The following is a 130232-nucleotide window of genomic DNA, read 5'->3' on the forward strand; positions in this document are numbered from 1 at the left end:
TATATTCCAGTTTCCTCTCAGGTAAATAAATACATACACTAAAATCTCTTAAACCCATACACTCTGGAGTATGTCTCTTTCAGGAACAGTTTTCTTATTTTATGCAGGTACTAGAGTAAGAACACAGGAGGTTCTCTGTCTTCATTTAATATCTGTAGAGTGAAGGACTTTATCCATCCCACTGAATTCTGCTGTGGGTTTTTTATGTTTTTGTAATAACTGAATTACCCTTGCATCTATTTACAGTTCTCACCATGACTGCCGCTCAGAGTTACTGCCGCCGACAACGACAGTGTTGGACAGCTTCATTTCACAACTGCTCTCAATGCAAACATGATCGTGTGTTCATGTATGCAAACGCTCCTTCATACGCCTTTCAAATCCCACCCACTGAAATGAAAATCCCAGTTGCCCTGTTAGGCTTATTTTTGCCGGCTCGTTCCTCCTTCACGTCACCAGAAAAGCTGCCCACCTGGCGAAGGGTAGCTCCATGGCTTAGTTCATGTAATGACCCACTGCTGACTTTCCATGCTGCACCTAACTAGCAGGCACACTGTGGATTTCCTGTTGTCCATGCACACAGCATCTGCCTTATAAATTACCCAAATAATTTTTATTTCAAGTTAGCTCCTTCCCACTACTCAACACAATCCGCTCATGGCCTGGTATGCACTTGGCAGCACGGGATCATCTGCTAGAGACGGAGACAAAGAGAACAAGCATGGCAGAGGGCTGACTGGAGAGTACGGCCCGAGAGGTGCTGTCCTCTGAGGTGAGGAGAAAGCAGAGGGGATGGCACTGCCCAGTGTGTGCCCATTACGGAAAGTATCTTAGCAGAAGCGAGAGAACCTCTACAATCAGCTCACGTCTAGAAGGGCAACCAGGAGATGGCAGTGACCCTGGGACGTCCCCACCAGAGCACCAATGGTTCAAGGCCTTCCATGGCCACTGGCATGAGCGGCAGGCAGACTGGCCAGTCACTTCTGAGAAACACATCTTTGGAGAAGGAAGCATGCTGTCCAAGGGAAAAGCCAACAGGCAGTCCAAAGCAGACCAGCCCACTCAGTGCCCTGCTGCCCTCCCCAGGCTGCACCTGAGGCATGCCCCGGCCATTCCCACACTGCCTCACCCGGACAAGAAGGTGAGAGTGCGAAACAGCCATGCTCAAAGCAGCTTTCAAGGAGGAATAAATAACAGGATCTGACAATATTGACTCTTTTTCTCTTCGGGTAAGCCCATGTTCGTGGGAAGAGGAGTAAGAAGGCTTCCTTAGTATGCCGACCCAGTTAGAGGCACTGAGGGGAGAGGGTTAGAAGCAGCCAAGCCAGTTCTGTTCGTCTTTAGCATAAAGCTCTCGAGCCACACTCGGCGTCTGTGGCGTCCACGCGTCCGACGCGACCTCTGCCGCCCCGCTCACTCGGTAGTCTTTTTCCCTTTCCAGTTCTTCTCTCTCTCTTCCAGTTCTGCCTGGGTGAAAGCTGCAGGTCCCCAGTGGGTGATCAGGTGAGGGTTCTTGGCACCTAGGGGATGAACACGTCTTTAAACGCAGGAAGTTCTTCAGGAAACATCATCGCCTCTCCACAGACACGACATCCTTCTCTAGGGACACCCATGAATGTCTGAATGTCCTGCCAGTCCACACCCCCGTCTTCTAGCCTATCAGAGGACGCGTCATTCAAGAGGCATTCACCCTAAACAGCAAGGGTTGGGAACATTTGGCCTAAGCATTTATCTCTTTTAGTACAACTCCAATACACAAAACAACAAAAAAATAAAACTGAAATGACTTGAAAGAGGCAATTACCTGGTTCTATCAATCGGATTAATCCTTCGTGATGAGCCACTTTATCCTTCCAGCTCTTGGTCTTACTAGTTGCCATCTCCAGCTTCTTCTTAACTCCCTGGAACAGAAGCAGGCTTGGAACTGTGCAGACACACAGGAGCGGACAACCCGGCCGCACTGCCCAGGGACTCCCTCCGGAACCACGACTGCTACCATCATACGCAAGTGGAGGGTGTGTGACCTGCCCAGCGCCACAAAGGAGGGAGCAGGAGAGCCAGGACTGGAACCGGGCTGTCTGATCCCCGAGCCCTCCCGTCACGTTCACACTGACACATGCCTGGATGAGGCCCTGTGTGCCAGCCACAGCTTTAAATCCACTCTTCCCAGCCTGCTGGGACGCTGCAGTAATTCTCGCCCACTAGGTGGCCCCAGTGAGGCATTGGCATGTTCACAAAGCTGAAGAACAAGAGGCAGACAGGTTTTTCTTCCAGACAGCACGCAGGACATCCTCCTGCGAAGCTTAGCAGGTGGGCGTCAGTGGCACCTCCCCGTGGGCAGCTTCCCCAGGACAGGCCGGCTGGCACAGCCCCCTCCACAGCCGGGGTGAGGGGCATGGAGCAGGGAACCTTCTCCTTCCCCGTGCTCTGCTTCCCATACCTCGGGGTTTCTTTCCAGCTTAGTGAGAGAACTCCCGTTACAGTTAAAAATGTCTCTGTTAAACTTGCTTTGTGCAGATTCCTCCAGAGACACCTGAGCTCCTGTTGGAAACTTCCTCTCTTTCTTCCTTCTCACAGCAGGGCAAGGTTCTTACTATATAGTCTGGTAGTGACTGCTAAGCAAACACTGTTATTGGAAACAGTTTTTTAAAAACATACAAAGACACAGGTCGGCAGGGCCAAGGGTACCCACCTCATACTGCTCGAGGGCCTGCTTCCGCTCTAGCTCCAGTTGCGCCAGCTGCTCCATGGCCTCCTGCAGGGCCTGCTCCTTCAGGACGCGCTGGTTTTCCAACTCCTGCTTCTCGGCCTCCGTCATCTGGATCGCCTGCTGCTGCTCCAGGTGCCACTTCTCCAGTTCCGCCCTCTTGGAAGACTCTTCCTCCAACAGCCTGCAGAGCAGAAGAGAGTTCAGGACCAAAGGCTGCCGGCACCGCCATGACCAGGCAGGCGAGACGGGCAGCACGGAGAAGAGGGTATGTGAGGTCACTGGATGCAGGAGGAACCGAGAGCCCCAGAAGCTCGCATTCACACATGGCTCCCATCTGCTCGGCTTCTGCCCTCTGTTTCACCCTTTTGAAAACAAATAAATAACATGTATGTAAAGATTAATGTGTGCCAGGAACTGAACTAAGAACCAAGTATTTTTTCCTTCCTCCCTGCAAACGCCAAGCACAGCCACGCGGTCTGAATTCACTCGGCATGTGTGGATCATGTGTCTTTCAGGTGCTCCTCTTGGATCTGGGGACACAGTGAACGGAAGGGCGCCTGTCACTGACTCCAGGACTAAAGGGGGAGGGGGAGTGGACAGCAGCAGGTGCTTAGGCCTCCCAGCATCTGGATCCCCTCACGCATCGAAGGGGCCCAGCACAGCAGTCCTGACAGAAGGCTGGACCCATCTCTCACTGCAGAAGCCTCCAGCGAGACGAGCCTGTGGGATACGGGCCTTGGGCGCCAGGCACGGTGGAAGTACGAACTGGGCTTGGCTAAGTAAGTGCCCTCCCAGAATTTGGACTGTGAAGCAACAAAGAGGAGCTGAGACATCAGAGGACTTGTCCTGCCGGGAGGAAGCAGCAGCCAGCATCCAAAGGCAGCCTCTCACTACCCTTCCCTCCCCTCATGGCCTGGTCTGGCCTAGAGTAAGCTGTTCATCCTCCCCCACTTTCTGTCAACATTCAAGGTCTGGCCACTTGCCTTCCTGTGGAATAGATGTACTATTTTTTTTCTTTTTTTTATTTTTATTTTTTTTAAAGATTTATTCATTTTATTACAGCCAGATATACACAGAGGAGGAGAGACAGAGGAAGATCTTCTGTCCGATGATTCACTCCCCAAGTGAGCCGCAACGGGCTGGTGCGCACCGATCCGAAGCCGGGAACCTGGAACCTCTTCCGGGTCTCCCATGCGGGTGCAGTGTCCCAATGCATTGGGCCGTCCTCAACTGCTTTCCCAGGCCACCAGCAGGGAGCTGGATGGGAAGTGGAGCTGCCGGGATTAGAACCGGCGCCCATATGGGATCCTGGGGCTTTCAAGGCAAGGACTTTAGCCGCTAGGCCATCGTGCCGGGCCCTAGATGTACTATTTTAAGAGCTTTCCAAAAAATTATCTTAATGCTTTTCTCTAACACAAGTTTGCAAGCAAGCTCCTGACTAAAGACTTGGGTATCTTACTCTCTGTGCCTCCACTTACACTTTTACTTAAGGAAACAATCTACACCTGCCATCTATGTACTAGATGTGGTAGTGCCTACAAGGTAGTCGCCATGTAGCAAACATAGATGAAAAACCTCACTACGGTGGAACTGCTACTTAACTTGCTTTGGATACTGCATCAACTAAGGCTGCCTAAGAGAACATGAGACTTTTGGCCAACTGACCACAGGGCAGGGAAACCTGAACCGTTTCAAACAAATTGCTATTAAGCCAGGTCTCCTGGATCCTGTGCAAGGGTACCTTAAAAAGTCTGCAGAAAATGGAATTACGTTTATTTTCAGAAAGTTTTTTTTAAATATAGGCATACCAGGGGTCTTCAAAAGGCTGATGAAAATGGATATTATTGAAACCTACGCATCGGGGCTGGCACTGTTAAGCTACCTCCTCTGACACTGGCCTCCCACATGGGCACAGGTTCAAGACCTGGATGCTCCACTTCCAGTAAAACTCCCTGCTAATGCACTTGGGAACGTAGCAGAAGATGGCCCATAGGAGTCCAGCCCTGAGACTCACATGGAAGACCTAGAAGAAACTCCTGGCTCCTGGCTTCAGCCGGCCACAGCCGTTGCTGGGGTGCCATTTGAGGAGCAAACCAGTGGATGAAAATGTCTCCCTGTAACTCTGCTTTTCCAATAAATTAATAATAATTATTAAAAAAAAAACTTCTAAAAAAGACATGGCCACTTTTTTTTACCAAAATAAATCCATCCTTTAGTTTCATTTTTCATGAACTTTTTCAAGTACACTAATGTTTTTACATGTTTTACAATTCATTTATCTTGAAGAGAAAGAGTTAGATGGGGATCTTCTACCCTCTGGTTCACACCACAAATGCCCATAACAGGCGGTACTGATCAAAGCCAAACCAGGAACCTGGAATTCAGCCGAGGTCTCTCCTGTGCGTATCAGGGATCCCCCTACTTGGGCCATCACCTACTGACTCCCAGGGTGAGGGAGAGCCCATGCACTCCACCTGCGGGAAGCAGACACTGTGAGCAGCTTCTTAAACCCTCCCTGCACCAAATGCCAGCCTCTGTATGGATGTCTAAAACCATCCCTGCTCCTTGTCAACTTTTCGGAATGTTTATTTTCATATTCTACACTTTATAGATCATCATCATCTACAGATGAGATAAGGGAGAAGAAAACAACACACTCTGAATGACCACCAAATGCCAGGGATTCACACTAAACACTTGGCTTGCATTTTCTCATTTCATCTTCACAACAACCCGACAAGGTTGGCAATTATCCTTATTTGACAGATAAGTAACTGAAGGCTCCAAATAGTGAAGTAATTTCTCTAAAGTCACAGAGCTAGAGCGTGGGAGAGGTAGGGATCCAATCCAGACCGCATTCCAGGGCCCAGTTCCTAACTGCCTTCAAATACATGAAAAACACTGCAACACGGAGCAGGGGACCTGCTTCCCTATGGCACCCCCAAAGGAGGCCTTGGGCACTCACTGTGTGCCAGCCACTGAGTGCACCAGCTGCTGCACATAAAGACAGGACAAGTTTCCTCCTGGACCTGACAGACTAAACTGTAATGAGCAAAAGAGTACACAGAACAGACATGGCTCAGCCTCAAGAACTTTCAAACAAATAAATTTTCCAAGTGCTAAATGAATAGTTTTCTTCTGAGTTTGTGTTTGGAAGAGGCTAGATAAGCCTCATGATTATATGCCAAAGAAAATAAGCTTCAGTCTCTGACAACAACAAACTAAAAGACCAAAATGGCTGAAGGCAAAGTTTCTCAATTTAAATGGCTTACTATAGGGGCTGGCATTGTGGTGCACCAAGTACAGCTACCATCTGAAGCTGGCATCTCACGTGGTCTGGGAAAAAGCAGCAGAAGATGGTCCAAATTCTTAGACCCTATTACCATGTGGGAGACCTAGATGAAGCTCCTGGCGCCTGGCTCTGGCCTGGCTCAACCCTAGCAATGCAGCCACTTGGGGAATGAACCAACAGATGGAAGATTTCTGTATGTCTCCTGCTCTCTGTGCAACTGCCTTTCAAATAAATAAACAAATCCTTTAAGAAAAATAGCTAGTATAAAAAATATCTCTGTGGAAATTTAAGGTATTGACAGAAAAAGGTTAGTCATTAGAACAATAAGATGCCAAATATTCCAAGACTAACATGCTATCACCTTCAGAAAGGAAAAGGGCCCAGTGTGATAACCTAGCAGCTAAAGTTCTCATGCATGTGCTGTGATCCCATATGGGCATCGGTTCGAGTCCCAGAAGCCCTGCTTCCCATCCAGCTCCCTGCTTGTGGCCTGGGAAAGCAGTCAAGGATGGCCCAAAGCCTTGGGACCCTGCACCCACATGGGAGACCTGGAAGAGGCTCCTGGCTTTGGATCACCGCAGCTCCAGCCACTGTGGCTGCTTGAGGAATGAAGATCTTCCTCTCTGTTTCCCCTTCTCTCCGTATATCTGACTTTGCAAAAAAAAAAAAAAATTAAATAAATCAATAAATCTTAAAAAAAAAAAAAAAAAAGGACAGAGAACAGAGCTGGTGGCCATGGCTCAACAGGCTAACTTCCACCTGCAAGCACCACCATCCCATATGGTTGCCAGTTCATGTGCCAGCTGTTCTACTTTCCATCCAGCTCCCTGCTTACAGCCTGGGAAAGCAGCGGAGGCTGGCCCAAGGCCTTGGGACCCTGAAGCCGCATGGGAGACCTGAAATAAGTTCCTAGCTCTTGGCTCTGGACTGGCTCAGCTCTGGCCATTGCGGCCACTTGGAGGGTAAACCAGTCATTGCGTACCTCTATCCATGTCTCTCCTTATCTCTGCAAATCTGCCTTTCAAATAAATGTTAATTAATTAATTAATTAATTAATTAAAGGAAGAAAGAAAAAAAGAAAGATGAACTCAGAAGCCTTCATACACACCCTGACCTCAGCCTATTTTTTCATCTCGTTTGTGCCAGTACTGCTAACTCAGCTCCATGACAACTTCCTATTCCTCAGCCCAGAAGGACCTATCCTGACAGGAGCATCTGCCAATCTGCAGGTGTCACTCCAGACCCGGCCAGGACTTCAGCAACTTTGGAAGAGATCTTAGACATGACCACTAGAGGGGGCAAGTTTGTCAATTTCAAGTACACACACACACACACACACACACACACAAAGGGAAAAATAATCCAGAACAGAACAGTAAAGTAATTCTATTCATAAAATAGCCTTTGCACATCAAGAAAAAGTGAACAATTGGGGCGGTCTTTTCAGCTCACTGGAGCACAGCTGTATGTAGCTGTTACATTTGTTTTCAAAGAAATGAAACTGTTTTGTTATTTGTTTAAATCAATGTATATAAAATAATAAGCAAAGCCTTTTAAAGGGCAATACTCAAGCCTGATTTCAATTCATGAATATTTTGGTTCAGTAAATCACATGAGTATTTTTTAAAAGATTTTTTTATTTATTTTTATTGGAAAGTCATATATACAGAGAGGAGGAGAGAGAGGAAGATCTTCCAACCGCTGGCTCACTTCCCAAGTGGCTGCAATGGCCAGAGCTGAGCCAATCTGAAGCCAGGAGTCAGGAACTTCCTCCAGGTCTCCCACACAGGTGCAGGATCCCAAGGCTTTGAGCCATCCTCAACTGCTTTCCCAGGCCACAAGCAGGAAGCTGGCTGGAAAGCGGGGCTACCAGGATTAGAATTGGTGACCATATGGGATCCTGGCACGTGCAAAGCTAGGGCTTTAGCCGCTAGGCTACTGCATCTGGCCCACTGCATTTTTTTAAAGATGTGTTTATTTCTATTTGAAAAGACAATAAACAGAGAGAAGGAGAGACAGAGAGAGGAAGGTCTTCCATACAATGGTTCATTCCCTGAATGGATGTAACGGCAGTGCTAAACCAATCTGAAGTAAGAAGCCAGTATCCCCTCCTGGGTCTCCCACGTGGTTGCAGGGTCCCAATGCTTTGGGCCATAATCCACTGCTTTCCCAGGCCACAGGCAGAGAGCTGATTGGGAAGTGGAGCAGCCAGAACACAAACTGGCACCCACGTGGTGCCATTCTGAGCCATTTGCTAGCCTCCACATACGTTTTTTTTTTTTTTAAGTTTTGTAATGTGATCCTGATTCTTATTTCTGGTTAAACATTCTCATAGACCTAGCATTTTGGCACAGCAGTTTAGGCCACCATATGATACAGCAGCATCCCCAAACTGAACGCTGGTCTGAGTCCTGCCCTTTCTGCTTCCAGGGTAGTTCCCTCCTTATGTGTCTCAATAAGCAGCAGTAGTTGGACCCTACCACTTGTAAGACCAGCACAGAGATCCTGCTTCCTGGCTTCAGTCTGGCCCTGACCCAGCTATAGTGCACTCCAGGGGAGCGAACCAGCAGATATGCAGAAATTCCCATTCATTCTCTCTCACTTTTTCTGTATTCTACCCTGCCTTTCAAATAAATAAATCTTTAAGAAACAGTAACAATAGGGCCTGGCGCAACAGCATAGTGGTTAAACTCCTCGCCTTGAACACGCCGGGATCCCATATGGATGCTGGTTCTAATCCCGGCAGCTCCACTTCCCATCCAGCTCCCTGTCTGTAGCCTGGGAAAGCAGTCGAGGACGGCCCAAAGCCTTGGGACCCTGCACCCACATGGGAGACCTGGAGGAAGTTCCTGGCTCTCAGCTTTGGATCAGCTCAGTTCCAGCCGTTGCGCTCACTTGGGGAGTGAACCATTGGATGAAGGATCTTCCTCTGACTCTCCACTCTGTATATCTGACTTTGTAATAAAAATTAACAACAACAACAGAAACAAAGCATCATCCCACTGGGGGGCCAGTTCAACTTCTGGCTTCTCCACTTCCAATCTAGCTTCTTGAAAATGCTCCTAGGAAAGCTGTGGAAGATGCCCAAGAAACTGTACCCCTTCCCCCATGAGGGAGACCCAGATGAAGATCCTGCTTCAGCCTGGCCCAACCATAGCTGTTGCGACCATCTGGGAAGAGAATCCTTGGATGCAAGATCTCTCTCTAGCTCTCTTTCTCCCTTCTACCTCCCTTTCTGCCTATAACTCTGCCTTTAAAATAAATATATAAATCTGTTTTAAAAAATTAAAAACTGGATTTAATTATCCAAAACTGTCCCAAATTCAAAAACATCATTCTATCAACACTAAACAACAGGCATTTTATAAAATTCTAGTTATCCAGTTCTCTTGCTGTAATCCTTATGGTGTATCTCTAATATAAACTCTGCACAAAGGCAATCTAAAACTCTCAACACATCACAAACTACCAAGTGGATCAAATAATGCCTATTCCTTAGAATACAACTCCTTGGAGGATACAGGGGACTCATAAATTTTCCTGTAAGAGAACTTGAATTTTTAAAACCAATTTTTTGAAGTTTCTTTTGGCAAAGTCTAAACACTTATTTCTTCCTAAAAACTTTGAATATATCTTTTGCTCCCTCACATATGGAATGACAGCCATGAAAAACATACCCAATCTCCTCTCACATCTGTTCCCCAAACACAGGGTGACAGCTAAAAGCTTAGGGATGTCTGTACCACCCAGTGCTGCAACTGGAGTGTCTTTTGGTTGCTGCCCTCTGCCCCATGGCACTGTTAAACATTCTTCTGGGACAGCCAGTAGTGAATGAAGAGGTAGCTCCAACTTTCCTTCTGGGCTGTTTTTACTGTGTCCTCTCTGCCACTGTGAGTGCCCAAAATAGCTCTCATCTGAAAACGTGACTGTTCTAGACTGTCAACACAACTTAAACTCAGTACGTTTAAAAAAAAAAATCCAGGTTTTAAAACTTCTAAAACTAGGACCCGGCATGACGGCGTAGTGACTAAACCTTCACCTTGCAAGCACCTGGATCCCATACGGGCACCAGTTTGTGTCCCGGCTGCTCTACTTCCTATCCAGCTCCCTGCTTGTGGCCCGGGAAAGCAGTGGAGGACGGCCCAAAATCTTGGGACCCTGGGGAAAAAAAGAAGCCTATGGGAGATCCTGAGGAAGCTCCTGGCTTCTGGATTTGGATCAGTTCAGCTCTGAATGTTGTGGTCACTTGCGGAGTGAACCAGCAGATGGAAGATCTTTCTGTCTTTCCTTATCTCTGTAAATCTGACTTTCCATAAATAATAAATAAATCTTAAAAAACAAAAAACAAGCAAACACACAAATAAAACCAAAAAACTTGTACAACTAGAATTTCAGGTAATAATTGTTAAAGGAATGTCACCTACTACCTAAATGACCTAATATCCACCTTATTCCCCAAAAATAAGCATGTGACTCTGGCTTGGACCCTACCACAGCACAGGCCCTCTCTGATCTGGAATTGGTGGGACAACCCAGGTTCTCACCAGAGCTCACATTGAACCAATGGACATTCTAAAGTATGGTTCAGGGTACCTTACCAAACACCCACCAGACTGCTCTAAGATACCTGCAGGATCTTGTTCAGTCCCAGGATGAGAAATAGCCCAGCTGACCAAGAAAGGCTTCAGTGTCACCTTCAATCCAGACGACACCCAAGCTCAGTCATGGCCAGGGCTGAAACACTCCTCTCTCCCCACCAGTGCTAGCCGTTCTGGAGCTCAGCATTCACCCAGGAACAGCACAAAGTCAGCAATGCGGCACCTGGCCTGAAGCTTGCGCACAGTCTCTTCATCTTGCCGGGCCTGTCGCTCGTCCTCGAGAGCCTCCTGCAGCTTGAGGTACATGTCTTCCAGTTCCCGCACTCGCTGCAAATACTGTTCCAGTTCAGAGGACTTTTGGGCAACCTGTTCTTCCATCTGCTGTCTAATCTGATGGTATAAGAGAGTCATGATTAAACCCAGGGTCACTCCTCCCCATGAGAAAGTCTCCCACTCCACCTTCATCCTGAGGTTGCCCACAGCCCACGGCCACCACTGCTGGGACTCTGTCCTTCAACCTTTGAACCAAAGATGGAGGAAAGGAGTGCACTCCACGCCACACCAATGGTGAGAGTCCCAGGAATACAGACGGCAAGGTCACTGTGGTGTTCCTGCTCTGCCGTGTTTCCATCCTGCCTGTTCCACATTCTCAAGACTCAAGCCAAGGCAGGGGGAAGTGTCCCTGCACAACAGCTCCCAAAATTCCTTCGCTTAAAGCCACAACCTCTTCATCAACAGAGTCTTCTACAAAAAGAATGAAACGTTTCCCATTCACAAGTGTCCAAGTGTCCAAATACAAAGGGAAGGAAAGTTAAGGGTACAGGAGACGCCGCCTGGCCGTATCTGCCTGCCTCCACCCACTCTTCCCCTCTCCCTAGAGCACTTGCAGCGACAGAGTGACTCAAGTCATTAACTCGAAATCTTACAACTTTATTTTTGCTTTCCAGATCATAGCTTGAATCCTTTCCTTAAAATTTATAAAGATATTTAACTACAATGTCAGCCTCTTTAGTATGTCTTTTTAAGTTTAAACTGCTGCAAATCACAGGCAGCAAATCACAAGGCAGATGTTTTTACTATTGCATAACCTCTCACCTGGCTCAGTACAAGGCACCTATGCTTGAGTCCTGGAACCTATGCTTACTTTCTACCCAGCTATTTATTTTCCAAACCAGAATTCTTCACAGAATGAAAAGGGATGTTACTATGATTATACCAGGACGACAGGAGTTCACCCCAACCAAACACTTATCACCCAGCTACAAATCTTTTTACTTAGACGGCTTAAAAACGAAATTACTTTAACCTTTCCATCATGGCACAGTGTCTAATACATGAAAGACTCTCAATGAACAGATAATGAATGGAAAGACACTTAACAGCCCCAAAAGTCACTAGCAGAGCCAAGCCCCTTCTGCTCTCTTCAGAGCCCGGCTGGCTGTGAGCGAAGGCAGCAGCCTTCCCCAGGCATGAGGAACTCACCAGCTTCTCTCGCTCCAGCTCCGTGCTGAACCTGGCCTGCAGTTCCACTTGAGTCTGAAGGCGTTTCTTCTCCTCTTCTGCTGCACGAGATGCTGCTTCTTCCAGTTTCTACCAACCAAAAACCCACCCACAAAACAGTGAGATTGTTCGTGGTAGTACAGAGCGAGCGAGATGGTCATATTCAAACACAGGGGAGGAGCAAACATTCCTAACATTCATAAAGACAGAATAAAAATCCTTACTCGTTAGAATTCAATTCCAACAGTCTGTCCAGCCAGCATGCAAAACAAATTAGATAAATGAAATGACTTAATTATATCTGAACAATATTTTTCAAACAAAATGCTAGTGTAGTCACGGAGTTAATTCATTTGCAACCACAAACATGAGGTTCAAGATCTATTTCAACTGAGCATCCACATAAGGGATGTGGGTGAAATAATCAGCTGCTTAACTTACCACAGTGAAACGCCCACACCCCACCGGTATTTCTCATCCTCCCTCACTCCACGGGGAAGAAACTCAAGCAAGAGCAGCAGAAAGGACTGCAGCCCTCTTGCTGCACCAGCTTCCACTTACAGGGCTCAAGTTCTATCCCAGATATGGCAGTCACTAGGCCCAGTCACTCTTATCCCAACTTATTTGTGCAGCAGCAAGGACTAAGTTACCTCTCCCAGTTAGTGACAGGCTGATCAAGTGGGGCTATCGCTCCAGGAGAAGCACTTTGCAACCTCCACCCCAGCCCAGAACACTGCACAGAAGCCTGGCCCAGAGAGAAAAGCAAGTTCTGCTGATCCTTTCAGGATCCTGAAGACTAACATGTGCTTCATATTAAACTAAACCAATGTGAGGCAATTCAGGCTCTGGGGTATGATGAGAATAATAATAATAATAACAATAATAATAATAATAAAGCAGCCAGCCACAAATTAGTAAAATCTAACAGCTAAGTACTACACCAACAAAGGCGCGCAGTTCACAAAGAGAGCAGTGCGGTAGGTTGTAGCAAGTTACCCAGCTCCAGCCACTGCAGTCATCTGTGGAGTGAACCAGCAGACAGAAGATCTAACTCTGCTAAATCGATTAATTAATTAAAAAGAGAGGGAGCAAGGAAAGATACTTAAAAGACAGCCCCACTAACATCAGAGTCATCCCAAGGTTATGCATATACACACAGCTGTGCCCCTGACAGGAGGCCACACACTGTGAGCAAAGTCACATCAGTAATCCACAAAGCAGCTTAACAAACACAGGAGCAAACAATGACAACTCTTTGCAGAAAAGGAGTATCTGAATCAACATACTGGCCCAGCCTAGTGGCTAAATCCTTGCCTTGCAAGAGCCGGGACCCCATATGGGCAACTGTTCATATTTCAGCTGCTCCACTTCCCGCCCAGCTCCCTGCTTGTGGCCTGGGAAAGCCAACCCAAACCTGTGCAGGAGATGCGGAAGAAGCTCCTGGCTCCTGGCTTTGGATCAGCTCAGGTCTGGCTATTGCAGCCACTTGGGGAATGAACCAGCAGACCAAGAATCTTTTTCTGCCTCTCCTTCTTTCTGTATATTTGCCTATTCAATAAAAACAGCTGAATCTTAAAAAGGAAAAATAAAAAAAAGAAATCAATATACTGAGTTGCTACAATGCATTATCTAGGATGTCCAATTTTTCCCTTAAAAACTGTAAGACAGAAACAAAAAGAGGGGACAATGGAAACACGAAGTATCTCCTAAGAGGCCCTAATGGCAGATTTATCACAAGACTTCAGAGTAGCTACTAATAACATGTTCAAAGAACGACATGAAACCAGGCTCAAGGAATAACAGCATCCCATCAAAGACAGAATGTTGATAAAGAGATAAAAAAAGGAACAAAATGGAAATTCCTGAGCTGAAAAACATCATAACAAATTAAAACTTCACTAGAAGAAGTCAGAAGTATACTTAAGATAGATACACATGAATTTTGCAGTTTAAAGAACAGAGGGGGGGGCCTGGCACGGTGGCCTAGCAGCTAAAGTCCTCGCCTTGAACGCACTGGGATCCCATATGGGCGCCGGTTCTAATCCCTGCAGCTCCACTTCCCATCCAGCTCCCTGCTTGTGGCCTGGGAAAGCAATCCAGGACAGTCCAAAGCCTTGGGATCTGCACCCGCAAGAGAGACCTAGAGGAAGTGCCTGGCTCCTGGCTTCGGATCAGCACAGCAGTTGCAGTTGCTTGGGGAGTGAATCATTGGATGGAAGATCTTCCTCTCTGTCTCTCCTCCTCTCTGTATATCTGACTTTGCAATAAAAATAAAATAAATCTTTAAAAAAACAAAAACAAACAAACAAAACAGAGTCTTGTCCAGCCCAGCACCTCACTCCTTCACACCTTCCTCACGGTCTCCAGCTCCTGCTGCTTGTTCTCATTGGCAGCCTGGAGCTCTTTCATCTGCCGCTCCAGCTCCTCCTGCTCAGCCAGCAGCCTCTTCCGCAGTTCCTTCCGACGTTGGCGGGCTTCTTTGTGTGGTGGAGGGCTGCCCACCTTCAACAGGTGGATAGTAGAATGAATGGCTACAAACAGTGTAAGAGAAAAGAGGGGAAATATACTTTATTTTTTATAAACCACAAATGCAAATGCCACAGAGGAAACAAAACCAGAAAGGAAGCGAGAGGACTCAGCGTAGATTCTGATTTTGCTAGTGAAAGTCATGCTATGACCTTCAGCGAGTTTTGAGGCAGCAGTTTCCTTACCTACTCTATGGTCTGAACGAGTGCCCGACTGTTTACCCACTGGAAACTTCATCCCCAGAGCAACAGTGTGGGGAGGTGGGGCCTAACAAGAGAGGCTCTATCCTCATGAAAAGATGAATAACATGACTGAGAGAGTGGATTGGTTATTACAATTAGGTTTGTTATAAAAATCAACTTGGTCTCTTCATGTTTATCTCTAATAATGTGCTGCCATGTTATGATACAAGAAGACCCTCACCCATGTACAGCCCCTTGAACTTGGACTTCTAAGCCCCTGAAACATGAGCCAAATAAACTGCCATTGTTTATAAGCTACCCAACCTCGGGCATTTTATTGCAGCAGCACAAAAGGGACTAAGGCTTCATCCCTAGAATAAAAGAGGAGATCCACAAAGCCTCTTTCAACTCTAAAATTCCTTAACTGTTTTCCTGCGCTTAAAGAGATGTTTAACTTGGGAAAACTGCACACTTTTAAGAACTTAAAATACTTTGAACTACTTTCTCTTCCCTTCTCAAAAAACAAACAAAAACAAAAACAAAAAAAACCTCACTAAGAATGAGACATAGCAAGGGTAGATTCAAAGCTCCTGAACCCCGATTTGTTGTCTGCTGTATTCAGCCTGCTTGCATCTCTGCCTTACAAAATAATCCTCCTATAGACTCCCTTCCTGAGCTATCAGATCACAGGAGTTGCTATTTGTTGAAAAAATACGTAAAGCATACAAAGGACATACAGATCGGGTATGTCCTGTACACATATGTATCCCAATATATACATACATATGTGTGTATATATGTGTATGTATATGTATATGTGTATATATAATTTACATGCATTACCTAATTGTTACACAAAATGTTTTTTTCCTGATATTTTAATTGCTCTGATTAAAAAATATTTATTTATTTCAAAGTCAGAATTACACAGAGAGTGAGAATCAGAGATCTTTCGTGTGCTGGTTCACTCCTTGGATGGCTCCAATGGCCAGGATTGGGTCGGGCTAAAGCCAGGAGCTTTACCTAGGTCTACCACTTAACTGGTAAAGTGCCTCCCAAACACTGGAATCATGTGCTGCTTTTCCCAAGCCATGAGCAGGGACTTGGATCATCAACAGAGTAGCCAGAACACAAACCAGTGCCAATATGGGATAATGGCTTTGTAGGTGATGGCTTTACCCACTTTCTATACCCCAACGCCAACTCCTATTTTGATTTCCTAAGTAGTTTATACTTTCACCTTGTTCAAATTCACAAAGCATGAAAGGATACTGAGTAAAAGTCTTCATTCCACTTCTATTCCCAGCCTATCAGCAACTAATTCTAACGGTTTCTTGCACATCTTTCCTGGGATATTAGAAGCATACACAAATGAATATGAACGCACACCTCTAACTTCTCTCTCTCTTTTTAATTTTTACAGACTTCCCCAACAGTTTTATTTAGAGATATAGTTTTCTTTTTTTTTAAAGATCTATTTATTTTTATTGGAAAGTCAGATTAACAGAGAGAAGGAGGGATGAAGAGAAAGATCTTCCACCCGCTGGTTCATGAACCAAGTGGCCACACCAGCCAGAGCTGAGCCTATCTGAAGCCAGGAGGCAGGAGCCTCAGCTGGGTCTCCCACATGGGTGCAGGGTCCCAAGGCTTTGGAACATCCTCGACTACTTTCCCAGGCCACAGGCAGAGAGCTGGATGGGAAGTGGAGCAGCTGGGATACGAATTGGTACCTACTGGATCCTGTTGCATGAAGGCATGGATTTTAGCCACTTGGCTACGACGCCAGGCTCCTCTACCTTCTTTTGATAGAAATGATGACTCAACACATCCTTATTCTAGGAGTTTTCCTAATCAGTACATAAAGCATTACATATACAGCGTTGCAGAACCAGCACTGCAAGGCAGCGGCTGAACCTGCCACCTGCAATGTCAGCATACCAAAGCACCAGTTCAGGTTTCAGCTCCGAATCCAGCCCCCCTGCTAAAACACTGAGGAGGCAGAAGATGGACCACGTGCCCAGATCCTGCCACCCATGCCAGATACAGCGGCAGTTCTGAGCTGCTGCCTTTGGCCTGGTCCATCCTCTGCAAATGGAAATAATCTGTCCACATCTTCTTTGTAATTCTGCCTTTCAAGTAAATAAATAAATGGCTATTTAAAACAATAAAAAGCACTGTGTAGTACCTCATTGTGCATCTATAACATAATCAATTCAATCATCCCAATTAATGGCCAGCCAGCTTGTTTGCAACCCAACTAGAAACATTTCGCAATGAGATGCACGTTGTGAAAATGTGCGATTGCATCTGTCATTATTAGTTTTTGACCTTCACAATAACTACCATTAGATACCATTATTATTAACTCCAGTTAAGAAAACAAGTACAGAATTATTGACTCAAGCCACGTGATCCAGCGGAGAAGGTATACATGCCTCAAACTCTTAAACCACACTAAAATGACAATTTAATTTTTATCTGTACTCAATAGTGTAATATTGAGAACCCCAAAAGGATTAAAATAAAAATCTCATTTACTAGTTACAGAAATAATACAGAAATTTAGTTCAGAAGTTATTAATCCAAAAATTTTTTTTCTTGTATTTTTTACTTAATTAATTCAAGAGGCCAAGAAAGGGCAAAGAAGAGGGAGAGAGAGATCTCTCATCCACTGGTTCATTCTTCAAGTGGCTAAAATGGGTGGGGCTAGAGCCAGGGGCCAGGACTTTCTCAAGGTCTCTCATACCCAGGGTAGGAACTCAATTACCTGAGCCACCATCATTGCTTCCCAGGACCAGCACTGGCAGAAAGCTAGAATTAGGAGCTTACGCTGGCAACTGAACCCAGGCAATCCAAAACAGCACATGCTCTTAACCACCAGGCCGTATGCCCACTCATAAAACAAAAAGTTTGCATTCTTGAAATAATTCTTAGAAACTAATGATTTGTTATGGAAGTATGGAACTGGAAAAGCTCAAGATGGTTACTGGGACTAAGAAATGGGGAGCTTAGCACTTTAATGTTCACAGTTCCTAAAAGAAGAGAATCCACACTGTTTAAGTAGTTAGCAGTAAATAGAGCCTTAAACCTCCCATTTATAATTTTCCCATAGGTTCACTATGCAAGTTAAATCCATGAAAATTGCCACTATCATGGCACACAGAGAAATAACTACAGACCATGAGGAATACCTTAGCATCTTTCGTGATACTCAGAAAGCCAGAGCTCTTTAAGTTACATCATGGCAGAAAATTAAAATTATCTTACCCTGAATCCACTCCTGTTTCTTCTTTTTATCTGAAGCACTAATTTCAAAGGTCTTGTCAAAACATTTTATCAGAAAAAGGCATTTCTTTCCATCTTTGTCAGGCAAAGACTGAAACAAAGCAGAATTAGCTCTTTGAAATTTTATTTTTATACATTTGAATTAAATTCAATGTTAACTATACATACAATCTTTTTGAAATGCAATGTCCAGTGAAAAACACCTGTAAGTGCCCATTACCAGTTCTGGTTTACCAATGTTGCTCCCCTGGCAACAATGACCCGACCGGCTTACTGCATCTAGACTGGGAGAGCTATCAACACGTGACAGGAACGCCGTGCTTCGGGCTTCTCTGATCACAGCAACTCCTGCACCTGATTTTTCCCTTTGAGGACACCCCGGAAGGTACACTCATGGAATTATACAAAGGACAGTGACTCCTGGAGCTGGCACTGCGGAGCAGTGGGTCAAGTCGCCACCTCTGACACCAGTTACCAAACAAATGCTGACCCAATGGAGTAGTCCCAGTTACTCCATTTCCAATCCAGCTCCCTGCTAATGTGCCTGGGAAAGTAGCAGAAGATGGCCCAAGTGGCTGAGCCCCTGACACCCACACAGGAGACCTGATTGAAGCTCTTGGCTCTTCATTTCAGGCTGGCTGAGCCGTGGCCATCGTAGCTACTCAGGAGTGAATTGGCAAATGGAGGATCTGTCTCCCTCTCTCTGTAACTCCCTCAAACAAATTTTTTTTTTAAAGTATTGATTCCTTTAAGCTATGAGGCACCTAGGCCAGGGTCATTCTGACACCTGCCTGACGTGGCTTCTTTTCCTTGGATCTGGGTGGTTGCTGCTGGCCACCTGTAAGACCTATGGTAATCCTGTGAGTCTCCATGCTTCGTTGTATCTAGGAAGATCTCTTCATGAGTATTTCACACTCCAGGACATTAATTTGTCTAAGTCATTTCACTCATCAAAAATACATTAGAGTTTATGAGTAAGAGCTTAGGAACTTTAAATGTTCAAATATAGTCATGATTTGCATAAGAATTTTAAAAATCTAAAACACCCAAAATTTGTGTTCTTTAGGCCTTTGTTTCTTCACAGGAATAATAGCTGTGAATCAAATATCCTGAAGTCATTCAAAAGATTCAAAGACCCATGCTAATCTTCTTTAATCTACTGTACCCGAACTGTTCTGGGTTTTTGGTTTTTTTTTTTTTTTTTTTTAACATTCCTGATTTCAAATACTGTCCTATTGGGTTTTTTCTTTGCTTTTTTATTAGTATTGTTGATATTTCATTTTGTCCTATAAATAATTCCTTAAATGCTTAAATAAGTTAGATTTTATACCTTGTTCTCAAGTATAAGAAAATAAATTCACATTAGAAAAATAGTTTGTCATGAATCTTTAATTTCTGGTTCAAAAACAAATCTTTTTATTTCCTTCTTCTACTCTATTTTTAATTTTATGGTACAATTCCATGGGCTCTGGGATCTCCCTTACCCCCTCCCCAAATTCCCTCCCTCCAGCTGATTACTGAATCAGGATTACTAAAAGGCTCCAGAATCCATTAAGGATGAAGATAAGAAACTATTTCATCAGCAGGGGGCAGCACTGGGTTATGAAAACAAAAAAACGGCAGCTTTACCTCTACACAGCAATTTTCATCCAAAAGAATATCTCCTTTCTTATCTTTCAGATCTTCACCCACATAGTAAGAAATTATGTTGGGTTTTAGTACAAACCAGCGTTCAGTCCAGTTTTTCCGTTTATGGCCTTTCTTCATCATGTAGCCCTATGAAAGATGAAATCTGGTGTAAATACTTGTCCTTTAATTTCTAAGAATTGGCATTTACTTACTGTTCTTGACTAGTCCATGATCTGACACATGGTCCTGAATATAAGAATATCATAATTCTTGCCCATATCACATATCATGAACCCTTTGAGAATCTAAAAGTCACGAGCACTATATCCAGGAAAATTCATGCAAGCACTAATATTCGACACCTCAAAGATAATCCCTTCCCCAAAGTTATATAAAGAAAATAGATTTAGAATCCCTAACAATGCTAGCAGTATGAAGTCTAAAACTTTCCTTATTTTTCTGAGACTGCCATTGAAATAAGGTAAAATGAAATGTCTAGATTTGCCTCGGAACGATACAAGGACGACTTCCTAAGCCCTGCACCACGGTGGTGCCTTCCAGCACCTCCCTCCTCTCTCCTATTTTGGTAACAGTACCTTGCCTCATCTTCCCACAACATCTTCAGAATTAAGAGACTTCTGGCCCAAACAAACAAAAAACAAAATAAATTGTCCCATTCCCCAGTGGATTCAGATAAAAACGGTAATAAAATCTGGGATAATTCAAAAAGGAGACACTGGAGAAGAACTAAACTGGGTTTGAATTGGCAGCATATGCATTCATACTGTATCAACATAACCATTTTCTTAACCATACACGCTGAAGACGTCACCATCGCCCTGACAGCTGGGATGCTTGATTAGGCCTATGGCCAGCAAGCTGGGTCCATAATAAATATGTGGGACTTTCTGGGAAAACAATACCAGAGAAGTAAAAGAATTTAGGGAAGGAGTAACCAGGTGTTTGGTGGTTACTGAGGCTGGGTAATAGGATACATTGATAATTTACCAAATTAGTCTACTTCATTTTAAAAACAGAACTCTTAACTGTGAATCTTTAGTAAATTATAACTTCAATTGATAACAATGCTGAGATTCCAATTTACCGTATGTATGTATTTTTTTTAAATTTTTTTTTGAAAGATTTTTATTCATTTTATTACAGCCAGATATACACAGAGGAGGAGAGACAGAGAGGAAGTTCCTCCGTCCGATGTTCCACTCCCCAAGTGAGCCGCAACGGGCCGATGCGCGCCAATCCGAAGCCGGGAACCTGGAACCTCCTCCGGGTCTCCCACGCGGGCGCAGTGTCCCAATGCATTGGGCCGTCCTCGACTGCTTTCCCAGGCCACAAGCAGGGAGCTGGATGGGAAGTGGAGCTGCCGGGATTAGAACCGGCGCCCATATGGGATCCCGGGGCTTTCAAGGTGAGGACTTTAGCCGCTAGGCCACGCCGCCGGGCCCTGTATGTGTCTTCTTAACCATCTTCAAGTCTTTAAGATTCCTACCTTTCCTGCTTGTCTAACTGACCTCACACTACTCTGAGGATGAGCTCCGCTTCAGACAGGTAGAACAGTACCAGACCAGGAGTTAGGGTCCTGGTTTTGAAGCTCATCCCTTTAGGCCTATATTTTCTACCCACATTAAGCCCCAAAGATGTATGATTCAAATGTTTTACGTGAGAAATGTATGGCTTACTATAGACATAAGATAAGTCCTTCAGGGTTGTTGGAAAAACAACCGATATTATTACTATGAAATACACAGATGCTAAAAATCTACGATAAACTATTCATATCACTAGATATCTGAGAGTAAATTCTAGTCTTATAACTATTTCATTTATTATTGTTTGGAATACTTAAGCAAAAGTGATCTACCACAATTCATCCCACCAAACACCTATACAAAGTAAGTCTCAACTGATGTTTATTAATGGACTACATTAGGAATAAAAGAGCAGACGATCACCCAGTGAACAAAGAAAGACACAAGTTAGGCTACCCTAAACCAGAGTCACAGTCCAACATAATGATGCAAGACATCCGAAAGTTCGTATACGTATGTCAGATACTACACTAATAAAACAAGTGCAAATTTGCCCTCTAAAGACCTCTTCTTCTAAAAAATAAGGGTATTTAACTTTATAAAAATAATAGTTCCATCATAATAAAGGAATAAAAAAGAAAATAACAATTACCAAAACTCACAATCCAGAGGTAACACCTGTGAGTACTTTGGTAACCACCTTGCAGACAGTAATACACACATACACCAGGTGATATAAGAGGCGTTATAAAATACCTACTGTGACAGCAACCCATTTTCTTCACTCAGCATCATGCCTGTGGGTTCCTTCCAGACCAAAGGATGTGGCTGTACATAACATGAAGGTACTTTACAGCTTTGAAACACAGTCATTTGAATAATTCTTTCAAAATAACAACTTTCAAATTCTTAACCATACTTCAAAACTGCTTCGGTAATTCTTTAAAATTAAAGCCTAGTAATAAGACTGTGAAAATAAGAAACTTCATTCTTGTTCTGTATCAGCTGATGAGTATGACTCATACCTGTGCAGCAAGAACATCACTTTATCTCAAACATGTCAAGTCCTGGAGATGAGGACAGAGTGTCACAGGATTCTTACCTGTTTCAGCACATCTAATATAAGCTCATTAAAGACTTCATTAATTGCCATAGACACCGTCTGCCGATCCATGCCTTTGCTAAACTGTCCATTTCCAATCAGTTCAATAAGCTCCCACACTGACAGGCCAACTTTACTGTCTTCTAAGTTGACTTTGTAATGTTCAAATTGCTCTTGCTGCCAACCTCCTCCCATTGCTTCTGTAAGTTTCTTAAGCAGGTATTCAATCTACAAGAAAAGAGTTTTTAGAAATTATTTCCTAAATTTAAAAAAGCTTCTTAATATAGATTAAGTATGCCATTTACAATGATATGGTCAACTCAGAAAATATTTACAGTCCAAAAGTGTGTAACCTTAAACAATTTCCCATTGTCCGGGAGAGGAATATGGATAAAATGCCACTGGTTCTATATTAACCTTAAATAAGTGTAAGAATCATCAACTACAACTCTCCAGTGTTTTTATACAACAAAGTAAAGTGGTATACACATACAACCACATACAAACTAATGAATAGCATCTGATTATCTTTTGTTGGACAAATATTTCAGCATACAATATTAATCTTACTGAACATACAAGAACTTCATTAAATATATCGAAGTAATAGTCACAAGTCATGCCCCAATTTCACAATTTCCTTTATAAGTCAAGTATTTAGTTTATGCTACTTCCTTCCATCAGAACAATAAAAAATGTTGTAAATAGTGGTTTAAAATGTTTCTGACTTTCCCCACACTCTTTGGAATATCTTTCCCACTTTTCCATTCAACTAACTACTATTATTCAAGTTCTGCACTCTCTAAGTTGTTCCCACTCAGAGTGAGGGGTGTGCGCCAGCAGCACTGGCATGACCTGGAAGCTTATTAATGAGAAAGCCTCAGGCTCCCCCCAAGAAGCCAAAGTAGGAATCTGCATTTTAACAGCATCCAAGTAATCCTCTGCACATCTAAGTCTGAGGAGCACCACTCTAGCAAATCTGCTCTGACCAACCATGACCCTGGATTGGTACTCCTTTTATACATCACTGCACTCAGCACATTGTATTAAAATTACCTTAAGCTTCACAACCATTTTCTGAATTCCTTGCAGAAGGAACCATGTTCCATTCATCTTAGAATCTGAAAATTTCATCAGGATGCTCAGAACACAGCAAATCTTGCTAGTGTTTCCTAAACTGGAATAAACTAAGTAAGTAACAGATGATGGCCCAGGTGCTTGGGTTCCTGCCAATCACTTGGGTGACCCTTTCCCTTAATGGAGCGACTTAAATGTCCTATCCAACTTCCTGTAATGTGTCTGGGAGGGTAACAGATGATGGCCCAAGCTCCTGGGTTCCTGCCAATCACTTGGGAGACCCAAATGGAGTTCCTGGATCCTAGATTCAGCTCGGCCTTCCCCAGGCTGTAGCAGACATTTGAAGAATGAACCAAAGGATGGAAGATCTGTCACTCTGCCTTTGAAATAAATACTTCTTTCAAAAAAATGCAAGGAAACAGTAAGAAAAGAGAAAGGCAAGAAAAGAGAGAGAAAAGAGGAAAAACTAGATTAAAAAACAAGAGACATGGGCCCAGTACGATAGCGTAACGGTTAAGGTCATTGCCTTGAATGCACCGGGATCCCATATGGGCACCGGTTCTAACCCAGGAAGCTCCACTTCCCAACCAGCTCCCTGCTTGTGGCCTGGGAAAGCAGTTGAGGATGGCCCAAAGCCATGGGATCCTGCACCCGTATGGGAGACCTGGAAAGAAGTTCCTGGCTCCTGGCTTCGGATCGGCTCAGTTTCAGCCGTTGCGGCCACTTGGGGAGTGAATCATTGGACGGAAGATCTTCTCTGTCTCTCCTCTTCTCTGTATATCTGCCTTTCCAATATAAAAATAAATAAATAGATCTTAAAAAAAAACAAGAGACATAAAAAAGAATGAAAGAAAAAAAAGCTACTAAGATAGTTGCTCAAGTTGAAATAATTTAGTGACATTAACACAGACAGAGGCTCCTCAGTGTCTCTAAGGGTGCAGGGTGCCTGATTACACCTTGGGGCGAAGGGAGTATAGGCACAACTGTATGCTTCAATGGGATGAGCACATGTGTGTTCAAGATGACTGCACATGAGGATATTAAGAGGGTTCAGCCACCGGACTGCCTGAGTGGGGAAACAGTCTTAGCTCTTCCTCATCTACTGCTCTGGATAAACCTAGTCCTCACACTCTAAGCCTCAATTTCCTCTTCAGCATCAGGTTATCACTGGTGCCTACTGGAAGCAAGCTCAGCTCCCAGGGATGGCTTCTCAGGCTCTTCTGAACCTTTCTGAAGGAACGCTTGTGAAGCTGCCACCAACACTGCATCAATCTACTTGGCATTTCCAGGGACTGTAAGAGGTAATAGCAAACTCATTTCCTGTTGATTTTCAACACAATCACATACTTACCGTAACCAAATAACTTAAGGACCTTCTAGTTCATTATATTGGGCCAAGGGGAGACAAACAGTCCTATTCTCCATGATTTAATTATACTAAATAATAAATGGCCTTCTGTCAGGTTAGTGTTGAGTGGCCTGCATCAATTCTAAGAGCTCATTCAGTTTCAGGAAGCAGCCTACTTCCTCCTTCCAAGCAAGTTTTACCAAAAATAACAACGAACAAACTTTCAGGCTGTATGTGATTTTCATAGCCTTCAGCTCCAAAATTCATTTTGTAGAAGATTTTTTTTTTCTCTACTATGATTAAAAAGAGTACTCTTTGGCTTAAAATTCAGATTTTATTTCAGGACCATTTCAGAGTTGATGTTTCATTGCATCCACGCAATTTCCAAACACATCCAAAACAGACACATCCTGTTTTGGTCTTGGTTCCTTGGGAAACAAATACGAAATAAAAACTACACTTCACAGACAATCATTTCCAGGAATATCATCTCAAAAAAAAAAAAAAAAAAACCTACACAGCCCCCTCAAAGGGGAACATACTATTTCTTGACTTCAGTATAGTAGAAACTTTTTTTTAACTGTGTTTTATTTATTTGAAAGACAAAGTTACAGAGAGTGAGGGGGGGAGACATATCTTTCATGTGCTGGTTCACTCCTCAAATGGCTGCAAAAGCCAGTGCTGAGCCACACCAAAGCTAGGAGGTAGGAGTTTCATCCGCATCTCTCATGTGGGTGCAAGGGCTCAAGATGGTTGTCCTCTGTGTCTTCCCAGAGACATTAACAGGGAGCAGATCAGAAATGGAGCAGCAGTATTCAATATAAAATGCTGGCCTGCAGATAGCTTAACCCACCACACCACAATAGTGGCTCTTGGTTGAAACATCTTAACCTCACCATATAAGTTATTGTTTAATTAATTGTTTAATTATTCGAGGGGTGACAGAAAACCCCAAAACACACTTACTATCTGTATCATTACACAATTGCCACTTGCATCCTATGTACTGACAATACTAACTGAAAATGGAAAAAAAGCTTTCTTAGAAAACTACTCCATATTTAAGCAAAATTCAAATAATTATTATGGAAGATGGGCTGCTAGCAATATTAAATTACTTTAGATTTCTAAGGTCTAAAAACTGAAGATTATAATTAAACTCAGGTATATATCCATGACAAAGTAAAGTATTATATTTTCTGGCAGGCAACTGGCCTAACGATTAAGATGCCAGTTGTGGGGCGGATGAGATAGCTCAACTGGCTAATCCCCTGCTTGCAAGCGCTGGCATCCCCTTTGGGCACCAGTTTGTGTCCCAGCTACTGCACTTCCAATCTAGCTTTGTGCTTGTGGTCTGGGAAAGAAGAGAAGGATGGCCAAAACCTTGGGACCCTGCACCCACGTGGGAGATCTGGAAGAGGCTCCTGGCTCCTGAGTACCTTAGTTACGGTCATTGTGGCCATTTGGGGAGTGAAGCAGCACGTGGAAGATCTGTCTCTTTCTCTGTAAATCTGTCTTTCCAATAAAAAATAAATCTTAAAAAAAAAAAAAAAGAATGAAAACATGCCTGTTGTGATGCCCCTATCCCATGTCAGGGTGCCTAAATTTAAGTCTGAGGGTCTAGCACGGTGGTATAGCAGCTGACTGACCCTTCATCTTCTTGTGCCAGCATGCCATATGGATGCCAGTTCCAGTCCCAGCAGCTCCACTTCCAATCCAGCTCCCTGCTAACTAGCTGGGAAAGCAGCAGAGGATGGCCCAAATCCTTGGGACTCTGAACCCATATAGGAGATCTGGAGGAAGTTCCTGGCTCCCAGCTTCAATCAGCTCAGCTCTAGCCACTACATCCACTTGCGGAGTCCAACCAAAGATGGAAAACCTTTTCTTTCTTTTCTCTTAATAAAATCTGCATTTCAAATAAATAAATCTTACCAAAAAAAAAAAAAAAAGTCAAGGCCTAGTTCTGCTCCAAATTGTAACATCCTGCTAATGTGCATTCTGAAAGGCAGGCAGGGGGATGGCTCTAGTAATCGGGGGTCCCTGCCAGGCACATGAGAGACATGGGCTGAATTCCTGGCTGCAGATTTTCATCCTCACCCCAGGGCAGCTGCAGGTATTTCAGCAGTGAGTCAGCTAAACGGAGCTGTCACTGCCTGATTTTCACTACCTCTTAAAGATTAAATCTCAAAATTTATTATTTAAATATTTCATATTAAATTCTATTAGAATCTCCAAGTATAAAACTAGTCCAAATGTATTTTTACATAATTTAGAAAAGAAACAAAAAATATAGCAGAAAATGCATTTTTCAAAAATATACTTCAGTTTTCAGATTGTGTTTGGCAAAAGGCCAGGTGATATGTTAAGAGCTAAACCTTAGGAGGCCAATTCTGTGGCCAAAGCAAACCAATTCCCAATTCCACATAAATTTCCTCCAACGATCTTTTTTTTTCCCCCACCACACAAGAACTCCCAGCCACTGAGGAATAATCTGTAAAACTAACTTCCAGAATAAATGCTGAGGGAGGAAAGGCCATAAGAGTACAAGATAAATCCAAACAAGACCACAACAAGGCATGCTGTCTGTTTATTCTAAAAAAAGCAAGGCTGTTCTCTCCAAGATGTACTTGTATTTTTAATTGGAAAAGCGGATCAGATATACAGAAAGAAGGAGAGACAGAGAGAAAGATTTTCCAACCATTGGTTCATTCCCCATATGACCACAATGGCCAGGAGCCAGGAACTTCTTCCAGGTCTCTCATGTGAATGCAGGGTCCCAAGGCTTTGGGCCATCCTCTACTGCTTTCCCTGGCAATAAGCAGTGAGCTGAACAAGCAGCTCACTGAACAGCCAGGACACAAACCAGCATCCACATGGAATGCCAGCGCTTGCCAGGTAAGGATTCAGCCATCAAGCCATTGCACCAGGCCTGGAGACTACTCACTCTAAGTATTCTGAAAGAGAACCAAATCATTCCTGTTAGCCAGCAAAACAGAAGGTGAGCCTGTTGAAGGCTCTTGGGTATGTCCGGGGCCACACAAAGAAACAATCATGGCACATATCAGACTGATGTTTTTGTTTGCTGTTTGTTTTCAATTTAGCTCCCACTCATAAAGGAGAACATGAGGCATTTGTCTTGCTGTGTCTGGCTTATTTCATTCAACATTATGTCCTCTAAATCCATCTATTTTGCAGAAAATGGTAGCATTTTGTTCAATAATACTCTAGTCTGCATATAAACTGCATTTTCTTCATTCATTTGATAATGGACACCTTGGTGAATTCCAGATTTTACAGCCTGTGCTTTTGGAGTCTTATCCAATAAATCATCACCTACATCAACATCTTGAAATGTTTCCCATTTCCTTTGGGTAATTTCACCCTTTCAGGTCTTACATTTGAATCTTTCATCCATCTTAATTTTTTTATATGGTGAGAAGTGCAGACCTAATTTAACTCTTCCACATATATACAACCAGCTTTGCCAGCACTGTTTAATCAAAAGCCTATACTTTCCCCAATGTATGTTTTTGGCAGCTTTGTAAAAAGATGAAGATGCCCATGTGTACATGGATCAATTTCTCTATTCTTTCTTCCGACCTGTGTATTGTTTTATATGTTGGCATCATGCTGTTTTAACTTCTACAGCTTTCTAGTATGTTTTTTAAGATCTATTTATTTTTATTACAAAGTCAGATATACAGAAAGGAGGAGAAACAGACAGGAAGATCTTCCATCCGATGATTCACTCCCCAAGTGAGCCAGAATGGCCGGTGCTGCGCCGATCCGAAGCCGGGAACCAGGAACCTCTTCCGGGTCTCCCACGCAGGTGCAGGGTCCCAAAGCTTTGGGCTGTCCTCAACTTTCCCAGGCCACAAGCAGGGAGCTGGATGGGAAGTGGAGCTGCCGGGATTAGAACCGGTGCCCATATGGGATCCCGGGGCGTTCAAGGCGAGGACTTTAGCCGCTAGGCCATGCCGCTGGGCCCTCTAGTATGTTTTAAAATCGGACATTGTGATCTCTCCAGCTTCCCCTCCAACTCTGCTTCAGGATCACTTTGGTTCTTTTGTGGTTTCATATAAATTTTAGGATTGTTTTTTTCTAATTATGTAAAGAATATCACTAGTAGTTTGATAGGGATTGTCCCAATCCACAGATTGCTTAGATAGTGTAGACATTTTAACAATATTAAGAAATATTTTCGGGGCCAGCATAATAGCTCATAGGCTGATTCTCCATCTGCAGTACCAGTATCCAACACGGGTGCTAGTTCTAGTCCCACCTGTACCACTTCCATCCAATCCCCTGCTTACGGCCAGGAAAAGCAGCAGAGGATGGCTCAAGTCCTTGGGTCCCTACACCCACACAGGAGACCTGTGGATCAGCTCAGCTCCAGCCATTACTGCCATTTGGAGAGTACACTAGTGGATGGAAGATACTTCTCTTTCCCTCTTTCTGTCTCCTCTCTCTCCCCTTCTCTCTGTATAACTTTCAAATAAAAATAAATATATTTTTTAAAAATCATTTTGAAGATTTACTTATTTACTTATTTACCTAAAAGGCAGAGAAACAGAATGAGGGAGATAGAGAGATATTCTGTCTACCAGGTCATTTCCCAAATGATCTCAATAGCCCAGTGTAGACCAAGACAAAACCAGGAGCCAGGAATTTCCACATGGGTTGCAGGAATCCAAGTACTTGGACCATTCTCTGCTATCTTCCCTGGCACATTAGCAGGAAGCTGGATAAAAGTTAGAGCTTCTGGGATCCAAACAAGTGCTCCACTATGAGACACTCTGTTGTGGGTATAAGGCCCACTCTGCCACAAGACCCATCCACATGAAGGAATCTTCTGAGTTTCTCAAGTGAAGTAGTAGTCAGAAAGCAAAAGCTGACAGGTTCCCTTCGCAGCCTATGACTCAGTGATGATTTAAAACCAATGATGAGTCATCCACACTAAGCAAGTGTTACTGCATGGAATGGAACATCTAATTCCATAGGCTCTGGGATTTCCCTTACCCCCACCCCAAACCTCTTTCCCCCAGTGATTTTCCCCATATTATTACAACAGTATAGTCCTTCATAAACAGTCATAAGCACACCTTCTGTTATTTAAGCATATCCTGACATTGTGGGTACAGACAAAGGCAGAGAGTCCAGCATCCTATCGTCAAGATATATTTAACAGTTCTATTGGGAGTCCATCTTTGATTTAGAAGTAGAGAAGCATATTGCATTGTATCTTCACATCTGGATATGACAGTCTCTATTACACAGTTACTATACATTCCCTTAAATGAAGCAAAATAAATAAATAAAACAAAATCAACAACAGAAAAAAAGTTGAAAAAAATGCACAATGCCATTAAGTTAAATAACATGCTACTGCATGTGTCACTGAAGAAATGAAAAAAATAAAAATAAGAAATCTTCTTGGAGAAAATAATGTTACTGTATGACCTATGAGTCTGTGAAGAATTTAATAACAGAAAAGAAACTATTTTGAAGAAATGAAAATAAAACCAAAAATATCAACACCCATGAGATGCAGCAAAACAGTATCGAAAGGGCTACTGATCCTACACTTTGCATGAAGGTTGCTTTGTATCAGAAAGAACATACGATATCTGTCCTTTCAGAATTGATTCATTTCACTGAGCATAATGGTCTCTAGTTGGGCTACTCACTAACTTCTAATCCTAAAATCAAGGCAAGGTCCCTTTCAAATCCAGTAAGAATAGTTTGGGGATGAAAAAAAATCAAAACACCAAAGGTAAAGACCCACTCTATCATTAGTTTCAACAAAAAGTCATATAAATTTGGAACAGTGTGTATAACTACAAATTGTTTTCTAAAATAATATCTGGAATTTGCAGAATTCTTCAGGTTAGTGTTTTAATTTGTTGGTTTAAGATGTAGAGATAGAGACCTTCCTATCCACTGCTCACTCCACAAATGACAATGACCTTGACTGGGCTAAGCTAGGCCAGTTCAAAACCAGGAGCCAGAACTCAATTCAAGTCTCCTACAAGGGGAGCAGGAATCCAATTACTAAAACAACCATCAACGCTTCCCAGGGTCTGCATTAGTAGGAAGCTGAATTCAGGAGCTGGAGCCAGGTAGCAACTCAAGGTTCAGTAGGGGTATCCAGTCCACCAGAAAGGTTTTTAAGTACTATTGTCCTACCTTTTCCAATAGCTATCAATATTCTACTCTCTTCCATATGTCTCTATATTAAACTGGATAATGTCTTGGAACTGAAGTCCCACGGTGTGTTTTACTTTTTATTTCTCCTTTAATATATGCTCATAATTACACAATTGTTATTAAACACAGAAGCTATTCACTACATTGAAATTGCTTCCCAGATCTTGATTAGTAACCACAACCTAACTGCTGAATCCAAGGGCAACTTCTCACCACTCATTCCTCTGGCACACTTAATGCCTGTAACCACTTCACTGCTTCTGAGAACTTTGCTTCTTTGGTACACATGACTCAACATTCTGCCAGGCCTCTTCCTATTTCACAGCCTGTTCAGTTCAACTTCCTTCATAATCTCTACTTCCCCCAGCTGCCAAAGAAAACAGCCCCAACGTTCTGTCCTTGCCCTTCATGTCTCCCACTGCAGTCTTCCTCCCTGCTCTAACATGCTGCTTTGGTTTTCCCATCCATCTCCAGCCCTGTCCTCTCACAAGTTCTAGATACGCACTTCTAACTGCAGAAGGATCTTTCACCTAAAATCTCAAATGTGCCCATCATCATGCAACGTGTCCTTGATTTGTTCATCATCCTGTCATTCATCCTTGCAGTTAATTGCACCCCTCCTAGCTCTGAGCACTTATCCTGGGTCAGTCACCATGCTACATGCTTCATATAAATCTGCGTTTTCCACCTTCAGAAAAGTACCATGAAAAAGGTACTTATCTCCATTTTATTGATGAGAAAATCTCAATAGAGAAATTACTAATCTGTCATATAGCTAAGAAATGGTGCAGTTAGGTGTGATTTCAAAGCCCATGTTTTAAACAAATACAATCTATCACCTCCCTCCTGCTCAGGCCTGAAACTTGTCTCACCTCCCCATGGACAGGCACTGCGTGCTTGGTCCTATGACCTCCATTTCCTCCCAGCTAATCTCACTGACATGACCACAGTTCAGTCCTCAGTATCACTCATCTCTCAACTTCTCATCTCCTATCTCTTCATATTTCATCTGTTCACCTATTTAAAATCACCAGTAGCTCACGCCCTACTGTGTGAAGTTAAAATTCTGCAGTCACAGACAACTAACACCACTCTTCTTCAAAGCTATCGGGCAGACACCAGTCAGAAAGGACATGCATCTCTCTTTTTTGACTGTCGGGCATCTAACCCCTCTCTTACAAAACGGAGCATTCCTTATCTCCAAATGTAGAAGCTAAAAATGTAAATGTATCCTTCACAAACCTCTTTGAAGTGAAGACATACTGCCTGACATAGGCTATGTTAATGTACCACACTCTGAGTTCCTGGTCAGGATCAGAGGCATTCCATGGTATGAACACAACACTCACCTCCCAGCGGCAGCAGTGGTTTCCTAATGGGTCCTCTCTAGAGTAAACTACTAGACATCAGGTTGCATAAGCTTCACACCCAGTTTTCCAGCCATCACGTGAGCTGCTCAGTATCCCTTATTTCAAAAGTTCCTTTCTGTCTTAAATCACTCAATCTGGCCACTTTCAACTAAGTATGCTGACTGGCAATCCAGTCAAGCTGACACTTCACCATTTCAGAACATTCTCTGGTTTTCCTGTATCATACAGGCTTGTCCACCATTTCTTCCATCATATTTTTTCAGCCTTCTCTAGTAAGTTAAAATTCCTCCCATTGTTTAATATCCAGTTCAAGTTCTAATTTCCACACAAATGTAATAGCTAACACTAAATGAACAGATGGTAGCTTAACATTCCATACTCCAATGCCTCCGCCCCTATCACCTGTTGTTATACAGCCATCAACTAAAATCAGCTTTTACATGCCTAAATGATTGAAAAATACGTGAGGGGAGGAATTAAAATAATAGCCAGACCCACAAAAACCCTATGTGGGGGCTGGCACTGTGGCTCAATAGGCTAATCTCTGACCTTAAAGCACAGCATCCCATGTGGGTACCAGTTTGTGGTTGCTCCACTTTCAGTCCAGCTCTCTTGTGGCCTCGGAAAGCAGTGGAAGATGTTCCAAGTCCTTGGGACTTTGCACTCACATGGGAGACTCAGATGATGCCCCTAATTTTGGACTGGCTCAGCTCCAGCAGTTGTCACCATTTGGGGAGAAAACCAGTAGATGGAGCATCTTACCCTCTCTGTCACTCTTTCTCTCTATAAATCTGCCTTCCCAATAAAAATAAACAAATGTTTAAAGAAAGACCATGTGACATTGCTAAGTAAAAGCTTTATTGTCGTATACATAAAGTTTTATCGATTATCTACTCTCCGGCTGCTCTCATTCGACAACAGCAAAGCTGAGTAGTTCCAGCAAGCAACGTGGCCTAAGGAGCCCACAAAGCCTCCAACAGTTACTGTTTGGCCACTGAATGAAAAGGCAGAAGACATTACTTCGTTTTACTTAAGTTTTTATTTATTTTTAGGGCCCAGCGCGGTAGCTTAGTGACTAAATCCTCACTCCTTGTATGCGCCAGGATCCCATATGGGCGCTGGTTTGTGTTCCGGGGACCCCACTTCCCATCCAGCTCCCTGCTTGTGGCCTGGGAAAGCAGTCGAGCATGGCCCAAGACCTGGGGATTCTACACCCACATGGGAGACCTGGAAGAAGCTCCTGGCTTGTGGCTTCAGATCAGTTCAATTCTGGCCATTGTGGTCACATGGAGAGTAAATTAGCACATGGAAGATGTCTCTGTCTCTCCTCCTTTCTGTGTATCTAACTTTTCAATAAAAATTAAATCTTTAAAGAAAAAAAAATCTTTTTTTTTTTAGATTTATTTATTTTATTACAAAGTCAGATATACAGAGAGGAGAGACAGAGAGGAAGATCTTCCATCCGATGATTCACTCCCCAAGTGAGCGCAATGGCTGATGCTCCGTAGATCCGAAGCCGGGAACCTGGAACCTCTTCCGGGTCTCCCATGCAAGTGCAGGGTCCCAAAGCTTTGGGCTGTCCTCAACTGCTTTCCCAGGCCACAAGCAGGGAGCTGGATGGGAAGTGGAGCTGCCAGGATTAGAACCGGCGCCCATATGGGATCCCGGGGCGTTCAAGGCGAGGACTTTAGCCACTAGGCCATGGCGCCAGGCCCAAAAAAGACAATCTCTAAATAAAGATTTTATTTATTTTTATTTGAAATATGGAATTACAGAAAGGGAATGAGAAAGATCTTTCATCCACTGGATCACTCCCCAAATGGCCACAACTTGCGGCCAGAGTTAGGTCAGTCTGATGCCAGGAGTCAGGAACTTTTAGGTCTCAGGGGACCAAAATACTTGGACCATCTATGGTGCTTTCCTAGATGCATTAGTGGGAACTATATTGGAAGTGGAGCAGTTGGGATTTAAACTAAGCCCACATGGCAAGCTGATGCCACAGGTAGAAGTTTGATCTACTATTTCACAGCACCAGCCCCAACACCCCTGTTTTTAACCACATACTATTTCTGACCTTCTCCAAGATGGGATAAATTATCCCAGTCTCTGTGATTTCATGACATTTGCATCTCTCCTATAACATGCAATTTACTTTGCTTTGTACTAAGTTTTCTCCTCAATATACTGGGTTTTCTGAAGGCAGGAAGCAAGTTTTTCACTTTTTAGTCTCTATGACACCTCGTTGTTGGCAGTCAGTAAATACTTGTTAATTTTAAATAAATATTTCAGTTTGAACTATTAATCTGACTTTAATTACTTTCCTAACATGAACATGAATCACAGAAACCACAGACTAGACTCAGTATTGGCAAGGTGGGTAAAAATAGGCACCTTCAATCATTACTATTAGAAATCAAATTGATATAAGCTTTCCAAAAGATGGCTTTGTATGGTTCATCTGAAATATTTAGGGCATGCATTTCTTCGCACTCAAAATCCTACTGCTGAAGATTCCTAAGGCAATAGCAGATTAGTATCAAAAATAAAGTATTCGTGATGATGATGCTCATACGGGGTAGGTACTTGGGACAGCACTTGAGGTGCCACCTGGGATTCCCACCTCCCAAACCAGAGTGCCTATATGCTACTCCCAATTCCACTATGTTGATGTGCACCATGGAAAGAGTAAAATAATGACTTAAATAGCTGGGTTCTTGAGGCCAGTGCGATAGCTCAACTGGCTTATCTGCTACCTGCAAACACCAGCATTCCATATGGGCGCCAGTTTGGGTCCCTACTTCCCATCCAGCTCCTTGCTAGTGGCCTGGGTAAGGCAGTGTAGAATAGTCCAGAGCCTTGAGACCCTATACTCACATGGGAGACCTGCAAGAAGTTCTTGGCTCCTAGCATCATTATCACCTCAGCTCTGACCACTGAGGCCATTTGAGGAGTGAACCAGAGGATGGAAGATCTTTCTGTCTTTCCTTCTCTCCAAGACCCCCAAATCTTAAAAAAAAAAAAAAAAAGTTGGGGGTGGGGGCACAGCCCAATAGTTCAATGGTGAAATCTTCACCTTGTAAGTGCCGGCATCCCATGTGGGCTCTCAATTCATATCCCAGCTGCTCCACTTCCCATCCAGCTACCTGCTTGCAGCCTAAGAAAGCAGGAGAGGACAGCCCAAAGCCTTGGGCCCCTGTATCCTCTTGAGAGATTCAGACAAGGTTCCTGGCTCCTGACTTTTGATCAGCACAGCTCCAGCCATAGGGTCCTTGCCACCCATGAGAAAGATCTGGGCTGAGTTTCCACCTCACAGGCTTTTAGGAACTGAATCAGCAGATGGAAACTCTCTATATCTGCCTCTATGTTTATCACTTGAGTAAGTCAAACAAATAATAAATTAAAAATTTTCAAGATAGTTTTCATTTTTAAAGATTTATTTATTTATTTGAAAGCCAGAGGTATAAAGATAAAGCGAGAGATAGAGAAAGATCTTTCAACCACTGTTACTCCCCAAACTGCCACAACAGCCAGAGATGGGTCAGGCTCAAGTCAGGAGCTTCTCCTGGGTCTCCCACATGAATGCAGTGGCCTACGCACCTAAGCCATCTTCTGCTGCCTTCCCAGGAGCATTAGCAGGGAGCTGGACCTGAAGTAGAATAGCTGGAATTTGAACTGACACTCATATGAGATGCCAGATTGCAGGTAGTAGCTTAGCTTGCTACATCACAATGCTGGTCCATAAAAAATATTATTCTTTAAAAATTGGTCCTGATAGTTAACATAATTATTGAATACATATTATTTGCCCAGCTCTGAATTTTAACTAAATCATCTTTTTTTTTTTTTAAGAGACAGAGGGAAAGAGACGGACTAAAAAGAGAATCTGCTGGTTCATTCTCCAAACGCCCATAATAGCAGAGGTGGGCCCGGGCTGAAACCCGGACCCAGCACCACCACTCAGGGCTCTCATATGGGTAGCAGGAACCCAATTCTTGAGCCATTTTAACTACCTCCCAGGATATATCCTGACAGGAAGCTGTTCTCAGGAGCCAGAGCAAGGAATCCAACCCACTATTCAGATGTGGGACATTAGCATCTTAATTGCTAGGGTGAATGCCTTCTCCTAAAGACTTATTTTGTAAATTAAAGGATTAAAGGATTATAGCTTTTTGCACATTGTTAATCTTTCCTAAATTTTCTGCATATTATATGTATGACTTTTTAGGGGAGTAAGGTAACAGAGATCTTCCTCCAATCTTCTTTTCCCTTTTTGAAGATCAGGGAAAATACTCCAGAACTAAACAAGCAAATGTCCTTTGCCTTTGACTTTGAAAAAGACAGAGAATCATCATCCTGGACTTGGAAACAGAAACAGTTATTTAGTCACACAGAACAGCCCTGAGAGCACCACTCTGCACACACGTATTTCCCTCAGTGTGCCAATACACATCAGACAGAAAATTATGCTGTGACTGTATCAGACAAAGCGTCTTAAGAGAGAACAAAATCTTCCATAACCAAAGCAATTTATAGAGGAAGAGTCCCCCTACCACCCTCTGCCAATCTCCAGGGAGCAGTCTTTATCCTCAGCAGACTAAAGCTGGGATTCGTCTGGATTCAAGCTGTCTTGCCTGTGATGCTAAAACACAAATCAAGGATCTTCTTCTACTGAATCAACACAAATACTTCTATGTCACTCTATTAAATACTACGATGACCACACAAAATCTCCCCAAAACCATACCTTACCTCTTCAGGCACAATAATCAATGGATACTTGTCCTCAGATAAAAAGTTGAAAATAACCCACACTTTAAATGCATCTTCTTCTGAAATGAGCAGAGGACTCTTTGTGAGGTTTTTTTTGACACAAAGAGTCCAACACATCCTATTAAATTCAATCTTGTCAAAGTTGTCTTGGACCTAAAAAGGAATGAGAAACAAGTTCAGTGAACCAGTCCAAAGTAAGCAGCATGTAAATGAAGTCAAATAGGAATCATTAAGGATTCCGTCTTAATCAACTCCATCCGGCAGCACTCATCTCTTACATAATGTGTTTTAGGTACTACCCTGTTGTACTCAACTAAGAATGTTGCACTTTATCTGACACTGAAAAACTATCTATTCAAACTGCTCATCTGGCACATAAAATAGTTACCTATCAAAAAGTTACTGTTTCATGTCGACAAATCATGTTCCTAAAAGTAGGCTGCCAATCCTGGTACATATAAGGAACTGAGGTCAGTTAGTCAGCATGAATCACATGCAGACACCTTCATCATTCCCTAAACGGTCAAGTGACAGCTTCTTTTAAGAAACACTATTTAACCAAAACTCTAAAAAGACAGGCCTACCATTCATTCATATGCTCATGCAATCAACAATCCCTCAGCGTAAGCCAAACATGGTACATATAAATGATGAACCTGTCTGTGCTCTTAGGGTATTCTGAGTTTATTACAAAAGACATACAAATAGACAATTCTGACATAACAGTGTATTATTCAACAGAATTTTTGATTCATTCAACAAATAAAATTTACATAGTAATTGTTACTTGCCAGAAAAAGTGAGAAGAAATACAGCGTAATAGTCCGAGCATAATAGCCTAGTGGCTAAATCCTCGCTTTGCATACGCAATCCCATGTGGGCACCAGTTTGTGTCCCAGCTGTTCCACTTCCCATCCAGCTACCTGCTTGTGGCCTGGGAAAGCAGTCAAGGATGGCCCAAAGCCTTGGGACCCTGCACCCACGTGGGAGACCCAGAAGAACTCCTGGCTCGTGGCTTCAGATTGGCTCAGCTGGCCATTGCAAACAGCAGATGGAAGATCTTTCTCTTCATCCCTCCTTCTCTCTGTAAATCTGACTTTCCAGGAAAAATAAATTAGTTAAAAAAAAAAGAAGAAATACAGCATAGTACTACCTCATATCTCCAAGGAACATTCCTAATGTGACACAGCACAGTCAGGTGACTGCAGTTCACAATAACCTGTTATATATTTTATGAGCAAATAGAAGGAAGGAGCTCTAAGGTTCCTACCATAAAGTAACATCGACTGTCCTGGTTCAGTTAGTACACATGATATACATGTACTGTAGCCCATAATTACGTCCAATTACTACTGAAACAAAATTGTAATATATGTAAGCATATATTGTGAATAATACCACACCAGAGATTATAAGAGGAGTCTGTGGGAACACTGAAAAGCTAACCCAATTTTGAGAATTAGAAATTTTTAAAGTTTCTTTAATTTTTTTTAAAGATTTATTTATTTTATTACAAAGTCAGATATACAGAGAGGAGGAGAGACAGAGAGGAAGATCTTCTGTCCGATGATTCACTCCCCAACTGAGCTGCAATGGCCGGTGCACGCCAATCCGAAGCCAGGAACCTGGAACCTCTTCTGGGTCTCCCATATGGGTGCAGTGTCCCAATGCATTGGGCCGTCCTCGACTGCTTTCCCAGGCCACAAGCAGAGAGCTGGATGGGAAGTGGAGGTGCCGGGATTAGAACCGGCACCCATATGGGATCCCGGGGCATTCAAGGCGAGGACTTTAGCCGCTAGGCCATGCCGCCGGGCCCAGTTTCTTTAATTTTTAATTTTCTTTTTAATATTGTTTATATAATTGAAAGGGATGCATGTCCATGTGGGCCCTGAATTAGGATGGGGAGGGACAGATATGGAGGAAGGTGGGTGGGATGAATGTTTCAATTTTTTTCTCCTGTGTCCACAGAAGAGGCAGAGAAGGAGGCTATTCCTTGCAGTCAAAATACATTATCACCTGGGGATGGGAGAGTACTTTGGTGCGCCTTAGAGACCACGATGCAGGGAAAAATGTTCCGAGGGTGTTACTTGAGTAGTTCTGACAGTTCTGAGACATTGTCGGCTCCATTGTACCAGGGTTGAGAAAATCTTTCCAAGGTCTATTGGTTGACCAATTCACCCTTAGTGCATCCACAGACCCAGGCACTTGCTGCAAAGTCTGGCCAGGAGAGTTGTCCAACCTGTTCTGCTTTCCATCTTCTGGTGAGATGTCCTCTACCAGACTAAATGAGCTGACTATTTTGTGCCCACCTGCATCTGGGCATGTTGTCCACTGCACAGGCATCAGCAACTGAGGAGGCCAAGTCCCAATACATGGATTCCAAAGTCGGACCACACATCCTGTAACTTCTCCTGTGGGCAGGGTCTGAGTCCAGTGGTCTAGCTGGGAAGTTTCCCAAGAAACATCACCAGGGGTGACCTCAGACTTGATTCCTGTGTGCACAAGCTAGTGCAGACTCAGGTTTGGTCTATCATGTGTACCAGCCAGCACACATACTGGTGGATGCAGCTGCCTGGTCTGTTTCGCCCCAGTCCCATCCCTCACGTGAAATGAAGGGTGCTGCAGCCCAGCCCAGCCAGCACACCACAGACCTGGTTCTCACACATACCAGTGGGTGACGGAACCCAGTTGGGGGAACTTCCAGGAACCTCCACCAGGCCCACCCGAAGCCCCAGTTTTTGCACACGCCAGTCTCTGCTGCAACCTAGCCTGGCCCAGCTCACATCCCATCCAGCGCTCATACACTCCCACAGGTGTTGCAGTTTAACTCAATATGCTCTGTCCCAGATCAAGCCCAGCCAGGCTAATCCCCAGTGCCAATTCTCACACTCACTCAATGAAGCAGTAGCCTAGCAGGGTAGACATTTCTTATTACTTTATTTACTTATTAGAAGAGTTACAGAGCAATCTTCCTGAAACCACAATCTCCATCTGGGTCTCCTATATGGCTAACTGGGGCCCAAGCACCTGAACCAACTTCTGATGCTTTTTCCAGGCCATCAGCAGGAAGCTGGACTGGAAGTTGAGCAACTGGAACATGAACCAGTGCCCATATAGAATGCTGGCATGAGAGACAGTGGTCTTACTCAGTATGCCACAATGCTAGCCATGATAAAGGAGTACCAAATGCATTATTTGGCCAATTTCTCCCCTCTATGTTCACCGACAAGCCCAATACAAAATGTACATAGCAAAAGATGGCAAGCCAGGAAGGAATGTGTAACTTAAGTGCTATTACCAATTTCATCATTAGTTTCTTGGTGGAAGAATATTTTTCAAAGGGTAACATTTTAACAGAGATGAATCCTAAAGACCCATCAAAAATCAAACAACAACGGGCAGGTGTTTGGCAAAGCAAGTGTGCCATTACTCAGAATGTCTGCATTCCATGGCAGAGGGCTTGGGTTTGAATCCCAGCTCTACTTCCTCCAGTTACATGGTGACACACCCCCGGAAGGAAGCAGATGATAGCTAACACACGTGGGAGACCTACAGTGAGCTCCTGACTTCTGGCTTCAGCCTGACCCAGCCCCAGGCCACTTCAGGCAGGTGGGGCATGAACCAGCAGATCTGAAAGATCTGGCTCTGTTGTGATATCCTTGCGCAGGGGCCATGCTAATCTTCTCTGTAACGTTCCAATTTTAGTATATGTGCTGCCGAAGCGAGCACTCTTGTGATCTCATTCTGTTTCTCTGCACTTCAGATAAGTAAACAGAAATAAATAAAACATTTTTAAGAGTCAAACAGACCGGGCCCAGCGACATGGCCTAGCGGCTTAAGTCCTCGCCTTGAACACACCAGGATCCCATATGGGCACCGGTTCTAGTCCTGGCAGCTCCACTTCCCATCCAGCTCCTTGCTTGTGGCCTGGGAAAGCAGTTGAGGGCAGCTCAAGGTTTTGGGACCCTGCACTCGGATGGGAGACCTGGAGTAGGTTCCTGGATCGTGGCTTTGGATTGGCACAGCACTGGCCACTGTGGTCATTTGGGGAGTGAATCATCTGATGGAGGATCCTTCTCTCTGCCTCTCCTCCTCTCTGTATATCTGACTTTCAAATAAAAATAAATAAATCTTTTTTTAAAAAAAAGTCAAACAGACCAAGAATGGGATAAAGAATATTTTGTGTAGAACACAATGTAAGGACCCCACGGTGGGGACAGCCATGGCCGCTCTGAACAACTCCACAAAGTTTGAGATGAAGGGCACTTGGTGCTGGAGGACAGTACAAGTCAAGGCTCTTCCTAAGTGTACCCTAACAGAAACCACCTTGGATTGACTTAAGCAGAAAAGGAATTTATTTGAAAAACAAACGGTAACATCTCAGATCTAACACAGGACTGGAAAATGAAGTCTCTGAAAAGAGGCTGGCACCAAGGTAAAATGGACAGCCAGGACTGCGGCTAAGACGCCTCGAGGACATCAGGTGAGACACCACTTGCACTGGAACAGGACACCCTTTGGTTTTCTATGCCTGTTCTTGACCTCCCTGTCACTCACTTCAAATCCTTCACCCACTTTAAAATCCTACAGGCTGAGCCTGGTTCTCATTCCTGTGTTCTAGTTGCCAAGGAGCAGTGAAAATACACATCTGAACTTTCCAGTTTCTTGATATGAGATAGATCCTGCTCTCCAACAATATCTTGGAGAACTTTTAAAACATAAAGGAGTTTAAATACTGGATAGATACAGCTGAAGGGAACAAACATCATTTTTAAAGCTATATTCTGGGACCATATAGAAGATGTGCTGGAGTAAACAGGAGTAGGTAGCAGGAGAATACAAGGAAAGTATTTTTACCTTAGGAGAGGTATGAACAAAGCGTTATGTACACTGCAAGAGGAAGTTTCTGCTGATTTCTAATTAAAAATTGTGGTTGGCAAACCAGTCTCCCAAAGAAGGAAGATATCCTCTGTGCTCTACCTTCTGTACCTTGCTTCAGTCTGGCATCATTTCCCACACCCCCATCACACACAACTGAATGCAGGAGGGGTCAACCGCAGCAGCAATTGCGGTTCCCTGCCTGCCTGCCTTTTATTTCTTTTTTGGGGGATGGTGGACTATCATCATTTTTGGAAGACATACTACATTCCAGGTATTTTTATATATATATATATATACACACACACACACACTTATGTATACATACATATATGCAAATATAATATAGATAACATATGCAGCTTCTTTTTATTATACATATTTTTTAATTCTTGAAATTTATCATACAATTCTGTATAGTCTGGGATTCCCCTCTCCCCCATTTTCTGCCCCCCAATTGATTTTTCTCATAATGTCACACTCTTTATAAGGAGTTACAGTTCCATCAGTCTGCTATTTAAGTGTGCCCCAACAATACTGGTACAGACAATGTCAGACAGTCCATCATCCCATTGTCTAGATATATCCAACACTTTTGTTGGGAGTCCATCTTTTGTTTGGTAGCAGAGATGCAGGTTGCATTGTGTCTTCATTTCTGGATATGGTGGTCTTCATTACTCCACCACTATACATTCCAATTTGCATGATGGATTCCTTTTTTTTTTTTAAGATTTATTTATTTTTATTACAAAGTCAGATAAACAGAGAGGAAGATTTTCCATCTGATGATTCACTCCACAAGTGGCCACAACGGCCAGTGCTGCGCCACCAATCCAAAGCCACGAGCCAGGAACTTCTTCTGGGTCTCCCACACGGGTGCAGGGTCCCAAGGCCTTGAGCCATCCTCGACTGCTTTCCCAGGCCACAAGCCGGGAGCTGGATGGGAAGTGGAGCTGCCAGGACTAGAACCGGTGCCCATATGGGATCCTGGCGTGTTCAAGGCGAGGTCCTTAACCATTACACTATCACGCAGGGCCCACGGATTCCTTATATTAGAGAAAACATGGTATTTCTCTTTTTGTGATTGACTTATTTCACTGAGCAGGATGGCCTCTAGTTGGGACCATCTAGTTGCAAATTGTATAATTTCATTCTTTTTAATGGCTGAATAATATTCCATGGAGTAGATGTACCACAGTTTCTTTAGCCACTCCTCTTTGGATGGGCATCTGGGTTGTTTCCATGTCTTTGCTATTGTAAATTGTGCTAGCAAATATCACAAATAGAGTTTAAAGTACCAGTGGCCAGCAATGAGAAGTAGTCAATAAAGCTGTCTCCTATGGTGCCAGAATGTCAACTGGACACCAGTTCCAGTCCCAGCTGGTCCAGTTCCTACCCAGATCCCTGTTCATGGCCTGAGAAAACCAGAAGACATTACAAGTATTCAAACCCCTGATACCCACATGGCTTTGGCCTGGCTCAGCCCTAGCCACTATGGCCACCTGAAGAGTGAATCAGAAAATGTAAAATCTGTGCATGTGTGTGTGTGTGTGTGTGTGTGTGTGTGTGTCCTTCTCTCCTTGCAAGCAACTCTTTCAAATAAATCATTTTTAAAAACACACTAAAGCTCCAATGCTGGCCCTTTACACTATATCAAACTGCTTATGGAACTCATTAAACAAAGATCAGCTATGCATTGGAGAATATCTATGTAGAACTAGATTCAAAGGCCACAAACAACAAATCTAATCTCTGCACACCCAAGAAAATACCAAGTGAAAGATACATCCCAGAGGGGAAATGACACGCACACGAAAACATACAGTCTTGCTTTGAGGAACCAGAAGTGATTCTACGTGGATAGTGTGGTGAATCATAGGAGGCCTAAAGGGGAGTGGCTAGATACATGGCTAGAAAAAGGCAATAAAAGGCCAAATGATAAAAGGCGTTATAATTTTAAGAACTAATCTATAAGGGAAACACCAGTTACAAGGTTTTAGGATAGAGAACAAACAGATCATATGCAACTCAGATTTGTACTTTGTACGAAAGATAGTATTTGAGGCAAATCCCAAAGTATAGGGGCCAGTGTTGTAGCATAATGAGCTAAGTTACTTCCTATAAACTGGGCATTCCATTTGAGCACCAGTTCAAGTCCTAGCTGCTCCACTTCCAATCCAGCTCTCTGCGAATACACCTAGCAAAGCAGCAGATAATGTCCCAAGTACATGGCCCCTGCACCAATGTGAGAGTTCCAAATAAAAGCCTGGCACAAGTCAGGCTGATGTAGTCACTTGGGAAGTGAACCAGTACACAGAATATCGATCGATCAATCAGACAATCAACCACTCTCTATCTCTCAAACTCCAGCATTCAAATAAATAAATCTTTTGAAAAGTATATGAAGGGCCTGGCATGATAGCATCCAGCTGTTGCGGCCACTTGGGGAGTGAACCTTCAGATGGAAGAGCTTTTTAAAAAAGTATATGAAAATCTACCAAAAAAAGATATTACAGGGGCCCGGCGCAGTGTTCTAGCAGCCAAAGTCCTCGCCTTTAATGCCAGGATCCCACATGGGTGCTGATCTAATCCCAGTGACTCCACTTCCCATCCAGCTCCCTGCTTGTGGCCTGGGAAAGCAGTCAAGGACGGCCCAAAGCCTTGGTACCCTGCATCCACATGGGAGACCTGGAGGAAGTTCCAGGCTCGTGGCTGTGGATTGGTGGAGCACTGGCCATTGCAGTCACTTGGGGAGTGAACCAGTAGATGGAAGATCTTCCTCCCTGTCTCTCCTTTTCTCTGTATATCTGACTTTGCAATAAAAATAAAATAAATCTTTAAAAAAATATATTACAAAGTATAAGGAAGACCCTCGCATGAGCATAGGCATAGCAGTAGTCGCACACCAATCATGTCTGGGGAATGGAGATAACCAAAGCAGGTTGACGAGGTACACGAAAAGCGGCAGATCAAAAACACAGGAGGCAAGTTGAAGTCAGATACACTTGAGGACAGACTTTATTTAAAATGTTAAGAAGAAATCAATTAAGATGTATAAGTAGAATTAAAAGCAGCCCTATGTTTCAGCAAAACTATCCAGAAAGAATTGTGAAAGGTAGATTTCAACAGACAAAAGGGTGCAGAGAAAAAAATAAAGGGTGTCAGGCGGCTACTACGCTACTATCACGTCAAGGCAATAAGGGTCTCAACTAGGATAGAATCTTGGGAACAATAAAAATGAACAAAAAGGAAGGATGCAAACCAGATGAGAGTTTGGAGACTAGGTACCTAGATTATGATATAAAACAAAAGGGAAGGAAACACAAAGTTTTCAGCTACAGGTGTCTTAAACTAAGTTCTGAGAAGGCATTTTGGTTGAGATACCTAAGACAACCAAAGAAAGGGAAATGTAACCGAATAAAGATTTGTAGATCAACAGCATACCAAAAACAAAAACAAAAACGAAATCAAAAAGGCGGGGGTTGGGGGGAGGAGGGGACACACATAAACCCAGAACCTCACTGGATGCTACATTTACAAAGCAAGAGCAAGAAGAATCACAACAAAAGAGCAGTCCGAGTGACAGAAGAACCAGTTCCAACTACATTACATGATGCCATTTACAACTTTTAAGAAGTACAGTATCAGCTTATGCATAGAAAGGTCAAAATGGAGGATGGTGCTATGGTGTGGCAAGTTAAGCATCCCTTTAGACACCAGCTCGTATCCTGGCTGCTCCACTTCAATCCAGCTTCCTGCTAATACACCTGGAAAAGCAGCAAAAGAAGACCCAAGTACCTGGGCCCCTGCATCCAAGTTGGAGACTCAAAGAAGCTTCTGGCTCCTGGATTCAGACTAACACAGCTCCAGCTGTCATGGCCATATGAGTTGTGAACCTGCAGATGTAGGGTTCTCTCTCTGGGCTGGTCTAGTGGCATAGCAAGTTAATCCTATCCTGAAGTGCCAGAATCCCATAAGGGTGCCAATTCTAGTCCTAGCGGCTCCACTTCCAATCCAGCTCCCTGCTAACTGCCTGAGAAAACAGCAGAGGATGACCCAAGTCCTTGGTTACCTGAACCCACATGGGAGACCCTGAAGAGTATCCTGGCCCTTGGCTTTGGATCAGCTCAATTCTGGCCATCATGGCCATTTGGGGAGTGAACCAGTGTATCTGTCTCTCCTCTTTGTGACTTAGCCTTTTAAATAAATAAATAAATGCTTTAAAAGGCCACAACAACGCCCTCTTGCCACTTTTACTGAATGTAGCACTGAAGTCCTAGCCAAAGCAATTAAGCAAGATTTAGAACACAATCCTGTTTACAGTACCTTAAAAAAAAAATCACATAATAGAGTCTCTCCTCTCTTGGAGACCCCTCCTGATGATGTGACAGGTTTGCACCTTTAATAAAGTTTGTTTTGCTCCCTTAGATACTTAGGAATTAATTTAATCGAAAAGGGTTTTAAAAAACGGGTACAATTAAAACTACAAAACACTACAGAAAGAAGTTAGAGAAGACACAAGTAAAGGGAAGTCATCCCATGTTCATAGGCTAGAAAATTTAATATTGCTCAGCAGCAGGAAGTTGGCAAAGCAGTGAAGACTGCTTGGGATGCCCACATTCTTTTTCGAGTACCTTGGTTTAAGTCTCAGCTTATTGCTAATGCACATAGCTGGAAGGTATCTATGATGGCTCCAGCACTAGGTCCCTAGTACCCAGGTGGGAAACCCATATTGAATTCTGAGCTTATGGTATCTGCCTCATGCAGCCCTGAATGCTGTAGCTGTTTGGGAGAGTGAACCATCAGATGGAAGAATCAATCTCATTCTTTCTCTCTATAGTGTTCTCTCTCCCTCTCCCCTGTGTAGGTGTGTGTCTGTTTTTCAAATAAAATATATGTGAATAAAATCTCTAAATACATACTGTGAATATATTCATGGAAATTCCTGGTAAAAATTCCAATGACATTTTTTTGCAGAAGCAAGCAAAAAAAAAAAAAATCCTAAAATTCATACAGAAGCTAAGGACCCTGAGTAGCCATAACAACATTGAGAAAAACAAAACCTTTCCTGGCTTCAAAACACATTCAAAGCTAAGAAAATCAAAACAGTATAACAGTATGATCCCCAGTTATAGCCACTGACTAGGTTGCCTTGTACCTAGGCAAGTGTTACACTGTTGGGAGAAAAGCAGGCAAAAGCTGGCAGGCATTCTGAGCCTGGTTGGTGCCAATTTTGTGTTAATTATACCAGTGTGATCACATAGTTGCCTACTCTATTTTTTTTATTTTCTTTAAAGATATATGGGAAACTCTGTGTACCACCATGCAGTGCAGCAGAAGGTGGAGGACACTGGCCAGGACAAAGGCATGCTGTACCACCGCACAGCAGGGGGCTACAGATTGCTCAGGGGAGAGGGTCTGGGAATGTGTTGGAGTGAGGACCACTGAAGGCATGTTTGACATGGAAGGAATGACTTGTGGTGACTTCCACAGACCAGGCAAACTGCTCATGGCAGGTGAGGGAGCTGAGATCAGGTGATTTAGAGAAAGGAGATCAGAAGAGTTATCGGGGTCAGGCCAAGGCAGCCACCCATGAGGGAGACCTTGGCTAGCTAAGCAGCATCGCCAACAGCTCACTGGCACAAACAAAAGCTGGAACTCAGGCCAGGAATGGGGGATGCCTGGCTGGGGTAAGCCACAGTACCTGCCCACGAGTATCAAGGGCAGGAGACAGGTCACATCAGGATGGGCTGCAGCACCCACCAGAATGTGAAAGAGGGTAGATTCTGTAAAGGACTTGTACACTTGTTTCTGTGGGATTGCAGCACCCACCAGTTTGTGCAAAAGCTGGGGGTGATAAGCGGCTGAGCCACTGCAGAACTCCCTGATACTTGCAAAAGTCAAGGCTAAGAGGAGGCAGGACTCAGCCAGGCTGCAGCATTCACCAGCACATGCAAAAGCCAGGATTGAGGGCAGATCATGCCAATCAGGGCCACAGCACCTGCTGTTCTGGAAGTGGACCTTGGGAAAATTTGGTAGGGGAACTTAGGGAACTTCCCTACCAGAACTAGGGTTAGGCCAGGTCAGGCAAGGCTGCAGTACTCCTCAGCATTTTTGTGGGCCAGGTCTGGGGACAGGCCAGGCTAAGCTGGGCCACAGCACTTGCTGGCACACATGAGCCAAGATAAATGTAGGCCATGCCAGGCTGAGTTAGGCTGCAAAACCCACTAACAAGAGTTGAGATTGGGAGCAGGCTGTTACAAGTTAGGTTGAAGCAAGATGTAGAGGTGAGAATGGTCCTGCTAGAGAAACTTTTGGGGTTCTTCTACTAGGCTGCAGCTCCCATTGGTAAGCATGCAATCCAAGGCTATGGGTAGGCAAGTATAGGCAAGACTGCAACAACCATCAACATACACGTGGGCTGGTTCCATAGGCATGCCAGACTGGGCTAGGCCCCAGCACCTGCTGGCACTCACAAGAGCCAGAATGGGTGTACAACAGGTTATGACAGACCACAAAACTTGCTGGGTCACATGAAAACTAGGTCTGGGGGTGGACAGGTTGGGTTAGGCTGTAGCACCTGCTGGTAAGAGCTAGAATGGGTGTAAGCCAATCAGGTTAGGCTGCAGCACCCACAGGTGAGTGCCAGGACTGGTGGTAGGCCATGGCAGGTGGGCTGCAGTACCTGCAGGTACACACAAGATAGGGGCTGGGAATGAATCTGGTAGGTGACCTTGGTGAACTCCCCTGCCTGCTAAGCTGGGGCTGGGGCAGGCCTGACCAAACTGGACTGTAGCACCTGTCAGCCTATGTATGGTCTGGGTCTGGGGAGAGGTTAGGCTGGGCCAGTTTGCAGGACACACTGGCATGAATGAGAGCCAGGACTGGGAGCAGGCCAGGTCAGGTTGTGCCACAACACCTGCCAGTTCACACAAGAACTGGGGTTGGGGGAGAGGGGGCAGCCTGGGCTAAGCCAAGCTACAGTACTGCCAATGAATGCCGAGACTGCTAACAGGCTATGCCAAACTGGGACATTGCACCCAGCATAAGACCCAGGACTGGGAGTGGACCTGGTAGAACTCTGGGGATTCCCCTGCTAGGTTGGTGCTTCTACTAATGAGTATGAGAGCTGAGACTAATGGGTGAGCCAGTCCAGGCAAAGCTGTAGCACCCCATCAGCTAGTATGTAGGCTGGGTCTGCAGGAGCATGAGCCAGAATGGGTGTGGACCAGCCAAGCTAGGTTAGGCTGTAGCACCTTCTGGCAAGTGCCAGGACTTGATATAGATCATGTCAGACTGAGCCACAGTACTCTCTGGCAGGCGCAAGAGCTGGAGTTGGAGGCTCGGTGTAATTAGCCTAGTGGCTAAATCCTTGCCTTACATACACCATAATCCCACATGGGCACCAATTCATGTACTGGCTGCTCCACTTTCCATCTAACCACCTGCTTGTGACCTGGGAAATCAGTAAAAGATATCCCAAAGCCTTGGGCCCCTGCTCCTGTGTGAGAGACCCAGAAGAAGCTCCTGGCCCCAGATTGTCTTGGCTCCAGCCATTTTGGCCACTTGGGGAGTGAACCAGTGTACAGAAGTTCTTAATCTCTGTATCTCTTCTCTCTGTATCTGCCTTTCCAATAAAAATAAATAAATCTAAAAAAAAAAAAAAGCTCTACAACTGGGAACAGACCTGATAGAGGAACTATGGACATTCCCCTGCTGGGCTACACTCCCACTGATAAACATGAGAGTTAAACATTATGCTAAGTGAAAAAATCCAATCCTAAAAAGACATGAATGATTCTACTTATAAGGAATCTAAAGCAATGAAACTTGTTAAAATATTAGAGTACAGCTTGCCAGGGGCTAGTCACAGAAGGGAGAGAACATTATTCAACAGGCAAAGTTTCAGTCCAAGCAAGATAGAAAAATTATAAAAACCTGCTGTACAACAACAAAATGTATACAATTAACAATACTGTAATGTGCTTTCCCAGGCACATTAGTAGAGGAGCAGTGACTCAAACTGGCACTCTGATATGGGATCTGGTTTCGCAGGTGGCAGCTAAGCTGTGGCACGACAACACCAGACAAAAATAACAGCTTTTCACACACATTAGGGTGGAGGAGCAAAGGGCACGGGAAAAAGAGATATCCATCAGTCAATATATGGGCAAAGTAGCGTGTCAACACAACCAACTATGTGCAGACATTAAAAATAAAGTACTGACAAACATGAATGAATCTTGCAAGCATTTAAGTTAACTGGAATACATCAGGTACAAAAGGCTACATACTATATGATTCTATTCATACGAAATGTTTAAAATAGGCAAACTATTATAGGGACAGAAAATAGGTGAGTGGTTGTCAGGAGAAATGGGAAATTGAGAATAACTGCTACTAAGTACAGAATCTCATTAGGGATGACAAAATCTGACAGGAATGACAGCTATATAATACTCCACATTTTGAAATGGTAGATTTTACATTACATAGATTATATCTCAGTGAAAAAAGTAGTAATTTTATAAAAACCTTTTAAACCAGAGGAAAAAAGTATATAAGTCAAAAAAATAGAAAAGGGAACAGGAATAACTCTTCTTATGCAGCCACTAATACACATCTAACCTCAAACTCACCTCTGAGACCCAAAGTCATGCACTATTTATACTCAAGCCATATTCTTCAGAACCCCCACTGCTCTAGTATGCAGTATCCATTTGCTCATTCATTCATTTATTTAAATATGTGAGAGGAGTTGCCAGGTAGCCAGTCTGTGATCTAAGAGTTGGCTAGCAATGCACCAATCCTTGCCATCACAGAATTTACACACTATGAGTTAAGACTGCAGCACATCAAGTAACACTGCAGCAACCCAGCCACTTCTACTGAAAACCTTTCTTGTATGTGCTACGAAGGAAAAACACAGCACATGTGCGGACATACTATCAGAGAGCTGGTCGGCTCTAAAAAGGCGGGGTACTACCTGCAGAAACCATCTTGAGGAAGTGACAGTCAGGCTGAGACCAGAAGGCTGAGCAAGAATTGGCTGCACTTCATGGGTGGAGGAGGCCTTACAGCGGAGGAAGTAGCCAATCCGAGGGCTCTGACACTGGAAAGGTCCCAGCAGTTTGAGGAACAGAGAAGACTAATGCAGTTGCACTGTAGTAGACAACCCAAATGTCCACCAACTGATGAACATATAAACCAAACGTCGTATAAGTATATCTGAACGTTATTAAGCCATAAAAAGGAATGAAACACTGGTATATGCCACAACATGAATGGATGCCAAAAACATTGCTAAAATAAAGAAACCTGGTACAAAAAGGCTGCTTATTGTGTGAGCCCATGAATATTAAAGCCCATCACAAGCAAATCCACATACAGAGAAAGTAGATTAGTGCTTGTTCAGAGCTGTGGGGGAGGAGAGTGTGACTGCTAATGAGGACAGGATGTTTTTGTAAAGGAGTGATGAATATATTCTAAATTTGATTGTGATGATGATTACACAAAATAGTGAGTGTACTCAAACCCACTAAGTTGCATGTGTTAAATAAGCAAACTGAATGGTACTTGAATTCTACATCTACAAAAGTATTATTTTTTCCAAATACCATTTCTTTAGGCTACCTCATTCTTACACTCTTACATATTCAACAGCCTAACGGTCATCCAGTTCTCAGCATGAAACTCCTTTACTCACTCAGACATGCAGTCCTCTAAAGCTTTGCAAATACGAGAAAATGCAGAGTACAACTTATGTTTGGGGCACAGTATAGAACTTTCCAGGGAGAAAAGCTAAAACAGCAGAGGCGAAAGGACAGGGCAAACACGTGAGTTTCAGTGTTTAAGAGTGGTAGACTTTCTATGAAACGGTGGTTGTCTGGCACACATCTGAAGTGTTCTAATGTTGAAGATACAATCATTCAATTAGCAAAAGAAATTTGACACCACATTTAATTCAAGAAATGTAACTGACAAACGAAGAGCATTTGTCAAAGAGAGAGAAAGTATACTTGTCAGACAAGAGCAGAATGCAGAGGCTGTAAACCTGTACAGAAAACACACCACCAAGAGTGAAATGCTTTCTGTGTGTACTTTTCTTTTGTGTATTTGTATGTTTCAAAAAAAAAAAAAAAAAACAGGATTCTCTCTTAAGACAACAGATTCTCCAATTAAAATCTGGCATATTGCCAACGAACTGCTGGCATTAGTCACACAGCCCAAAGCTTTAATATGTAAAATCAGGAGAAAGAATTGACAATGTCTTAGTCCAGCAAGTCTAATTAGCCATTAAGTCTCATGAAGGAATGAGGCTGCCCCCTAGACTTGCTCAAGTACTACTGTTTTTGATGTAGTTTGTTAGGACTAAATAGCAAAAATGCAGTAGTATACCACTTTCTTCACTGTCAGTAATCCAGCAATAGACAAAGTGAGTAATACAAGACTCAGGAAAATTGAAAATAAACTCAGTCAACGTTGAGAGCAATACACTGTGACTATCTACTAAGAATAGGAACCAAACATAAAATTACTTCTTGGAAAGCAACTCAATATAATTGATCTTTTGGTTCCAAACCTCTTCAGAACAATAGTCCCAGGCAAAGGCAGAAAATCCTTAAAACTCCGGAGGGAAAAAAAAAGATCAAACATTAAGGAACACAGATGCTAACTAAGTGAATCATATTTTAACGCCTGAGAAAGAATCTAAAAGAACTAAATGGACATGAACTGAGACAGCGTGAGATGACCGAAATGCTTTTAAGCAGCTCAACCTCTGTCTTCAACCAGCGTTTCCCTTTTACATCCAAACAGCTACAAAACACAGTAACTCCAAAAAGGAGTAATTAACCTCTCCACAGTGCCATCAGAGGTACACTGACGGAGGTTCAGTCTACCTTCCCCTGTTAACCGGGCTGCCTTAGGTTCATGTTCTCCTGAGTTACATGAGGGTAACTGCACATCTGCCTCACAGGATTACCATGAGGCTCAGATGAGACAGTACGCATGTATTAAGGCACATCTGACAACTGCTACACCATCATTTCATATTTTCTTTGCAGAACTAATGGCAATCTCTACGTTTCATGCTAACATTTTCAGTCAGAATTGGTACTTCTTTTTCAATCAAATTTCAAAATAAGGCACTAAAACCTTTACTCAAGTATAACCCACACCATGGAAACTTTGGTTGTGTTATTCGGATTGCAAGACTGGCAAAATTCCACTCCAGGTGGCTGAGCAATAATCAACAAGGGCTTGCTGTTTCCTCATATCCTTACTACTCCATGAAAAAGTTTTTCCTCAAATTTAGTGGCTCATTCTGGACTTTATAAACACTGCTATACTCCATGCTCCAATTACAGAACTTAGAAATACCCTAAACAAACAAATAAAAACAAAATTTTTAACTTAAAATTCAAGAGGTTTTAAAAAGTGTCACACTGGGCCTGGCGTGGCAGCCTAGTGGATAAAAGTCCTTGCCTTGCACACACTGGAACCCCAAATGGGTACCGGTTCATGTTTCAGCAGCCCCACTTCCCATCCAGCTCCCTGCTTGTGGCCTGAGAAAGCAGTCAAGGACGGCCCAAAGCCTTGGGACCCTGCACTCATGTGGGAGACTGGATGGAGCTCGTGGCTACTGGCTTTGGATCAGCTCAGTTCTGATGGTTGTGGCCACTTGGGGAGTGAATCAGCAGGTGGAAGATCTTTCTCTCTGTATCTCCTTCTCTTTGTAAATCTGACTTTCCAATAAAAACAAATAAATAAATCTTTAAAAAAAAAAAAAAGTGTCACACCAAGGGAACAAAACGTAGCAGAAGTAGCAGAAGTAGAGCACAGCACTGCTTACCAGGAAACCAGCAGATGCTTCCACCTATCTACCATCCCAGCACAAATGCTAGCACTGAAAACAAAGGAATTCCAGATGTCTAAGCATTCCCCAATATATTCAATGATATTTAAATAACATAATTCTGCTTGCTAGCTATAATTTTTAAGACTCAACACATGCACATGGCAAGTCATCAAACAATTGCTGAAGAGATGACATATCTAAGCACAGAACACAAATGAGCTACCATATCAATAAACAAATTGTAGCAAAAAAAAAAAAACAGTACAGCATCATATTGTGAAATTTTAAGGTCTCACACAACAGTTCCTGTATAATTTGGTTAAGTCTTTCTTGTTGTGATATATTCACAGAACATCAAATTCACAGTTTTTTTTTTTAAAGATTTAATTTATTTTTACTGCAAAGTCAGATATACAGACAGGAGGAGAGACAGAGCGGAAGATCTTCCGTTGTTGATTCACTCCCCAAGTGAGCACAACGGCCGGTGCTGCGCCAATCCAAAGCCACGAGCCAGGAACCTCCTCCAGGTGTCCCACATGGGTGCAGGGTCCCAAGGCTTTGGACTGTCCTGGATTGCTTTCCCAGGCCACAAGCAGAGAGCTGGATGGGAAGTGGGGCTGCCAGGACTAGAACCGGCGCCCATATGGGATCCCGGGGCGTTCCGGGTGAGGACTTAGGCCTCTAGGCCACAGCGCCGGGCCCAAATTCACCGTTTTTAAATGTTCAATTCAGTAATTCTAGTATACTTACAACCATTGTCACCATTTAGAACATTTTTATTTTATTTTATTTAGAACATTTTATTTTAATCCTCAAATGCCCACAAAGGCCAGGATTCAGCCTACTGCCCAGGTGAGGGGGCCAGAACACAACCCACATCTTCCACATGAGTGACTAGAACATACTAAACTTGAGCCATCACCACCATCCCCAGGGTCTACAGTGACAGGAAGCCAGAGGTAGGAACCAGAGCCACGAATATTCTGATGTATGATGCAAACAGCTTAATGGATAGGCTAAACACCAGCCTGTTACATTTATTTTATTTCAATTTTTTTTTACTTAATAGTAATATCTGAGGCAGATATCTGGCACAGTAGTTCAGATGCTATGCAGAGTGGCTTGGCTGAAGTTTTAGCTCTGCTTCTAATTCCAGCTTCCTTCTTAAGCACAGTCTGAAGGGACAGCTCAAGCTCTTAGGTCCTTGCCATCCGTGTAGGCACTTGCGTTTCGAGCTCCTGGCTTCAACCTGCCTGAGCCACAGCTACTGTGGGCATTTGAGGAGTTAAGTAGCAGATGGAAGATCTCTGTTTCTCCTTATCTCTTAAACAAATAAAAATGTAACAACACTAAGATAAGTTTATTTAAAATAATTGTCACTGTCACTTTTTGAAAACTTATTTGGAAGTCAGACGGGAGGAGGATGGTGAGGGATATCTTCCATCTGTGACTTCACTCCCTAAACAACCACAAGAGCCAGGACTGGACCAGGCTGAAGCTGGACCCTCAACTCCATCCTGGCCTCGCACATGAGTGGTAAAAGCCCACTTGAGCCATTTTTTATTAACTTCCCAGTTACATCAGCAGAAAGCTGAATAGAAAGCAAATCAGCTAGGACTCAAAACAGCACACAGGGGATGCTGGAGTCACAAGCAGCAGCTTAACTGCTGTACCACAATGCCAACTCTCACTGTTACTTTTTGAAAGACACTTCTGAAATAAACCAAAAAATGCATACATATATGCTTATTGTTTACTTACTTAAATCAGCAGAAAGTTTTCTAATTTCCTAATCCTAAACATAAAATTACATTCATGTTTAAACTAAACATATGATGATACTAAAATCTTCTTCGGTAAAAAGCTAAGTTGTGGGCCCGGTGCAACAGCCTAGTGGTTAAAGTCCTGGCCTTGCAGTGCTGGGATCTCATATGGGCACCAGTTCGTATCCTGGCTGCTCCACTTCTCTTCCAGCTCCCTGCTTCTGGCCTGGCAAAGCTGTCAAGGACGGCCCAAGGCCATGGGACCCTGAACTGAACACAGAATATATAACACAGTATGCTTTACAGCATCTCTACTCAGAATGGAGCCCCGAGGATCAGCACAAGTCTGCTGTGTAATTCATAGACAGAAAAGATAGCACAGGCAATTACCACTCCTTCTAATGTTCACATGTAATTTCATAGGCCCACGCTTTAGCAAACATTGACAATACAAGCAGAACTATATTTTCCAAAAAAATTAAGTACTCTGAGAAAACATGTACAAATTAACACAAAGTTCTTAATTTCAAACAAAAAAAAAATCTAGTTAAATTTTTCAAATCACATTTCAGAAGAAAGTGAGGATGACAAATAACTTGTTCCTTTTTTTTTTTTTTTTTTTTTTTTGATAGCTCGGCATGACCTGTGCTCCATCCTGATTTCTATTTTTGCTTGTGGGCTAAGGTTTACTCCGCCCGGTCCGCCCCGTTCCATTTCCGACCCACACATTACCCAGCCATTGGAGCTACTTTGCCCAGCTTATCCAACCCCCAGGGCAGGACCATGTGTTCACCAGCAGGAGCCATGACCCACCAGTGGAGTTTCCCAAGTTCCTCCACTTGACCCACTCCCAGATCCAGTTCTCATACATGCCAGTGGGTTTTAGGCCAGTGTCCGGCATAGTCTGGCCTTCCATTTGGCCTTGTATGAGTCACTCGTTCTTTTTTCTCATCTACCTTTTTTTTTTTTTTAAAGATTTATTCATTTTATTACAGCCAGATATACACAGAGGAGGAGAGACAGAGAGGAAGATCTTCCGTCCGATGATTCACTCCCCAAGTGAGCTGCCACGGGCCGATGCGCGCCGATCCGATGCCGGGAACCTGGAACCTCTTCCGGGTCTCCCACACGGGTGCACGGTCCCAAAGCTTTGGGCCGTCCTCAACTACCTTCCCAGGCCACAAGCAGGGCGCTGGATGGGAAGTGGAGCTGCCGGGATTAGAACCAGCGCCCATATGGGATCCCGGGACTTTCAAGGAGAGGACTTTAGCCGCTAGGCCACGCTGCCGGGCACTCATCTACCTTTGATACCTCGCACTTCTGCTCACTGGTGAACTAAGCAGTAAGGGTCTCTGGAACCAACCTGAAAACACTGCATATCAAACAAGGCTGTAAACAAGAAAAGTTCAAAATCACACCTTTTCCAAAATGAACTTGTTCAAATATGGCATGTAGCCCTGATTGGAGACAGGCCCCTCATCGTCATCCCTGAAGTGCTCTTCAAGCGCCACGGGGTCATGTGGAACCTTCAGCACCGTGCACAGGTTATGGGAAAGGACCTACAGGGGAAAAAAAGAGGTCATTTAAAGGCAACCACTTAACACCACATGACTTTCACTGTCTGAACGAAACATACGAGTGGCCCTCACTCTAGGCAAAGAAAAATGGAAAATTAACTAGCAAATACAGAATGAGTAGTGAGAGCCAGCCCCCAACTTGTAAACCACAATTCAATTCTCACTCTTGCCCTCCCCAGTTTTGGTGCACTTCAAACAAGTCTCTATTACAGGCCTACTATGAGCCAGGCTTCTATAAGATCTGTGAAAATAAGATCACTTATAGTTTTTCATCAACTGGTCCACATTAGCCAAAGGGCGGGGGAGGTACTCTTCTACCACTGGAGCAGAGTCTGCCAACTGGAGCTCTTTAGAGAATAGGTGTAGAGCAACTACAGTCAAGAGTTCTGGATAAGGTGCTGACCTGCACAAGTCACAATCTCTCATTTCTATAATAGAAAGGAACACATTGATACACAAATACACAAAACATTACTTAGCAATCTCTTAAGCATACAAATAGCTCTAAAATTCTATTACTATAGGCTGCTTATTATAAGTTATAAAGAACATATATATAAAAACAAAAAAAAAGCCAAGAGCCTGGTTTAGGGGACAGGCACTTAGCCTACTAGTTAAGACATCAAGTGGGGGGCCAGCATTGGGTAGCAGGTGATGATGTCACCTGTAGTGACAGATCAGAATGTCCCCAAGTTTGAGTCCCAGCTGTTCTGCTTTCATCCAGCTCCCTGCTAAAGCACCTGGAAAAACAGAAGATGGCCCAGTGAAGGAGACTGGATATACTTCTGGGCTCCGGGCTTCATTCAGAACCAGCCCTGGCAGTTACAAACATTTTGGGAGTGCTCAGCAGAGGAAAGATAGATTCTGTGTGTGTGTGTGTGTGTGTGTCTGTGTGCGTGTGTGTGTGCATGCGTGTGTGTGTCACTATGCTTTTCAAATAAGTAATAAATCTTTTTTTAAAAAATTTATTTATTTTCATTTGAAAGACAGATTTACAGAAACAAGGAAAGATGGGGAAAGGTCTTCCATCCACTGGTTCACTCCCCAGATAGCTGTAAAGGCCAGAGCTGAGTTGATCTTGGGAGCCAAGAGTTTCTTCTGGATCTGTTACATGGGTTCAAGGTCCCAAGCACTTAGGCCCATCCTCCGCTGCTTTTCAGGCCATAAGCAGAGAGCTGGATTGGAAGTGGAAAAGCTGAGACACAAGCCCATATGGGATGCTAGTGCCACAGGGTGGAGGATGAGTTTGCTGATCCACGTACCAGCCTCTAAAGTAATACATCTTAAGACAAAAAGACACTAGTTAGGATGCCTGCATCCCACATCAGAATGCCTGCATTCAATCTTGACTCCAGCTCTTGACTTAAACTTCCTACTAATGTAGACCCTGGGCGGAAGCAGAGATGGCACAGGTGTTTGAGTTCTTACCACCCACACGGGAAATCTGGATTGAGTTCCTTTCTCCTGGCGCTGGACCTCATGGCCAGTGGAGGTTGAACAACTTCATACAGGGCTTGCTCGCTCGCTCGCTCGCTCTCTCTCTCTCTCTCTCTGTCTTGCCCTGACTCTTTCTCTGTCTCTCTCTCTCTCTCTCTCAAGTAATACGTCTTTTAGAGGATATGGATTACAAACAGAAGAAAAATAAACAACAAAAACATCTCAGGAGTCATCTCAAGGCTCAAAAACTTTCATAAAGAGATTGTATTTTTTTTAAGATTTATTTTATTTTTATTGGAAAGTCAAATATACAGAGAGGAGGAGAGACAGAGAGGAAGATCTTCCATCTGATGATTCACTCCCCAAGTGACCACAATGGCCAGTGTCGCGCCAATCCAAAGCCAGGAGCCAGGAGCTCTTTCGGGTCTCCCACATGGGTGCAGGGTCCCAAGGCTTTGGGCCATCCTCGACTGCTTTTCCAGGCCACCAGCAGGGAGCTGCATGGGAAGTGGAGCTGCCGGGGTTAGAACTGGCGCCCATATGGATCCCTGTGCAATCGAGGCAAGGACTTTAACCACTGCACTATTGCGCCAGGCCCAAAGAGATTGTATTTAAACAGCACAAGCACACACAGACAGGATAGAGAACAGGCTTCAAGAGGCTCATGGAAAACAGATTAAGGATTTCTTTTAGTCAAAAAAAAAAAAAAAAAAAAAAATCTGAACTCCCTGCACAGTTTCTTTGTAACACACATTTTTTTCTAAACCTTTTGAGGAGCCCTTGTGAAGGGCCACTGGTCTTACAACAATGAAAGTACACACTTCAACACCCAGAGAGTTGAATTTACAGTTTGGGTTATTTCTCAATACTAATCTTGTTGTACATTAAATGAAAATTTAAGCCAAAAAGCTCAAGTTCTGCTAATTTCACTGGTGCATTCTGAACAGGTCAAGTTACATAGCTACAGCTGGACTTTGTTTAGTAGAGAATCGTCATTTTCCCAGCTGAACCCTGGTTGGCAGCCTCCTTTGCACAGGAAGTGGGAGATGCCAGCCCGAGGCCTCTGTGCACCTAGCTGTGGGTCCTGAGGACACCACGCGGGGCAGGAGGTCCCTGGCCTCCTCTTCTATGCCCCGTCTTTATCCCTCCATTCTGTCTTCTTCCCTGGAGGGGTTGGGGGCCGCAGTGGGGGAAAGCAGTTGCTTTGGTCAGATTTTAACAGAAACATTCCTTTGTACAATTCAAAATCCTAGGTAAAACATACTTCCGTGCTGACGTGAAGACTGTCATGGAATAAAGATCACACAGAGCTTAGGGATAAAAATTCCACTTTCTCTCAGCTCTTTAGCCACCTAAGGAGCCACATTCAATTCAAAAAGCACTTTCAAATGCATTAAACAAGTTATCTTTTTGTATGCACAATTTCAGTTAGGACTTTTGAAATCAAAAATGCTTAACCTATAAAAAGAATATTTGCATATCTTTCTCTAAAGGTGTTTTGTTTCTCAAAGCTTCATTTATGTGGAGATCCTTTTCTACATGCTCTACTGGTTTTAAGGAAGTAAATTCACAAATAGCTATAAACGCAGTAATGAAGACTTTTATCAGCCTCTACAAAGCAGGCTGTGTTTCTCAACCAAGTCCTGTACTTGCCAGTAGCACACATGAAAAAGAGCATGGTGAGGCTTTTATTGAAGAATCTTACAGTACAATCAACAAAAAATAGATACTCCTTTCTCCACTGACTAAATAAAACCAATATAGTCTTACAGGAATACACGTTGTATGGAAATTAAGAGCATATTTTTCTAATAATTCTCAAAGGTCACTCAGGTTTTAAAATCACTCGGGACTTTACCCAAGTAAAAAATCCCAACCACTGGTTACATTATGGTACATTCAGAAAATCTCAAAAATCAGGAGGAAGCTTACTATACGAAAATATGAAAAGCTCTCCAAGATTAACCAAAAAAGTGGGGGTGGGGGAGTATCGAACACTATCTATAGTATGCTATCTCTGTGTAAAACAAAAAGGGGGATTTCTGTCTCTCCTCTCAGTAAATTTGTCTTTCAAATGAAAATAAACAATCATTTTTAAAAGGGGATGGGGCAGCACAGTGGTACAGCAAACAAATTCTCTGCCCACAGCACTGGCATTCCATATGATGCCAGTTCTTGTCTCCACTGCTCCACTTTCAATCCAGCTCCCTACCTCTGGCCTGGGAAAGCAGAAGATGGGGGAGAGGGAGGGCAGGAGGTGAAACCTCTGAGCCTAAGGAACTGGATCATGAAAAACAAAAATGTAAAAAACAAGTAAATAGAAGACACAAGGCAGCAGAAGACGGTACAAAGCCTTGGAAGCCTGCACATACACAGGAGACCTGGAGGACCCTCCTAGCTCTTGGCTTTGCATCGGCTCAGAGTTACCAACTGTGGCCATCTGGGGAGTGAACCAGCAAATGGAAGATCTCTCTCTCTCTCTCTCTCCCTTTCTCTCTAAATGTGTCTTTCAAACAAAAATAAACCTTTTTTTTTTTAAAGGAGAAAACTCTAGAGTGATGCACATGAAACTATGAGACAAGTTTCATGGGAGACCAGAACAAAAGACTTCACTGTGCCTTTTTTTTTTCTATTAAATTTTAGAGGGAAAACTTGCCCATTCAAAATTCTACTATCGGGGACCGGTGCACAGTGGCCTAGTAGCTAAAGTCCTTGCCTTGCACGCACCAGGATCCCATATGGGCGCTGGTTCTAATCCCAGCAGCTCCACTTCCCATCCAGCTCCCTGCCTGTGGCCTGGGAAAGCAGTCGAGGACGGCCCAAAGCCTTGGGACCCTGCATCCACGTGGAAGACCTGGAGGAAGTTTCTGGCTCCTGGCTCCTGATCAGCACAGCACCGGCCATTGTGGTCACTTGGGGAGTGAATCATCGGACCTTTCTGTCTCTCCTCCTCTCTGTTTATCTGACTTTGCAATAAAAATAAATAAATCTTTAAAAAAAGTCTACTATCTATTTGAAAAATTAAATACTTGCAATATCTATCTTTCAAGGCCAGCCTAGGATCACATGAGTTTATCTATTTATCTTCATAGTCCGTAATTCCGGCTATCCATTCCCTAGACATATTCTACAACAACATACCAAGATTAACACATGATAAAAGGCCGAAAGATGAACAGAGCAGAGGAAAAACTGTGTGCTACAGTGACTTCACAGAGGATGTAAACTGTAACCTAAAATTCAAAGGGCAGCTTTTATACGGGAATTGAGACAACTAGAAGACTTTCCAGATGGGGCATAAACATGAGAACAATGGTTGATCAATACAAAGTTCTCAGAGAACCAAAAGAAAACATCCAGGCCTTGCGCGATAGCCTAGCAGTTAAAATCCTCACCTTGCACATGCCAAGATCCCATATGGGCACCCGTTCTAGTCCTGGCAGCCCCACTTCCCATCCAGCTCCCTGCTTGTGGCCTGGGAAAGCATTGGACGAAAGCCCAAAGCCTTGGGACCGTGCACCCGCGCAGGAGACACGGACCTGGATTCGGATTGGCTCAGCACTGGCCATTGCGGCCACTTGAGGAGTGAAACATTGGACAGAAGATCTTCGTCTCTGTCTCTAATCCTCTCTGTATATTTGATTTTCCAATAAAAATAAATTAAACCTTTTTAAAAAACGAAAGAAACAGAAAACATCCATCTCCCTTATACCTATCCTAGTCTGACTTTCTGTTTCAAAGATTCTCCCAACTAAAGTCCTGGCAAGAGTCTTAGGTATCATATTATCATCCTTCCCATCTTAAAAAGAGAAAGTACTGGGGCCGGCGCGGTGGCCTAGCGGCTAAATTCCTTGCTTTGAATGTGCCGGGATCCCATATGGGCGCCAGTTCTAATCCCAGCAGCTCCACTTCACATCCAGATCCCTGCTTGTGGCCTGGGAAAGCAGTCAAGAACAGCCCAACGCCAGCCCAACGCCTTAGGGCTCTGCACCTGCGTGGGAGACCTAGAGAAGGTTCCTGCTTCCTGGCTCTGGATCAGCATAGCACCGGCCATTGTGGTCACTAGGGGAGTGTATCATTGGATGGAAGATCTTCCTCTCTGTCTCTCCTCCTCTCTGTATATCTGACTTTGTAGGAAAAATAAATAAATCTTTTTTAAAATAATAGAAAGTAATGGCTTAAAAAGGTGTTTTTGGTTCTTTTTTGGGAGGGGATGGTTTGTTGCTGGTTTTGGGGTTTTGTTTTGGTTTTTGGGGTTTTTTTTGGTTTTTTTTTGGTTTATTGTTGTTTGGCTTTTTTGGTTTTTGCTTTTTGGTTTTTTTCATAAATGTTACTAAGGAGAATTGAGAACGGGCCTCGGTGTTATAATTCCTGGTGGAACACTCTCTAGTAATAAGGAACACTGAGTTTTCAGTTCTCTAAGTTAACACTGTTCTCTATAAGTGTCCATGGTTAGTGTCATTTAGTTATACCTGTGAAGAACTAAAGTTGAATGCCAGACTTAAGCCTTGGATGGTTAAATAGCACTCTTGCTCAATACAAAGATAACTGAATCAGCGAAAATCTTCTAAACCGCCTTTACTGGGATTACTACTTCCTCCCTTGGCCTCCCTCTTACAGTAAGATGAAGAGCCAAACCCGTCTCTAAAATTTGGGGACAGGGAGCATATTAACTACTCATTCCATGAACTCAGAAAAAAAAATTGTATATCAGATCAGCTTTGTCAAAAAAGAACAACTGAGTAACAGATAATTTTTAAATGCTTCTAAAACAGGATTTTTTTTTCTCTTTTACAGTAGATCCACATCCTCCATTAACATGTTTGAATCTCTCCCCTGGAAGAGTAAGTATTACCGATACACATGAGGGGCTAAATTGGGGGTTAGGAGACATGTTCCAAACTAACCCTCTCATTTGTGTCATCTCCACAGTGCTCTATGTTCCCTCTGTTTCTGGAAGGAGAGATGACGCTGCCTATGCAAGGATGCCCCTCTGGGCTTGCTTGCAGCCAGCTGCCCAGGACTGGCATTATTCAGGAGACCTGCTAGTAAACAATGACCCAGAAGTCTGGGACCAGTCTTCCTCTGGAGTCCTCATTTCTCAACACTTCCCTTTGGGGAAATTTTTCTGAGAGACACCAGGCCCCACCTCCAGATGCAAGACAAAGGCAATGAGGAAGAAAGAGGTTTACAAGGCACTGATTTGTAAGAGGACTGAACCATTTTAATCAAGCTGTTTGCACATTTCCAGAAACAGCTGAATCTATCCCACTTCAAATGCCTGCTCCCTCAAAGGCCACCCACATGATCGTAAGTGACTTTGCTCTCATTCCTCTGATTGGAAGAATAAACTATAGTTACTACAATGTAAGATCCCTGCCCCAGCAAACTCCTCTCCCCAGTTCCTTCACTGGGTCTGCTACTGCACCTGCAAGCCTTCTGCTGACAGGAGATGACTAACTGCTCCAGACGGCCTGCTCCTGTGTTCAGCTCCAGCTCTCATGAAAATGAAATCAAGAACGGCGAATGGTTAAATTGCATCCTAACACGCACTGAGTGCAGAATGCTCACCTCCTGACTCTGAAACGTGTAGACAATCAAGCAAGTTCTTTGAAATACAGCCCCCAGTCACACAGATTCCCTTCACGGGATATGCGTAATGGGCAAGCCTCAACATTGAGGGGGATGGGAATCTCTTCCACAGGCTTATCTGAACCAGCACAATCACAGAATTTTATAATTCATAATGGGTAATCATGTAAAAAAATGAAAACTCCTATCTGATTTATAAAATTTCAAGATAATGGCAATTTACCAGAAAATTCTAACAATGAACCAGAATGACCAATTTCCTGCCACTGCTATGCCCTGCCTTAAGGCATTGTCTATTCAAAGTCCTACCCTTACCCCACAGAAACATTTTGCCTTCCTGCCAACATCCTTTAGTCCTACTTGTCACTGCTCACATCCTGCCCTGCGTTCTTTTAAACTGTCTTTCTTCTACTCAGCCTCAAATGATCTCACTTGAAATTTCCCTCTCTCAATCCCTGAAAGTAATCAATTAGCATCCCCTTATCAAAAAAAGTGGGGGGACCCAGTGCACGGTGGCCTAGTGGCTAAAGTCCTCGCCTTGAAAGCCCTGGGATCCCATATGGGCACTGGGTCTTATCCCGACAGCTCCAATTCCCATCCAGCTCCCTGCTTGTGGCCTGGGAAAGCAGTTGAGGACGGCCCAAAGCCTTGGTACCCAGCACCCATGTGGGAGACCTGGGCTCCTGGCTTCAGATCAGCACAATACAGGCCATTGTGGTCACTAGCAGAGTGAATCATCGGATGGAAGATCTGGGCCCAGCGGCGTGGCCTAGCAGCTAAAGTCCTCGCCTTGAACGCGCTGGGAACCCATGTGGGCGCCAGTTCTAATCCCGGCAGCTCCACTTCCCATCCAGCTCCCTGCTTGTGGCCTAGGAAAGCAGTCGAGGACAGCTCAAAGCTTTGGGACCCTGCACCCACGTGGGAGACCTGGAGGAGGTTCCTGGATCGTGGCTTTGGATCGGCGCAGCACCGGCCGTTGCGCTCACTTGGAGAGTGAATCATCTGATGGACGATCCTTCTCTCTGTCTCTCCTCCTCTCTGTATATCTGACTTTGTAATAAAAAATAAATAAATCTTAAAAAAAAAAAAGGAAGATCTTCCTCTCTGTCTCTCCTCCTCTCTGTATATCTGACTTTGTAATAAAAATAAATAAATCTTAAAAAAAAAAACATCGCCAAAAGTTTACAGAAATAAAATCCAAGGAAGGATCTGAGCTCCCTAAATAGGCCGCCCCACAAGCTTGCCCACTGTATGTGCTTTACGTATGTGAATATACATTTTTGTATGTGTGCCTATATATGTACATGCATATCAGGCAGACATGTCACGCCACCTCCAGTGGAGCCTGCGTGAGAAATCGCCAGGCCGAGGCGGAAGCTTCAAGGAAGGATGCCTCCTGGATTCGGCTGCATCTCTGGTGGTCTTGGCATTCCTGGCTGTACTCTCTTTGCTCTTATCTTTATGGCTGGAATAATATTGTTAATGTGCGGCAAAGGCTCAATGTTCCTTTATAGTTCTATGAAGCCTTCTGACAGGAGACTGGACAAGGATGGCAAGCAGTATAGAATAAAAACCATTAAGTCACTAGCTTTAGTAAACCTACCTAGGACTATTTTTGAGAATTCCTAAAAAGAAAATTATAATAGAAATCTATAACTTAAGAAGCCATACAGGAAGAAAAGCTAAGAAAAATAGACAAGTTAATATTAAAACCAATGTAAGGCACAAAACACAATGAGAGCTAATCGCTTAATGATTAAAACTGTAGCTGGTGCCAAACTGTGTCCACAAGAAATAGCAACTGCAGTCTGTCACCAGGCTATTAGAGAACAATCTTTTTTCGTCAGACCTGCTTACCTCCCTGGAATAATTGTTTGTAGAAATGTAACCACATGAATAAGCAAGAAAATGTCCCTTTGCAATAATCTATTGTATATAAGCTGATGCCTTGCTTTTACAAAATGCACTCAGATACAACTGCCTTGAGTTGTCGTGTCTGTTTGTCACTCGCCGAATCCTTGCCCACCGTTCCCGGGGTCCTGTTCCCGTCGGACTGATTGCTCCCGGCCGAGCCGGTCCGTCGCAGGTGGCGCCCGAACGGGGACCTGAGAATTCATCGGGACGGTAAGCTTTCTTCTTTTCTTTTACTTCTTATTATTTTCAGGCAAGGATAGGACCTCGTCAGAGCGCTGCAGGCTCCCTGATAAAGGATCATCAGGTTTAGAAGACGAGAAGGTAAATTACCATGGGGCATTCACATTCCAAGGGCAAGGAATTGTTCTTGTCAGTGTTGGGACACATGCTCGAAGGCAGAGGGAGTAAGGTGTCCAAGAAAAATTTAAATGAGTTCTATGAGTTCCTACTAAAAGTAAGTCCATGGTTTCCAGAAGAGGGTAGCCTTTCTCTGCAAAATTGGAAAAGAGTAGGAAAGGAAATGAGAAGATATTATGAAACTCATGGTCCTGGGGCGGTCCCCATCCCAGCTTTTTCTATATGGATACAAATAAGAGATTTGTTAACTGATAAAACAGAAATGGAATTCTTGATTGAAGAGACTCCTTCTATAGAGAATGAAGAAGAAGCAATTCCCTTTTACAAAAAAGATAGGAAAAATTATAAGACTAAGTCAGAGGATTCTAATAAAATTAATCTACTTAAAGCAAAACCTGGGGATGATTGGTTGAGTAGTAGTGAAGAGTCAGACATAGAAAAAGAGGCTGCTAAATATCATAATGATGAGGAAGAGAGGGATCATTTCCATGATCAGAAACCCCCAGAGGATCTGTTTGCAGCAGCCTCAGCTCCCCCTATGTGCACTGAAAGAATGATAGCAAATAAGAAAAAAGGAGAAAGTAAAAAACTGACAGTTAATACTGGATTCATGGGGGCCATACAGGAGGCAAAAAGAAAAGGTGACTTATCTTTTGCTTTTCCAATATCTTATTTAGGGGATGATAATGATGATGAACCACAGTGGGAGCCTCTTCCCTTGAAAACACTAAAGGAGTTGCAGATGGCTGTCAAAAGCATGGGACCTACCTCCCCTTATACATTACAAATATTAGATATGATAGCTAGTATGTGGCTTACCCCATTTGATTGGCAGCAAACAGCCCGATCAGTTTTGAGCCCCGGACATTATATATTATGGAGAACAGACTATGAGGATGGGGCCAACAAACTAGTGCTAAGAGGAGTCATTAAACGGGGACCGCGACCCACAGTGGCAATGATACTAGGAAAAGATGATTATGCTTCTTATCAGGCTCAGATGAGGATCCCAAAAATTATTTTGGGAGAAATATCTAAGATTGCAGTTGAAGCATGGAGAAAGTTGCCACCAGCTGAAGGTAAAACCACAGTCTTAGCAGGAATCAGACAAAAGCAAGATGAGCCATATGAAGACTTTGTGGCTAGACTCGAAGAAGCTTTGCAGAGAATGTTACCACCCTCAGAGGGAACAGATTTATTATTAAAACAGTTAGCTTGGGAAAATGCAAATGCATTATGTAAGGAACTCATAAGACCCATCAGGAAAGGGGGATCCCTACAAGATTATATCAAAGTATGCATAGATGCCTCACCAGCAGTCATTCAAGGAATGGCATATGCTGCAGCTATGAAAGGACAACATTTCAGCGCCTATGTTCAGAATTTAAAGAAAGAAAAAGGTCCCCCAAAAGGGGGAGTCACCTGTTTTGCATGTGGACAAACAGGTCATATAAGTAAACATTGCCCCCATATAGAAATAAAAAAGGGGTCAAACCCAATGGGTGGCAAGGGCATCCCAAGAGGATTATGCCCTAGGTGTAGAAAAGGCCGGCATTGGAAAAATGAATGCAGGTCCAAGTTCCATAAGGATGGAACTCCTCTAACTGAGAAGGAAAAGCCAAAAAACGAGGAGGGGGGCATCCCCTCAGCCCCGTAAATGAAAGAGGGGCGGTTCCTAAGGAACCCGAACAATCACCTTTGAACCCATTAGCACCAGAATTTACCATACACGAGCTGCCTAGAGCAACTCCAGGGAGTGCAGGGCTTGATCTTGCATCCCAACATGATTATATATTATCCCTTATGGATGGGGTGCAGCTTGTAGATTCATATTTAAAAGGGCCATTGCCTGAGGGAACTTTTGGACTAATCATAGGAAGAAGTTCCAACTTTAAAAGAAATTTTGAAGTCCTACCAGGGGTAATAGATTCAGATTTTATGGGACAAGTAAAAATTATGGTTAGACCATTAAAAGAAGTAGTCCAGATACATAAAGATCAAAGAATAGCCCAGATTTTATTGCTTAATTATGTGAAGTTTCCAAACCCATGTCTAAAAGAAACAAGAGGAAGTGAGGGGTTTGGGTCAACTGGAGTCATAGCCTGGACACAAGAGATAGATAAAGAAAGACCTTTTAAAACTATAAAAATAGAAGGAAAATCTATAACAGGGTTATTAGACACTGGAGCAGATAGATCATGTATATCAGGAAAAGATTGGCCCAATACTTGGCCAGTTATTAATACATCTTCAACCTTAGTAGGATTAGGATTAGCAACTAATGTGGCACAAAGCTCTAAAATATTAAAGTGGGAATGTGAAGATAAATCAGGAAATTTTCAACCTTATATTATTATGTCTTTACCTTTTTCCTTATGGGGGAGAGATATCATGCATGACATGGAAATAAAACTAACCACGAAAAATTTAGATGATGAACAAAATTTTTTCTAGGGGCCACTGATGAGTTATACGCAGATAAAATAGTATGGAAAGATGATCAGCCAGTGTGGGTGGATCAGTGGCCCCTAACAGAAGAAAAAATACAAGCTGTGGAACAACTAGTGGCTGAACAAGTAAAGTTGGGGCATTTAGAAGAATCTAATAGTCCATGGAATACACCTATTTTTACTATTAAGAAAAAATCAGGAAAATGGCGATTGCTACAAGACTTAAGAGCAATTAATAGTACCATGTATGACATGGGGGCATTACAACCTGGCCTCCCTTCTCCAGTAGCAGTTCCTGAAAATTACTTTATCATTATTATAGATCTGCAGGACTGCTTCTTTACCATCAAGTTAAATCCTCAAGATTGTCAAAGGTTTGCTTTTAGCATCCCCTCTAGTAATTTTAAAAGACCATTTCAACGATATCAGTGGAAGGTTTTACCCCAAGGGATGAAAAATAGTCCTACTCTGTGTCAAAAATTTGTAGATAAAGCACTGACTGATGTTAGAAATGAGAATCCAGATACTTATATAATACATTATATGGATGATATATTGATAGCAAATAAAAAAAGAGAAATAACTGAAAAAGTTTTACAAAAAATGATGAAAAGTTTAAATGCTTATGGATTAGTTGTTGCTCCAGACAAAATTCAATATAATAGGCCATTAAATTATTTAGGTAAAAATATAAATAATGATAGTATTACTTCTCAGAAAATGCATATTCGATTGGACAAATTAAAGACATTGAATGATTTCCAAAAGTTATTAGGAAACATAAATTGGGTGAGACCTTATTTAAAAATAACCACAGGAGAGTTACATCCACTATTTGATATTTTAAAAGGGGAAGCTAATCCTAAATCTCCTAGAAAATTAACTACTGAGGCATTACAAAAGATTAATTTAATAGAAGACAAATTGCAAGAAGCAAAGGTTAAACAATTAAATTATGATAAAGAATGGGATTTAATTATTATTAAAACAAAATATACCCCGACTGGGTGTTTGTGACAAAATGGAGTATTGGAATGGTTGCATTTACCACACACACAAGTCAAAATGGTCTCATCCTATATATATTTGTGTAGTCAATTGATTATTAAAGGGAGAATAAGATCACGAGAATTATTTGGCAAAGAAATGCATAATATAATTGTCCCCTATAAGCGACAGGAAGTAGATTATTTGTTACAGACTAATGATGATTGGGGACTAGCGTTACAAAATTATTCAGGGCAAATAAAATATCATTTACCTCAAAATCCGTTGTTAAAATTTGTGGAAGAAACTGAGATAATTTTTCCTTTAAAAATAAGTCAAGAACCTCTAGATAAAGCCATGCTAGTTTTTACTGATGGATCTTCTAATGGAATATCCGCTGTCCATTTACCTGGGCAGCCCCCAATTATAAAAAGAACTCAAAATATTTCTGCTCAACAGGCAGAAATTATAGCAGTAATTTTAGCTCTCGAGAACGTGCCTCAATGCATGAACCTTTACACTGATTCCAAGTATATAGTTAATTTGTTTCCTGCCATAGAAACTGCATTACTTTCAGGCTCCTCACGTATTCTGCCCTTATTACAACAATTACAAAAGGTCATTCAAAATAGGCGAGAGAAAGTATTTGTGGGTCATATTAGAGGACATTCTAACTTGCCAGGCCCTCTTTCTTTCGGCAATACTATTGCAGATATGCTTACAAAAGAAATAATAGGTACTGCACTTGAGCAAGCGCAGGAAAGTCATCAACTTCATCATCAAAATGCCTTGGCATTAAAAAGAATGTTCCAAATAACTAGAGAACAAGCAAGACAAATAGTAAAAAACTGCAATTGGTGTCCAGAAGTCCATCATTCTCTAAAAATGGGTGTTAACCCCAGAGGCCTGAGGGCACAAGTATTGTGGCAAATGGATGTAACCCATATATCAGAATTTGGTAGGTTAGAATATGTACATGTAACCATAGATACATACTCCCAAGCGGTAATGGCTACAGCAAGAACAGGAGAAGCAGTGAAAGATGTTATTCAGCATTTAATAGCTTGTTTTTTAGTCTTAGGTTTGCCTCAAAAAATAAAAACTGATAATGCTCCTGCTTATACATCTCAAGCTTTTAGTAAATTTTGTCAAACCTGGAAAATCGCCCATAGTACAGGAATTCCCTATAATCCTCAGGGACAAGCAATTATTGAAAGAGCCCATCAGAATATAAAGTTACAATTGCAAAGATTAAAAGCCAGTAATCAATATTATTCCCCTTATCAATTACTGAACCATGCTTTATTTACTATAAACTATTTAAACACTAATGAAGAAGGATTGACCCCAATGCAGAGACACTGGGGACCACAGTTACTAAAAATTCAACCCAAAGTACGTTGGAAGGACTTGTTAACAGGCACCTGGAAAGGGCCTGATGTACTAATAACCTCGGGAAGAGGATATGCATGTGTATTTCCACAGGATGCTGAAGCACCCATCTGGATCCCAGACAGACTCATCCGACCCTACAATGAAGACCCAGACAGATGGAAGGAGAAGGCGCAGAACACAAATCAGAAAAATGACACGGAAGCTGAAGACACTCAACCTCTCTGCCCGGCAAGCGAAGACAACGAAAGAGGCGACACCTCCCACCTGGGGCCAGATAAAGAAAACACCGTGGCTTCTGCAGGAAAGCCTCTCACTTTTGAAAATATCTTCCTTGCTATGCTTGCAATTTTGACTGCACAGGTAGTAACTGTCTCTGGTGACATCTATTGGGCTTATGTTCCACATCCACCCTTTCTTCATCCTGTAGGATGGGGCGAAGAAACGCAAATCAAAATAATGACTAATAATACCCAGCTTTTGGGCGGATATGAAGATTTTACTTCTTCTCATCAGACGTCACAGGTCATTGACTATGAAGGAATGTCTGATACTACCCCAATCTGTGTAACAATAAGAGGCAGAGTGCCTCCAGGTTGCTTACCAATTAATTACAGAACTTTACTTACTGATGCACCTGATAGAAACTCTGGTGACCAGAATGACAAAAGGTTAATGTGGGAAATTGGAATTATGACATTAGGTTATTATAATTATAATGAATCTTATATTTTACCTTCAGAAAATATGCCATTACCAAATTGTTTTCAAATTTATCATGATAAAGATCAATTTTGGGATTCTTTTATAAAATCACCTAAATGGTTAGAATGTGGATTTCAAAAGGCTTCAGTACATCAGCCTTATGGGTCAAATGATTACATCTATGATTATTCAGTAGAAAGTCCTGATTATGATTATACCGATTATTTGAAATATAGTTCTGAAAAATTTGGGGGATACACCCCTAATACACTTGGTGAGCCAATTAGAAGATGGTTCACGCCTGGATGGGTAGCACCGGTCTTTGTGAGCCATTCAACCGCTCATAATAAAACTGGTGTGCACCCTGGGCTGTTTCGACTTTTTGCTGCAGCCAACATGTTACTTCTAAAGAAACCAAAAGAAACAGTTTCTACTTCCATTGGGATAAGAGCATGTGTTGGGTATCCATTTGGCATCTTAGCAGGAAAACCAAAAAATGTAACTATAATTAATCAAGGAAAATCATATTATATAAAATGTCGATCTTGTATTTTGACAAATTGTTTGACTTCAAATTTGGATAAGCAATATTCTGTTATAATTTTACTACAGCGACCGGAGTATGTTATGTTACCTGTTGATTTAAAAGAGGATCCATGGTTTGATAATGCTGCTTTACAAACTTTGAAAAATCTTGATCTTTTGTTGCGACCTAAGCGTTTTGTAGTTAGCCTTGTATTAGGAATAAGTGCCTTAATAGCAATTTTAACCTCTCTAGCCGTTTCTACTGCTGCCTTAGTAGAAGAAGTAAAAACAGCTCATTTTGTAAATGATTTAAGCAAAAACGTTTCAATAGCCCTGGCTGAACAGCAAGCCATAGACCGTAAGTTAGAAATGAAAGTAAACGCCTTAGAAGAAGCCGTTTTAGCAATTGGGCAAGAAGTACAAAATTTAAAGGTACAGCTCTCCACTAGGTGCCATACTAGTTACAAATATATATGTGTGACACCATTAAAATATAACACTTCTTTTAATTGGAATGCAACCAAGAATCATTTGTTAGGAGTTTGGAAAGATAATGATATTTCCCATAATATAGAACGATTACAGGAAGAAATTTCTACAATTAGCAAAGCTCATTTAGATGTAGAAGATTTAAGCGATCTAGCAGAATCATTGAAGAGAGGATTACAATCACTTAATCCTTTCAGTTGGCTTCATACTATAATTACCATCGCTATTATTGCCGGAATAATTTTACTTATTATTTTTATTTTTCCAGTCCTCTTCAAAATAATCTACTCTTCTGTCTCCTCCCTTCGCCGAGACATTTATGAACTTCATTTAAAAAATAAAAAGGGAAGAGATGTCACGCCACCTCCAGTGGAGCCTGCGTGAGAAATCGCCAGGCCGAGGCGGAAGCTTCAAGGAAGGATGCCTCCTGGATTCGGCTGCATCTCTGGTGGTCTTGGCATTCCTGGCTGTACTCTCTTTGCTCTTATCTTTATGGCTGGAATAATATTGTTAATGTGCGGCAAAGGCTCAATGTTCCTTTATAGTTCTATGAAGCCTTCTGACAGGAGACTGGACAAGGATGGCAAGCAGTATAGAATAAAAACCATTAAGTCACTAGCTTTAGTAAACCTACCTAGGACTATTTTTGAGAATTCCTAAAAAGAAAATTATAATAGAAATCTATAACTTAAGAAGCCATACAGGAAGAAAAGCTAAGAAAAATAGACAAGTTAATATTAAAACCAATGTAAGGCACAAAACACAATGAGAGCTAATCGCTTAATGATTAAAACTGTAGCTGGTGCCAAACTGTGTCCACAAGAAATAGCAACTGCAGTCTGTCACCAGGCTATTAGAGAACAATCTTTTTTCGTCAGACCTGCTTACCTCCCTGGAATAATTGTTTGTAGAAATGTAACCACATGAATAAGCAAGAAAATGTCCCTTTGCAATAATCTATTGTATATAAGCTGATGCCTTGCTTTTACAAAATGCACTCAGATACAACTGCCTTGAGTTGTCGTGTCTGTTTGTCACTCGCCGAATCCTTGCCCACCGTTCCCGGGGTCCTGTTCCCGTCGGACTGATTGCTCCCGGCCGAGCCGGTCCGTCGCACAGACAGACAGCAGAAGAACATTCACTGAGAAGTTAATTGCTTCTGTCTTTGATGACGGAATTTGGGCATTTTTTTCCTTTGCTTTTACACCTTAAAACGCTTTTCAAATATTCTACTATCGTTTTATTCGGAAAACTTTAAATTTCTATATTTATGGAAAATAAAAACTTAACTAGGGCTTCGGGCTTGCTATGGTCTGTGTCCCCTAAAATTCATATATTGAAATAATTATGTGACAGGAAATAAGAGGTGATTAAGTTATTAAGGCAAAATACTCATGAACAGGTTCAGGGACCCTAGAAGGTGGTTGAAAGGAATCTTAATTCCTTCTGCCCTACAAGAAGGCAGCAAGAAGGCACCATCTAGGAAACAGGAAGTGAGCCCTCACTAGACAATGAAGCTACCAGGAACATGATCTTAGACTTACTGCCCTTCAGAACTATAAAAAACAAATGCAATTTTTAAAGATTTATGTATTATTTATTTTTATTGGAAAGGCAGATTTACAATGAAAAGGAGAGATATCTTCTAAGTACTTGGGTCTCTGCTACCCACAGAGAAGATGCTGGCTCCTGCCTTCAGCTTGCCCTAGCCATGGCTATCATGAGCATTTCAGGAGTGAACAAGCAGATGGATGATCTCTGTCTCTGACTTTCAAATAAAATAAAAATAATTAATAATTTGAAATTATTATTTAATTATCTGCTGCCTAGGAAAGCAGCATAGGATGGCCCAAAGATTTGGGACCCTGAACCTACGCAGGAGATCCAGAGGAAGCTCCTGGCTCCTGGCTTCAGACAAGCCCAGCTCCAGCCATTGCACTACTTGGACAGTGAGCCAGTGAGCAGAGGATCTTTTCTCCATCTCTACTTCTCTCTCTGTAAATATGCCTTTCCAATTAAAAAAATTAAATAAATATAACAAAAATTAAATAATTTAAAATAATTTTTAAATAATCTTTAAAGCATTATTTTATTGTTATTGGAAAGGCAGATCAAATTTATAGAGAAGAAGACAGAGAGAAAGCTTCCATCCGCTGATTCACTCCCCAAACAGCCACAATGACTGGAGAAGAGCTGATCTGAAACCAGAAGCTTCTTCCAGGTCTCCCATGCAGGTACACAGTCCCAAGACTTTTGGCCATCCACTACTCTTTCCCAGGCCACAAGCAGGGAGCTGGCTGGGAAGTGGAGCAGCCTGAACATGAACCAGAGTTCATATGGGATGCTGGCACTTGCAAGATGAGAATAGCCAAAGAACCATCACACTGGGCCCAAACTAAGCAGTTTTTCAAAAGAAAAATCTGAAACCATGATATATACTCAAAGCAATGATAAAAATGTCAATTCTGTTGCCCCGTTTTTTTTTAAGATTTCATTTTTAGGGGCTGGCACCATTGGCTTAACAAACTAACCCTCTACCTTGTGGCACGAGCATCTCATACAGTCACCCAGAGGCGACTCCTGGCTTCAAATCATTAGCTGGGGTTTGGTTAGGAAGTGGAGCAATTGGCTCCTGTTGCTCTAATTTCTAAGCATTCCAATCACTTATGGCCCTATCATACAGCTTCTTTCCCTATCAATCTCCTGAAGCTGATTCTGCGGCAGACAGAGAGGTACAAATTTAGATCCCCCCTAAAGAAAGGAACTGCTAAGTGCGAACTGTGGCGAAAGCAGGTCAAGCACCAGTATCCCATATGAAACACGGGGTTGAGTTCCAACTACTCTACTTCCAGTCCACCTTTCTGTTAATGGGCCCAGGAAAGCAATGGAAGATGACCCAAGTACTTGGTCCCCTGGAGACCTGAAAGAGGCTCCTGGCTTCAACCTAGCCCAACCCCAGGCCACTGCGGCCATCTGGGGGGGGTGAATCAGCAGATGGAAGTTCTCACTCTCTTTTTCTCTTGCTCTTTCAAATAAAACAAATTTTTAAAAAGAAAGAAAGGAAGGAAGGAAGAAAAGAACTGCTGCCTAGCTATAAGGACTGTGGTTATCTGGCAACCTCCAGCTACGTTGAGGGTCCACCTCAGCCAATGACTGAGCAAAGTGGTAACAGACAAGACCACAATCTCCACAGGCCAGCTTCCAGCCAGTGAATGAGCACAGTGGTGCTTAACACTTCTCCCCAGTGAGAGAGTCCCTTGACAGGTGCTCTTTACTCAAGTGCTGCATAGTTTTGCCAAGTCTGTATGATGGTTTTACTGCTCCTTTTCCCAATCTACCCGTGCCCTTCAGAAGTGATTCTCTCCACTATTAGTTTCGCACTGTCTCAACAACTATTTCCTAAAGAAACCACCCAGGGACAGATACCTTCTGGCCAGGTCATTCACCCAAGTTTCTGACACTAGGCCATGCTGCTCACCTCTGTATCCTAGACTGTTCTGGTCTAATGACATTACTTTCTAAGCTCTTCAAAGGTATCTATGTGGGGTCAAATCCCTCATCCCACCCTCCTACTCCCAGTCTAATCATTTCTCAAAACCAAATGGCCTTGGGATCCTGCACCCTCGTGGGAGACCTCAAGGAAACTCTTGGCTTCTGGTTTCAGATCATCTCAGCTCCTGCTGTTGTGGTCATTTGGGGAGTGAACAAGTGGACAAGCTTTAAACTAGCTCTAATCTAATGACTCTTTCTGATCTTGACCTCTCAAATAAACTGTGGCTAATACTAGAGCCCTCCGTTCTCAATCTGCCTCTGAACCAGAGAAGAAGTCATCACCTTTATCCCCTAATCAGCCACCCAGATTCTGCCTTGGGTCTCAATGTTCCCTTAAGTTAAAATGTGTCCTCTCACTGGATCTAGAGTAGCCCTAACCAACGACACTGCCTAATGTTACTGAGTGAGCTACTCTGTCTGATTGAGGCTAACCAGAAAGCATGAGGCTGGGGAAACAATGGCTGCCCTCAACACCAGCCCCCACTCTCCCCTCTGAGGCCCTGACAAAAAGTGTTGCACAGCAACCACTCCTCAGGATATGACCACGGGAAACACATCAAGCTAGCAGAGTTGTTAGAAGGCTAAACCTTGACCATGCAGTCCCGTCCGTTACATCACCTTTTACAAATGAGGAAACTGAAGCCTGTCAAGGCGACTTCCCACGGCCATACAAATAATGAGGCACAGAAAGACATCCTGATTCCCAAACTCAGTGCTCTTTTCTGACACTTTTCCTGCCCCTTCAAGGGAGTTACTTCCCAAATCCTCTATTATCATGGCATTCTAATAGAAAATTTCAAACATCTCTTTAAATAAGTGGCAAACGTCTTTCCCTCTGGAAAACATTCTCTAATTCCTCCACTCCTAGCCTCAAACAGAAACACTCTCATCCTCTGTATTCCCGGGACTGACCAGCATTCCTAATCTGACTGGACTTGAATTGATGGTTTGCTTGTCAGAAGATACAACTCTAAGGATAGAGAACATAGCTGCACCAATTTCTGCCATGCACTAAGTATGGTCTATATCCTCTAAAATTCATCTTGGGCTTAATCCCTACCATGAGACATTAAGAAGGTGTTTAGAAGCAGGGTGTTTGATGATTGGATTATGCTGATTTCATAAGAAGAGAATGTGTGATTACAGGACACAGACACAGCTAGCTAGTCTCTGACTCTCACCATGTGACGGTCCCCTCATATCAGAAGGAGCCCCTCCACCTCAAGCCAGGATATGAGAATGTGTTTTTAGCAACAGAAACTGGATTGATTCCATCCTTAATGCCACCAGCTCTGCACAGGAGTCACCAAATTCCCCAGATTTCATGTAAATGGCTTCCCCATCTCCAACCTCTCCCTTCTAATTATCAAACCACAAGGATAATCTTAAACAGCATCAGAATATCCTTAAAAAACATACCTATGATATATATTCTAAAACATTAATGACTTCCCCCCTTTCACAAACAATCCTAAAATGCTCATTCTACCACTCAGTGAACAAATATGTATTAACCATCTATTATGTACAAGAATATTCAAAGGCATTTGTCTTTAAATCCCAATTTTCCTCTATGTCTCAAAATAACATTCTACTCCACCCAGAGTATTTCCTTACTGCTCGCCAATCTTTAAAGGTAAGGCTTACTTTCCTTTTCTTTCTTTTTTTTTTTTTGTTAAAGATTTATTTTTATTACAAAGTCAGATATACAGAGAGGAGAGACAGAGAGGAAGATCCTCCGTCGGATGATTCACTCCCCAAGTGAGCCACAACGGGCCGGTGTGTGCTGATCCAATGCCGGGAACCAGGAACCTCTTCCGGGTCTCCCATACGGGTGCACGGTCCCAAAGCCTTGGGCTGTCCTCAACTGCTTTCTCAGGCCACAAGCAGGGAGCTGGATGGGAAGTGGAGCTGCCGGGATTAGAACCGGCGCCCATATGGGATCCCGGGGCGTTCAAGGCGAGGACTTTAGCCGCTAGGCCACGCCGCCGGGCCCATATAAACTCTTGATAGATTGGGACTGATCATGTCACAGAAAAATGTCAGATACGGTGGTGGCCTGTTAAGAAAGCCTAACCTTGGGCCCGGCTGCGGGGCCCATATAAACTCTTGATAGATTGGGACTGATCATGTCACAGAAAAATGTCAGATACGGTGGTGGCCTGTTAAGAAAGCCTAACCTTGGGCCCGGCTGCGTGGCCTAGTGGCTAAAGTCCTCGCCTTGAAAGCCCCGGGATCCCATATGGGTGCCGGTTCTAATCCCGGCAGCTCCACTTCCCATCCAGCTCCCTGCTTGTGGCCTGGGAAAGCAGTTGAGGACGGCCCAATGCATTGGGACCCTGTACCCGCATGGGAGACCTGGAAGAGGTTCCTGGTTCCTGGCTTCGGATCGGCGCGCACCGGCCTGTTGCGGCTCACTTGGGGAGCGAATCATAGGACGGAAGATCTTCCTCTCTGTCTCTCCTCCTCTCTGTATATCTGACTTTGTAATAAAATAAATAAATCTTTAAAAAAAAAAGTTTATGTTCTATCTCTTGTAACTGACTGTATTCTCATATCTATTTCGTTTAAATTTCTACAGCAGCTGTCTGATAGAAATACAATGCAAACAATTTTCAAAATTTAGATATTTTAAGTAACATTAAAAAAGAAAAATAGGTGAAATCAATTATAATATATCTAAGATATTATAATTCAACAATGTTTTATATTAGTAAAGAGATATTGCACAATTTTTGCTACTAAGTATTTGAAATCCAGTGCATTTTAAAATTTATTCTATTTTAAAAATATTTTACTTATTAATTTGAAAAACAGAAAAAGAGAAAGCTCCCATCCAATGGCTAACTCCCCAAAGGCTCCACAATGGCTAGGGCTGGACTAAAGCCAAAGACAAGAGCCAAAAACACAACCCAGGTCTCCCATACTGCAGGCAGGAACTCAATCACTTGAACCATCATCACTGCCCCTCAGCATCCACACTGGTGGGAAGCCAGAGTCAGGCACTGGACAGGGAATCCAACCTAAGCACTCCAATATATGATCTGCAGGCACATTAACTGGATGCTTAACACTCAGACCACATGGCCATCTCATTTATCTTCCCGACAAAACTATACTCTCTTCAGGGTAAGCGACAACAATGCATTATTTTTCTTCCCTACAGTATATAGCAAAAATTACTCAGTAGACTGAAATACTGAAATTCATATAACGTACTATAGATTAATTTTCTTCAACATCAACATTTGGCAGGAGATAAGTAAAATTTTTATTGTCACACATAAGGGTTGGAAGCTCTACAAATTCAAGCATGCAGGTTGTTAATGATCATCTAACAGTTAACCCTAAAATATAAGCAACAAAGGAAATTTTCCAAAGTCACTCAAATAAAGGACTTTAGAATTTCAATTTCTGGTATCCTGTTACCTCACAGCATTTCTCAAATGATCACTAAGACTTGAGTCAGCTTCCCACCGGACACTGTTCTCAACTCCAGTGAAACAGTCAGGAAACTGAATACCTTCTGAACTGGAAAAGCAGACGCAAATGTGGTGCAGTCTGGCAAACAGTCAGTACCCCCGTCCCCAGAGTTGCCTATCCTGTGAAATGTCACACATTTTAACACTGCCTGCACAATCAGAACAGCTTCATCCTGACTAATGCCATTTTTGCACATATACCACTATGGTCCTAGTCCAGTGATAAGGCCAAGGAGAACAGAGAAGAGTCATAGATGAAAACATCAATTTTTCCAAAACTACAGACAGATATCTCCCTGCCACCAGGGCAATCGCATGGCCAGTAAAGCTGTCAACTGCAGCACCAGCATCCCAATATGGGCAAATGTTGGAGCCCTGGCTGCTCCACATGCTGTCCAGCCCAATGTTTGGGCCACTGCATTCATGTCAGAGACTCAGAAGGAGTTCCTGGTACAGAGAGGCCCAACTCTGGCTACCGTAGTCGGAACTTGCTTGCTCACACACGCACCCTTTCTCAAACTTTCTCCTCCCTCTCTCTCCTTCTCTGCCTTTCAAAAAAAAAATCCTTAGAGATAAAAAGGTCTCTCCCTAATCACAAGATCTTCTTATATGAAATTTATGTATACATATATGCAAATTTCCTCCTAAACACTCTTCCCTCAATTGTTGAGATTTATAATTCCAAGTAGTCACAGGTTTTGAGTTTTAAGAGACAGGGAGGAAGGGAATTAGGAGGGCAGGGAGGCAGATGATGGTGAGATGAGAAAATGGAAATAAAATAAAACATAGAACAGAAAAAAAGGTTTTCTGAAATGCAACTTTGGGGAGGAAAAATGAAGTTATGAAAAAGGCTACTTCAGTTGAGTAGAGGGAATAAAAACAGACTTAACAGCATCTGAGGACAAACAAGTCAGAATCCTCAACCCCATTCCAACATGCAGGCTGAAGTTCTGCTGAAAAAAACAAAAAAACCTCATGTTGGAAGAGAATGAGTGATGGCAAAACAAGCAAGCAAACTGCAAGCGGTCCCTGGAAGCCACTCCATCTCTAGCTTTGTCACCATACACCTCTGGGACTGTGGTGCAACTCCAAAGGAAACACAAAACAGGCATCAGGAAGGTTAAGAGCTCTGAGTCACAACATCAGAAATACACCGGTTATTAAGATCAAGGGAAAAACACCACAAAAAAAGCGCCTCGGGGTTTGCACGTTATTATCAGTCAAGAAAAAGTCTACACCTACTTAAAAGAGAAAAAAAAAAATCAAAGTGATCTCACTAAAAAGCTTTCAGTAAGTAAGGAATGAAAACAGAAGTAAATAACAAATTCATTATCACCATTTTAAGATTTTTCAAACATCCATATTAAATATAAAAAAGTGCCTCGGGTCCAGGGAGGTGGCCTAGCAGCTAAAGTCCTCGCCTTGAGCGCAGCAGGATCCCATATGGGCGCCGGTTCTAATCCTGGCAGCTCCACTTCCCATCCAGCTCCCTGCTTGTGGCCTAGGAAGGCAGTCGGGGAAGGCCCAAAACCTTGGGACCCTGCATCCACGTGGGAGGCCAGGAGGAAGTTCCTGGCTCCTGGCTTCAGACTGGCACAGCTCTGGCCACTGCAGTCACTTGGGGAGTGAATCAGCAGATGGAGGATCTCCCTCCGTCTCTCCTCCTCTCTGTATATCTGACTTTGTAATAAAAATAAATAAATCTTTTTTAAAAAGTGCCTTTACTGTTTCATTTTGGTGAAACACAAAAAATACTAGGCTTTTTTTTAAGTTGATTGTCATCAGGAGAGTAATCTTTTTAAATGTTTATTTATATCTACTTAAAAGAGCAAAGAGAGAGAGCATTTACACACAGTTTCACTCCCCAAATGTGTGCAGTCAGCACTGACCAGGCGGAAGCCAGGAGCCCAGAACTTCATCCAAACCTCCCAAGTGTTAGGAAGGCACACAAACACTTGAGGCAGGATCTGCTACCTCCCAGAGTGCACATTCGCAGGAAGCTAGATCAGAAGCAGAGCAGCCAGAACTTGTTCCTGGGCACTCCACTACGGGACTCAAATGCCCCAGGCAAAGTCCTACCCACTACCCCAAAAGCCAGTCCCAACCACATTTTTAAAAGTACGGCCCAAAGCCTTGGGATCCTGCACGCGCGTGGGAGACCTAGAAGTTCCTGGTTCCCGGCTTCGGATCAGTGCAGCACTGGCCACTGCGCTCACTTGGGGAATGAATCATCGGATGGAAGGTCTTCCTCTCTGTCTCTCCTCCTCTCTGTACATCTGACTTTGTAATAAAAAATAAATAAATCTTTAAAAAAAAAAAAAAAGTGGGCCCAGCTGCGTAGCCTAGCGGCTAAAGTCCTCGCCTTGAAAGCCCCGGGATCCCATATGGGCACTGGTTCTAATCCCGGAGCTCCACTTCCCATCCAGCTCCCTGATTGTGGCCTAGGAAAGCAGTTGAGGACGGCCCAATGCATTGGGACACTGCACCCGCGTGGGAGACCTGGAAGAGGTTCCAGGTTCCTGGCATCGGATGGCGCGCATCGGCCCGTTGCGGCTCACTTGGGGAGTGAATCATCGGACGGAAGATCTTCCTCTCTGTCTCTCTTCCTCTGTGTATATCTGGCTGTAATAAAATGAATAAATCTTTAAAAAAAAAAGTTTTTTCTTGGGATGTAACCATCTTGTATCACAGTGCCTGATTTGAGTTCCAACCATTCCTCAATTCTGATGCAGATTCCTGCAAATGCCCTACCACCTCTATGCAGGCTCCTGGCTTCAGCCTGATCCTACACTGGCTGCTGCAGGCATTTGGGGAGGGAACCAGTGCATGAAAGATCTTTCTCTCTCCCTCCCTCTCTGGGTCATTCTGCCTTTCAAATAAACAAATAAATCATTTTTTTAAATGCTGTTTCCAAAAACTAACAGGATAAAAATGCAGAGCCACTAAGTTTATTTCAGGACATTTCCTGCACTGTCATATAATTTACCCTTCAACCATAATTGTAAAGTGAAGCTATAACAGAGGTTGCAAAAACATCACTGGATTTTGCTATATTTAAGATACAATCACTTACTATAGCAAGAGAAGTCTTAGTTTTGAGATATAGTATGATCTCTAAAATGAACAAGAAATTGAAAATAAAATCCCAGGACAGACAACAAATGTGGCATAAAGGTTAGAAACCCAAGCTGGCACTGCAGCACAACAAGTTCATCCTGCATTTGCAATGCCACTCTGCAACACCATTATGAATAATGGTTCAAGTCTGGATTGCCCCACTCCTGACCCAGCTCTCTGCTAACCTGACTAAGAAAGCAGCAGAAAAGGGGCCCAGCACTGTGGCCCAGTGGCTAGTCCTCGCCTTGCATATACCAGGATCCCATGTGGGCACCAATAAGTGTTCCGGTTGTTCCACTTCCCAACTAGCTCCTTGCTTGTGGCTTGGAAAAGCACTCAAGGATGGCCCAAAGCCTTAGGACCCTGCACCCATGCAGGAGATCTAGCAGAAGCTCCTGGTTCCTGCCTTCAATGGACTGAGCTCTGGCCACTGCAGCAACTCACGGAGTGAAACAGCAGACAGAAGATCTTTCTCTGTGTCTCTCCTCCTCTGTAAATCCGCCTTTCCAACACAAACATAAACACATCTTTAAAAAAAAAAAAAAAAAAAAAGGCCCAGCGGCGTGGCCTAGCAGCTAAACTCCTCGCCTTGAACCCACCGGGATCCCATATGGGCACCAGTTCTAATCCTGGCAGCTCCACTTCCCATCCAGCTCCCTGCCTGTGGCCTGGGAAAGCAGTCGAGGATGGCCCAAAGCCTTGGGACCCTGCATCCATGTGGGAGACCTGGAAGAGGTTCCTGGTTCCTGGCTCCTGATCAGCACAGCACCGGCCATTATGGTCACTTGGGGAGTGAATCATCGGACGGAAGATCTTCCTCTCTGTCTCTCCTCCTCTCTGTATATCTGACTTTGTAATAAAAATAAACAAATCTTAAAAAAAAGAAAAAAAAAAGAAACTCCTTTTAAAAGAAAAGAAATAAAATAAAAACAAAAAAGCAATCAGTGGGAAATGAGCCAAGTACTTAGGTCTTTGCTACCTGCAAGGGAGAATCAGATGTAGCCCCAGGCGTCTTACTTCCACAGGGTTCAACCTCAGCTACTACGGCCACCTGAGGAGTCAACCAGTAGATGGAAGATCTCTCTTTCTCTAAATCTGCCTTTCAAATAACTAAATAAATCTTTAAGAAAAGCTGAAAGAAATTTTAAATTTGCAAGTATCCTTTTGAATTTAATCAATTTTTTATTTATCTGAAAGTCAAAGTTACACAGAGAGACAAAAAGATCTTTCATCCATTAGTGGCCACTGCTGTGCTAGGCCAAAGCAAGGTACCAGGTACCAGGAGTTTCCCCAAGGTCCCATGTGGGTGTAGCGGCCCAAATACTTGGAGCATCTTCCACTGCTTTCCCAAGAACATTACCAGAAAGCCAAATAGGAAGTGGAATAGCCAGATCCCAAAACAGCACCCATATGGGATGTTGGCATCTCAGGCAGTGACTTCATAAACTATGCTACATTGTCATGTGTTCGTATAAACTATTCAAAAACTTTATTTTTCATACCCACTTGCTCAAATAATAACCTTTACTCTTACATCATCGTCTAAGATGATTCGATTATTTCTTTAAAGAAAAAAAAAGATTTATTTTGGGTTCATTCCCCAAATGACGGCAGTGGGGCCCAGTATATGGCTGGCCCGGGGGCCAAGAGCTTCACATCCAGGTCTTTCCTGTGGGTACAAAGACCTGAGGACTTCGATTGTTCTCTGTTGCTTTCCCAGCACATGAGCAGGGAGCTAGTCTAGAAGTGGAACAGCCAGGACTCAGCTGGCGTATGGAATCCCATACTCCATATGGAATGCCAGCATTGCAGGCAGCAGTTTTACCCACTACGCCTCAATGTTGGTCCCATAAATTGCATGTATTTTTAAGTAAGACTGTGGAGTTAGTATCTTTGAACAAGACCACTGAATTTCCAAGCATTTTTAGACTTCATTCATTTTTACTTATGTGAAAGGCAAAGCACACCGAGATCTTCAATTCCCTGGCCTACTCTCCAAAGACCCACATTGAGGGAAGGTCCATGTTAAAGCTAGGGGCCAAAGCTCCATCTGAGCAGTTACGCCATCCTTTGCTGCAGGTACATTACCAAGAGGCTGTATCAAAAGCAGGAAGACTAGACATAAACACGTGAGATGCAAGCATTCCACCAGGTAACTGAAGCCACTTCACCACAACATTCACCTTGAAGACAATTTTTAACTACTGAGTGGGAGAGAAAATAATTATTGCCTCAACTTCAAGTAATATACCACATGCCACTATAACTTGCAAATGTATAACAATCTAAAAGTGACAATGTCTCTTTCAGGTGGCATACTGACTGATAATGTTCCCAGAATATGGAATTCACTGAGAAATTTAAAAAGGGGTCAGTGTGTGTATGCTTCGTTCAAATCTGTCCTATAAAGGATATTTAAAAGATGTTCTCCTGACAAAGAAGAATAGCATCCACCAAAACCAAAGGCAAATGTGAAGGGCATCCCAGTAAAATAACAACAGAAGACTAAATCAACGAATAACCAACCCACTGCTAAAACGACAGGACAAAATTCACTCATTCATATTAACTCTGAATATAAATGGATTAGACCCATCAATCAAACATTATAGATTAGTAGACAGGATTAAAAAACAAAACCCATCTATTTTTTGCCTACAGGAGACATTATCTCACCAACAAAGATCAGTGGAGGGCCTGGTGGCGTGGCCTAGCAGTTAAACTACTCGGCTTGAATCCACCGGGATCCCATATGGGTGCCAGTTCTAATCCTGGCAGCTCCACTTCCCATCCAGCTCCCTGTCTGTAGCCTGGGAAAGCAGTCGAGGACGGCCCAAAGCCTTGGGACCCTGCACCTGCGTGGGAGACCTGGAGGAAGTTCCTGGCTCCTGGCTTCAGATTGGCACAGCACTGACCATTGCGTTCACTTGGGGTGTGAATCATCGGATGGAAGATCTCGCTCTCTGTCTCTCCTCCTCTCTGTATATCTGACTTTGTAATAAAAATAAATAAATCTTTAACAAAAATCAGTGGAAACTATATTTCATGAATTTTGACTTTTTTTGTTTAGTTTCATCTCTTCAAAATACTTTCTTTCTCATTAAATTCTTCACTGACTTATAGACCATATAGCAGCATCATTTTCTTCAAGAAGGTTCTTGATTTTCTTTTTCATTTCTTCAGTGATATATTAGTCATTCAGTAGCATGTTATTTTACTTTACAGCATTGTAAATTTGTATTTTTCTTCTTGTTGATTTTGTATTGTGGCTTTCATTTAAGGGGATTATAGTAACTGTATAATGGAGGCTATTATATCCAGATATGAGGATACCATGCAGTATGCATCTCTACTTCCAGACAAAGATGAAACCGTTTACTCTATCTTGACAATAGGATGCTGGACTCTCTGCCATTATCCATGCCCGCAATGATGGACATATGACTGTTACTGAGGAACTATACTATAGTAATAATATAGGGGAACTTAGTGATGGGGGTAACTGGTGGAGGGGGATAAGGAAAATCCAGGGCCTATGGAAATGTATCATAAAGAAATAATAATTATAAAAATAAAAATGAAAAAAAAATCACAAACACCAAAGCTAAACAAGGAAAAATTAGCTGAAAAAAATACTAACATTCAACTCATTGTATCTAATCAACGTATCTATATGTGCCTAACACCAGGCCATGAACGAAAGTTTCATTCCCTCTGTGTAGTTCTCAACCACGCAACAGTTTTCCCCTTCCGCTCCTAATTCAGTTTCCTAATAATGCAGACCTTGGGAAGTAGAAGGCTCAAATAACTGGTTCCTGCCACCCATGTGGAAGGCCTAGATTGATTTTCTGGCTCTAGGCATTTGGGGAGTGAATCAAAGCATGGGAAGCTGTCTGTCATTCTGCTTCTGAAATAAATGAGTAAGAATAAATAAGAAAACAAATTTGGGGGCTGGTACCGTAACAGGTTAAGCAACCACCTACACTGCCAGCATCAGTACCAGCTGCTCCCTTCGGATGCAGCTCCCTGATACCGTGCCTGGGAAGATGCAAAGGATGGCACAAGTGTCTGAGCCCCAGCGTTCATGTGGGATACCCAGAAGACTCATGGTTCCTGGCTTCGACCTGGTCTAGCCCCAGAATTGTGGCTGTTTGGGGAGTGAGCCAGGAAATGGAAGTTCTCTTTGACTCTCCTCCTCACTGTCGCTCTGCCTTTCAAACAAACAATTAAATCTTTTTTTAAGAAATAAATAAACTAGGGCCCGGCGGCGTGGCCTAGCGGCTAAAGTCCTCACCTTGAACGCACCGGGATCCCATATGGGCACCGGTTCTGGTCCCGGCAGCTCCACTTCCCATCCAACTCCCTGCTTGTGGCCTGGGAAAGCAGTCCAGGACGACCCAATCCATTGGGACCCTGCACCCGTGTGGGAGACCTGGAAGAGGTTCCAGGTTCCCAGCTTCGGATCAGCGCACCGGCCGTTGGAGCTCACTTGGGGAGTGAATCATCAGATGGAAGATCTTCCTCTCTGTCTCTCCTTCTCTATATATATCTGACTGTAATAAAAATAAATAAATCTTTAAAAAAAATAAATAAACTTATAAAACAAATAATGCAGTTTTAAACTATATAGCTTGTTCAAAAGCAAGTTCAGGGCCCGGCACAGTAGAAGCAAAATCCTTGTCTTGCAACGCTGGGATCCCATGTAGGTGTCCCAGCAGCTCCACTTCCCATCCAGCTCCCTGCTTGTAGCCTGGGAAAGCAGTCTAGGATGGCCCAAACCCTTTGGACCCAGCACCTGTGTGGAAGACTCAGAAGAAACTCCTGACTCCTGGCTTCGGATTGGATCGGTTCAGCTCTAGCCATTGAGGCCACTTTGGGAAGATCTTTCTCTCTGTCTCTCCTCTTCGTAGATTTGTGTTTCCAATAAAAATGAATTTTTTATATGAATTTTTTTAAAAAAGCAAATACAGAATGTTTCTGGAGGTTTCTTTCCCCACCATTAGCCAACTGGTTACTACTTCAGTGGCTGAAAACTACCATCTCCACACAACTAGAGAAAGCTTACCTTGAATAACCACTTAGTGTCCCTCTGTATTACAAAACTACAAGACAGAGTGACTTCACATCAATGATAATAGAATATTAAACTGCCTTCTAATAATACAATTACAAATTAAGCGAACAGACTTGATGACTGTATGGGGGTGCACAGGTGGGGTGAACACATGAAAGCTGTAACTCAGAAGAGGAGTCAGAACGCCCCAACAGGAGTCAAAGAAACAGGCAGCCTTTCCAGAGGGCGAACAGATTACCACAAAAAGGCCCAGAAGAATAGGGGAGGAAGAGGAAGAATCAAGGTAAGAAAGGAGAAGCAGAGTGGTTCCCTTTTCTGGAACGGGGATGCTTTAACAGAGTCAGGAAGACACTCATTCGCAGTAACCCAACACGTGTTGTTTTAACAAGGAAACAGCACTATGACTAGTCAACAACTGAACATTTCCATCACTGCTTACTTGAGTCACAAGTTTTTAAAATCTCTGTTCTACATTTTTATTTTCATATATTTGATGAAAAAGTCTAGGTTTCTAACACAGAAATAAAATATTAGGCTGTGAATTTTTTTCTCTGTATCTTAAGCTTCAAAATGTATTTAATTTTGTTTTGTTTGGAGCAGCGAGTTAAGCCACCACCAGCATCCCCAGTGAGTGCCAGTTCTAATCCCAGTTGCTTCACTTCCCATCCAGCTCTCTGCACTTGGGAAGGCAGCAAAGATGGTTCAAGCTTGGGCTCCTGCAACCAAGCAGCCCAGGATGTAGTTCCAGGTTCCTGGCTTTGCCCTGGCACAACCCGAACCATCATGGTCATTTAGAGAGTAAACCAGCAAACGAAAGCTATTTCAGTATCTCTCTTAGTCTCTGTCTGAAACTCCACCTTTCAAATAAATAAATAAATCTTCAGGTTTTTTTTCTTGATCTCAATAACTAATTAAAAAAATAGGCATGAAAAATAAGCTTTCTTCATATGCTAGCACCCTCACAGTTAATTATCTAATTATATAAAATTGGTCCAAACATATTTAAGCATACACCACTGCAAAGGAATAATCTTTTAAATTAAAAAAAAAAAATGCAGATTTGACCTCGCACTTAAGATAGCCACATTCCCTATCAGAGTACCTGGATTCAACTCTAATTTCAGCTTTCAGCTGATGCAGATGCTAGGCAATAACAGATACAGGCTCATGTAGTTAGAGCCCTGACATTCACTCAGAAAACCAGCTTCTCTTCTTGATCTGTTCTAGCCATTCCCTAAGACTGTCAACATCTCTGCTCTTTACAAAGCTTCTATTACCAGATTCTTACAAACAGCTCGACACTTCCCAATTAAACAACCACCAATGAAGGCTCTGAAAAAAATGAACAAACTTGTCATATTTAAACCTATCATTTCTTCTAAAAACAGCAGGTGTCCAAACACTCAGGCTGCTTTCCCAGGCAAGGAGCTAGACCAAAAGTGGAGCAGCCGGAACACACATCACCCATATAGAATGCTGGAGTTGCAGGTGGTGTCTTAACCTAGTACTTCACAACATCGACCTCTCTGTATTTCTCATCTCTACCAATAGGCTTTACACTCTGAAGGACAGGATAACTCTCTGAATAAAACAATACATTCAGAGAGAATTCTGAAGTGTCACCTTAAAGGTTGCTTAATCTCTTAAATTGCCCATCAAATTTACAGGAACAGGGCCCGGCACGATAGTGTAGTGGTTAAAGTCCTCGCCTTGCACGTGCCAGCATCCCATATGAGTGCCGGTTCTAATCCCAGCAGCTCCACTTCCCATCCAGTTCCCTGCTTGTGGCCTGGGAAAGCAGTCGAGAACGGCCCAAGGCCTTGGGACACTGCACCCGCGTGGGAGACCCGGAAGAGGCTCCTGGCTCCTGGCTTCAGATTGGCTCAGCTCCAGACGTTGCGGCCGCTTGGGGAGTGAACCATCGGACAGAAGATCTTCCTCTCTGTCTCTCCTCCTCTCTGTATATCCGCCTTTCCAATAAAAATAAATAAATCTTAAAGAAAAAATTCACAGGAACAGCAAGGATTTACATTCACTTTTTTTCCCTAAACTTTTACTATCATACCATCCTTAGCATTGGATACACTGTTAATACATTCATATTGCCAAAAGTTCATACACTCATAATGTCAAAAGGTATGAAGGTAATTAAAAATTACAAGTATCAAAAACATTTTAGACTACCCATAGTTTTCCAAAACAATAAATTCTAGCTATCATTTTGGACATGTACCTTTTAGTTTGTTAGTAAATCAATTATATGATGCATTCTCCAGGGAAATATAATTTTTTTAAGATTTTATTATTTATTTTTGTATTGGAAAGGCAGATGTACAGAGAGAAGGGGAGACAGAGAGGAAGATTTTCCATCCGATGATTCACTCCCCAAGTGAGCGCAACGGTCAGTGCGGTGCCAATCTGAAGCCAGGAGCCAGGAACTTCCTCCAGGTCTCCCACGTGCGTGCAGGGTCAAGGCTTTGGGCCGTCCTCGACTGGTTTCCCAGGCCACAAGCAGGGAGTTGGATGGGAAGTGGAGCTGCCGGGATTAGAACTGGCACCCATATGAGATCCCAGCAGTTGCAAGGCAAGGACTTTAGCCACTATGCTATCACGCCAGGCCCAGAGAAATATAATTCTAAGAACCTACTAATGTAGGCTCACCTAAGATTAAAGGAATAAATCAACAAATGAAGGCAAAAATTACTTTCCTATTCACTGGAACATCAAATGTCAAATTCAACGTAAAAAAGAAAGACTTAAGTAAAAATGTCATGTATTCTCAGCTCCACAAACACCAACAAAACAAACAGAACCAAATCAATTTGAGATTTTTTTTACACAAACAAGGGAAAAAGAACAGCTGGCATTAGCAACACCCTGTAAGTTATGAGCTGAGGTTTAGTATTCCTGCCAAGCTTACCATCAAGAATGTGGTTGCACACCTTTCCTATAAGCTGCCACAAAGACAATTTTGAATGGAGTCAAGAACAAAACAACTCATTTATGCCATCAACAGGAAGGAAAACAAGGAAGAAACACTGGCTTAAAGGTGTGCAAATCTTGATTCTAGATTTAGCTTCTGGATTAAAGTGAGCAATTCACTAATCATTTTAGGTACCTCATTTACAATACCTACAAAAGTAAGGGGGGCCCGGCGGCGTGGCCTAGCGGCTAAAGTCCTCGCCTTGAACGCACCAGGATCCCATATGGGCGCCGGTTCTAATCTCGGCAGCTCCACTTCCCATCCAGCTCCCTGCTTGTGGCCTGGGAAAGCAGTTGAGGACGGCCCAATGCATTGGGACCCTGCACCCGTGTGGGAGACCTGGAAGAGGTTCCAGGTTCCCGGCTTCGGATCGGCGCACACCGGCCCGTTGCGGTCACTTGGGGAGTGAATCATCGGATGGAAGATCTTCCTCTCTGTCTCTCCTCCTCTGTATATCTGACTTTGTAATAAAAATAAATCTTTGAAAAAAAAAACTAAGGGGTAATCTGAGAACATCTGGGGGAAAAAAACGAATAAACAATTCTGTTAAAATCTTTAAAACAGAATGAGGGAAATTTGGAAGCAATTGTCTCATCAGCTTTCCCCGACACTTCCACCCTCCCCACTCTAATCAGTGGTTCACATGGGTACACCTCCTTCTCAACTATGCAATCATCAAAAATAAAATAAATTTATTTTGGGCCCGGCGTGGCCTAGCGGCTAAAGTCCTTGCCTTGAACGCCCCGGGATCCCATATGGGCGCCGGTTCTAATCCCGGCAGCTCCACTTCCCATCCAGCTCCCTGCCTGCTTGTGGCCTGGGAAAGCAGTCGAGGACGGCCCAAAGCCTTGGGACCCTGCACCCGCGTGGGAGACCCGGAAGAGGCTCCTGGTTCCCAGCTTCGGATCAGCGCAGCACTGGCCCGTTGCGGCTCACTTGGGGAGTAAATCATCGGAAGGAAGATCTTCCTCTCTGTCTCTCCTCCTCTCTCGGTATATCTGACTTTGCAATAAAAACAAAATCTTTTTAAAAATAAATAAATAAAATAATATAAAATAAATTTATTTTAAAAATTAGTATCATCTGATGGAGTTTTCAAAGTACAACAATTACAACCTAAGCAAGCAGGGTAAGGAGACCTATATGCTGTTGGGTTTCTGTACTCCTGTTAAAAGTGGCAAAATACTAATTCTAATTAGATGAGAAGTTAGGTATAGCTACTGTAACCCCTATGGCAACCAACAAAGAACAAAGCAACAAAGAAACATAGCCGGTAAGTCATTTGGCCCAGCAGCTAAGCTGCCTGCTAGGACACCCTCAACACACATTGGAGCTGCCTGTGTTCAACTCCTGGTCCCACTCCTGACTCCAGGCTCCTGCAAATCCGGACCTTCCTGGCTCCCACTCCTGACTCCAGCCTCCTGCGAATCCGGACCTTCCTGGCTCCCACTCCTGACTCCAGCCTCCTGCGAATCCGGACCTTCCTGGCTCCCACTCCTGACTCCAGCCTCCTGCGAACCCGGACCTTCCCAGCTCCCACTCCTGACTCCAGCTTCCTGCAAATTCAGACCTGGAGAATCAACAGAGACAGTTCTAAGAATTGAGTTCCTACATCCATGTGGGTCTGAGTTTTCCACTAGCTTTGGGGCCCGCCTCCCTATTAGGGTGCAGAAACCTGAAAACTGAATGGCAGTGCTCGTTCGCTCCAATAAATAAATAAAATGTGGGTACTTTGTCTTGCACAATAGATTAAGCCATCACTTGGGACATATGTATCTCATATCAGCATGTTGGTATGAGTTCCGGTTTCTCCACTTGCAAACCAGTATTTGGCAAACGTACCCCAAAAAGCAGCAAATGATGACTCAAATGCTTGGGTCCCTGCCACTAATATGGGAGACCCAGATAGAGTTTCAGTGCCTGGCCCAGTCCTAGATATTGTAGTCATTTGAGGAAGGAACAAGTAGATGGAAGATACTTCTTTTTCTCTATCACCTAACCAAAAAGATGAAAATAAACATTCTGTAAGCAAATATTTTTAAATAGCCAAAAAAAAAACAATTAAACTGGAATACTGACATATGCTCAAAGAATCCAAAAGAAGGAAAGACGACAAAAAGTTAATTTAAAAAATGAATACCAAATAAAATGGTAACCCTAAATCTAACTATATCAGTAATTACATTAAATATAAATGGTTTAAACAAGGGCCAGCAAGGTTATTTGCCACACTAACTCTCCACCTGCAGTATCCCCTAAGGGCACTGATCTGTGTTTCGGCTGCTCTATTTCCAATCTAAGTCCCTGCTCACAATCTGGGAAAGCAGCTGAGGATGGCTCAAGTTCTTGGGACCCTATATCCATTTGGGAGACCAGAGAAAACTCCTGACTCCTGACTTTGGATTGGCTCAGCTCCGGATGTTGCAGCCATTTGGGGAGTGAAGCAGCAGACAGAAAATCCTTGCCTTTGTCTCTCCTCTGTAAGTCTGCCTTTCAAGTAAAAACAAATAAGAATCTTCTTAAAAAAAAAAAAGTAAATGGTTTAAACGGGCCAATAAAACTACAAAGACTGTTACAAAAAATATGAAAAAAGACTCACGACTTACTCCCTGCAAGAAAGCCACTTTCAATACAGTGGTATAGGAAGTGTATTTTAAAAGCAAAACAGCAGGACCCAGCGCAATAGCTCAGCGGCTAAAGTCCTCACCCTGCATGCGCCAGGATCCCATATGGGCTTGGGTTCTAATCCTGGCAATCCTGCTTCCCATCCAGCTCCCTGCTTGAGGTCTGGGAAAGCAGTCAAGGACAGCCCAAGGCTTTGGGACCCTGCACTCACATGGGAGACCCAGAGGAGGCTCCAGATTCCTGACTTCAGATCAGCTCAGCTCTGGCCATTGCGACCACTTGGGGAGTTAATCATCAGACAGATTTCCTCTCTGTCTCTCTTCCTCCCTGTATATCTGACTTAGCAATAAAAATAAAATAAATCTTTTTTTTTAAAAAGCTAAATGCAACTCCATTCCAAAAACTGGCAACAAAAACCTTCAAGGGTGAATGGCTTAAGCTATGGCACATCCACACACAGCCTATCACGACACAATAAAAAAAATTACAGAAACACAGAGGATAGATAAATCTCTGGGGACACATGTTGACCAAAAAGGAACCAGTTTCAAAAGGGTACATACATATGTATGACTCCATTTTTATGCCACTGTAGGAAAGGCAAAACTGTAGCAAATAGAACAGATGAGTGGTTTCCAGGTGTTAGGGCCTGGGGCAGCATGAGGAAGCTTTCTGGATGACAGAACCAACCGAAATCCTGGTCACGGTGGTAGTTAAATGAAACCTATACACATGCTGAAACTCAGAGCTTCACCCCGGAACAAAATCAATTTTACCAAGTGTGAGCTTTAAAAAATAAGGTCAAATAGGACCAGCACGATAGCCTAGCAGCTAAAGTCCTGGCCTTGAACCCGCCAGGATCCCATATGAACGCTGGTTCTAATCCCATCAGCCCTGCTTCCCATCCAGCTCCCTGCTTGTGGCCTGAGAAAGCAGTCGAGGATGACCCAAACCTTTGGGACCCTGCATCCGCGTGGGAGACCTGGAAGAGGCTCCTGGCTCCTGGCTTCATATTGGCACAGCACGTGGGAAGTGAATCAACAATAGAAGATCTTCCTCTCTGTCTCTCCTCTCTGTATATTTGACTTTCCAATAAAAATAAAATAAATCTTAAAAACAATTTGGTAACAACCTACAAAAAAAAATCACACTAACACAAAGTGATTGATTTGCATGCACCTTTCCAGACTACAAATCTATTTTAAAAAATAAAAAGAGAGCCAAAGGAAGAAATGCTGAATTCCACTGGCATAAAATCCGCCGCTCACCCCGCTCACACAAGAACTTCCCAAAGCAAACCCAAATCTTCGGACATAAATTCCCAGCACAGGCTACGAATATTTTCCCATGCCTGTAAAAGTCTCTTGTTGTCCATTTCCATATTTCACACTTTGAAAAACTGCCAACTGCTTCTGGCGGGGCGCCACGTTCCTGGTTTGGGGTTACTGAACTAACAAGCACCCCTTTTACACATTCTACCTGATGCTCTCTCCCTTCGCGAGGGAGTCTCGGGCAAAAACGCCTTCCGCGGGGTCAGCGCTGCTCACCCGGAACTAAGGTCCGCGCGCGGGGCTCGCCTCGAGCTCCCCACTCGGGGGCGCCTGCTGGGCCCCGGGCCCCCTCCGGGGCAGCCACGCCAGAGTACCCCAAAACGCCGGAGCCGGGCGCTGGGGGCCGCTTGGGGGGGGCGGGAGGTTGTGCCCAGGAACCTTCGGCGGCAAGTCCCTTCTTGGCCCAGAGTTAAGGAGGGAAACTCTGGCAAGGGTGCGCAAGGCAGCCGCCCACCGCCCTCTCTGAGGTCCCCAACTTCCCGGGCGTTCCCGCTGGCCCTCACCCCACAGAGGCCGCGCGCCTTGCCTTTCCCCGAGGGGATTCCGCCACACGCCCGCCCGACGGTCCGGCCCCCCAAGTGCACAAAAACACCAAAGCCCGGCCGCCTTTAAGCCAGCCCCTCCCGCTGGTCAGCGCCCGCAGGGGCCGGTTCCCAGGGAAGTGGCAAGGCGCGCCCGCAGAGGGACCCCCGAGAGGCCAGGGGGAGCAAGGGGTCGCGGCCGGGGGGCACTCACCTTGAGCTGGGACTTGGAGACCTTGCCGCTGTGGTCCAGGTCGAGCGCGGTGAAGGCGTGCCAGATGGCCTTGAGCAGCTCGTCCTTGAGGCCCCCCATGGCCGCAGCCCCGGACTGCCCTGCCCGAACAGCCCCGCAGCGCCACTGCTGCCCCTCAGCCCCGGCCTCCACCGCCCCCGCGCCGTCACCTGACCGCGGCAGGCCCCGCCCCGGACACGCCCCCTGGGCAGCACCGCCCCTCGGCGCCGCAAGCCGCAGCTGAGGCGCGGTGGTCTGCGGGTGGACTCACTCCGGTGGGTGGGAACTCCGGGCTTTCGGTGTTGGCTGGAACCGAGAACACCACCCTGAGGATCCCTAGACCAGCCAGGGCTATGGTCTGTGCTCACGTATAGTCCAGAGACATTTCTCCCACCGTGGGGGTGAAACTAGAGGGAGAGACTGAGCGCCCTGCCCAGCCGGCTCCCGACAGGGACAAGGGGAGCCAGTGATCCTGACAGGTGTGAAGGCCGCCCCCTCACCCCAAAGAGCGTCCTCCTGGTGTGGCTACCCAAATAGCCTGTGTGCACAGTGGTCACTCAGGCTCGTTAGGCTTCAGATTCTCCACACAGAAAACAGGCATAGTTGCACCAAAATGTTCTGGAAGGATTCTTTCAGGACAAGACCTGCTGCTGGCTGACTCCCATCTGATGGAATCCCCACACATACAGTACTTCTCCCCTCCAGTCCTAGACCAACCCTCTAGGAGACAGAAAAATAAATGCTAGAAAAAAAATGGGAAAAAAAAAGGAAGAATAAACACTACAAGTTTTCAAAAGGAGGTGGTTCTCAGTGACTGTTGAATTTGAGTTCCTTATACACACTTATTTAAGAAGGAAATAGTCATAGAAAGGGAAATTGAGGAAACTCAGAGAAAGAAAGAGCCACTTCTAGGCTGCCTCTTGGGGACACCCACATCCCATGAGGAGATGCCTGGTCTGAGTCCCCACTGCTTGGCTTCCCATCCAGCTTCCTGCCAACATACCTGACAGGCAACAGAGGATGCCACAACCCCTTGGCTCCCTGCCACCAACATGGATGAAAAGTTGTGGCTCGGCTCAGCCTTGGCTATTGCAGGCAATTGGAAAATGAGCCAGTAGATGGAAAATCTCTCTGTGTCTCTCATTTCTCTGTCATTCTGGCTTTCAAGTAAGTAAATTCTCATTTTAAAAAAAAAGATTTCTTTTTATTGGAAAGGCACATCAGATTTACAGAGAGAAGGAGATACAGAAAGATCTTCCATCCACTGGTTCACTCCCGAAGTGGCCAAGAAGGTCATAGCTGAACCAATCTGAAGCCAAGAGCCAGGAGCTTCTTCTAGGTCTCCCACGTGGGTACAGGTTTTGGGCCATCCTTGACTGCTTTCCCAGGCCATAAGTAGAAAGCTGAATGGGAAGAGAAGCAGTTGGAACTTGAACCAGCACCCAGATGGAATCACAGCACTTGAAAGGTGAGGATTTAGCTACTGAGCCATCATGGTGGGCCCCTAAGATTCCATTTTTAAAAAACAAGAAACTGGGCCCAGTGTGATGCTTCATGGCTAAATCCTCGCCTTGCAACCACCAGGAGTGAACCAGCGAATAGAAAATCTCTGTGTGTCTTTCCTCCTGTAAATCTCACCTGCTTTTAAAATAAAAACAAATATTTTTTTTTTTTTTAAAAAAGGAGAAACTAAAGGAGCATAGTCAAGGATGGCCTACTTGGAGAAAAAGGACAGTGGGAAGGGACATCAGGCCTTCACTGTGACAGCCACAGGGCTTGGTTCTCAGCACCGTTTGTTGGGAGGTTCTTTTGTTTTACCTTCCCAGAATCACCCAGCTAAGGTCCAAGCACAGCAAACAGCAGAAACATGTGGTTTTAACCCTGATTTCCTCATGCCAGCTCAGCTCATTCCTAACAGTGACAGCAGGGAAATCCTCCTCGTTCTCAAGGTTTCATTGACCCAGCACAGGACACTTCCCCTTCTCCCTCAGTGGTTGCAAGCACGGCAGCTCTGCTCTTGGAGTAGGGCTGCACTTGGCGATTCGTGTGATCCACAGAATGTGGCACAGCTGCTGGCATGGGATCTGTGAGGCCAGGCCAGGACAAGCCATCTTGTGAACTCTTGCTCTTGGGTCGCTGCCTCTGGGAACCTCACTACGACTCTATGTGGAAAAGCTGTGTTTTTGATTAGCTTCGTGCTGTTCCAGCCAGCACCACCTAGAAGGTAGGTATGTGAATAACGGAGCCGTCTTACACAGACCGGTCCCAGCAGATGTTACATAGGAAAGAAGCAAGAGAATCAGGGCTGTGGTATAGCAAACTGGCACTGGCATCCCATGGGGGCACCCAAGTCAGTTCCTGGCTGCTCCACTTCCAATCCAGCTCCCTGCCGTACAACCACATGGGAGACCCAGAAGAAGCTTCTGGCTCTTAGCTTCAGTCTGACCCTGTCCCAGATGTTGCAGCCAAACGGGGAATAAAGCAGCAGAAGGAAGACCTCTCTCTCTATATATATATAACACTGCCTTTCTAATAAACAAATTGATCTTTAAGGAAAAAAAAAACCAGAAGCTCCAGACATAAGGTCCCAATCCATCTACCCTACCCTCTCTAGCCATTTGAATCAATCTAGCTAAGGCCTTATACATTAGGAAGAAAAATAAGTCTCATGTTGAAACTTCTGATCTGTGTGTTGAGTACAGTAAAATAGAGGTTGATGCCACTAACATTCAGGGCAGGCACTCATGCAGCACTAAGATAACCAAGCCACAGAAACAAAACCCAGTGCCCATGGTGACATTCTTTTCCTGCCACCAGTGAAGGATCTGCCTTGGCCTGCACAGATTCTTCCGCTCTGCTTCCATTACAGGAGGAGCCCGTCTCCTCAGGCCAGTTCTTGAGCTGTTTATTTGTAATGAAAGATTAGAAAAGAAGGAAGAGGGAAGAAAACTGCAATGCGGGTTTGAGGCGGGGGGCAGGAAATTAAAGAAGGCACTACATAAAAAGGAAAAGCAGCTGTGGAAGGTGAAGGCAGTGGGTGGAATGTGATAAAACAGATTCTGAGAAGTCCCAGAGGAGACCACATACATTCATAGTGCTCAAAAGATACAGAAAACATCACCTGATTGGGGCAATGGACTGTACCACACCCTGTACTTGCAAGTACACACAAGAATCTGGTCTGGGAACACCTCAGACAAAATTTCTTTGGTGGATCTCCCCAATCGAACTGCCAGACTCAGAACCCTAACCATGAAAAGAAAGAGGACAGGGCCCGGCGGCGTGGCCTAGCAGCTAAAGTCCTCACCTTGAACGCACCAGGATCCCATGTGGGCGCCGGGTTCTAATCCCAGCAGCTTCACTTCCCATCCAGCTCCCTGCTTGTGGCCTGGGAAAGCAGTCGAGGACGGCCCAATGCATTGGGACCCTGCACCCATGTGGGAGACCTGGAGGAGGTTCCTGGTTCCCAGCTTCGGATCGGCATAGCACCGGCCATTGCGGGGGCTCACTTGGGGAGTGAATCATCGGATGAAAGCTTTTCCTCTCTGTCTCTCCTCTTCTCTGTATATCTGACTTTGTAATAAAATAAATAAATCTTTGAAAAAAAAATGAACCCTCTGGGCTGACTCCATGCCTCCACCTGCAGTGTCAGCATCCCACACGGGTGCTGATTCGAGGCACTGGCTGCTGCACCTTTGATCTATCTCCCTACTAATGTGCCTGGAACAGAGAAGGATAGCCCAAGTCTTTGGGTCCTTGTACTCACATGGGAGACCTAAAAGAAGCTATTGGTTCCTGGCTTTGGACCAACCCAGTTCTGGCCATTGCAACCATTTGGAGAGTGAACCTACAAATGAAAGATCTCTTTCTCTATGTCTCTTCTTCTTTATCTATAAATCTACCTTTCAAATAAAAGCACACAAATGTTGAAAATAAGCAAATTACCTTCTCTCCTCTTAGACTGCATTCCAGATTAGCCTGCCTTTTCTTGGTAAGTGCTATAAAGCAGGGATTGATAAGAGAGTGTATACAGGTGAACAAGCAGAGCTGTTGGAAATAAGGAAGTCTGCAAATGAGGAACTGACCATGAGTCTGAGCCCCAAAGGATAAGTTGTCGTTAATAAGGCCAAAAATGGAAAGAACCTTCTAGACAGCAAAAACAGAGAGGAGAGTTATGACTTAAGTGTAGTCTGAGGGTCTTCCAAGCCTTCACGTGCTGAAACTGAATACCCATGTGCAGTGTTAGAGTGGAAACAAACCAATTGAGAAGTAATTAGGATTAGATAACAATCACTAGGGTGGAGCACCCCTGACTAACTCCTGGTGGTTTTATAAGAAGAGGGAAAGAAATCAGACCCACAAATACATGTGAGCCCCCTTCTTGTACCACCTTGAAATCACCTACAAGAAAGGCCATGGCCAGATGAGACCCCTAGACTTTCCGTTTCTACCTTTGTGAGCCAAAATAAACCTCTTCCTCTATAAGGCTGTATGCATTCACTATTTCATTATAGTATCCAAAGCTGTCAAGAAGTCCCAGTACAGGACTGTGTGCCCAGGGTGTGGAGAACACTGAGGAGAGGAGAAAGTGGGGAGGTAGACACGGAGCACAACACACCAGAGCCCAGGCCTGTGGGTTAGCGCTCTCAAGCTCTTATCTTCCCTCAAGCTCTGTAATCCGCTGCAATCGCAGAAGACGATCTGCAGCAAGAAGCAAAAATGTTGAATGCGACGTAGTTGGCAGATGTGGGGGTGGTGTCCAGCCAGGTCACTGGGTTCAGCAGCACTTGATAGTATCTTCATTACTGTCCTGAGGAAAAGAAATATCTGGTTCCACAGGAAATTCCACACAATAATCTCGGGATTCAAGCAGAACCTTAGGGAGTCAGCCTGCCCCACGCCCTCAGAGCCACGGAAGATTGCAGGCCCTTCACCAGTGAAAACAGCCTCTCTCTGTCTCACAGGCTTATTCTGAGGCATGAATAAGATAATGATAGTTATAGCCCATGCAAGGGGGAGCAGCGACAGTGACAATCAAGAAAGAGAGGAAAATAATAGAGTTCTGATGCCAATAAGAACAGAAACATCTCCGGGTCCGGGTCCGGGTCGGGGTCCGTGGCCTAGAAGCCAAAGTTCTCGCCTTGAACGCCCCGGGATCCATATGGACACTGGTTCTAATCCTGGCAGCTCCACTTCCCATCCAGCTCCCTGCTTGCGGCCTGGGAAAGCAGTTGAGGACAGCTCAAAGCCTTGGGACCCTGCACCCACGTGGGAGACCTGGAGGAAGTTCCTGGATCGTGGCTTTGGATCGGCACAGCACCGGCCATTGCAGTCACTTGGAGAGTGGATCATTGGACGGAAGATCTCTCTATCTCTCCTCCTCTCTGTATATCTGACTTTCCAATAAAAATAAAAGAAATATTAATAAAAAAAAAGAACAGAAACATCTTGAGGCCTTGGGGCCTGGTGCCATCCTTAAGGCACAAAAGCAACAAAAACAATCTTTTAATTGTAATAAGTATGCGGCAGGGCTAACCTTGAAAAAAAATTTTGTTGAAGATTTATTTATTTTTATTGCAAAGGCAGATATACATAGAGGAGGAGAGACAGAGGAAGATCTTCCGTCCAATGATTCACTCCCCAAGTGAGTGCAACGGTCGATGCTGCGCCGATCCAAAGCCAGGAACCTGGAACCTCTTCCAGGTCTCCCACACGGGTGCAGGAACCCAAGCCTTTGGGCCGTCCTCGACTGCTTTCCCAGGCCACAAGCAGGGAGAGCTGGATGGGAAGTGGAGCTGCCAGGATTAGAACCGGCGCCCATATGGGATCCCGGCACATTCAGGGAGAGGACTTTAGCTGCTAGGCCACACCGCCGGGCCCAGTTCATAACATTGAAAATTGTCTTAGATATTGCCTGTTGGGTTTTAAGCCAAACCTAGCAATTTCTAAACTGACGTGCAGGGGCTGGTGTTATGACATAGCCAGTTAAGCTGCCTCTTGCCACACAAGCATCCCATATGGGCACGGGCTCAAGTCTTAGCTGCTCTACTTTTGATCCAGCTCCCTACTAACAGCCTGGGAGAGCAACAGAAAATGGCCCAAGTGCTAGCACTCATGTGGGAGACCTGCAAGAAGTGCCTGGCTCTTGTTTCAACTTGGCCCATCCCCGGCCATTATGACCATTTGGGGAGTGAACTAGAAAATGGAGGATCTCCGTATCTCTCCACACCTTTCTCTCTCTCTCTCTCTCTCTCTCCCTCCCTCTCTCTCTCTCTCTCTATATATATATATATAAAATCTGTCCTTAACACAAATAAAATTTTAAAAATAAATGTAAAAAGGGTCCAGTATGGTGACATACAGGCTAATCATCCTCCTGCAAATGCTAGCATCTCATACAGGTGCTGGTTCGCATCTGGCTGCTCCATTTCTGACCTAGCTCCCTGCTTACAGCCTGAGAAGGCAGTCAAAGACAGCCCAAAGCCTTGGGACCCTGCACCCACGTAGGAGACCCGGAAGAAGGTCCTGGCTTCGGATTGGCTCAGCTCCAGTCATTGTGGCCAATTGGGAAGTGAACCAGCGGATGGAAGATTTTGCTGTCTCTCCTCCTGTCTGTAAATCTGCCTTTCCAATAAAAATAAATGTTTAGAATAAATAAATAAAATTAACAGATAGTAAGTCTACATATTTGTAGGGTAATTTTTTATGCATGTGTATGATGTGGAATAATGCATTAACGATCCACATTTATTTCCTCAAACATGCATCACTGCTTTGTGTTTGGAACATTCAAAACCCTCTCCTCTAGCTATCTTGATATACACAATAAATTATCATGCATTTCAGTCACCATGGACCCTACATTTTATGTACACTTTAATAGTTTAGATGATCAGTTTCATGTTATATATGTCTGACACAACAAAAGACACTGGGGAACAACTGGCGGGCAGACCCTCAAGTGAGTAGTGCAATCTGACCAAACTAGACAGAAGGGCAGGGTTCCGGTACAGAAACCCAGTAGGTCAAGCCAGAGATCAAACCCAAGCATGCGAGGCTGAGCCTGAGGAACAGCCTGAGGTCTGCATGAGCAAGGCTGGCTGGCACCTGAGGGTTCCTGCCTATCAGGCAACTCCAGCCTACATGATAACAGACAGAGAGAACAGGCTTTACCAAGAAGGGCTGGCAAATGCCAGACCATATATAGCCTATGAAACCATTTGGTCTAGACCAGTCAAGACTCCCACAAGCAATACTCAAAATTTAGTAAATCTGCAGAGCAGGCTAAATGTTCTAATTAGTAGTTTTATATGACCCACTAATGATGTTATAAATATTCAAATGGCAACCCACTCCTATAGGAGTGGCTTACAGAGAATCCCAGGAGGGGGGCAGGTTGTTAGGCACAGTAGTGAAGATGGTACTTGGGACACCCACATCTCTTGTTGGGTTCAAGACCCAACTCCACCTCTAGTCCAGCTTCCTACTAATGGGTACACACCCTGGGAGATAACAGGTCATGGCTCAAGTGCTTGGACCCCTGCCACTCATGTGAAAGACTCAGATAAAGCTCCCTGCAGCCAATGGGGGACATGATGGCATTCCCAGCTCCAAGCTTCGGTTCCAAAGGATCAGCTGTGGGCATTATTGGGGAATGGTTCAGCAGATGGGAGCTCCCTCTATGTCTCTCAAATAAATGTTTTAAGGGCCCAGCGGCGTGGCCTAGCGGCTAAAGTCCTCGCCTTGAAAGCCCCGGGATCCCATATGGGCGCCGGTTCTAATCCCGGCAGCTCCACTTCCCATCCAGCTCCCTGCTTGTGGCCTGGGAAAGCAGTTGAGGACGGCCCAATGCGTTGGGACACTGCACCCGTATGGGAGACCCGGAAGAGGTTCCAGGTTCCTGGCTTAGGATCGGTGCGCATCGGCCCATTGCGGCTCACTTGGGGAGTGAATCATCGGATGAAAGATCTTCCTCTCTGTCTCTCCTCCTCTCTGTATATCTGACTTTGTAATAAAAATAAATCTTTAAAAATAAATAAATAAATAAAAATAAATGTTTTAAAAAGGAAGAGGGAGAGCCAGAGCTGTGGTGCAGTGGGTAAAGCCACCACATGCAGCACCAGCATTCCATGTGGGAGCTAGTTCGTGTCCCACTTCACCCCAAATGTGCCAGGGAAGGCAGCAGAGGATGGCTCAAGTGCTTGGCTCCTGAACCCACGTAAAAAACCTGGAGGAAGCGCCTGACTCCTGGCTCTTGCCTTTGGACATTTGGGTGAGTGAACCAGTGGATGGAAGATCTCTCTCTGTCTTTCCCTAACTCTGCCTTTCAAATAAATGAAACTTTTTTAAAAAGTTGAAAGAAAAGATGTCCTGTGCTGCCTGAGAAAACTGCAGGGTCCCTGCAGTAAGGACCTGACAGACACAGCCACACAGTCTTGTATTTCCCAATAATCACAACTGCAAACTGAACAAACCTTTGTTCTTTGTAAATTATCTAGTTTGTGGTGTTCAAATGCAACAACAGAAAATGGACATAGTATTGTAGTATACTTACTGTTTCACAAATCTCACATAAACGTTTTTAATCATTGAATTTTACAAGTTACAAGTGTAATTATTATTCTTTTTTAAAAGATTTATTTATTTTTATTTCAAAGTCATATAGAGAGAGAGAAGAGACAGAGAGAAAGACCTTCCATCCTGTGATTCACTTCCCAAGTGAGCACAACAGCCAGTGCTGCGCCAATCCGAAGCCAGGAGCCAGAAGCTCTATCAGGTCTTCCACACGGGCACAGCGTCAGAAGGCTTTGGGCCGTCTTAGACTGCTTTCCTAGGCCACAAGCAGGAAGCTGGATTGGAACCATATGGGATCCCAGCGCGTTCATGCAATGACTTCAGCTACTAGGCCATGGCGCCGGGCCATATTATTCTCTTTTAAAAGATTTATTTGAGGGCCCGGCAGCGTGGCCTAGCGGCTAAAGTCCTCGCCTTGAAAGCCCCGGGATCCCATATGGGCGCCGGTTCTAATCCCGGCAGCTCCACTTCCCATCCAGCTCCCTGCTTGTGGCCTGGGAAAGCAGTCGAGGATGGCCCAATGCATTGGGACACTGCACCCGCGTGGGAGACCCGGAAGAGGTTCCAGGTTCCTGGCTTAGGATCGGTGCACATCGGCCCGTTGCGGCTCACTTGGGGAGTGAATCATCGGACAGAAGATCTTCCTCTCTGTCTCTCCTTCTGTCTGTATATCTGGCTGTAATAAAATGAATAAATCTTTAAAAAAAAAAAAAAAAAAAGACTTATTTGAAAGGAGGAATCACAGAAAGAGATCTTGCACTCTCTGATTCACTCCCCCAGTACCTGTAATAGCCTAAATCTGGGCCAGGTAGATGCCAGGAGCCTAGAACTCCACCTGGGTCTCCCATGTAGGTGGCACAGGCCTGAATATTTAGGTCATCACCCACTGCCTCTCAGGTCATGAACAGAAGCTGAATTAGAGGTGTCAGACATGGTGGCATGGTCCCCAAGCACTTGAGCCATCTTCTTCTGCCTTCTCAGGTGTATTAGCCAAGAGTTGAATCAGAAACGGAGCAGTTGGGACCTGAATCAGGCTCCAATATGGGTTGCAGGTGTCACAAGCACTGTTTAACATGGTGAACCACAATGCCAACCCCATGTTTCTCTTTTCAAGGCCATTAATTTGCATCACCTTTGTCCAATTCTATTATTTTTGTTCTAAAAAAAAAAAAAGAAGAAGGCCTGGCCCGGCAGCCTAGTGGCTAAAGTCCTCACCTTGCACACGCCAGGATCCCCTACGGGCACAAGTTCGTGTTGCAGCAGCCCTGCTTCCCATCCAACTCCCTACTTGTGGCCCAGGAAAGCAGTGAAGGACGGCCCAAGGCCTCGGGACCCTGTACCTGCGTGGGATACCCGGAAGAGCTCCTGGCTCCTGGTTCCTGGTCCCCAGCCTCACCACACAATATGCATTTCAATGCTTGGCCTGGTGCTTGCTTAGTTCCCAGCATGACTGCACTCAGCTCCAGCCGTTCTGGTCACTTGGGGAGTGAACCATCGGACAGAAGATCTTCCTCTCTGTTTCTCCTCCTCTCTGTATATCTGCCTTTCCAATAAAAATAAACAAATCTTAAAAACTTAACTATTCTCTATCTTATACTTTCTCAACTTTTCACCCCTCAACAGGATCTATTACTGTAACCTCTTGCTAATAAGTGGCGCTCTGTGATTTTTGCTTTGACTATTCCAGAATATTTTTTTTAAAAGAAGTGTTATTCTTCAACAAGTTCGCAAAATTAGTCCTTGTTGTATGGTGAATCCAACCGCCGCCGGGTGCGCTCGGTTGTGCCATGATCACTGGTGGCTTCTCGCTGGGTTTTAAAGGTGTTTTTAGCTTACATGCAAATGTGATTTTTTTTCTAATCCCTGTGTCTTTAAAGCTGATTAAAGAGTAGTTTAAAAATTTTTTTAAATAAGCTTTATTTGAATCATGTATCACCATTCAGAACTCTTTGACACAAATTTGTTTGCACTCATTTTTGGCTCAAAATAAATTTAGCACCCAACCATAAAACAGATTTTTCAGCTAGTTGTGCACATGTATACCACGGCTACTTAAAAATTACCTGTTTTTTTTTTTTTTAAGATCCATTTATTTATTGAAAGGGAGATGCAGAGAAGGAAAAGGAAAGGGAAAGAGAGAGGCTGACAGAGCAAGATTCCATTTGCTGGTTCACTCCCTGAATGGCTGCAATGGCCAGGGGTGGGTCAGGCTGGGTCTCCCATGTGGATGGTAGTGGCCAGGCACGTGGGTCATCATGCACTGTGCATTAGCAGGGAACTGCATCAAAAGCGGAGCATCTGGGACTCACGCCAGTTCTCATATGGGATACTGGCGTCACAGGTAGCACTGTAACCCACCATGCCACAATGCCAGTATTGACCCAGCTTTTTGGAAGGTTTATTTATTTATTTCAGGAGCTTTGGTTTTTGTTTTTAAAAAATTATTTATTTTGGGACCGGCGGCATGGCCTAGCGGCTAAAATCCTCGCCTTGAAAGCCCCGGGATCCCATATGGGCGCCGGTTCTAATCCCGGCAGCTCCACTTCCCATCCAGCTCCCTGCTGGTGGCCTGGGAAAGCAGTTGAGGACGGCCCAATGCATTGGGACCCTGCACCCACGTGGGAGACCCGGAACAGGTTCCAGGTTCCCAGCTTCAGATCGGCACAGCACCGGCCGTTGCGGCTTGCTTGGGGAGTGAATCATCGGATGGAAGATCTTCCTCTCTGTCTCTCCTCCTCTGTGTATATCTGGCTGTAATAAAATGAATAAATCTTTAAAAAAATTATTTATTTTTATTGGAAAGGAAGATTTACAGAGAGAAGGGGAGACAGAGAAAGATCTTCCATCCAATGGTTCACTTCCCCAAGTGGCTGCAATGGCTGGAGCTGAGCTGATCTGAAACCAAAAGTCAGGAACTTCTGAGTTTCCCATGTGAGTGCAGAGTCCCAAGGCTTTGGGCCATCCTAGACTGCTTTCCCAGGCCACAAGCAGGGAACTGGATGGGAAGTGGAGCAGTTGGGACAAGAATCAGTGGCGATATGAGATCCTGGCACATTCAAAGCAAAGACTTTAGCCACTGGGCTACCACACCAGGCCCTTACTCATTTATTTGAAAGGCAGGGAGAGGCGGGGAAGGAAGGAGGGAGAGAGAGAACTTCCATCTGTTACTTCATTCCCCAAATGGGCTTAACAGCGAGGTCTGGGCCAGACTAAAACCAAGAACCAGGAACTCCATCCTGGTCTCCCACACAGGTGTAAGAACACAAGCACGTGGGCCATCTTCCACCCCCTTCCCAGTCCCACTAGGAGAGAAAGGGACCAAAAGCAGAGTAGCCAGGATTCAAACAGGTGCCCTGACAGGGGAGGCCAGCAATACAAACAGTGGCTTAACTTGCTGTGCCAACAATGCTGCCTCCCCCAGTGCCCCCAAGCCAAGTACTCATGTGCGGGACATGAGCACCTTAGCCAGGCAAACACTCACTCACCCTGTCCCAGCTTCACCACACAATACTCATTTCAATCCTTGGCCTGGGGATGGATTAGCTCCCAGCATGACTGCCCTCGCCTCAGCCTTTTGCTGTGTTCCCAGCTTCTCAGATTTATCCATCCTTTGCTACTGAAAACCAAGAGAGGGACTAACGCCTTGGGGGACCACAAGCCTTGGGGGAGCTGGTGCACTGTCACAGGTCTCTGCAGCTCACCGGCACAGTCCCAGGTCGGCGGCAGCCACACAAGCACCATTCACTGAATTCACCGAGACTACACCCAAAGCAAGGCAACAACTCTGACTCATAGGAAAAGCAGGTCATTTTCACCCGCCTGTGTCAGTGTTATTTTAAAAATTTATTGTGTTGTGACACACCATAGCAGGAGGAACTTAGGTTAGACATTCAGAATGATTTCCTGAATACAGGTTTTGAGACACATGGCAGCAAGTTACAAATGAGGAAGTGGAGGCTCTGCCTGAGCAGGGCTGGCTAACGTGGGGTACACGCTCCATGTGGTGGTCAGAAGTTATCATGGGGAGGAGGGAAGGTGCTGCCAGGGCAGCATGCCTGCTCTGGCCTACTTACCACTCTTCACAAGGGGTTCTGTTCACAAAGCGTCCGAAATCCTGATCTTAGCAAGTCCTCCCAGAACTTAGCAAGGTGAATGATCCCTGCGTTCAGGTTCAAATTGCTCAAGCTCACCTGTAAATAAAGGCTGCAATGGGAAACCACAGCTGTACGCCTTTAAAATGCAAACTCGCCTCCTGAAAGGCACAAAACCCATGGTCAAGCACCTGCTGTTTCACCTGGAGGGGCACAGACCCAGGCAGCAGAGGCAGGAAAGCGGAACTTCACCCAAAGAAGCTGCAAACAACTGTCATGGGGCCCAACAAGGAAGCCAGCCTCAGACAGACAGATAAAATGCCAACTGGGCAGAGGCAGGGACAGGAAGAGGGGGCAAGGTCGGAAGCTGCAAGTCAAGGTATATCCTTTCAGAAGCGAGTTGGAGTGGCTTGGACTTACAGAAATGAACAGTGAACAGTGTCCCTTTTTAGCAACAGTGGGCTTGGGCTGCAGAGCCTGCCAGGTGCCTCGTGTTTCTTTTGGTGGTGACCTCTGCCCTGTTAACAATGCCCTTTAACAACTCTCATTCTGGTATCCTGCCCACCTGCAATTGTCTGTGGCATGCAAAATCTGAAACATTGTTTCAGACAATGACTGCAGTTAAATTATGTGTTTAGTGTCCTTCAGACTACTTGGAATCCTTCTGCAAAAATCAGGATCCCTAACAAGTGTTCAGCCAAATAATTACAGCAGCCACATCCCATATAGGATTATGTGAGTTGAAGTTCTGACTCCTGTTCCTGGCTCTAGTTTCTGGCTAATGTGGTTCAAGTAATTGGGTTCCTGCACCCTGTGGGAGACTGGCATTATATTCCTGGTTCCTGGCTTGGGACTCGGTCTAACCTTTATTGCATGTGTTTTGGAGTGATCCAATAAGTGGTCTTTCTCTCACTCCCTCTCTTAAATAAACAATTAAAATATGGCCTTGATGTTTCTGTCCTGGAAGGGCCCAGGTCTCTAGAATGGCACAATTGCTACAACCTAAGAAGGCCACATTACTACAGCGTTGAGGTGCATCGAGTTAAGCCACCACCTACAAAGTTGATGCTCAACATTGAACATTGGTTCAAGTCCTAGCTGCTCTAGTTCCAATCTTACATTTCTACCCTAGTTTCCAGTCTGACTCCCTGTTAGTGTACCTGGCAAACAACAAAAACACCCAAATATTTTAGCCCCTGCTGCCCACTGGGGGGGGACTAAAATGGCATCTCAGGCTCCTGACTTTAGCCTGGCCCAACTCTGGCTAATTCAGCCATTTAGGGGAGTAAACCAGTAGGCAGATAATCTCCTTCTCTCTCTGTTACCCTACCTTTCAAACAAATAAAATAATCTGTTTTAGGAAAAGGTAGGATGAAGGAGGGTGCTGTGGCATAGCAGGTAAAACCAACACTGCAATGCTGACATCCCACGGGGCATCATCTCAAGCCCCATTTCTGTTCAATTATTCAGCTTATTTAAAAAAAAAAAAAAAAAAGATTTATTTATTTTTATTACAAAGCCAGATATACAGAGAGGAGAAGAGACAGAGAGGAAGATCTTCCATGCTATGATTCACTCCCCAAATGATCGCAATGGCCGGTGCTGCGCTGACCCGGAGTCAGGAGCCAGGAACCTCCTCCAGGTCTCCCATGCAGGTGCAGGGTCCTAAAGTCTTGGGCCATCCTTGACTCCTTTCCCAGGCCACAAGCAAGGAGCTGGATGGGAAGTGAGGCTGCTGAGATAAGAACCAGCGCCCATATGGGATCTTGGTGCGTTCAAGGCAAGGACTTTAGCAACTAGGCCACAGTGCCAGGCCCATTATTCAGCTTCTTGCTAATGTGCCTAGAAAAGCAGCCAAGGATGGTCCAAGGGCTTGGGCCCCTGCACCCATGTTGGACACCCAGATGAAGCTTCTGGCTGGTGGCTTTATATCTGCCCAGCTCCAGCCACTGAGGCCATTTTAGGAGTGAACCAGCAGAGAGAAGGTCAATCTCTCTCTCTGTCTTTCACATAAATAAATAAATAAATAAATAAATAAGTCCCAGCGTGGTAACCTAGCAGCTAAAGTCCTCACCTTGCACACACCAGAATCCCATGTGGTTGCTGATTCATATCCTGGTTGCTCCACTTCCCATCCAGCTCCCCGTTTGTGACCTGGGAAAGCAGTACAGGAGGGCCCAAAGCCTTGGGACCCTGCACTGGACCCTGCACTAGCTCCTGGCTTCTGGCTCTGGACTCCTGGCTTCAAATCGGCACAGTTCCAGTCGTTGCAACAGCTTGGGCAGTGAATCAGCAGACGGAAGATCTTCCTCTCTGTCTCTCCTCCTATCTGTATATCTGACTTGCCAACAAAAATTAAATAAATCATGAACTGTAATATTGCAACAAGGTGGAGGAATCCACCTTGGGGGAAGGGTATGAGGAGGGGATGGGGAAAACCCAGAGCCTATGTAACTGTCACATAATGCAACGTAATTAATAAAAAAAAAAATTAAATAAATAAGGCCCAGCACAGTAGCCTAGCAGCTAAAATCCTCAACTTGCACGTGCTGGAAACCTGTTCGGGTGCCAGTTCTAATCCTGGAATCCCCGCTTCCCATCCAGCTCCCTGCTTGTGGCCTGGGAAAGCAGAGGATGACCCAAGCACTTGAGCCCCTGTACCCAAATGGGAGATGTGGGTGGAGCTCCTGACTCCAGACTTTATTCTGGTTTAACCCTGGCCTTTGTGTCCATTTGGCTATGAGCCAGAGAATGGATATTCTCATTCTCTGTCTCTAACTCTAACTCTTGCTTTCAAATAAATCATTAAGGCTTTCAAAACAAAACAAAAAAAAAAAAAAGCAACTGCAGGCCACATGTGGCCTATTCTTACAGATGTCCCTGTTAAGAGCTCAGTGTTGGGCCAGCACGATGGCCTAGTGGCTAAAGTCCTCACCTTGCAACTGCTGGGATTCCATATGGGCACCAGTTTGTGTCCCAGCTGCCCCACTGCCTATCCAGATCCCTGCTTGTGCCTGGACACTTGGGCAACCAGGAGCATGAGGAAGCCCCAAGCCTGCCCTGCCGGCCAATGCTTGTAGGAAGTCATTTCATTAGGTGTGCCCTACCCAGAAGCCCACTCCCCACCCTAATGAGTGTAGTAAGAGCAAAATAAACCGGAAATAAAATAAACAAACAAACACAGGTTAACAATAAACCGAGAGCCTTGTATGACAGCTCAATTTGCTCAAGCGCCAGCATTCCATGTGGGCATCAGTTCGTGTCTCAGTTGCTCCACTTCCCATTTAGCTGCCTGCTTGTGGTCAAGTCAACAAACCAATGGAAAAATACACCTTTCTGGGGCCCGGCAGCGTGGCCTAGCAGCTAAAGTGCTCGCCTTGAAAGCCCCGCGATCCCATATGGGCGCCGGTTCTGGTCCCGGCAGCTCCACTTCCCATCCAGCTCCCTGCTTGTAGCCTGGGAAGACAGTCCAGGACAGCCCAATGCATTGGGACCCTGCACCCACGTGGGAGACCCGGAAGAGGTTCCTGGTTCCCAGCTTCGGATCGGCGCGCACCGGCCGTTGTGGCTCACTTGGGGAGTGAATCATCGGATGGAAGATCTTCCTCTCTGTCTCTCCTCCTCTGTGTATATCTGGCTGTAATAAAATGAATAAATCTTTTAAAAAAAATACACCTTTCTGAACTTATCTATCTCATCTCACTCCACAGCCACTGTAACAATTCAGACTTTACTCCAGAAAACAGGTGAAGTTCTCCAGAGCCCCTGAGATCATGGCGTGGGATGAACTGAGCATAGGGGAATACTCAATTTTAGATTCCTGAATATCTCTCAAAATCATTGAGTGAGTACCTTGTACTTTCTAGGTGTGGAATTAGAAATGGTAGAATGTTCCAGAGATGACTAGAAAACAAACCCTGCCCACTAGCTTCTCAGGGTGAAAAAGAAAAGGAGATAAGGGGGTCTGGGCATAGGAGACCAAGCCTCTACCTGTTGTGCTAGCATCCTATACAAACACCAGTTTGAAATTCAGCTGTTCCATATCCCATCCAGCTCACTATTTGTGGCCTGGGAAAGCAGTGGAGGACAGCCCAAAGCCTTGGGACCCTGCACCCACACAGGAAACCCAGAAGCTTCTGGATCCTGGCTTCAGATCAGCTCAGTTCTGGCCATTGTGGCCACTTGGGAAGTGACCCAGTGGATGGAAGTTTTCTCTCTCTCTCTCTCTCTCTCTCTCTCCCTTTCTCTCTGTAAATCTGATCCCCCCCCCCAAAACAAATGTTTAAATTAAAACAAAGCAACATGTGATAATCACACATAGATTTGGAAGTCTCTGAGACACTATCTTGTTGCAATTTTAGTAAATGTGCTGCCGAAGCGAGCACTAGATGTTATCTCATTAGATCCTCATAACATCCACGATGAATATGTGTGACTCCTTTCATCTAGCATTCTTTTCCTATTCTAGGAATGAATAGATGTAACCACAACTTCTCACTGGAGAGCTTTCATCTGCCCATGCACATTCCACCTGTTGCCATCAGTTCCTCAGGCTTCAACCAATCCAAGAATCAGATGCTTGTAACTGCGGCAACCACCTCTGACTGAAGAACCTCAGTATCAAAATCCCAACCATTTGTTCATGGCTCATTACTACTAAGAAACTGTGTGAGCTTGCAGGCCAAATGGCCTATGTGACCTTTAGTACTGAGGGACTTCAATTCTTATGAATCAAGGCCCACCGAAGTCTGGTTATCTCACAGGTGGCTCCAAGTAATTAAGTGGGTGCTTACCTTAGTTGCTGGAGGCATAGGCTGTCCAGCGGAGATAGGTAAGGAATGTGTGGTATTACCCATCTCCTTGCAAGAACATGCTGTTCAGGGCCATACTCCAGTAAGGGGTATTGGTCCTGCCAGGCTGGCTGGGTGGTGGATCAGTCAGTTGCCTGCTTTCAACCAAGAACCCAGGCTGGGATGCGCTGAGCTTGAATAAGCCATCCTTGTGCACTTGGATCGACTTCAGACTCCTGGTGATTTCTGGGGATCTCAACATCTGAGCACAACAAATCGGGGCTCATCTGAGATCACCAAGATCATCAGGACTCCACTCAAGGAGCATTGCAGTGAGTCTCATCTCAATTCTTTGCCAGCTAATTGTTTTGTCTTATTTTTCTTCTCTTTTTCTTATCAGCCGATTTGTGTGTGTGTGTGTGTGTATGTGTGTGTGTTTTGCACCCAGTGAGGTGGCAGAGAGCCACCAATGGGTCAGGCATTTTCACCTAAGGAGTGGGCGCATCCCCTCTGGTTGGTTTAGCTTTATTAGGCCTAAGCTGTTTATGTTTGTCTTGTTCTTAAATTGTTGCGTGTTCTGTGTTTGCGGCTAAAAGTTAAATATTAAATTGGATAGCTGAATTAGGTGCTAAATTATGAACCATGAGGGGCTATGAGAGAGCCCCTTGCCCATAATTGGTTTCAGCCTACAAGGGAGCCCCTAAATTTTAGTGGGGACCATGACAGAAGGTCCCTCCCTCAAAGTGAATCTCTAAATGGACAGAGTGGAGACAACGGCCAAGAGTCCCCAGGAAGGAGTCCCCTGAGGGCGAGGTGTTCCGGAACAAGCAGCCAAGAGCTGACATACAGCCTAGGTGGACGCGCTGGTATTGGCTAGTCAGCTGGGACCTCTTAAGTGACGGCCAGGGGCCCTGGGAAGTGGCTCCTGGTTTTACCAGCACAACTCTGGACATTGCAGCCATCTGGGGAGTGAACCAACAGATAGATCTGTCTCTTTTTCTCTCTGTAATTCTGCCTTTAAAAAAAAAAAAAAAAAAAAAAACCTTTAAGATAAATGGCAGGGTTGGGGAATTAGTCCTCAAGCCCTGTCAGCACCTAGAATTGGAGAAAAGATACTATCTATATCCCACAGGATGAAAGAACTTGACTTGCCAGCTGAAGGAAAGGGCAAGAAAGCTTGATAGACGTGGGGGCCACGGGAGTAAAAGGACCAACAATGACAAACTAGGATCTCATGTTCCAGTGTGAGAACTGAGGACAGGCAATCCATCAGGTTCAGGTCACAAGGTGCTGAGAAAAATACACACCAATGCACACCCAGGGGGCAGGCATTTGGCCTAGTGGTTAAGCCACTAGTTAGGGCCACTGTGTCCCATAGCAGCGTATCTAGTTTGAGTCCCAACTCCACCACTCCCAATCCAGCTCCCTACAAATATATACCCCTGGAGGCAGCAGGTGATGGCTCAGATAGCTGGGGACCCATCAGCCATGTGAGAGACCCAGATTGAGGTCTGGCCTCAAGTCTTCCATCTGGCCCAGTTCTGGTTGTTGCGGGTATCAGGGTCAGGTAAACCAGTACATGGTAAATCTCTCTCTGTGTCTCTGTGTCAGTCCTCCCTTCAAATAAAAGAAAAATAATTTTAAAAAAAAAATTTTAAATAACTACCTAGAATCAAATAGGAAAAATGAGTGGAGCTGGATTTGGCAACGTAGCAATCACCAGTAATAACCTTGACTTAGTGGTTTCAACTGTGGGCTGGGGATAGAAACCAGGTGTGAAGAGGGTGAAATCGACACAAGGAAGTGAGTTTATGTCACCAAAATCCCCCTTGCTTCAAACAAATAGCCATGACATTTAAGATATAAAAATGGCTTTTTAAAAAGACACAGCTAGAGTCTTGCATGTGCCCACAAGCCAGAAATAGGCCAACAAGTGAGGAAGATGGGTGGGGCTGAGGTCTCAAGCTTGCAGTCCCTTAAGTTGGATGCCAGCCACTGGGGAGCTCAGATGGGGGCAGGGGGAACACCCTCTTGACGAAGGGGATGGCAGCTCCTACTTGACACAGGCTAAGGAGGGCTCCAGTGCTTGCTCGAGAAAAGACTGCAAAGGGTGAGAGCCAGCAGCTAAGTAAGGTATGTAGCTTTCTCAGAGCCTAGGCAGGTGAGCATGTCAGTCAAGGGTAGAGAATCATAATCCTAGGCTGTGATTATACCTTAGAGCTCTGAAGGCCAGATAAAGGATCCTGGGGAGAAAAGAGTAGGGCCTGGCACAGTAGCCTAGTGGCTGAAGCCCTTGCATACACCAGGATCTTATATGGGCACTGGAATGTCATATGGGTACCAGTTTGTTTCCCAGCTGCTCTGCTTCCCGTCCAGTTCCCTGCTTATGGCCTGGGAAAGCAGTCAAGCACGGCCCAAAGCCTTGGGACCCTGCACCCGTGTGGGAGACCCGGAACAGCTCCTGGCTCCTGGCTTCGGATCGGCTCAGCTCCGGCCGTTGCGCTCACTTGGGGAGTGAATCATCAGACGGAAGATCTTCCTCTCTGTCTCTCCTCTCTGTAAATCTGACTTTCCAATAAAAATAAGTACATTTTTTTGAAAGAAAAAAGGGTAACATAAACAAAGAGAGAAACCATGGGGCAACTACTTGGCCTGGTGGTTGGAAGCCCGTGGCCCTTGTCACAATGCCATGGCTCCATGCCCACTTCTGGATCCCGACTGCAGCTGCCAAGGTGCACTCTGGAAGGCAGCAGTGAGAGCTCAAGTAGCTGCTCGCTGCACCCACATGGAAGACAGAATTGAGTTCTGGGTTCCTGGCGTTGGTGTAACCCAGCCTCCATCACGGCAGGCATTTGGGGAGTGAACCCGTAGACAGAAGATCAATATCCCTCTTTTGTGCCCTCCAATTCTCACATAAACCTTTTTCTTTTCTTATTATTTTTATTTGAAAGTTGAAATTATACAGAAAGAGACAGAAACAAGAGAAAGAGAGAGAGAAAGAGATCTTCCATTTGCTGGTTCACTCCTCAAAGGCCACCATGGACAGAGTTAAGCTGATTCGAAATCAGGACCCAGGAGTTTCTTCCAGTCTCCCACTTGTGTGCAGAGCTCCAAGGACTTAGGCCATCCTCAATTGCTTCTCCAGGTCATAAGCAGGGAACTAGATTGAAAGTAGGACAGACAGGGCCTCAAACTGATGCCCAAATGGGATGCCAGCACTGCAGATGGAGGCTTAGCTATTATGCCATCGTGTCAGCCCCCAAACCTATATATATATATATATATATATATATTGGCCTGGAACAATGGCTCAGGGGCTAAATCCTCACCTTGCAAGTGCCAGCATCCCATATGGGCAACAGCTCATGTCCCAGCTGCTCCACTTCCCATCCAGCTCCCTGCTTGTGGCCTGGGAAAGCAATAGACAATGGCTGAAAACCTTGGGACCATGCACCAGTGTGGGAAACCTGGAAGATGATCCTGGCTCCTGGCTCCGGATCGGATCAGCTCCAGCCATTATGCGTACTTGGGGAGTGACCCAGAGGATTGAAGATCTTTTTCTCTGTCTCTCCTTCTCCCTGAAAATCTGCCTTTCCAATAAAAAGGAATACATTTTTTAAGATTATTTATGCATTTGTTCATTCCCTAAATAGCCATAATAGCCCAAGCTGAGCTGATCCAAAGCCAGGAGCCAAGGGCTTCCTCCAGGTCTCCCACATGGATATGAAACCCAAGGACTTCAGCCATTGTCCACTACTTTCTCAAGCCATAAACAGGGAGATGGATGGGAAGTGGAACAGCCTGGATTAGAACCAGCATCTATACGGGATACTGATACCACAAGGTTGAGGATTACCCAGTTGAGCCACCATGCCAACCCCTGCTCCCCCTTTAAAAAAAAAAAACCACTTTTATTAAATAAGAGAAATTGGAGGTGAACATTTTGTACTGCACTTCAGATGCTGTTGGGAATCCCTGACTCTCTAAGTTTGTCCTAACTCTGCCCTTGAGTCCAGCATCCTACTAATGCATACCCTGGGTTGCAGATACCCAGTGTGGTTGACCAAGATTGGGTTCCAGGCTCCTTAATTCAGCTCAGCCCCATTTACAAGCCAGGGCAATGAACCAGTGAATGAAAGATGTGTGTGTGTGTGTGTGTGTGTGTGTGTGTGTGTGTGTGTTTCTCTCCCTCTCTCTTTGCCTCTCAAAGAAAAATTCAACCAAGAGAAATAGAACGAAAGTGCATACTTCCTCATGGGAAAAAAAACAAAAGTTTTGAATCATAATTATAAAACAGAAATCTCCCTATGTGAAAAAAACACATATTACTTTTGAGATTAATAATCAGCCCAGAAATTTTCTTAAATTTCTTCTGGAAGTTTATAAAAAGACTTTAAAATATGTTGAAAATGTCCAGAGATGAATATGCATGAGTACCTTATAATTCAAAAGGAAATTATTACATAATAATAAGCAGAAATGGAACAACACAAGAAAGAACCAAATAGAAATCCTTGAAATTAAAAAAATAAATAAATAAATAAAAAACACTCAAAGGAGCGCCCGGTTTGGGGCACAGCTGGTTAAGTCTCTGCTTATAACACTGCCATGCATATCAGAGAGCATGTTCCAGTCCCAGCTGCTCCGCATCCAATCCAGCTCCCTAACATACACCTGGGAGAGCAGCAGAAGATGCCCCACGTTCCTGAGTTCCAGACACCCACGTGGGAGACTGAAATGGAGTTCCAGAATCCTGGCCCAGCCTGGCCTTGCAAGTGAAGATTTCGAGTCCCAACTGATTCACTCCCCCTCCAGCTCCCTGCTTCTGGCCTAGGAAAACAGTGAAGGATGACTCCAAGCCGTGGGACCCTGCACCTGGCTTCAGATAGGCTCAGCTGCAGCCGTTATAGCCACCTGGAGAGTAAACCAGCAGATGGAAGATCTATCCTTCTGTCTGACCTTCTCTCCATAAGTCTGATCTGCCTTTCCAATAAAAATAAATAAATCTAAAACAAAAGAAAAAAGAATGCCAGCTCCTGTTACGCATGACTGTCAGTGGTGCCATCCCTTTACGCCTGAACTCTGGCTCTAGGATCCACTTTCATCAAGACAACCAGGCAGAGCTGACACCTGCAGGGAAGTAAGCCTGTGCCTGAGGAAAGCCTGGCAGCTTGCACTTGGCACATCTCAGGGGAGGCCTAAATTATCATGTCAGCAGTTTAACCGCTCTATGGAGAGGACACAAAAAGGGACAGGCTATGAAACCACCCGGAAGTAAACTGACAATCCAGGCAATAGTGAGAGCCATGCCCCCAGACTTGGGTGCCCAGCTGGTACAACCAACCCAACCATCAGCTGTCCTAAGATCTCACACATGTGAACAGAGAAACCATATCAGACGCCCCAGGGCCAGCAGAAGTGGTGCGGCACAGACATAAACTAGACTCACGGTGCTGCCTCCCAATTCCTGACCAAAGCATACCACGAGTAATAATACCAAGAGTGTTGTTTAAGCCCCTAACTGACAAGATAATTTATTACTCTGAACCTTAACTCTGGCCTGGCCCAGACTCTGCTTCATTACTCTGCCCTGTCAGCCTTTTTCTTCATACAACAGCTGAAAGAAACATTTTAAAATTTTCTTTTGTTTTATTATTTATTTTTTTTTGTTTTGTTTTGTTTTGTTTGAAAGGCACAGAAGAGAAAATCAGAGATCTTCCATTTACTGGGACCAGGGACCAGAACTCAACTATGCGTTAGGGACTCATCTACTTGAGTCATCACCCATGGCCTCCTAGAGCTGACATTACCAAGAAGCTGGAATTAGAAGCAGAGACAAGACACAAACCCATCACTTGGATCCAGGATGCTAACTGCTGTGCCAAAAACCCAGCCCTGCAGTTTTGTTTTGTTTTGTTTTGTTTTAAAGATTTATTTTTATTTTTATTGGAAAGGCAGATATACAGAGAGGGGGAGAGAAAGAGAGGAAGATCTCCCATCTGATGATTCACTCCCCTAGTGACCGCAATGGCTGGAGCTGAACCAATCCAAAGCCAAGAACCAGGAACTCTTCCCGGTCTCCCACGCTGGTGCAGAGTCCCAAAGCTTTGGGCCATCCTCGACTGCTTTCCTGCGCCACAAGCAGGGAGCTGGATGGGAAGCAGGGCTACCGGGATTAGAACCAGCACCCATATGGGATGCTGGCATGCTCAAGGCTAGGACTTTAACCACTACACTATCATACTGGGCCCCAAGCTCTGCGTTTTTTGGTGGGGTTTTTTTTTTCTTATTTAAGATTTATTTTTATTGGACAGGCAGATTTATTTTTCTTTTTCTTTCTTTTTTTTATTCATTAATTACATTGTATTAGTTTCATAGGTACTGGGATTTCCCCCATCCCTCCCCACCAAGCTCTGCGTTTTTAAAATCACTCCCTGTCTCAGAAGTTTCTCATTCTTCTTATTTCAACACTGGAAGCCAAAACCCAGAATCTGTGAGGTCCCATGGAAAACCAAATCTCTGAATTGCCAGAAGAAAAAAGACTGTGCACTTTGACGGCGCTGTTCCATACTTTGAAAACAAAGAGTTGCAGATGTGATAGGTACCCTGTGTCGGCTTAACACATCTACTCTCCAGGGCTTCACAGAAAGTCTCCTACCGCACCTGGCACCTTTGCCGTCTGAGTTCTCTCTTACTGGATTTCCCTCCTCTTCCCTCCTCTCCCCTGCTCCCCCAGTTCCCCCACCCCACAGCTCCCCCACCCCCCAGCCCCAAGCAACCTGCCCCCTTGGCATTTCCTGCAGTTTCTTGCAGTAACTCCAGCCAGCCAGGCCGGACACAGTTCTCTCCACTTTATTGATCTTTCTCTGTCTCTCTCTCTCTCTCTCTCTCTCTCTCCCCTCCATCTGGCAGAGATAGCTACTTTTTATGACTGTAGTTTTTCTGTGTTTTTACTTGAACTAAGCTAATGACTGAAAGCTTGTTCTTATCTCGCTGGTAGGTTCTCAGTACCTAGAACCGTCCCTGCCGCATCATGCTGTAGTGGCCACCCCAGTGTGTTGTGAAAACCCTCAGCACCGTGCACCGCACTTGTCACCACAAGTGGAGTTTTTCCCTCCAGGAAAGCAGGGACCACAGGGTGAGATTCAACAAACAGTAACTATTCAGTGTGACACAGTTAACAGAGACATATTCCTCTACGTTATTGACAAGAGCGAGTCGGAAAGGAGAATTAGGAAGACTCCACAATATGACTCTTGGTCCTGGGTTCTGATTCAGCTGCCCTCGAAGCCAGATCCTAAGGAGGCAGCGGTGATGACTCAAGCACTTGAACTCACCTGCTTGCAGCCTGGCTCCCAGCTGTGGCCAGGGCCGTGGCCCACATTTGGGGAATGAAGTAACCCAAAGGGAGTTCTCTGTCTCTGCTTCTCAGATTCATCAAGGCCAGGTCAGCATGTACAGCAATCAGGTAGGAAAGAAGAGGTGATTGAAGAAACAGCATCTGTAGCACCACAGGTTGAGCTGCCGCTTGCAACACCAGCATCCCAGTGTCAGATGGTCAGTTCGAGTCCCGCTGCTCCATTTCAGATCCAGCTCCTTGCTAATGCACCTAGCAAAGCAGCAGGAGATGGCCTCAGTACATGAGCCCCTACCACCTATATGAGAGAGTAGGATGGAGTTCCAGGCAACTAGCTTGGATGTGGCCCAGCCTTGGCTGTTACAGCCATGTGGGGAGTGAACCAATAAATGGCAAATGGATCTCTCCCTCTGTCTCTCTCTCCCTCTTTCCCCTTTTCTTTCTCTCCCTCATCCTCCCTCCTCTCCTGACACTCTGCATTTTAAATAATTGCTGGTTGGGGATGGGGCCCAGCAGGCTGTGTGGTAGCTAACAGGTGACTCCAATGCCCAGTCTAGTGTGAGGAGCACTGCCCAGAGGAGACAGGAACAAAGGCAGGCTGGAGGCTGTCACCTAGAAAAGGAGGGAAGCGAGGGCCTGAGGAAGCTGGGCTGGAGCAATCAAGACGGAGGTCAATGTGCTCAGATGCGATAAGGTCCAATTAACCCAAATGCACTTCCCACCACCCACCCTAAGAAACCACCAGACACTCCAGCAGGGAAAGCCACGCCCATGGCTTAGCCCAGGGCTCCGGAGGGCTGAAGTCCAGGGACAGCCCAGCACGGCAGGGCCCTCGGACCAGTCTCGGGAAGGCTGAACTCTATGTGCTGGTGGCTCTGTGTTCCTTTCTAGAAATTCAAGGGATAAACTGCTTCCAGGCTCATTCTGACTGTCAGCAGAATCCAGTCCCTTGTGGGTTAGGGTTCTCTTCCTTTGCTGGCAGGCATCAGCTTGGGGGCCAGCGCTGTGACATAGCAAGTTAAGCCCTGGACAGCAGGGCTGGTATCCAACATGGGTGCCAGTTCAAATTCCAGAGACTCCACTTCTGGTCCAGACACTGGGTGACCCAAAGTGCCTGAGCCCCTGCTGCATAGAAGCCCAAGAAGAAGGTCCTGGCTTGTTGGCTTCCACCTGGCTCAATGCTGGGCATTGTGGCCATTGTGGTCATTTAGGCAGTAAACCAATGGACAATCTCATTTTATCTCTTTCTGTAACTGTCTTGTGAATAAATCTTTTTTAAAAAGATTTATTTTATTTTTATTGGGAAGTCAGATATACAGAGTGGAGGAAAGACAAAGAGAAAGAACTTCCGTCTGCTGATTCACTCCCCAAGCGGCCACAACAGCAGGAAGTTGAACTGATCTGGAGCCAGAAGCCTCTTCCGGGTCTCCCACATGGGTGCAGGGTCCCAAGGCTTTGCGCCACCCTCAAATGCCTTCTCAGGCCACAAGCAGGGAGCTGGATGAGAAGTGGAGTAGTTGGGACACAAACTGGCACCCATATGAAATCCTAGTATGTGCAAGATAAGGACTTTAGCAGCTAGGCTATCACACCAGGCCCACAAATAAATATTTAAAAAAAAAAAAAAACTCTCTTAACAATACAACCCTTCCATTTTCCAGGCAGTGGCCACACAAGGGGTCCTCTATCACTTCAAATTCCCTGTGTCCCTTCAGCCATGACTGCTTTACTCTGCTGCCATGTTCCTGCCTGCAGCCAGCAAGAGTTGTCTGATTTCAGGGACTTGCCTGATCAGCCTGCCCCCTCCAAGTAAGCCAAGATAGCCTGTGACCTATTTTCTCCTTTAGAGATGTGCTTATTGATTTGAAAGACAGAAAGAGACAGAGGGAGAAGGCCAGAGAAAGAAAAATCTTGCATCTACTGGTTCCAAAATGTCCCCGCTAGCTGGGACTGCTGTAGGCCAAATCCAAGAGCCAAGTATCCCACCCAGGCCAAGCTTCCAAAAGGCCCAGGAAATTGGGTCATATTCTTTTTGTTAAATTAAGCTTCAACATTTTCAAAAAAGAGTTATACATTTTTATTGGAAAGACGGATATACAGAGAGGAGGAGAGACAGAGAGAGAGATCTTCCATCCAATGATTCACTTCCAAAGTGACTGCAACAGCTGGAGCTGAGTCAGTCTGAAGCCAGGAGCCAGGAGCTGTTCCAGGTCTCCCATGCAGGTGCAGGGTCCCAAGGCTTTGGGCCATCCTTGACAGCTTTCCCAGGCCACAAGCAGGGAGCTGGATGGGAAGTAGGGCTGCTGGGATTAGAGCCAGCGCCCGTATGGGATCCCGGCGCATGCAAGGCGAGGACTTTAGCCATTATGCTATTGTGCTGGGCCCCAACATTTTTTAATTTAAAAATATTTATTTATTTGAAAGGCAGAGTTAGAAAGAAACGGGGGGAAACGGAGTCCTGTCCTCCCTGTAATTTACTCCTCAAATGCAACTGTATTGGGCAAGGGCCAAACTGAAGTCAGTAACACAATTCAGGTCTCCCACATGGGATCCAGGAATGATTACACGAGCCATCCCAGCTGCCTCACCGAGTCTGTATTAGCAGGAAGTTGGAAAAGGGACCTAAAGCCAGGAACCAACCAGGAACTCCAGTGTCAGTTGTGGGTGTCTCAAGCACTAAGTCTAAATGCCCACCCCAGTTCTAAAGTTTTGACAAATTATATTTAAGAGCATGAATAAAGTAAAATGCTTTAATTTTTAAATTATCTTGAAGGGTATAATAAAATTAGCCATTTTAGGGGCCAGCACCATGGCATGGTAGGTTAATCCTCTGCCTGTGGCACCGGCATGCCATGTTGGTGCCAGTTAGAGTTCTGGCTGCTACACTTCCCATCCAGCTCCCTGCCTATGGTCTGGGAGAGCAACAGAAAATGGCTCAAAGACCCAGCACGGTGGCCTAACAGCTAAAGTCCTTGCCTTAAATGTCCCGGGATCCCATATGGGCGCTGGTTCTAACCCTGGCAGCCCCCCTTCCCATCCAGCTCCCTGCTTGTGGCCTGAGAAAGCAGTGGACGGCGATCTAAAGCCTTGGGACCCTGTACCCGCGTTGGAGACCCGGAAGAGCTCCTGGCTTCTGGCTTCGGATCGGCGCAGTACCAACCGTTGCAGTCATTTGGGGAGTGCATCATAAATCTTAAAATAAATAAATCATAAATAAATAAATAAATCTTAAAATAAATAAATAAATAAATAAATAAATAAATAAATAAATAAATAAGTCTTAAAAAAAAAAAAAAGAAGAAGAAGAAGATGGCTCCAGTCCTCAATCCCTGTACGCATATGGGAGACCAGAATGAAATTCCTGCTTCACTCTGACCACCTCTTCTCTGGATCAACTTGGGAAATAAACCAGAAGACAGAAGATCCCCCTGTATCTCCCTTTTTGTCTCTGTAACTCTGCCTTTTGTTTTCTCCATTGTTTTCCTTTATTTTTGACATTCTTTACATAGTTAATTAGGGCAAAAAGGTTCAAGGGCTACAGGAAAGTGGATAAGACTATTATTTTCGTATTGTTTCCTTCATGTATCTGGGGTAAAGGGGGAAGTAAAGGGAGAAGCCCCACCCAGTCTCCCACCCATCCCAGGTCCTGATGTGGGGCATGCTCCGAGGGTCTTGCTCAAGTGGTTTTGATAGTTCAACAGTTCTGAATTGATGCCAATATTGTCATTCCAAGCAAATGAGGTCGTTAAAGAATCCACTGATTGATATAGTCCATCTTAGAGTCTCCCTTTGCCCAGTTTTTCGCTGCCAACATACTGCTGGGGTAATTGACTGACTTGTGCTATCCTGTGTTTTTTCGTGGTTAGGGTTCTGAGTCCAGCAGTTCGATTGGAGAGATACCCAAAGAAATTTTGTCTGAGGGGTTCCCAGACCAGATTCTTGTGTGTACTTGCAAGTACAGAGCCTAGCTGGTTCTGTTTTCAGCCCCAACTTCCACTGGAACCAATGGGTGTTGCAGTCCAGCCTGGTTCTGCCCAGCACACACTCAGCCCTCACATAAACCAGTGGGTGTTGCAGCCTATTTGGAACAACCCACAGTAACCTCCACCAGGCCTGCCTCCTGCCCCGGTTTGCCAGTATGTGCAGCAGACTAGTCCAGTCTGTCCCACATCCCATTCAGCTTTCATACATGTCAATGGGTATTGAAGCCTAGTTCAACCCGACCAGCCCGGCTATCCAGCCCACACACATGCTATTGATTGCCTTTCTGTCTAGCCACCACAGCCCCTGTCCTGGATTTCGTGCCCTCCAAGAGGGAGGAGCCCACTATTTCCCTCCCAGGCCTCTCTCACTCCCAGATTATGCACTCTCCAGGTGGTTCTGCAGTGTAACTTGTCAGAATTAGACCCCAGTGCCAGCTTCTGCCTGCTGACACTTCGGCTAAGCCCAAACAACCCTTACCCACTCTAATTTTGTTTGCACCAGTAGGAACAATCAGCCCAGCCTGGCTTTTCCACATGAGGCCCATAGGTGTTGTAGACCTGCCTAGTCTGGTCTGTCCCCATCCCAGCTCATGCTCTCCAGTGGGAGTAGCTGTCCAGCAGGTCCCCCACACTCCATTCTTCCTGCCGGCTCCGCCCCTTCCCTCCCTGGTTCTCACGTGTGTTGGTTTGGCACTGCGGACTCATCCGGTACAGGTCACTTCACCTTGGCATTCTGTAATGTGCACTGGTTTGTGTCACGACTGAACCTGGCTCGACCCACACTCTGTTCTGGTGCTTGGATTCGCCAGTGGATGATGTGAACTGATTCAGCCTGGTCTGCCCCCGACCCATGCCAAGTGTATGCCACTGGGAAACTGTCCATGGCCTATTCTGGACTGTTTCCTATCATGCTTCTTGTGCTTGCCTACCAGGTCTATGTCCTGCCAGAGGAGTTGTCCAGGCTCCTCCATCAGAACCTCTCCCAGTGCCAGATTTCACGCATACCAGTGGGCCCATGAGCCAGCCCTCCATAGTTCACCTCCTGTCCTAGCAGGAACAGTGGCCTTTCCTGACTGGCCTTCAACTCAAGCTGGTTCTTACTATTGGATGTTTCAGCCCAGCCATGGCTTGTCCATACCCACATATGTCTCACACATGGCTCAGTAGGGGTTGAGACCTAGCCTAGTTCGTTCCACATCTACCCTGGTCCTCCAGGACACCAGATAGTGTTGGAGTCTAGCCTGGCTTGGTGCATCCAGTCCCAGTCCACACTTGTGCCAAGGGAGACTACAACTGTATCCAGATCAAAATGCAGCCCCCATTCCAGCCCCCGTGCTCCTCGGTGGGAATCTCAACCCAGCTAGGGTGTCCCGTTAGCTCCCCAACCAGGCCTGTTCCCAGCCATAGATCACGTGACTGCCAGTGGTTGCTGTGACTCAGCTTGGCACAGCCCCTCATCTGTCCCGGCCCCTGCCCTAGATGCTGTGGCTTAACGTCCCTGGCTCACGCAGACCAGTAGGTGCAAGAGCCTACCTCGGCATGACCTGTGCTCCATCCTGGTTTCTAATTTTGCTTGTGGGCTAAGGTTTGCTCAGTCCTGTCCAGTCCACCCCATTCTATTACCAACCCACATTTTAGCCAGCCATTAGAGCTACTTTGCCCAGCTTCTCCAACCCCCAGGTCTGGACCATGTGTTCATCAGCTGGAGCCATGACCCGCCAAGGGAGTTTCCCAAGTTCCCCCCTTGACCCACTCCCAGACCCAGTTCTCATACATGCCAGTGGGTTTTAGGCCAGTGCCCAGTGTAATCTGGCCTTCCATTTGGCCGTGTATGAGCTGGTGAATGTTGCAGCCCGGCCCACCCCACACCCTATTCAGGATGCACGTTTAGGTGCTGCTGCCTTGACCAGTCCAGACTGTTACTGGTTCTTTTACCTGTGACTGATGCAGGCTCCTTGGTCACACCTAACTTAGTCCATCACCACCCCAACTTTTGAGCTAACCAGTGGGACTAGTATTTCCACAGGGTTTGGCCCACTCATCCCCCACAGAATCTATCCCCGGATATGGTTCTCACGTGTGCTAGTTAATGTCATGTCCCTGCCTAATGAGACCCGTCTCCTGATCCATCATCATGTCAGATAATAAGATATCCTGCTGGATAAGCTGCAAGCCTTAGCTTTTGCGTGGACTGGTGTTCAGTGCTCAGCTTTGTTCAGTGATTACAAGTTCTACACAGGATTGATAGGAGGTTGGTATGTCAGACTTTTCCATAAAGATCATCTGGTCCCTCTCCTCAAACCTAACACGTCTCATTACCCTCGCCTACCTTCAAAGGAAAAGTTACTGTGTCGTTGGGAGTCTTTAGGATTGATTGACATCCCAGAAGTACAGTGGGCTTAACATGGAGCTACCTAAGCAGCAATTCAAAGCCCCAAAACCCCAGAGCTGACCACCGGGCAGCCAGCAGGCAGATCCTGGCCGCCCAGGAACAGGTCACCGCATGTATGTAGTGGCTGGAATCGGGGCTCCAAGTATGGAGGTGATCCCAGTCTGGCACCCACCAGCAGCCAACAGGCTGTTGGAAGTTTTAATCACCAGACCCCAAGTTCACCCCCTCTCCAATCCCATCCACGGTGCAATGATCAAACTCTTCCTTTTAAATAAATATTTTTAAAAATAAAAAAGAATAATAAGGCCTTTCTAAGTATGTTTTTCAAAAATTGATGAGTGGGGGCACCGCACAATGGCTCAATGGCTAAATCCTCATGTTGCACACACCAGGCTCCATATAGGCACCAGGTTCATGACCCAGATGCTTCACTTCCCATTAGGCTCCCTGCCTGTGGCCTGGAAAAACAGCTGAGGATGGCCCAAAGCCTTGGGACCCTGCACCCACATGAGAGACCTGAAAGAAGCTCCTGACTCCTGGTTTCAGAAAAGCTCAGCTCTGCCCACTGCAGTCATTTGGGGAGTGAACCAGTAGATGGAACATCTCTCTGTCTCTCCTCTGTAAATCTACCTTTCTAATAAAAATAACCTTCGAAAAAATTGATGAGTAAAGGATTTGGATTAAAAAAAATTTTAACTTGTAATAATATTTTGCTTTCAACAAAACTGAAAACTGGGGTCAATGTTGAGGCATGGCAGGGAAAGCCTCCACCTATGATGCCAGCATGCCTATTGGTGCTGGTTCAAGTCTTGGCTGCTCCACTTCTAATTCAGCTCCCTACTAATGCACCTGGTGAAAAGCAGCAGAGGATGGTCAAAGTGGTTGCACCTCTGCTATCCACATGGGAGGACAGATGAAATTCCTGACTCCTGGCTTCAATGTGATTCAGCCTTGGCAGTGAACTAGTAAAAAGAAGATCACTTCCCTCTCTGAGTCTCCCACTAACTTTTTAAATAGATAATTCTCTTTAAAACCCTGACAGTTGAGACACTGGCATTTGACATAACAGTTAAGATGCCAATGGGCAGGAAAGGCCATTGTTCCTGTTAGGTCAAAAGGTGGACTGAGTAGGGCTGGCCCATGGACCTACCCGTGAGCCCAAGATCTGGCAGCGGGAGAGGTTCTGATGAAGGAGCCTAGGAAATTTCTCTGTCAGGACACATTCCATGCAGGTGAGCACAAGAACCATGATAGGGAACAGCTCAGACCAGGCCAGGGAATGGTACCCAGTGGCATACATATGGTGCAGGTCAGGGCAAACCAGGAAGGGCCAGTTCACATCACCCACTGGCGAATCTCAGCACCAGAATGGAGTATAGAGTGTGGGTCAGGCTGGGTTCAGTCGCAACACATACCAGTACACATTATGGCTTGGACTGGGTACCAACAGGGCTGGGCTAGGCTTTAGCCCCACCAACCTGAGCTGGAATTGGGGGTGGGCTGGGTCGGGCCAGTCTACAGCACCCTCTAGCAAAAAGCAGGCCATGCCAGACGGGGCCATGGCACCCAACCAGTACACGCAAGACCCGGAAGGAGGGGACAAACCTGGAAAGGGCAATATGGAGGGCTCCCCTGCTGGACCACCACTCCCACTGGACAGTGTGAGTTGGGATGAGGGCAAAGCTACAACACCTGTTGGCGTCATGTGAGCTGGACCAGGGAAAAGTCAGGCTGGGCTGACTGCGCCTACTGGTGCAAGTATAAGTCAGAGTGGGTGTAGGTTGGTTGGCTCTGCCGCAGCATCAGCTAGCAGATGCTAGCACCGGGGACTAATTCTATCAAGCCAAACTGCAGTACCACCAGGAGAGTGCATAATCCGGAACAGGGAGTGGGCCCAGGAGGGAAACAGTGGGCACCCACCTCCTGGGATGCCACTCCATCTCATGAGCGTGCGAACCAGGACTGGGGCAGGCATGGCTAGACAGAGAGTGGCACCTGTCAGCAAGTGTGTGGGTTGGATAGTGGAGCTGGTTGGGTTGAACTAGGCTTCAATGCCCATTGACATGTATGAGAGCTGAATGGGATGTGGGACAGACTGAACCAATCCGCTGTACATACTGGCAAGCATGTGAACCTAGGCAGGGGGTGGAACTGGTGGGGGTTATTGGGAGTCGCCTGGACCAGGCTGCAGTTCCCACTGGTTTACGTGGCCAAGTGTGTGGTGGGCAGGATTGGGATTGGCTCCAACACCCATTGGTTTGTGTAGAAGAAGGGGCTAGAGGCAGAACTGACCCAACAATTGTAACCACTAGCATATGCATAGACTGATAAGAGGCAACAGACTCTGCTGGACCCTGTACTGGCAAGCACAACCAAGAATCTGGTCTGGGATCACTTCAGATGAAGTTTCTTTGGGGATCCCCCCAATCGAACTGCAGGACTCAGAATCCCAACCACGAAGAGAATTGCAGGTTCCATGGTATGGCATGGAGTGCAAGTGCCAGAGTCAAGGCTCCTCAGAGGCTCAGACACAGCTGTGGACAGCACATCCAGGAGCACATGGAGGATGCGGCAGTACATCGGAGCCTGCAGAGGACACCTGGTACCACAATAGAGGACAGAACAAATTGATAACTACCCCAGCCAAGTGTTGGCAGTGAAAATCTGGGGAAATGGAGATGCTAAGATGGACTATGTCAGCCAGTGGGTTCTGAAGAGGTTTCATCGTGCTTGGAATGGCAAGACTGGCAGCAATTCGGAACAGCTGAACTATCAAAACCACTTGCGTAGTGCCCTCAGAGCATGCCCCACGTTGGGGACCTGGGATGGTTGGGAGGTTGGGTGTGGCTTCTCCCTTTGTCTCTTCCCTTCCCCCAGATACAGGAAGGAAAAAAAGAGAATGTGGAAACAATGGTCTTACCCACTTTGCTGTAGCCCTTGACCCTTTGAGCCCTAATCAACTATGTAAAGATCATCGAAATAAAAGAAAAAATTTCTTAAGAAGGAGGTAGAAATGTTGACATCAAGCATAAAACAAACAAACAAACAAAAAAGATGCC

The 130232-nt window shown here is 44.6% G+C and overlaps 1 protein-coding gene, 1 non-coding gene and 1 pseudogene across 2 annotated transcripts; 1 reads left to right on the plus strand and 2 right to left on the minus strand.

Annotated features, from left to right (window-relative positions):
* Positions 1 to 334: 334 nt before the first annotated feature.
* SWAP70 (switching B cell complex subunit SWAP70) lies at positions 335 to 96158 on the minus strand. Its single transcript, XM_004593794.3, has 12 exons — positions 95969 to 96158; positions 57063 to 57203; positions 37123 to 37296; positions 22372 to 22599; positions 19723 to 19869; positions 18076 to 18184; positions 14450 to 14631; positions 12083 to 12190; positions 10824 to 10990; positions 2693 to 2891; positions 1805 to 1901; positions 335 to 1520 (listed from the first exon to the last, which is right to left on the minus strand). The coding sequence occupies exons 1-12, from the start codon at positions 96065 to 96067 to the stop codon at positions 1414 to 1416; spliced, it is 1758 nt and encodes a 585-aa protein (XP_004593851.1). The 5' UTR covers positions 96068 to 96158; the 3' UTR covers positions 335 to 1413.
* LOC105942270 (large ribosomal subunit protein eL39-like) lies at positions 20144 to 20585 on the plus strand (annotated as a pseudogene).
* Positions 40766 to 40872, minus strand: LOC118759567 (U6 spliceosomal RNA). Its single transcript, XR_004996267.1, has one exon. It is a non-coding gene; the product is annotated as a U6 spliceosomal RNA (small nuclear RNA).
* Positions 96159 to 130232: the final 34074 nt, after the last annotated feature.

This window comes from Ochotona princeps, chromosome 4, assembly GCF_030435755.1.
Source record: "Ochotona princeps isolate mOchPri1 chromosome 4, mOchPri1.hap1, whole genome shotgun sequence".
Lineage (NCBI taxonomy): Eukaryota > Metazoa > Chordata > Mammalia > Lagomorpha > Ochotonidae > Ochotona > Ochotona princeps.

Excerpts from the sequence above, each read along its gene's own strand:
- SWAP70 (XM_004593794.3), bottom strand. The coding sequence starts at position 96,067 with ATGGGGGGCCTCAAGGACGAGCTGCTCAAGGCCATCTGGCACGCCTTC. Across the intron at positions 37,297-57,062 it reads ACAAGTTCATTTTGGAAAAG|GTCCAAGACAACTTTGACAA; the intron begins GTGTGATTTTGA and ends ATTCCTTTTTAG. Across the intron at positions 1,902-2,692 it reads AGGCCCTCGAGCAGTATGAG|GGAGTTAAGAAGAAGCTGGA; the intron begins GTGGGTACCCTT and ends CTTCTGTTCCAG.